Source organism: Eubalaena glacialis, chromosome 19 (assembly GCF_028564815.1).
Source record: "Eubalaena glacialis isolate mEubGla1 chromosome 19, mEubGla1.1.hap2.+ XY, whole genome shotgun sequence".
Lineage (NCBI taxonomy): Eukaryota > Metazoa > Chordata > Mammalia > Artiodactyla > Balaenidae > Eubalaena > Eubalaena glacialis.
The window spans coordinates 10,111,633-10,240,319 of NC_083734.1; the positions used below are offsets into that span (position 1 = coordinate 10,111,633).

Here is a 128,687-nt window from a genome sequence, read left to right on the forward strand (position 1 = left end):
GTTGTTTCCATGTTTTTGCTATTAGAAACACTGCTTCTATGAACATGATTCTACGTGCCTCCTGGGGCCCGAGGGAAAGTTTCTCTGAGCACAGAGCTAGGATTGGAATGCAGGTCCTGGGGAACGTTCTGTCCAACTTTGCAAAATAACATCGAACTGTTTTCCAAACAATTTGCACAGATGTATAATCCCTCCCTTGAGCAATGTGAATACTATGGATCCATATCCTCTCAACACTTGGTATTATCAGACTTTTAAATTTCTGCCCGTCAATTGAGTGTAAAGTAGTAGTTAACTATCATTTTGATCTGAATTTCCCTAGTTACAAAGAAAGCTGAACATCTCTTCGTTGTTTGTTGTTTGACTCCCAAATCCCTGTTCATGTATTTTGCCCATTTTTCTCTTGGTGGTTTATTCTTTCCTTATTCATCTTTAGAAGATTTTTTTTAATATATATTCTCCGTCAGTCGTATGTGTTACAAACCTCTTTTTCCAGTTTTGCAACTTACTTCTTTTTGCTTTATTCATGATGTGTCTTTTTTTGTCCAGTTTTATTGAGATATAATTGACATCCAGCACTGTGCAAGTTTAAGGTGTACAACAAAATGATTTGACATACATGCATCATGAAATGATGATCAAAAAAAGTCTGGTGAACATCATCTCATATAGATTCAAAATTAAAGAAACAGAAAAAAACTTATTTTTCCTTGTGATGAGAACTCAGGCACTTGAGTTGTTTCCATGTTTTTGCTACTATAAGCACTGCTTCTATGAACAAGTTTTGTTTGTTTGTGTGTTTTTTGCCTCACCGTGAGGCTTTCAGGATGCTAGCTCCCCGACCAGGGATTGAACCCGGGCCACGGAAGTGAAAGCCCTGAGTCCCAATCACTGGACAGCCAGGGAATTCCCCTTGTTTATCTTATAACTGGAAGTTTGTACCTTTTGACTGCCTTCATCCAATTCATGATGTCTTTTGATGAATAGCTGTTTGTAATTTTAATTTTTTCAAATGTATCAATTTTTTTAGCATTAGTACTTTTTTGGGGGGGTTTCTTATTTAACAAAAATTTCGTTAGTCCAACCTCAGAAAAAATGTTAATCTATTTTTACTACCTGTTTAAATTTTTTCTTTCAACACTTAATTCATCAGGGATTGGTTTCTGAGAATGAGATAGGAATCCACTTTTATCTTTTTTTCACATTTGGTCAGTCTTTTTTTCCCTCATTAATTGAATAGTTCCTCCTCTCCCCACTGATCTGCCATTCCATTGCTGTAATACATCATAATTCCACATATGCATGGGTCAGTATCTGGGCTCTCTATTCTATTCCACCATCAGGTGATGATGCCTATTGCAGCTGCTGGACCAGATGCGATTTCATTGCTTAAGTAAGTTAACACATCCACTGGTACCTGGTATGAAGCTATTGACCTAGCAAACGCCTTTCTCTCAATCTCTGTCCGTAAGACGCACCAGAGGCAGTTTGCGTTCAGCTCAGCAATACACCTTCACTATCCTACCTCCGGGATATATCAACTCTCCAGCCCAATGTCATAATTTAGTTTGCAGGAATCTTGATCACCTTTCCCTTCCACAAGCTATCACCCTGGTCTATACCAGTGATGACATTATGACCTAGTGACATTATGGACCTAGTGAGTGAGAAGTAGCAGCTGCTCTAGACTTATTGGTAAGACATTTGTGTGTTGTAGGGTGGGGAATAAATCCAACTAAAATTCAGGGGCCTTCTGGGGGTCCAGGGGGTGTGGAGTATGTTGAGATATCCCTTCTAAGGTGAAAGATAAGTCGTTGTATCTGGTCCCTCTCACATCCAAAGAAAGAGGCACAATGCCTAGAGGGCTTCTTTGGCTTCTAGAGGCAATATAGTCCTCATTTGGGTACGTTACTTTGGCCCATTTACTGAGTGACCCAAAAAGCAGTTTTCAGTGGGGTCCAGAACAAGAGAAGGCTGTGTGATAGGTCCAGGCTGCTGTGCAGGCTGCTCTGCCCTTCGGGTCACAAGATCCAGCAGATCCAATGGTGCCTGAAGTGTCCGTGACAGAGAGATGCTGTCAGGTTGATGACACTGGATGGCTTCCACCATGGGCGGGGCAGTGTTTTACTCTTACTGGAATAGACCCTCTGGATATGTTTGGCAAAATGCAATGTTGCATGCAATGCTTCTGCCAAAACTACCATCCCTGGACTTATCCACATGTCATGGTAGTGCATACCACATGGCTTCTTTTTTTTTTTTTTAATAGCTACTCTATTTATTTATTTATTTATTTATTTATTTATTTTTAGCTGTGTTGGGTCTTCGTTTCGTGCGAGGGCTTTCTCTAGTTGCGGCAAGCGGGGGCCACTCTTCATCGCGGTGCACGGGCCTCTCACTATCGCGGCCCCTTCCGTTGCGGGGCACAGGCTCCAGAAGCGCAGGCTCAGCAGTTGTGGCTCACGGGCCCAGTTGCTCCGCGGCATGTGGGATCTTCCCAGACCAGGGCTCGAACCCGTGTCCCCTGCATTGGCAGGCAGATTCTCAACCACTGCGCCACCAGGGAAGCCCCATACCACATTGCTTCTGATCAAAGAACTCACTTCACAGCAAAAGAAGTGTGGCTACAGGACCATGCTCATGGAATTCACTGGTCTTGCCATATTCCACACCACCCTGAAGCAACTGGTTTGAAAGAACTATGTAATGGCCTTCTGAAGACTCAGTTACAATGCTAGCTAGGTGGCAATACCTTGCAGGGCTGGGGCAAGGTTCTTTAGGAGGCTGTCTGTGCTCTGAATCAGCCTTTGCTATATGGTGCTGATTCTCTGATAGCCAGGATTCACGGGTCCAGGAATCAAGGGAGTGGCACCACTCACTATTACCCCTAATGACTCACCAGCAACATTTTTGTTTCCTGTTCCTATGACTTTATGCTCTGCTGACCTAGAGGTCTTAGTTCCAGAGGGAAGGATGCTTCCACCAGGAGACTCAACAATGATTTCATTGAACTGGAAGTTAAGACAGCCACCCAGCCACTTTGGGCATCTCATGCCTCTCACTCAACGGGCAAAGAAGGGAGTTACGGTGTTGGCTAGTTGGGGTGATTGATCCAGACGGCCAAGCAGAAATTGGACTACTATCCACAATGGAGGTAAGGAAGAATATGTGTGGGCATCTCTTAGTATTACCATATCTTGTAATTAAAGTCAATGGAAAATGACAACAATCCAGGTGAGGAAGAATTAGTAATGGTTTAGCCCCTTCAAAAATGAAGGTTTGGGTCACCCCACCAAGTAAAAAACCATGACCAGCTGAGTTGCTTGCTGAAGGCAAAGGGAATACAGAATGGGTAGTAGAAGAAGGTAGTTATAAATACCAGCTATGACCACATGGCTAGTTACAGAAATGAGGACTATACCTGTTATGAATATTTCCTCATTGTTTTATGAATATGTTTGCGTATGTGTATCTCTCTGTTTTCTTTCCTCTGTTATTCCCTTATCATGTAACATAAGATGTATTGACTTTATATCATAGTATTTAAGTATTGTTAATTTTATATCATAGTATTTAAGTTATGGCGTATCAAGAAGAGTAAACACTGCTCAAGGACTTCACCTCTTCTTCTGGGGAAGGGATTAGTGTATTTTCAGTTGTACACATGACAGTTGTATCATGGAATTATGATCTTGTTATTGTCTCTATTTGGAGATTAAGTATGGTTTAAAGAGGTGCATATGGGTACAAATTGAAAAGGGGTGGACTGGTCATGGTTAAATTTATGTGTCAACTTGACGGTTCACAGGGTGCCCAGATTAAATATTATTTCTGAGTGTGTCTGTAAAGGTGTCCTTGATGAGATTAGCATTTGAATTGGTAGACTCAGTAAAGCAGATGGCATCATCCAATCCATCAAAGGTCTGAATAGAACAAAAGATGGAGGAAGGAGAAATTCACCCCTTTTCTTTCCAGCCTCGCTTGGTTGAGCTGTGACATCTCATCTAACCTTTTCAGGCCTTCAAACTTGGGCTGAATTACACCACTGGTTTTCTTGGGTCTCCAGCTTGTAGATGGCAGATCATGGGAATTCTCAGCTTCCATAATCCTTGAGCCTTGAGTCAATTCCTCATAGTATATATATATATGAATTTACCTATTTATGAATTTATATATATATATATATATATTTATTTATATATATTTATTCATTCTACTGGTTCTGTTTCTCTGGAGAACCTAACCAATACAAAAATCAAGCAATGTCCACAAAATTGTGAGGGAAAGAAATACCCAGCCAAGATGTGCTTCAATTTTGAAGGCTACAGGAAGATAGTCTCAAAATAAAAGATTAAGGGACTATAATGAGGCAATTATGAGCCTTTTCTGAAAAACATTCCTGACAGATGAATAAAAAAGATGACAGCGGAGAAGCAGTGGTAAGAAGACTACAGATGAGCCATTTAAATACATTGATAAGAGAACATAACTGGGGACTTCCCTGGTGGCCCAATGGTTAAGAATCCACCTGCCAATTCAGGGGACACGGGTTCGAGCCCTGGTCGAGGAAGATCCCACATGCTGCGGAGCAAATAACCCGTGCACCACAACTACTGAGCCTGCACTCTAGAGCCTGCGTGCTGCAACTACTGAAGCCCGCGTGCCTAGAGCCCGTGCTCTGCAACAAGAGAAGCCACCGCGATGAGAAGCCTGCGCACTGCAACAAAGAGTAGCCCCTGCTCGCCGCAACTAGAGAAAGCCTGCGCGCAGCAACAAAGGCCCAACGCAGCCAAATTAATTAATTAATTTTTAAAAAATGCAAAGGGTTCCCAGGTTACTAGTGCAGCCGCGCACCAGGAGAAAGCAAATACACGTTCTCTCTATAGGTATGCCACTTCGATCAAGGACTCAAAGTTCTCCCACAGATAAAGTTCCAAGGAAAAAGAGCAGCTCACAATCTAAAGCTGTAAAACACACACGCACACAAGGCTTTGTGAGTCCTCGAAAGAGAAGTGAGACCACAGAACTACACCTGCAAAGACCAGGGCCATGCCAAGTCACATCGGGGCCAGAGGCAAACGGGGGAAAATCATTCATCTGGATCCTTTTTAAATTTAAACTGTTACTATTTCATTCATCATGGACTTTTACATTAATTTTGATTTTTTAAATATTGCATTAAAATATTATTTATCTTGATTATGTGTTTTTTTTGTTGCCCCTTAAATTTTGCCCTTGTGGAGAGCACTGTGCTTGCCTCACCCTGGCAGATTTCACTTCCCTAACTGCCATTTGTGACAAGATGGATGGACCTTGAGGCCATTATGCTAAATGAAGTAAGTCAAACAGAGAAAAAAGAAACATTATACAGGGACTTCCCTGGGCGTCCAATTGTTGGGACTCCACGCTTCTACTGTGGGGGGCTCAGGTTCGACCCCCTGGTCAGGGAACTAGGATCCCTCATGCTGCATGGTGCAGACAAAAAAAAAAAAAAAAAAAAAAACACTATATAATCTCACATGTGGAATCTAAAACAAACAAATAGAACACAAACTAAACTCATACAAAAGGAAGTCAGATTTATGGTTATGGGGGTGGGGCATGGGGTGGAGGAATTAGATGAAGGTGGTCAAAAGGTACAAACTTCCAGTTGTTAGATAAATATAAGTACTGGGGATGTCATGTACAACATGATGACTATAGTTAACACTGCTGTATGGTATATTGGAAAGGTGTTGAAAAAGTAAATCCTGGGACTTCCCTGGTGGCGCAGTGGTTAAGACTCAGCACTCCCTATGCAGGGGGCCCGAGTTCGATCTCTGGTCGGGGAACTAGATCCCGCGTGCATGCCGCAACTAAGAGTTCACATACCACAACTAAGGAGCCCGCCTGCCGCAACTAAGACCCAATGCAACCTAATAAATAAATACTAAAAAAAAAAAAATCTTAAAAAAAAAAACCTTAAAAAAAAAAAGTAAATCCTGAGTTCTCATCACAAGGAAAAAAGCCATTTCTTTCTATCTAACCTTCTATCATTCTATACGGTGAAAGAGCTGTCTGGAATTATGTTCACCAATTGCCAACAGTAATTCAGGGGATTGGGAAGATGTTATTCTTTTTTCTACCGTGCTTGGATCTTTTATAATACCCTTTTATAAAAACAAGTCATCTCTTTCAAAACAGTTTAAGATCTGGATTAAATACTGCAAAATGGTATCTGCCACCTATAATCTTAGTGATAAGTTAATAGATCTTGGCCATGTTTCTTCTTTTTTTTAATATTTATTTTTATTTATTTATTTTGGCCGTGCTGGGTCTTAGTTGCAGCACGTGGCATGCGGGATCTTTTTTTTTTTTTTTAATTTATTTATGGCTGTGTTGGGTCTTCGTTTCTGTGAGAGGGCTTTCTCTAGTTGCAGCAAGTGGGGGCCACTCTTCATCGTGGTGCGCGGGCCTCTCACTATCGCGGCCTCTCTTGTTGCGGAGCACAGGCTCCAGACGCGCAGGCTCAGTAGTTGTGGCTCACGGGCCTAGTTGCTCCGCGGCATGTGGGATCTTCCCAGACCAGGGCTCGAAACCGTGTCCCCTGCATTGGCAGGCAGATTCTCAACCACTGCGCCACTAGGGAAGCCCCATGCGGGATCTTTTAGTTGCAGCATGCGGACTTCTTAGTTGTGGCATGCAGGCTTCTTATTTGCAGCATGCAAACTCTTAGTTGCACAGCATGCATGTAGGATCTAATTCCCTGACCAGGGATTGAACCTGGGCCCACTGCATTGGAAGCACAGAGTCCTACCCACTGGATGACCAGGGAAGTCCCCATGTTACTTTCTAAACTATCCTTTGAAATATTTCAGGGAGTTCCCTGCTGGCCTAGTGGTTAGGATTCTGGGCTTTCACTGCCGTGGGCCTGGGTTCAATCCTTGGTCAGGGAACTGAGACCCTGCAAGCCACATGGCCAAAATAAAATTAAAAAAAGGAACTAATGAAACAAAATATGAAATGGCCAACTGAAAATAGCAAATTATCACCAAGTTCTTTAACTTCAGCTTTAGAACATATCCTAGTAACCATAATCTTCTCATTGTTGGTTTGAGGCCAAAACAAAGACTGATTAGAAGTGACTTGAGAACAGGTAGGAAAAATACCCAAAGAAAACATGCCTCCTGGTGGTGGTGTTAAGGGCAATAATTTTTCTGCTTCTGTACTGCACCTTTCTGTACTTTTCTAAATTACACATTATGATAATCAGTAAAATCGGTTAAAAAGATGTTATGTCAATATTGCTTTAATGCAGGACAAGGCCTCTATCTATCTGTTTAACCACAAAGCCGGGACAGAGCAAAGCCTGGCACAAAGTAGGTGTTTGTTCGGTGAATGTACTGTCTGTGCTCATTTTCCTGCCCCTGCCCCATTAGCAGGGATCAGCTAAAACATGATAAAGGGAAGAGCAGCCCAGGCAGGGAGTAGGGGCCTGGATATTCTTGCCTTCTAATAAAGCACTCAACAGCCACACTTCTGGTCAAAATTAGTAAACTTTATTTCAACTTCAAAAAGTAACAAACAAAAGGCAGCTTTCGCTTTGTTCTTCCAGAGGATCAGATGTAACGACCCAGAGCAGGAATTACCCCAAAAAAGTTAAAATACCCTTTACCCCCCGAATCAAGCCATAGGCAAGGAGGATCCTGGATCTGGGGACAGGCCTCGGGTAGGTAGGGCAAGAAGGAGACCACCACTGCAGGCGAGTGGGTTCTGAGACAGCACAAGTGGAGAACAAGACAAAAGCCCCGGCAGAAATGGGACCAGAACCTCAACAGGGAACTTTGTCACAAGGAGCTATGTACAAGGGAGCTGGACCGGGGCCTGCACCCCACAGGGGAGGGGAGGACTGCGGAACACCCTGAAGCCGCCCTTCACCTAGCCGGGTGCCACTGCGCACTGCTCACCCTCAGTTCTCCTCATCACTGTCATCGGGACTGATGGCTGGGCTGGTGAGGCTATAGGTGGGGCTGGTGGGTGAGTAGCCAGGGGAGGTGGGCGAGTAGGTCGAGCCTTTGGGGGAAGTGGGTGAGTAGGTGGGGCTGGTGGGCGAGTACTTGGGGGAGGTGGGTGAGTAGGTGGGGCTAGTGGGTGAATACTTGGGGGAGGTTGGGGTGTAGACCGGAGAGGTTGGTGAGTAAGTAGGAGATGTCGGCGAGTATTTTGGAGTGGTGGGCGAGTAGGTGGGGCTGGTAGGAGAGTACTTGGGGGAGGTGGGCGAATATTTCGGGCTGGTAGGAGAGTACTTGGGAGAGGTCGGGGTGTACTCCGGTGAGCTGGGGCTGTAGGAAGGACTGGTTGGGGTGTACTTTGGCGAGGTCGGGCTGTAGCTGGGCGAGCTGGGGCTGTAGCTGGGTGAGCTCGGGGTATAGGTGGGAGACTGTGGTGTGTATCGTGGGCTCGAAGGGGAGTAGCTTGGTGACGTCGGGGAGTAGCTGGGTGAAGTCGGAGAGTAGCTTGGAGAGGTTGGGCTGTAGTTGGGGCTCGTTGGTGTGTAGTTGGGACTAGTAGGTGAGTAGCTGGGGGATGTTGGGCTATAGCTGGGTGACGTCGGGGTGTAATTGGGACTGGTTGGAGAATAGTTAGGGCTGGTGGGTGAGTAACTTGGGGAAGTTGGTGAGTAGCTTGGTGATGTCGGCGAATAGCTTGGAGATGTCGGCGAGTAGCTGGGTGAGGTGGGCGAGTAGCTGGGTGAAGTTGGCGAGTAACTGGGAGAGGTGGGTGAGTAGCTGGGAGAGGTTGGCGAGTAGCTAGGTGATGTGGGCGAGTAGCTTGGGGAAGTGGGCGAGTAGCTGGGCGAGGTGGGAGAGTAGCTGGGAGAGGTCGGGGAGTAGCTGGGAGAGGTCGGGGAGTAGCTGGGAGAGGTCGGGGAGTAGCTGGGCGAGGTCGGGGAGTAGCTGGGTGATGTGGGGCTGTAGTTGGGGCTGGTTGGAGAATAGGATGGAGACGTAGGGGAGTAGGAGGGTGAAGTGGGGGAGTAAGAGGGACTCTGGGGCGTGTAGCCCCCAGGGGAGCGGGGCTCGTAGGCAGGCGACGTTGGGGAGTAGCTGGGAGACATGGCACCCCCTGTGGGAGAGAAGCAGAAAGGCATTAAGTGATGGAGAGACTCACCCAGAAGGAAGATCAAGGAGGACATGAACTTGGCCTTGACAGACAAGGACAACTCACCTGGTGAGGGGATATACGGGCTTGAGGGGCCAGGGGAGCCCGGGGAACCCGGCGTGGGAGACCAGGCCGGGGAGTAACCAGGGCTGAAGCCACTGGCATCTGAAGCAGCACTGGGAGAGAAGCCTGCTGCCCCCGGGGTCATCCCGCTCCCTGCGAAGTGAGAGAAACGTTAGTTAAAACCAGAGCTGGAGCCCAACACACTCCCAGAGCCCCCAGCGTCTCCACATGGGGACGCCTCATGAGCCCAGCCCACCGCCCTCCGAATCACCCAGAGGGCTGCCTTCCCGGCTGGCCACTCACCAACACTGGGGGACCAGGCGCCGTAGGCTGGGGTTGCGCCCTGGTTCCAGGGTGTCATGGCTGGAGAAATTCCTCCCATGGGACTGGGGGCCGAGCCGAAGAACATGCCGGTGGCTGCAGAGAGGCACACAGTGACCCACAAGGAACAGCACCGCGACTGGCCGCCGCGCCCACACGCATCCTCCCCACCGCCCCACCTCCTCCTCGTAGCCCCTTGTACTCACGTCCGGCAGCCCCCAAGCCGGGGATGTTGGTGGGGATCTCCATGCCATACTTGCACTTCTCTGCATCGAGCAGGAGGTCAAAACAGCCAGTGCCGGCTGGAGCCAGCTGGCCCAGCATGATGTTCTCAGACACCCCCTTCATGGGGTCGCTCTCTCCATGTGCAGCTGCTTCCATAAGCACATCCACCTAAACCTCAGAAGAGGGGGCGTGCCGTCAGACCCCGCCCCACCATGTCCCACCACTGTTACAGCCACCCACCCAACAATGGAACCGCACCGAGGCCCATCACACACAGTGCAGGATGCCCTCTTCCCACAGCAATCCCTCCTCCCTGCTCACTCTCCTTCCACCCGCTCAGAACTTCTACCATTACCGTTTCCTCAAAGGAGCACTTCATGAGAGGTCCGGTATCCTGGCGGTTGACTCCGTGTCGGGTGATGGCCATCAAGTGGCCACGACAGGTCATGGTATCACACAGGAGAGCCAAGTGCCGGTAATTGACGTAGGAACCATCGAAGGAGATGACATGGTATAGCTCCCGCTCCAGGGCCTTCCGCACGGCTTCTATGCCCAGCACCTGGCATGGGGATTGGCGGGGGGCGGGGGAAGGGTCAAGACCAAGTAACTGCTCTCCTCCCGCTGCCGCCACCACCCAGATCCACAGAGGGACAGTCAGGAGTCAGTGAAGCCCAGACGCAAAAGTGGATTCAGGCATAAAACCACCTGACCAACCCCTCTCCTGAGGGGAGAACACAGACCGCAACCATTGCCCGAGACCTAGGGAGAAGGCCTTGAGCCAGAGGGACCCGGGAAGAAGGCTGAGCTCTGGGAAGAAGGCTCTGAGGGGCTCACCGTGAAGATCTCCACGATGTCGTTGGACGTGGTGCGCACAGGGTCCACGTCCTTCTCGCTCAGCACCCGCATGAGGCTCACGCCATCCGTCTCCAGGATCCACTCCTGCAAGGCCTTGAACTCCCCGTCCTCTGTGATGATGATCTTCTTCTTGTTGTCCGTCTGCGGCAAGTGCATGTACACCTGCAGGGGGACAGAGCGAGCTCAGGCTGGGTGGGTGGGGGTGGGGAGGGAGGGAAGCGGGGGTGGACGGGCTGCAGGGAGGGAACGGCTGACCTTGCTGATCTGCTCGATGCCCTGCAGGGTCATATCTGTCAGCATGTTGGACTCGATGCAGCGCAGGAAGACGTCGTCATCCATCTTGTCCACCACCTCTTCTTCCTGCAACAAGAGCGAGTCAGCCCTCCTAGGATCCTCTGGTCTCTCCCCGCCCTCACCCCAAACCACAGCCTGACCTGGAGAGCCAGGTGTGGCCCAGACCTGCCCTCTTCAGTTCCAGTGAGGTTACTTTCTATCGTGTTTTTACGATGGTATTTAAAAAAACCTCAGAAGAGGCAGCCACACTCCACCACCTTAACACGATTCCCACTCTGTGTGCGTGCTCCAAGGGCTGTAACAAAGCGCACAGCACCTCTGCTCTCGTCCTGGCACTCACCGAGCATTCGCCCGCCCACTAACGCCTTGACGTGTGATCTCTAATGGACGTGTATCCACACATTCTTATCTACTCTCTTCCAGTTCAATAGTAAGTTCTGAGTTATTATTATTAAGGTATCCACATCTGCTGAACAATTATTTAGGAGCCATGCCCAGGAGTGAAGTCACTGGTCAACATTTTCCTGGGTCTCGTTTCACCCGCTGTCACACCACTTTCCCTAGGACACAGCAATTCCTACTGTCTGACCTGCCCTCACACAGGAGCCGCAGGGAGGAGACAGCCAAGTGACTGGGCTATGGGACACCCCCAAATCAACACCGTCTGTTTTGGGGCTTTTTTTTTTTTTGGCTGCACCCCGCAGCTTGCTGGAGCTTAGTTCCGCGACCAGGGATTGAACCTGCGCCCTAGGCAGTGAAAGCGCGGAGTCCTAACCAGTGGACGGCCAGAGAATTCCCCAACACCGTCTGTTTTATCTATACGGCTACTACTCCACATTTCAAAGATCTTTTGCTGCTAAAAGTTTTGCAGATCGTTGCTACCCACCCTCCCCCCATCTCTACTTTAGGTGGTGTGACTGGCACTCAACACTGCTTTCATTTTAACATCTTTGGTCAGGAACCAGATTTAACGGTTTTCTATGTCTGACGTATAAATTTCTGCTTGGGTCCCATTTACCTCTTGCATCTTGTTTTCATCACTGTTCATGATGCGGATACGGAGCACCAGCTTCTCTGCATTATCATCGTTAAAGATGCAATTCAAGTCATCACCGAAACCTGGGAAAATGAGAACAACTGCAGCTGCAGGACTGCTTCTGCTCACGGCTCGTCCGCAGCTCTCCCCATATGGGCTCTCTTCCGGCTTTCCCCTCCTTCCCACAGAACCCTTCCAGAAAGAGGGAGGGGAAACGATGAGAAGGAAAAAGCAGTGCAGAGGGGACCTGGAGAAGAGGTGCCCTGGAGGAGCAGAGCCAGTGAGTGGAAGGTGGTGGGTGTGGGCGCCCTGTCTGCGACGAGAGCACGGGGACAGCACAGGGAGTGCGGGGAGCCCAGGCAGGACCTCCCAGCCTCACCAGCGTTGATCTTTTCGGCAATCTGCTCCATGGTCAGCTTCCGATCAGTCATGTGCTTCCGGTCCAGCTCCACCCGCAAAAGCCAGGGGGAGATTCGGGCCACATCAAAGTCAGGCATCTCGTAGTAGACATTCACCCACTCCTGATCCTCTGCCACCACCGTGCTCTGCGGGTTGGGGTCATAGTAGATGGCCGTGTTGGCAGTCACCTTCCTCAACGTTGTATGTTCCAGGCGGCACAGAATATCCTGGGGAAAAAAAGGGATTCGTGACAGGCATTTGGGTGGCTCCAAAGGCCTCTTCAAACCCACCTGCAGAGGGACTGCCAAACCCTTTACTTAAGGAAGGAGTCCCCTCCTCCTCCTGCCAGGTAGCCCGTTACCCTAAGCCGCACCTTGGCTCTCTCAGCATCTCGAGCAGACTGGCCCAGCAGGAAGACAGTAAGTGAGGGGGTCTTTGGCTTCTTGGAAATGTTGATGAGCTCCTTAAGTCGGGGCACACCCAGCGTCACATTCTTGGCGGACACACCAGCATAGTGGAAGGTGTTCAGGGTCATCTGGGTGGCAGGTTCTCCAAGGGACTGTGCAGCCAGAGCTCCCACCATTTCCCCGGGATGGGCCTGGGGAGTAAGAAGAGCTGGCCTCAGAAGAGCAAATCCCTCCCCACTGGTGAATGAGAGTGAGACACTGTCAGGGCTGGGCAGAGGTGTTTGGAAAAGGCAGAGACTTAAATAAATCAGGGTCTTATTTGATCATCCCCTTCCTCAGACGGCATTTCAATTTACACCCGCCATTTAGCCCCCGACGTGCTGCACACCCAGGAATAGGGGCTATGTCATCTAAACCCCACATTTCTAAAAGTACTGTGTGCTAAAGTTACAGGGTAAATATTCATTTGATAATAGTCTTCTAAGTGGGAAGCTCCCCAATGCATTATTTTAATTGAGATATAATCACATACCATAAAATTTAATCTTTTTTTTTAAAGATTTTTTTTAACATGGACCATTTTTAAAGTCTTTATTGAATTTGTTACAATATTGCTTTTATTTTACATTTTGGTTTTTTGGCCACAAGGCATATAGGATCTTAGCTCCCTGACCAGGGATCAAACCCACACCCCCTGCAGTGGAAGTGCGAAGCCTTAACCACTGGACCACCACGGAAGTCCCCAAAATTTAATCTTTTAATTGGAATCATATAGTATGTAGCCTTTTCAGACTGACTTCTTTACTTAGTAATACTATTTAAAGTTGATCATTGTCTTTTTGTGGCTTGACAGCTCATTACTTTTTACCACAGCATAATATTCCCTTATCTTGTTCATCCTTCATCAACGGATGAACATTTAGGTTGTTTCCACTGCTGGGCTATTATGAATAATACTGCTCCGAACATCTGTGTATGGGTTTTTGTGTGGACGTGTGCTTCCAATTCTCTTGGACATATTCCTAGGAGTGAAATTGCTGGGTCATATGGTAACTCTATGTTTAAACTTTTGAGAAACTGCCAGACTGTTTTCCAAAGCAGTTGCAACATTCCCACCAGCAGGGTATGAGAGCTCCAATTTCTCTATATCCTCGCCAACACTTGTTTATTTTTTCTTTTAGTCATCCTAGGGAGCATGAAGTGGTATCTCATGGTGGTTTTGAACTACATTTCCCTGACGGCTACTGATATTGAGCATCTTTTCATGTGTTTGCCTCTTCAAGGTTCACTTTTTGTCTCTGCAACATGGGACTAACAGCCCCTCCCCTACTAGGGTCTTCTTAAGACTGCTAAGGAATAAAAGTATAAAGCCTCCAACACAGGACTTGGTTCACAGCAGTGTCTCAGTGAATGAGATCTATTATTATGCAATCATGGGCAGAGGTGGGCTGTTCTCAGAGCCCAGAGAAATCAATAGATCAGAGGAGAGAACCAAGGCTGGGGTGAGCAGTACAACACTCACAATGGCTTGGTTGAACTTGGACTCGATCTCTCCGAGCAGCCAGTCGAAGGCCTCTCCACTGAGCCGAAACTCCTCGGCCATGCGGCGGGAGCACAGCGTGGACCGCAGGTGGATGTTGAAGAGCAGGGTGGCGTTCTCCTGGGCCTGCCGGCTCAGTGGGTCGTCCCCATTCACAATCACCAGCTTCTTGCTCAGCTCCTTGACACCTAAGGGCCAAACGGGGGATGAAGAGGTTGTAGACCAGGACGCTGCTAGCAGAGCTTGCCTGGCCTGGTGGTCCTGAGGCAGGTACTCACCCTCTACCACCTTGATGGGGTGCAGGTCAGAGGGGAGGCGAGGGTTGATGTGGAAGATCTTCTGAGCGTTCCAGATCATGCGCAGCAGGTTACAGGGGAGGACAACCTGAGGCAGGAGGGAAGGAGGCAGGACCCCAAGTCAGGGACAGCCATGCAGGGCCAGCACTTCTCCAGCCCAGCCCTTCCCGCCCACACGCACCTTGCTGTCACCAGTTGGGAAGATGACCCTGAGCACCTCCCGGTCCTCACGCATCCGCTCAAATTCTCGCTCCAGCTCGTTCTGAATGTGTGCGTTGCTCAGCACGTCCTTCACCACGTCCTCCTGCAGGGTGCGCCGCAGGGCCCTCTCATTGGTATAATCAAAGCGGAACCTGCAGGTGACAGGGGTGGAGTCAAGGGGCAGGAGGGCCCTGATCAAGGAACAGTGTGAGGCTCCTGAGGTCTGCAGCCCACAGGAACAGGGCTGTGAAGAATCCTGGGCGGGGAAACATAAGATCCAGACCCAAGGATGTCCAATGGGACTTGAGCTTATGCCCACCCCTCTGTACAAAGTGGGGACGGGTCTCAACTCTGGTCTCCATCCGTCCTCTCCCATCTTGCAGCTGCTGCCAGATGGGTGGGGAAGGGGCGGTATAAGGTCCACTGCAAGACACGGTCCAGGTGATCTCACCGTGTGGGGGGGAGGAGAACCCCTACAACTCTGGCCCTGAGCAAGGGGCAAGAACCACCCGCCTGCCGCCTCCTCACTTCTTCTCGAAAGCCTTGTTGGAAGGCTTGAGGGTAGCCAGGTTCTGGAACTCAACGCTCTCGCCCGCCAGGCCGTCTTCGCCATAGCGCAGCTGTACCACCTGATTGATGGAGTTCCGCACGGTGGCATCATACTTCACCATCACCGACTCCATGGATTTGATCAGCCGCCGCTGGATGTATCCTGAGGGGGAGGGAATCAACTGAGGGACCCAGAGCAAGAAGAGGAGCCTCCCTATCTCAGGACAAGACCTGCTGGCCACTCTGGTCCTCAGGAGAGCCAGCTAGTAGCCTATCATCCCCAAGCCCTCTCAGTGAAAGCCATGCCCACCACCAGATGGACCCAGGGCCCAGTAGAGACCCTTAGGAAACACCGTCCATGTGATAGGTCAGGAGCAGAGACCCTGAGGCTCTAGCCCTGCGTCATGGAATGCTGCACAGCAACCAGAACAAGAGTGTTTGCCTAACTCTTGACCTTTAGTCTCTATTCTTTCCACAAAGGTCAAAATTACTTCTCTGGAGATAGAAGACTTTAGCCTGAGAACCCCGCTCAAACTCCCCAGGGGCTTCTCTGCCTGGGGTCCTCTCTGGGACCAGCCCGTGGAAGGGCCCTGGATCCGAAGTCCTCACCAGTCTCAGCAGTCTTGACAGCTGTGTCGATGAGCCCCTCACGACCCCCCATGGCATGGAAGAAGAACTCGGTGGGCGTGAGGCCGGCCAGGTAGGAGTTCTCCACAAAGCCACGGCTCTCAGGCCCATAGTCATCTTTGATGAAGTGAGGCAGAGTCCGGTGCTTGAACCCAAACGGGATCCGCTTGCCCTCCACGTTCTGCTGCCCGACGACAGCAATGACCTGGGGAACAGAAAAGGTGGGCTGCATCCAACTCCCTCTGCCTTGAGAATAAGAGTTCCCCATACTTTTCCCCCAACTCCCCCAGCAGCACACCCCTTCCCTCCTCCTCCCCACCTTCAGTGTGGCCCCAGTTCTGGAAAGACAAGGCTCCCCACCTGGGAGATGTTGATCTTGGAACCTTTAGCCCCAGACACAACCATTGACTTAAAGTTGTTGTATTCAGACAGGGATTTCTGGGCAGAGGAGCCAGTCTTGTCTCGGGCATCGTTGAGAATGCGGTTCACCTGGTTCTCAAAGGTCTGCCGCAGAGTGTTCCCCGGGGTGGGCTCCAGCTCGTTGTTATGTGCCTTCTCGATGACCTGGGTGCACAGGAGGAGGCTGAGTTCTCAGGGAGACGTCAACCTCTTCTGGTCCCCGTCTCTCTAATCCCAATGTCCCCTTCACTCCTCAGTTCAAAGCCACGGAGAGCCTCTTACTCAGTCTTTGCGCAGCCTTTCCTCTTACCTCTATTACATCCTGCTTGGCCTTCTTAATAGTGTTCTGAATGTCTTGGTAAGTCTTAGAATCAGCAATGGAGTCCCCAATGCCAATGGTATGACCTAGAAATAAAAAGAGGCATCAGCAGCACCTTCTTTGGACTCCCAAGAAACATGGGATGGAATCACAGCCAAGAGAGTAGATGGAGGGACACCAAATCCAAGGAGGGGAAGAGAAAGGGATGGAAAAAGAGCAGTAAGAAGCGAGACGGACAGGATTTATAGAGGACTCGGTAGAGCTCCTAGGCTTACCCTCAATGAGGAGCCAGTTGTTAATGACAGTCTGAATGTTGGAGTAGAAGAGGCGGGTGATGTCATGACCCATCTCTAGGTAAGAGATGTGGACCAGGGAGCCAGCTGATGTGCCCAAAGACTTCTTACACAGGATGCCCATGATCAGCTCCCCGTTCTCCACCACCACCTGCAGAGAGCACCATTCACAGCCCCTGCTGTGGCTTCCATGTCCAAAGCCCTTCCCCACACATCCAGAAGCCAGGCCCTACCTTGGTGTCCCCAGGAGAGATGTGCTTGTAAGGGCCACTATCCTCATCGTCGGGATGGGTGCTGTGGGTGCGGATACAGTTGATGTGGCCGGGTATGATGAGGGAGAAGATCTGCTTCCCTGTCCACAGGGGCCGGGGCTTCAGGATGGCTGGCTGTGGGACCTTGCCGTCCCACGTGGACAGGAACATCAGGAGGTTCATCACCTCCCCCTGGAGAAAAAGAGCAGGAAAGACAAGAAGTCAGAACTGGAGGTCTCACCTCTTGGGAATGTCAGGGGAGGCCTCGCTGCCCAAAGGGGAAAGCCAGACTGTGAAGGCAAAGAGATGGCAAGAAAAGTGTTTTCCAAACTTTTACTAAAAACTTAATTGTGATAGTGAGACTTTGGGATTGTTTTTTCTTTAAACAATAAGTACAAATTACTTGTAATAATTAAGAAATAAAGAGAAAGTAAAAAAGAAATAAACAGATTTCAACAAAGTTTTATTTCTCTCTTCGCCTTTACTTTCCAGATGATACCTAAAATTACATGACATTTTAAGGAATTAAATGGGGAGCTAAAGCCAAACACCATTTTTGGCCTCGATCTTTGCTCACTCCCTTTCCTTCTGCTATCTCACATACAGGTCAGCGCAGAGCAAGTCAGGGCATAAGTCACTGCTCCTCCCCCCATCCTTGCTGTGCTGGGCCCCTGCCCACCCAGGCCAGGTTTCCCCGAGCCAGGGACCACACACCCGCTCCAGGAAAACATCCCTCTTGGTGAATTTGCGCACTGCGGTCAGCGTGTCCTGCACAATGCCCATAACTGGGCGATTGCTCTGGGGGGTGACAATCATGCGTGGCACCATGGCGAGCTCCTGGATCTCAGCCCGCGTCTCCAGGGACTGTGGCAGGTGCAAGTTCATCTCATCCCCATCAAAATCGGCATTGTATGGAGTTGTCACACTGTAGTCAAAGAGGGAAGTGAGTTGGAAAGATGCCGCAGTGAGACCCAGGGAGCACCCCAGCCCAGCCGGCGGACTGACCTAAGATTCAAGCGAAAAGTAGACCAGGGCAGGATGCGAACCCGATGTCCCATCATGGACATTTTGTGCAAAGTTGGCTGCCGGTTGAAGATAACAATGTCCCCGTCGCACATGTGCCGTTCCACCTGAGGAGGTGAGGTGTGGGAAAAACCTCAGTGAAGGAGGTATGCTAAGAATGAAGTGATAGGGGACCTAAGATGCTTTGAAACAGTGTGGTGTTATTTCACTTGAAACGCTTATCAACCACCAGCTTTGGGCCAGGCCCTGGGCTAGATTCCAGGCTATCAGAGAAAACAAAGACGTAGTCCCCAGACCTCAGGCAACTCAGCTGGGAAAGAAAACCGCTCGAGACTCTGAACGTGAAGCCTTCTACTCTGCTCCCCCCGGGCCTCTTTCTGCCCCGTGTCCCTCTTGCTGCCCATGGGCTTACGTGACCCCCACCTTGAATGCCAAGGGCTGGCAGCTACAAGCTTGCCTAGGACAGCAGAAGTCTTTTAAGCCTGAATTCTAATGAACAGGACAGCCTCAGACGGCCCACTCCAGCTGGCCCCCAGTCCAGAAAGCTTCCTGCTCAGGTAAGAGAGGCCCTGGCCTATTACATGCCTTATAGCCAGTCTGCAGGTGAAGGTCACTGGGCTTGGGGTGGAAACGCAGGTCAATGCGATCACCGTTGTCCCGGATGATGTACTTGGCCCCTGGGTACTGGCTGTTCCCCCTGCGCACTAGTTCCTGAAGTCTAGGAAGGAAAGGGATGCAATGAACAAAATGCTTCCCAAAAAGCCCTTGTTGCCACCCTCACCCCAAAGCCCCAAGTGGGAACCCAAACTTCTAAACTTCGACACTTGGGACTTCCCTGGTGGTGCAGTGGTTAAGAATCCGCCTGCCAATGCAGGGCACACGGGTTCGATCCCTGGTCTGGGAAGATCCCACATGCCGCGGAGCAACTAGGCCCATGCGCCACAACTACTGAGCCCGTGTGCCCTAGAGCCCGTGTGCCACAACTACTGAAGCCCGCGTGCTCTAGGGCCCGCGTGCTGCAACTACTGAGCCCGCATGCTGCAACTAGAGAAAGCCCACACACCCAGAGCCTGTGTTCCCGCAACAAGAGAAGCCACCGCAATGAGAAGCCCGCGCACCGCAACAAAGAGAAGTCCCCACTCGCCGCAACTAGAGAAAGCCCACACGCAGCAACGAAGACCCAACGCAGCCAAAAATAAATTTTAAAAAAACAATGATAATAATAATAACAATAAACTTCAACACTCTCTCCTTCTTGCTCCGAGCCCATTCCCCCCACCCTCCCCGACCCCTCCAGGCAGGGCTTCTGAACTGAGCACACCTGTCAATGTTGAAGGGGGTGACGATCTCCGCAAAGGTCATGTTGGCGGCAATGGAGCGAGGCACGCCAACCTGGTCAATGGAGAGGTTGGGGTCGGGGGTGATGACAGTGCGGGCCGAGAAGTCCACCCGCTTGCCCATCAGGTTCCCGCGCACACGGCCTTCCTTGCCCTTCAACCGCTGCTTCAGGGACTTGAGGGGACGCCCAGACTTCTGCATGGCCTGTGAGGAAACGCAGGGTGGGGGGCACCCCAGCAGTCAGCACTGGCCCCCACCCGGGCCCCCTCCCCTTTCCTCCAGGCGCAGGGCACAGGGAGCCTGTCCACTCACACGAGGCAAGCCAGGCAGCTCGTTGTCCACCATGGTGGCCACGTGAAACTGGAGGAGCTTCACGTCCTCAGCGATGACGTGGGCGGCCGCGCCATTCTGCTCGTTGCGCCGAAGCTGATTGTTGATCTTCACGATGTCGGCCAGTTTGTGTGTCAGGTCATCCTGAGGCAGGAAGTCAGAACCATCACAATCCAGCCAACCCTGAGCGCTCGGCCTGCACGTGCCAGCACGCGGTGCCTCTCACCCTCCCTTCACACCACCCCGGGCGGCAGCTCTGGGCTCTCGGTTCACAGATCCAGAAGCACCTTTGTGAGCTCTAAGCTCCTTAAGGGGCTCACGAAAGCTCACGCAGCCAGCAAGTGGCAGGTATCTTCAGGCCCAGGGGACCTGTCCGTCACCCTCGCACGCCTTCGCCCCCAACACCGGCCTCCCTCCACGCAGACACCTGGCCTAGCTGCGCGGCAGGGCCCTGAAGGCACTGACCTGGTTGCGGGCAGAGCCCTGCATCACAACGGCGGGCCGCACAGAGAGCGGGGGCACGGGCAGCACAGTGACAATCATCCACTCGGGCCGGGCGTAGCGAGGCTCCATGCCCAGGACGAAGCACTCCTCATCTGAGATGCGTTTGAAGATCTCGTGCACCCGCTCAGGACTCAGCAGGATCTTCTTCTCCTGAGAGTCCTCGTTGACGTGCTTCCACTCTGCATACAGCTCCAGGCCGGAGCGCCGGATCCTGGGCTGGTACCGCCCACAGCCGCCGTGGCCCTTCCAAGGAGACAGAGGGGCCATCAGAGCCCAGAGGTCGGGCCTTCTCCCCCAACACCTGGCCGGGCCAGGCCTTCCCGCTCTTCTGTGACCTTCGGGCTCCTGCTGCTTCCACCGCCTCCCCATCTTCCTCCCTCCGGGCCTCTGGGACCAGCCTTCAGCCCCTCCCAAGAGTCTGGGCAGCCCCGGCTACCTTTTCTTTGGTCAAATCCTCATCGCCCTCAGGCTGCTCCACTCCGAACTTGTTGTCCATCTCCTCCCCGCCCTCGCAGATGTTTTTGCCCTTGCAGAGGTCATAGACGTGTGTGAGCCGCTTCTTGGGCTGCCCCTTGGACTTAGCCAAAATGTCCTTGATCTTCGGGTTGTTCTGGGGACAGAGCAGAGCGGGGTCCGTTGGGGCTGCTCCCCTGCCCACCCCCAAGCAACCCCGCCCCCAGGCCAGAGCCCATCTCCCACTCACAGAGTCCACAAGCAACTTGGAGCAGAAGAAGCAGACGCAGCGCAAAACTTTCATTGTCTTGACCAGGAAGCCGACATGGAACACAGGTTTGGCCAGCTCAATGTGGCCAAAGTGGCCAGGACACTCTGTCATGTTTCCTGTGGGGACACACATACAACACTTTCCTCCCAGCACTCACCTCAGAGACCAGGTCTCCAGGTGTCCACCCCCAGTCCTGGCTTTCTGTAAGGACAAGCCTCTCCCTCCCTCTAGGGTCCTGTGCTGGCCCCCCAGCGCTCACCTGCACAGGTTTGGCAGCGGCCAGTCCTCTCAATCACCCCCTGCCTCGGATCCATCAGTCCCCCAAGCTTGGGGCGGCCTCCCTCGGTGGTCTCTGGGTATTTGATGCCGCCCTCTGTCACAGACATTCGTTTCTGCAGACAAGAAAGGCCAATAACAACTAAATAGGATTCCTAGTTTCCAGACTTCGTGGCTGGGGAGCTCTGTACTAAGGCCTTAAAGAACCCCAAACTACTTACAGAAGAACTAAGCAGGTTTAGCCTGAAGCGAGGGAAATGGGGGTCAGCGTATGTGATATTTGACTGTGGAAATGCCAAAGTCAAATATCGCAAATCAAAAGCTCGTTCCAGTCACTGTCTGAGTGGGGGGGGCGCTCACACTAGTGTGTGGTCAACTCTGGGCTCCGTACAAGTCACCTACCTCTAGGACTTGAACCCTGGATATCCTACTGGGTTGAATTCTAGGTCACTGTCATCTACAGAATTTAACAGCAAAAGAAATAAAAGTTGTTTCAAGAGGAAAAAATTCAATGCCTTGTTTCTTTCCCAAAGCTGAAATCAAGGCCAGAACCTCCCTGTAAGGCACCCCCATCATGACAGCCCAGGTGTTCTGCCCAAGACATGCTCCTAAAGTTAGGCACTCTTTGCCCCCATCCTTGTCACCTCCTCCTTCTCAAGGGCCTGGGTCAACCTGAACCCTTCCATGTTCAGATATTTTAGGATAGAACAGGAGAGGGGGTCGCTAGAGCAGAGGTTGTTGAAAATTATCTGGAGCAGAAGTGAACCCTGGAGCCTCAAGAGATGGAGGCAGAGCCAAGGCCGGAATCCTGGGAGAGGCGGAGCCAGGACTCAGTGGGACCAATTCAGTGAAGGAAAGGGAGGGAAGGACGGGCTCAGAAGTAGGTACAACTTGGAGAAGAGATTTCTGCTCTGAGCTAAAGGCTGTTCAAGGAAACCTTTGGCATCTTTTCACACGCTGAAAACCAAGAACTTTAAAATTAGTTAAGCTTTGGTCTGCTAAACTTCCAGAGGGAAGACCTCAGAAGAATTTAATAAAAGCTTCTATCTTAGTGTCAACTTCATGCCAGGTACCAAATGTACCTAATGTATCTTGTTTCTCTTACCCTAACCACTAACCTTCTAGGAGTGAATTCCTATCTCTTAGACATGAGAAACCTGAGGCTGTGTAAAGTGACTGCCCAAGACCTCAATCTCAAGGAGCCTGCAGAAGTCAAACCCACCCCCCTGCGATCCCAAACATACGCTCATCCCATTCTACTATACTGCAGCAGAAACAATTACTTAAACTCTAGAATTTGAAGCAGCACTATTTACAATAGCCAAGACATGGAAGCAACCTAAATGCCCATCGACAAATGAATGGATAAAGAAGACGTGGTACATATATACAACAGAATACCACTCAGCCATAAAATAGAGCGAAATAATGCCATTTGCAGCAACATGGATGGACCTAGAGATTATCATGCTAAGTGAAGTCAGACAAAGACAAATATCATATAACATCACTTACATGTGGAATCTAAAACATGATACAAATGAACTTATTTACAAAACAGAAACAGACTCACAGACATAGAAAACAAACTCATGGCTACCAAAGGGGTAATGGGTGCCTTGGTCTGCTCCTTAAACACTGCCACTCCCCAAGGTTTTAGCTCATCCACACTTCTCATCACACCCAAATGTTATGCCATGATTCTCACTATTTACTCACAACAAATCTCTACCCTCCAGGCCTCACCTTTCTTCTGGACTTCGGATTAACATACTGAACCACCTACTGAACCCCCTGTAGATATCCTCCTGATAAATCAAATCCAACATGTCTAAAAGCAAACTCCCTTCTCCACAAAAATCTCTCCTTTTCTTTTAGTCCCCATCTAAGGTAGTGGAACTCAAGTCAGAAACCAACACTTACCCTTCCTTACCCACAGTCATAAAGCAGTTGAACAAGCATGGCCTGGAGTCAGAGACCTCTAATTTGCAATTCTAGCTCTATCACTTATCATCTATATAACCATTAAGGATTTAATTAACCTGCTTAAACCCAGGATGGAATAGGTGTTCAATATATGACAGCTGTTATTATCCAATCATTCACCAAGTACAGGTTATTTTTACCTCCTGAACAAACAGTTCTTGAATCTTGCCCCTCTTCTCCATCCCTACGCTCACTGCCCTAGCTCAGGCCTGTCCTTTGTGGTATGTATCCAAGCGTTCCATGGGTCACCAGCCCTTCTCTCCTACCCATCCATACTATGATCAGGGTGCTCTTTCTAATTTGGACATCTTCATGCCCTCTTGTTCTCAGAATGATATCCAAATTCAGCAGGACGGCTTACAAAGAGTTTTATGATGTTTCCACCTTCCTTTCTTCCTCCACATCAGTAGCTGAGTCCCCAGCAGCCCCCCTATCACCCAGCATATGTGCTCCACTACTTGGGGTCTTTGTACATGGGGTCTTTGTATCTCTGCTTGGGATGCCCTCCCCACAAGACAAACTGCTATCTGAAGACTCAGCTCAGGCACTGCTTCTTCCAAGAAGCCTTTCCACAGCCTCGCTAGCCAGACTGGTGAGCCCCACTCTGTGCTTCCATAATCCCTCCATCACTGCAAATCTCATAATGCAATGCAATGATCCACTGGGGTTTGTCTTCCCCATAGATTATAAGCATCTCTCAGGCAGGTAGCATTCCTCTATCACCCTGGACCCGATGGCTCTCAATAATTGTTTGCTAAACTGAACTAAACTGCCTTAGGACCCTCCATTGCAGGGAAGTGCCCTCGAAGAACTTGAAAAAAAGAAAAAAAAGAACTTGAAAAGAGACAGAAGGTTGTTCGCTTACAGTCAAACCAATAATCCTCTCATAATGGACCTAATTAATCACTGCTGGGTGGAAACCAAAATGGTCTACAGGTGCAAGGCTAAGAGGTTCTGAACATCCACCACGCTCGTCAAGATGACCTGATGAAAGGGAGACAGGCCTGTGGTGACTAAATTCACAAAGCTGGAACCCCATCAGCTGCATCGTGTCTGATGAGAAACACAAAGAGGGGGTTTGCTCACCGTGAATGAAACACAGAAGGGCAGGAGCAGACCTGAATCTGGCTGCCAGAAGAGTCACTAGAGAGAGGCCTAAGGAAAATAACACTCAAAGCTTCTCACCTCCCGCTGCTCCAAGTCCGTGCTCACCAAGCCAGCCACCTTCTAAGGACTCCCTCTGCTTCTGGGCATTGAGACTGGACCAGGGGCTGTCCTGGAATGTTCTGGACTAACCCTCTACCATAATTTAGATTTTGAATTATACACAAACTACTTTAGCCCCCAATCCTTCATCCAAACACTGGTTCTCACTGCCCACGTGATAACAGGTTAGACAGCCGAGGTCCCCCGTCCTCAACATTTATGCTCCAACCACAAGAGATTCCTCAAAATTCCTTTTCTTCCCATGCGCGCCTTTCCAGCAAACTTCTATTCATTTTTAAGACCCAGTTCAAATGTCACCTCTTTATAAAGTATTCTCTAACTCTTCTTGGCCTTATCCACACCCCAGCACCACTCTTATCTCTTGGTCTACACTGATTTTTGCCCAGTATTTAGCAACTGCTAAAAACCCAGCTTCACAAAGATATGACGTCATCAGAAGGGATCTGGCGCCACCTAATGCTGAAAGGGAACTGCCCAACCTAGTAGTTCCCAGGGCATCAGGCAAACGCAGCTGTGCTTCCGCGCTTCTCTTAAAAATTTAAAATCTCTCACTGGGCCCCTGTGAGTTTGCTGCGGTGTCTCAGCAGTTTGGGAACGGGGGATCAGGGGGTTTAACCTACTGGGAAGGTCTTGTTCTATTGTAATAAACCCTGAGTTATTCAATAGAATCCTTACTAATAAATAATTAGGTGATTTATAATTTCACACAATGTTGAAATAAAAATCCTTCTACATGTATCTTTATGTACCTGTACAATTATTTCGTTCACTCATTTATTCAAGTAACTTTTATTACATGTCTATTATGTGCCAGGCACTATTTGAGATGCTGAAGAAAGAAGTGAATACAAAGTCACTCATGAAATTTACATTCCACTGAGGAAACAAGAAAGAGAAAAACTAATCCTTTCAGGTACTGACCAGCTATGAAGTAAAATCAAGTCAAGACTTGGGGTTAGAGAAGGTTAAGGGTTTCTGTCCCTGGTATCAGCCCCCAAAAGCCTTCTGCATTTTTCAAGTGTTTTACAGTTTTGTTTTTTAGATTTCAACCTCAACCCCATCTGGAATTTATTCGGTGTGGTCTGAGTTCAGGAGGTTCTAACTCCTGACACAACTTTTCTACAGCTGAGCCTCCTCCTCTAGCAAACTTGTCTCCATCCACAAACAGAGCCATTCAATTCCATTCTCTCCAGCCCACTGGCTTCCTCCAGTTTGCTCCACAAAGGCGTCCAAAGGGCCAACAGCTCTCCCTCCTCCCTGATCTTTCCTGCTTCCATTCTTAGTTCTCCTCCCCAGTCAGTTCTTCACAGGACCATCAAAGTAGTAATTTTTTTTAAAATGTAAACTTGATATCACTCTCCTGCTTATAATTCTCCAATGACTTCCTACTGAAAATAGAATGAAATCCAGATTCCTTACCATGATCTATAATATCCCACCTGGACTGCCCCACCTCATGCTTCCCCAAGAATGTTTTAATACTCTCCTTCTCACCCACTACACCCCAGCCACCCTGGCCACCTTTCAGCCCCCGAGGCACACCAAGTTATTCCCTCCTTCAGGCACTTTGCACTTGCTCTTTCCTCTGCCTGAAAAGCTACTGACCTAGAATCTATGGCCTAGGAGACTGGCTGCTTCTCATCATTCGAGTAATGTCACCTCCTCAAACAGGCCTTCCCATACCCTGACACCACCCCATCTAAAGCAGCCTCACCTCGGTCACTCTCCATCGCATAACACCGTTTCACTTTATGCAAGGCACTTGCCCTTAACAGAATTATCTTGTTCATTCATTTATTCGTGTTTATTGTCTGTCTCCCCTGCCCCTTCCCAAAGAAAGTGCTCTAGAAGGCAGGGTCTTTGTCTTGTTCAGCTCTGCATCCTCACCGTCTGTCACGTCTATCACGTAGCAGGTGCTCAATTAATAATTGTAGAGGGGGAGGGAAAAAAAATCTGGAGCTCGGCTTCTCACCCAAAGGATGGGTGTGATATCTTTTAACGTCGGTAACTGCGATGTGGAGCCAATCAACCTTCTCGCCCTCCTTCTCACCCTCCAGCCCCTCCTGCGGCCCGGCCCCTAGCTCGGACACAGCGCTAAGCTTGCTGACCCCCTATGAAAATTTAATTCTCGTTGGCCGCGAGGCTGGACTCTGCACTGCCTTGGCGCCGCTGACCCATCCTCCCCGTCTGCCTTCCTTGGGCAGGGAAATGCGCCAAGTTTCCGCGGCGGCCGTCAAGCCCCGCCCGCCACGCGGGCGGGAGGAGGAGTGAGAGGGCAGAGCCGCTTACCAGTTCATCCGGACTGAGGACTCCGAACTGCACTCTCTTGATGGTGCGCAGCGGGCATGCGCTGTCCCCGGAGGGGGGGCCACCCCCATGCATCGCGGAGGCAGGCGCGCTGCGCAGGCGCAAACCTCACTACAAAAAGCCTGCGCCGCCTGCACCTAGGTGCTCAGACCCTGCCGGGGCGGCCGCCGGGAAGGACCTCCCCGAGTTGGGAGGAAAAAGCCGGAGGAGGAAAAGGTGGGGGAGGGAAGGAGGCGGGGAAACGAAAAGGGGCGAAAGGAGCTCTCCTCCGCCTTTCCGGAGATTTTTCGTCTCCCAAAAAGAAAATAAAAAGAGGAAGGGAAAGGAAAAGGTTCTGGGGGAGGAAGAAGAAAAAGGGTAACGAATAAATAAGTAACCGGGCTCCAGAACGGCAGAGGTTACGGCAGTTTGTCTCTCCCCCTTCCGGGAGCCGCCTTCTTCTCCAACCGTCCCGGCCGCGCTCTCGGCGCTTCTGAGGAGAGAACTGGCCGGATGACGCCCTTTATAGATTCGCCCTGGCATTCCTCCGCCCCTTCCTTTCCCGCCCTCCCTTGCGCTACGGGGTCGCCTGCGCCGGCGTGCACGGGGCGCGCGCTCGCGTCGTTGATCCTCCCTCCCCGGCTCCCTGGCTGGGTCACCTTTTGAAATGACGAAGTGGAAGGGAATTTTTTTATCCCGCTGCCTCCCCTCGCTACTACCTCCCTCCCTGAGGTTTAAGGTTTGAAGATTCGAGGGTAAATATAGGCCGCTTTTATTCTAGTTTGGCGTGTGGTTTCATCTTCAGCCAAAAGTTTCTCATTAATATCACCCCCCCACGCTGGAAAATGGTCTGTTCTGAGATTCGGTAATGAAGGAGGCGGGGCCGGTCGGATCCTCCCAAGTGGGTTCCCGAAGAGGGGGAGTACTGGGGCCGTCCTTGGTCATGAATATGCAGTAATCGCGCTGAATATGCAAGAACAGATCAACATGGCGAGGCCAATTGCTTGTACGGAAGTAGCTGATATCTGCCGAGCGGCCTCCTGGGGCGGGTAGGCATCTCCTAGCCTCTAATGGGGCGCTGTACGGAGCTCTCGTTCTGGATCCTCGACCTGAGCCGCTCGAAGAGGCCTCAGCTCAGAGGCCTTCTCCGGAAGGACGCTGGCCACTGTCCGGGAGAGATCACGGGACCGCGACAATCCAGGAAAAGCAGATTAGCCATTGGGTGGGATACAAAAGTCCTGGGGGACTCAGGGTCAATGCATCTGAACATTAGGAAATCCTACCCCTTCTAGAATATTTCAAAAATGGGGCGGGGGGTGTGTGCGGGGATCCCAAGGGATTCTCCAATAAGAGCAGGGGGTAGGACTTGCACTGTCCTTCCAAAGCAGAGACAACACCAACTGCACAGCCACATTCAGAGTGATCCTTGTTTGATGTCAATATCACGTCACCACCCCAAGGTGGGGAGGCATAACCACGAGGAAGGGAAACCATCGCTCAGGGAAAGAAAACACACTCCCTTCCCCCACCGCAGCTGCTTGCTCTGTTTGCCTGAAAGCCCCAGACACTCCAGCCCCAAGGCTTTTCTCTCTGCCGCTGAGGGAAAAATCCTCCCGGTGGCTCATGGCCTGCCTGCCTCAGCCGCTTTGATCTGCTCCTCAGACCTCCCTTCGAGCCCCAGCCTAGACTCCAAATATGCTGCTCTCCAGGCTTGTTCCAGGTCTTCCAGGCAGTCTTCTAGGCAGTCCCTCTCCAGCAAGTCCCCAATTCACCCTTGACTCCAAGGGGTGTCACTCTCCCACACCAGTTCTTTTCCAGTCACTTGTTCTCTTATGTTTGTATTCCAGTTTTTCCTTCTATTTACCCAGTCCCGCCCCCCCACCCCCAGGCTCTCAAGTTCGATCTCACTCCTCCACCTGCCCTTCCCTCTCACAGCTGAGGTTCTGGGCGGTGATGATGGCAATGCTGCCCAACACGACCCCTGCCCCCATGATGTCAGAAGGTGCCACGGTCTCATAGAGCACATAATACTGCAGCATCAGAGCCACCACCACCTCAGAGTGCAGGACGGCGCACACCAGGGCGGGGTGGGCCTTGGTGACCGCATAACTCACACACACAAAGGAGACCAGGGCGAGGATCCCCACTGCCCCCACACAGCTCCAACTCAGAGGATCGTTGGGCAACACGGGGGTCTGCAGCAGAAAGAGGCCTGGCACGGAGCCCACCAGCCCCACCAAGCCAAACAGGAAGGCCACTGTCAGTAGGCAGGAGGGGAAGTCCAGGGAGCGGTACACCAGGAGGCCCAGCGACAGCGCCAGGCCACCCAGGAAAGCGAGCACATAGCCCAGGGCAGTGTAGAGGCCTGTGGTCCCCTCCTGCAGTGTCCCTAGTCCAGGTCCCACAATGATGATGAGTCCCAGGGTGCTGCCCAACAAGCCACACCAGTCATAGCCGCTGAGACGCTGGCTCTCGAGGCAGAGAGCGAGGAGAGCAGAGCAGACGGTGGAAGAACCTTTGCGGACGGTGGCAGCGTTGCCAGCGGGCACCACCTGAACCGCGCTGTAGGCGCATCCGATGCTGAGGACGTTGAGCAGGGCGTGGAGGCAGGCCCGGCCCCGGACATCGGGAGGTCCCAAGAGGGGGTCACCATGCAGTTTAAGCAGCAGGGCAATAGGGAGGTGGAAGAGGCATCGACAGATGAGCAGCTCCAGCGAGGGTAAGTGGGAAGCCTGGTAAGCCATACGGGAGAAGGGGCCCACGAAGCCAGCGGGCAGGCCCCCACCCAGCAGGGCCACGAGCAGGCCCTTGGTGACATCAGAGGGCCTGCAGCGCTGGTGCGAGGGGAGGCTGGACGGAGTGGAGGGCGGTGATGGCTGGGTGAAGTCGGGCACGTTGAAGTAGGGGTGACAGCCAGCCTGTTAGGGAGAAAGGAGCTCGGGCATTAGGGCAGCCATAGTCCAGGGGACCTGGGGTAAGGCGAATGCCAGGCCGGGTTCTGGGACCCTGTAGGGCAGTAGAAGGGCAGGCTGTCTTGCCGAGGAACTCTTGGGAGCTAGAAAGGGCCTGAAAGATGGATGAGGTGGTACAGTGTGGGCCTGGAGCCTCTAAAGCAGGAAGCCGGGAGTGAGCGGTCCTGGAGCATCGTGTTTCTCTGGGTAAGTTGTTCCCGGGAGGAGAAGAAGAGGACCCAGGGATGCTCTGTTGGTTTGAGGAAGGGGAGGCGACCTCAGATGCTGTGTGTCTGTGTGATGTCACAGGTTCCAGGGACATCTGGGAACACCATTATGAATTTCGCTTGTGGGTGTCTAGGAAAGCTGGGAAGTTTTAGAGAAGGAGGGGGAAGGGAGCAGCCAGGAGCTACAGGGAAGGGGGCTGTGCTCCCCTGCGCCCCACACTCACCATCTTTCCTTGGACTTCCTCCTCTCCTCCTGGCTCAGGGGCCCTGGGCCCTTCAGAGCTCCAGCCATTGTGAGCTGGTTGGAGGGCTGGTGGAGTTCTTCCTTGGAACCTCCCTGAGGTGGGGGTGGGCCTATTTTCTCATTGTTTCCAACTCTGCTTGCTTTACATTTTTGTGACTCCAAAGTCTGTCTGATTCTTTTTTTCCTCTTTTCACCTACCTCTGTGATGAGACATCTTCGGTTTTTAGTTAATTTGTTTATTTATGTCTTGCCCGATTTCAGAAAGGTTTTATGGAAAGGACCTCTGAGGGCCAGCTCCTCTTTCTCCTGAGTTTTGAATTTTTGAACACCTGGGAGGAGTCTCTGGGACTGTCCCTCTGGAGTTTCAGGAATGTGTTTCTCCTCTGTGTGCTTCCACCTGGTGGTGTTGGTGCTGTCCCAGGAGGTCCACACCAAGTCCTCTGCATTTACGCAGAGCATATAGATGTGGATATTTCTGCCGGTGGGAACAAAATAGCAAGCTGCGTGTTCATCTGCGCTGGTAGCCATTTACGTGTACCTGCTCTGTAGGGCTGGGGCGTTCCCAGCTCGCGGCCTGGGGGGGCGGGGGGGGGTCCCTGTGCATTTCTGGAGAGGGAGTGTGTGTGTGTGTTTGTGTGTGTGTTTCTCCAGGGCTGCCCCTTTGAGTGTGTTGAGCCTGGGTCTGCGGGTCCCATTGGGCCTGATTGTGAGCCTGCCACGTTGTGTGTCTGCGGAGAGGGTGTGCGTGCTCTGGGCGGTGTGCACCACTGAGTGAAGGGCGTGCAGTGGGCGGGGGGGGGAGATAACCCCTTCCCAGGGAGTGGGTGGTCGTGCGGCCCCGCGCCGCTGCTACTGCAGCCAGGCCCGAGCCTAGCTCGGTGCCCACCCGTCCGGCCGCCCTGCGTGGCGCCGTTCCCTTCCTGGGATCGGTCCGGGCGCAGGCCGTCGGGCGCGCTCGCCCCGAGCCCGAGCCCGAGCCCGGAGCCTGGTGTCTGTGCCGGCTGCGCTGCGCCAGCCTCCTCTCGGCGGCGGCGGCGGCGGCGGCGGCGGCGCTGGGGGGGTACTGTTTCCGGGGGTGGGGGTGGGGGTAGGACCGGGGCGGGGGGAGCCGATGATGTCAGCGGCGGCGGCGGCGGCGGCGGCGGCGGGGCCGGGCCGGGGCCGGGCGCTGGGGGGGCCGGGGCCGGAGCCGGAGCCGGAGCTGGAGGCGGGCGAAACCGGAGCGGCCGGGGGCGGCCACGGTGATGAGCCGGGCCTGGCGGACGCGGCGCCATCACAGTCAGGTGGGCCCCAGGGCGAACCGGGCAGGGCCAGGGCGGACCGGAGCCAACAGCCGGGCCCCCTCCCCGCTGCCCGGTGCCGCGGGGGCCCGAGCCGCGCCCCGCGCCGCGACCGCTCCCCCTTGGGGTTGACCTGGGGGCTCAGGGGTCGGGGGCTGAATCTGGCCCCGCCTCCAGGCGCGCACGGCGCTGGAGGGGCGACTAAGGGAGCCCGGGTACGGCGTCCGACCCAGCGGCGGCCGGGGGGGCGCGATCGCCTGGGGCCGTGGAAAGGGCCGCGCTCATTGCCGGCTTGAAGGGTTAATTCTGCAGCCCAGTGTCCCCCTCCCCCCGTGGGGCACGTTGGGGTGGGGCGGGGCGGGTGTGAGCCCGGGCCGGCGCTGCAAGCCGCTGGGAGGGCGATGGCGTAGGAGCCAGGCGTGGGGGGGGGGGGAGGGGTGGGCCGCCGAGCTCCCCAGAGTTGGGGTGTGCGGGGTGCGCAGGACGAGCAGGCGACCCGGAGCCGCCGCGCCGTCGGGGCAGGGTTGTGGCTGTGAGTCCTGGAGCTTGTGTGTCTCCTGCTGTGTTGTGGGGCAAGGTAAACCTCTCCTGGTCACCACTGTTGGCTGGTGTGGCAGCCAGGGGTCCTGCAGGGCCCTCCCGGGCCATGGGGACAGAAAGCCAGATGGAGGGGGTCCAGTGTTGTGGGACAGAATTACAAGATGTGGCCCTGTGGCTTTGGTTGACAGGTCCGCATTTGAAGCCGGGCACAGTACCTGCGGAGTTTGTTAGGTGTGGGGTTTTATGTTTTACAGCGGCGTGTGTTTTCTTGCACATATGTGTCTGGCGCTGCACATATGAACTATTTGGGAACTGTTGTTTTCTGCGTAGCTGGCGAGGGGTAAGTGCTGTGGAGGGCGCCAGAGTGCAGGGTGTTGTGTGCCCAGCTGGAGGGGGCAGTTGTGTACCCTTGAGTCTGAGTGGGAAGGTGTCGGGTCCGGTCCCGTTCATGCGGCCCTGCTGAGGTGTGGTCCAGTCTCGGAGAGGATGGCCCGCTGGATGGGTTCTTGGGTCCATGTGACGATCAGGTGGCACGGGGGAGGGAGGGCACAGGGTGGTGCATGTCTAGAACTCAGGTCCCGCGGGTCCTGCAGGAAGTGAGAAGCCCCAGGGTGTGTCTCAGGTACCCGTGGGGTGGCTGGCACCAGTGTGAGGGTCCCTGGGTGGAACATGCAGGTTGTGTTTATGGGATCGGGGGCAGCCGAGCGAGGGGAAGGTTGTGTGTTTGCAACATTCCCTACGGGATTCTTTTGTGACGTCGTTTGTGGGAGCCCATCTGTGCTGTTGGGCTGGGAAGCGAGCTCGTCAGAAAACACTTGTGGGGAGGGCGATGGCGTGACCAGGGCCGTGTGGGCCTCGGCCTCCAGAGATCAGCCGCGAGCTGTGTGTGCATGCCTGCCTCTGCGTGTTGGAGTGGCCGTGTGGGGCTGCTGTGGGGATATGTTATGAAGAAGGCGGGGAGATAAACATGGGGCAGAGCAAGGGCAGCCGGCGGGAGGCCTGGGTGTTGTCGGGCAGCCCAGCTAGTCTGTGCAGGGTCTGGTGCTAGCCCCTCGCCGGCCCGCCCAGCGCGTCAGGGTCACCGGGTGGAGAGGCCTGGCGGCTGCGAGGAAACTCAACTTGGACGGAGCGGCTCCTTGGCCATGTTTATGTAAAGGCCGGGTGTGACTCTTGTCACTGAAATGGAAAAAAGAAACATGAAGTTTTCAGTCTCCTCCTCCTGTTTCAACCCTCTCTCTGCCCCCCTTGCAGGGATCTCTGCTTTTCTGTCTCTTCTGTGACGCACACTGGGCCCCTCCTGCGACTGTGGAAGGGTCTGGGAATGGAATTTGCTCGCTAGGCAGATTCCTCAGAACAGGTTTTCCTCACCTTTGGGGCCCAGGCCCTTCTGTAGATGTGTGTGTGTGTGTGTGTGTGTTCCAAGTGTACATACCGCTGTGGTCTGCGCCTGTCCTGGCGGGGAGGGTGCGTGTGCATGGGGGCAGGGAGGACACTACGGCCAGGCCCCCCTGCACGGGGGCATGCTGGCTGCTATGTCAGGCCTGCACAACAGGTGCACCACGGCCTGGTGGAGGGCAAGGAGGCCTAGACTAGAACTGAGGAATTCGGGCCCTACCACTTCCTCGCTGGCACCTTCCCTAAGTGAGCCTCAGTTCCTCATCTTTAAAATGGGGCTAATCACCTGCCCTGTCCATCTTCCAACAGGGCTGTAGGTAGGTAGCACATGGAAAACGTACCTGGAAAGTAGCTACAGTCTGGGGACTATGCCTGTGCCAGCCACTGTCAGCCCTCTGCCAGCACTGAGCCCCTTCCTGGGGCTTGGTTAATAACAACAGTAAACACTTATTTAACACTGTGACCAGGCACTGTCCTCAGTGCTTTTACGTATGGTCACTCATTTAGTCCTCCCAACGCCGCATGGAAGTAGGAGTTCTAATTACCTCCCTTTTTCAAATGAGCCAGCCGCGGCCCAGAGAAGTAATTTGCCCAAAGCCACTTAGCTAGTAAGAAGTAAAGCTGGATTTGAACCCAGCCAGTCTGATTCCAGATCATGTGCTCTTTATATGTGTCCTCTAGTGCCCTTTTGAAGCTTTCTGTGGGCCTCCCTGTGCACCACCCCCGCCAAACACACACACACTTCTGCCCAATTTCTGCAGAACTTAACACCTGCACCAATCCATTTCAGAAGACTGGTGTGTTTAGACAGTGACTCAGGGAGTCTCAGCCTGGGAGGAAGAACCTAGCATCCTGGATACTGGCCACAGGAGCACAAAACGTTGATGAACCGGGTGAAGGAGAGATTGTTCTTGTCCTGAGGGTCAGGGAGGGCCAAGAGGGAGATGGCATTTGAGGTAGATCTTAACATTTTGGAGGGATTTGGGGAAGAGGCTGGGGGAAGGTTGTATTTCTAGCAGGAGAACCAGCATGGGCGAGGGCATGGAGGTGTGGGACAGCTGAGGATGGAGAGCACAGCGTGTGCTTAAGGGGAGACTCATGCAACGCAAGAATAGAGAGGAAGATGGGAATTAGACTCAAATGCTCGGCTGAGGAATTTGAGCTTTATTCTGGAGTGGAGACCCGAGAAGGTTTCTGAGCCCAGGAGTGATGCCACCTGACCTGCTTCGGGGCCGGTTGATCCTCAGTGAGAGGAAGGCTGGATGGTGGAAGCTAAGACCAGAAGCAGGGAACTAGCTGGGAGGCCATGGCCTTGGACCATGAGAGTGTTAACAAGGCCCTGAGCTAGTTTGGGGGCCAGAGGCAGGTTAGAGGGAAGGTTTCCAGAGCCATTCCCAAGCTGGGCCGCAGGGAATTCCCTGGCAGTCCAGTGGTTAGGACTCCGCGCTCTCACTGCTGAGGGCCTGGGTTTGATCCCTGGTTGGGAAACTAAAATCCCCTAAGCCGCACAGCATGGCCAAAAAAGAAAACAAAAAACAAAAAAAACTGGGTTGCAGATTTGACCAGACTCAGTGGCTGCTGGATGTGGAGAGTGAGGGAAAGGGTGGAGTCAGACGTGACACAGTTACCATTTAGCACGTGAGACCTTGCATGGTGATTTCGGCAGCCCGCTGGCCCCGGCGGTATGGCAGAGGGAAGGACCCTGCATCTGGGTTCACACAGGCCTGGATTTGAATTTTGACTCTGCTGCTCACAAGCTGTGTGACCTTGAGCAAGGTAAATCCCTCTGTGAGCCTCAGTTTCCTCATCTGTAAAATTGGGATAATATAAATGCCAACTTTGGGTGGCTGAGGAAACCATTAAATGAGGCAACGCGTGTAAAGCCCTGGAGGTAAATCAGGCAAAGCGTGAGCACCCTGGAAGTGGTCAAGTTACGCTCGCCACCCCCAGCTCCTGGCCAAGTCAGTCCAGGACTGAGGATGGCGTCCTTCCTGAAGGTGGACACACTCCAGGACGACTTTAAGAAAGCAGGTTCATTCATTTACCCAAAATGTTTTTGATCTCCCACTATGTGTCAGGCACTGTTCTAAGCACTGGGGGTAGCAGTGAACAAAGCAGACAGAAATCTCTCCCTCCCCTGGAGCTTGCAGTCTGGCGACGAATGAACAGTATGTCTTACTAAATGCCAAGGAGGAAAATAAAGTAGGGGAGAGGGATAGGGAGTTTGGGGAGGTATGGGGCGGCCAGGGAGGGCCTTGGGGGAAGGTGACTTTTGAGTCAAGGCTTAAAGGAGGTGGGGCAGCAAGGCATGAGGCTACCTGAGGAAAGAACATTCCAGGCAGAGGGAACAGCAAGAGGTGGAGTGTATCTGGTGGCAGCCCTCAGATCCGCACCTCAGTCACACCTCTAAGATCACACAGCCAGTTAAGAGTAGAGAAATGGTAAAAACAAACTAAAAACCACAGAGCCATCAAACCTACCCTGAAGCCTGATTTCTGCCCCTTTTTCTTCACCACTTCCCCCCACCATTTTCCGGGACTGAGTTCCAAGATGATAATAAGAGCTATAGCACTTCCTGAGCATTTGCTGCATGGCAGGCACTCTTCTACGTACTGCCAGTCATCAGCTCGTTTATTCTTTACAACCCTATGTAGTGGGCGCTTCTCATTATCCCCACCTCATCGACAAGGAAACTGACATACAAAGAGGTTAAGTAACTTGCCCAGGGTCCCATAACTAGTGTCTTCTCCACCTCCCATAAACCCTTGCAGGGCAGTGGCCACTGGTGGGGCAGTTGAACTCAGGAGAGCAGGGTCCAAACCCAGCTTGGTTAGCAGTGAGACCAGGGGCAAATCACCCCGTCACTACGTTCTCTCTACCTGCAAGTGAAGTGTCTTGAGTATTTAAAGCCTCAGTTTCCTCATCTGTACAATGGGGTTGACACTAGCCCCTGCCTCACTGTGGTCCTTTTGAGTGTTGAGATGATGCAGATAAAATGCTTAGCACTGGATTTGGCACATAATATTTTTCTCATCAATGGCAGCTCCAAGTACCATGATGATGATGGTTCTAGATGATCTCCAAGGGCCAGGCCAGCCTTGGACCTCTGTGGTTCTAAAAAGCCTTGATAGGCCTTGTCCAAATATCTTGGCAGTCAGCACACAGCCATGCCTCAGTAGGCACCAAGCCCATATGGCTCTGCAGTTGGGCAGGCCTGGCCAAGGGGGTGAGTGGGGGCCGGAATCAAGCTTTGCTGTGCAGGGCTGCTACCTTATGGAGGAAGAGGCCTTTCCTCTATTTTTTTTCCCCTTCCTCCAATTTTCACAAAGATCCTAGATGGGCTGGTGGCGGCCCTAGTGGGTGCTGTTGAAAGAAAAACATAACTGTTTTCCTATACACTCAACTCATGACACTTCTGACACGAAATGTGTGCGTCTTTCTCCCCACACTGACCAGTTCTCTGACACTAGCTGGGTGTCCTACAATTCAGTTCAATTCCGATACTGTCTGCCTGGAGATAGCATCAGATCCCAGAGGTTAAGGGCTCAGTCCCACAAGACTGCCCCCACTTCAGATACCAGTTTGCAAGCCCAGACCTCCTGTAGTTTTTTTTTAAAAAAGAGCTTTTATTTTTATTTTATTTTATTTATTTTTTTGGCCGTGCCGTGCGGCCTGTGGGATCTTAGTTCCCTGACCAGGGATTGAACCCGTGACCCCTGCAGTGGCAGCACAGAGTCCTAACCACTGAACCACCAGGGAATTCTTCAGACCGCCTGTACTTCTGACTGACCGTCAAGACATCGGGCTTTCTCACGACCCCGTCCTCAGACTTGATAATTTGCTAGGATGGCTTATAGAACTGAGGGAAATACTTACATTTATTGGTTTATTATATAATAAAGGATATGATACGAGCCAAATGAAGAGGTATGGAGGGCGAGGTCTGGAAGGGTCCTGAGTACAGGAGCTTCTGTCTCCACAAAGTTGGGGCGCACTACCATCTCGCCATGGGGATGTGTTTAGCAACCAGAAGCTCTCTGAACCCCATAGTTCGGGGACTTTTATGGAGGCCTCATCACATAGGCATGATCGATTATGAACTGAGTCTCCAGGCCCTCTTCTCTCCCCAGAGGCAGTGGGGGACTGGGGCTGAAAGTTCCAAACTTCTAATCATGGCTTGGTCTTTCTGGTGACCAGCCCCCATCTGGGATCCCACCAAGAGTCGCCTCATTAGAACAAGAGACACTCGTATCACCCAGGAAATTCCAAGGAGTTTAGGAGCTTGATGTCAAGAACTGGGCTCAAAGACCAAATGTTAGAATAAGATGCCCCTAGCACCCCTATCACTTGGGAAATTACAAGAGTTTTAGGAGCTCTGTGTCAGCAATGGGGACAAAGACCAAATATATTACAGTTGACTCTCAAACAGTGTGCGGGTTAGGGGCGCAGACCCTCCACGCAGTGGAAAATCCAAGTATAGCCTTACAATCGGGCCTCCGTATCCAAGGTTCCGCATCCTCGGATTCAGCCAACCTCGGATCGTGTAGTACTGTCATATTTACCATTGAAAAAAATCCACGTGTAAGTGGACCTGTGCAGTTCAAACCTGTGTTGTTCAAGGGTCAACTTTATTTCTTGTTATATCACAGTATCACAGCTGTAAACGTGTCCTTCATCCTGATGTGATATAGTCAAGAACGCAGGCTTTTGAGCCAAACTTCCTGGGATCAGATCCCAGCCCTGCTACTAACTGGTCATATATCCTTGGGCAGCTACCTAGCATTTCCGAGCCTCAGCCTGTCACTTTAAAGTCAAGAAGCTAACTGCTACCTTTTAGGGTAGTGATGAGGAACAAATGAGGTAATACAAGTAAAGCATCGACTCTTGGGGGTCCCTGTCAGCTGGTGGCTGTCACAGAAGGGAGTGGGAGGCCTTGCTCTCTTTCCCCATTTTACAGAACTGAACACCAGACCGCGAACGGGGCCCCGTCCCCTGGATTCCTGACCCACCTGCAATCCAGCAACTTATGGGGAAGCACTTGACCTAGGTGTGTGCCTGGCAGTCGGGGCTGTTAGAACTTTTGAATATCACCCCTGTTTACCACCCTCCTCCTCCTCCAGGACAGGACTCAGAGCAGTCTTTTGGGAACATGAAATGGGCTGTGGAGGGAAGGCATCTTAGTCCAGATAGTATGAGTAATAAATGGGAAGAGAGCGTTTTCTGGGGGGTGGGAATTGTATGAGGAACTCCTGACGCAGGACACCTCGGAGGTCGTGTGTGGCCCAGGGCAGGGCGTGCGCAAGGAGAGGGCTCCCAGGCTTCATGGAAGGTGGATGAGAGGGGCCGAGAGCTCTGCTCTCAGGTCAAGAGGCCTGGGTCTGTGAACAGGCCCCACCTGTTATGACCAGCTCTGTGTGTCTTTGGCTAAGTTACTCTATGGCTCTGGAATTGAGATCTTCACCTGAAAAATTAGCCCCCAAAGCCGAGGCTGTGAGGTGCTTTCTGGGCAGTGACCACCACAGCTCACATTTGGGCTGCCTGCTATTCCTTTTGGATGAGCCTCCCAGCAAGAGTGAGATAGGGGTTGTGTTCCCCACCCCCCCTTTTTTTTTTTTTTTTTTAAAGATTTATTTATTGATTGATTGATTGATTGCTATGTTGGGTCTTCGTTTCTGTGCTAGGGCTTTCTCTAGTTGCGGCAAGCAGGGGCCATTCTTCATCGCAGTGCGCGGGCCTCTCACTATCGTGGCCTCTCTTGTGGCGGAGCACAGGCTCCAGACGCGCAGGCTCAGTAGTTGTGGCTCACGGGCCCAGTTGCTCCGCGGCATGTGGGATCTTCCCAGACCAGGGCTCGAACCCGTGTCCCCTGCATTGGCAGGCAGATTCTCAACCACTGCGCCACCAGGGAAGCCCCCCACCCCCCTTTTTAAGCCAAAGTCCCAAAGCCACCAGCTCTCAGAATAAGGAGTGGGACCCAAGCTTCCTCACTTCCGGTCTGGTGGCCTTTTAGTGCCCTTCAGAGATTGGAGCAAGCTGGCGCGTGTGCAAGAGTTCGTGGTCTTCAGCGGTCACCTGGCACCTAGGCCAGAAACCCCCTCTGAGATTTAATGTGAAGAGGTTCTCTGCTAATTTGAGTATCTAGCAGCTTGGTCCAATGAAAAAGCTCAAACAAATCTATTTTGATATGTAAATGAGACTATTATAGTGAAAGACAACATGCAAATCTTTGATTTCCTTTGAGCCCCGGAATATTGGGCCAAAGGGACTTGAGAGTGATCCAGCGTGCTTCCCTGGACCTACGGGATTGAACTATGCTCCTGGATTGTTTGGAGGCAAATTGGGAATATGCAAATTATCTTGTTCCTGTACTTCTGGGGACCAGCAGCACAAGGCTTTGCAATAATTTGTGTGAACTCCTAGGTCCAACTGGAGGCAGCTCAGCAAATAACCTGTCGGGCTCCCAGGAGGGTCAGGGTCTGCAGAGCAGCCCGGGCCTCGTTGGCCCTGCACGCTGCGCCACCGCCCTCCTCCCAGGTCCCCTCCCGCCCGGTTCCCTTCCTGAGGACGCGGTTTCTGTTTCCCCACAGAGGGAAGAGGCCCGGCAGAAGGGACTCGCTGAGCCACCCCCGCTCTGCTCCATGTTGGCTGTGCTCTCAGGTGAGGTGGTGCGAGAGGTCTGCCCCGAGGGAGACTGGGCCTGAGGCAGCAGGCCAGCAAAGCAGCCGTGTTGTCCAGGCCGGGGAGTCCTGAGAAATGGTCAGCAGCGGCTGTGGGGCCTTCCTCCCCCTCCCAGTGGGGGAGAGGTGTCCATTGCTTACCTCGCTAGTCTGTGACTTGGAAATCTTGACCCCTGACCTTCTTCAAGACCTGAGGTATTCCTGGCCTCTTCCAGCCCCCGATGTTTGACATGCGGGCGTTGGATGCTGGCCGGACGTGGGGTGGCTAAGGTTAACCCCTCACTTCTGTGACCAGAAGTCAGTCAGCCTTCCACCAGTCTCTGGCCAACAGCCTCCAACCCCCTCCCAGCTCACCTCTGATTTTAGAGGCCCCTGCCCTCTGCCCAGCCTCTGAGATCCTCCCCTGGCCTCTTCTCCTCCATCTAGGCTGGCGCCATGCCCCCCCCAGCAGAGGTGACAGACCCGTCCCATGCCCCCGCCGTCCTGCGCCAGCTCAATGAGCAGCGGCTCCGTGGCCTCTTCTGTGACGTCACCCTCATAGCCGGAGACACCAAGTTCCCTGCTCACCGCAGCGTCCTGGCTGCTTCTAGTCCCTTCTTCAGAGAGGCCCTGCTCGCTTCAGCCCCACTGCCCCTCCCACCAATTACTGGGGGCTCTGCCCCCAACCCTGCCTCCACCACAGCTTCTTCCTCCTCCTCCTCTTCCTCCTCCTCCTCCTCCTCCTCTTCCTCCTCCTCCTCTTCCTCCTCCTCTCCCCCTCCACCCTCACCTCCCGCTTCATCCCCACCCCGGGTCCTGGAGCTGCCAGGGGTCCCAGCAGCTGCCTTCTCTGATGTCCTTAATTTCATCTACAGTGCCCGGCTGGCACTACCTGGTGGTGGAGGGGACGGGGCAGCCGTGGCAGAGATCGGCGCTCTGGGGCGGCGTCTGGGCATCTCCCGCCTGCAGGGCCTGGGGGAGGGAGGTGATGCCTGGGTACCTCCTGCCCCAGCCCCCATGGCCACCTCACAGCCTGAAGAAGACAACTTCGGGCCTGGGCCTAGGCCAGCCGGGGAGTGGGAGGGTGACAGGGCTGAGGCCCAGGCCCCTGACTCACAGCCCCCCCTGCCCCGGCGGCCCCTCCCCTGCCCCCGATGTGGGAAAAGCTTCATCCATCCCAAGCGGCTGCAGACCCATGAGGCACAGTGTCGTAGGGGGGCCAGCACTCGGGGGTCTGCAGGGCTGGGAGCCGGGGGCTCTGGCCCCAGTGGCCCTTCAGGAGTGGACGCCTCAGCCCTGCCCCCACCAGTGGGCTTCCGAGGTGGTCCCGAGCACGTGGTGAAGGTGGTGGGCGGCCACGTGCTGTACGTGTGCGCGGCCTGTGAGCGTTCCTACGTGACCCTGTCCAGCCTGAAGCGGCACAGCAATGTACACTCGTGGCGGAGGAAGTACCCCTGCCGCTACTGTGAGAAGGTGTTCGCCCTGGCTGAGTACCGTACCAAGCACGAGGTGTGGCACACCGGGGAGCGCAGGTGAGTGGCCTGCATGGCCAGGGACTGGTTGGGGTGGGGGTGGAGGGGTCACATGGGACCTTGTCCACTCAGGGATCACAGGGACAAGGGAGAGAATGGGCAGAGCATGGGGCCTAGAAAGTCATCCTGAGACGCCTGCTCACCCACTAGCCCCTGCTCACCTGCTCTCCATCACTCACCCTTCTGCCTCCCTTCAGCCCCGTTTCCTTCCGCTGATGTTTATTAGCACCTCCAGGTGTCATGTCCTGGCTTGGTGATGTGGAAAAGACCGAGGAAGAGAAAGTTGCCTCATGGGACAGGACTATGGGGAGCTCAGGCATGTCCACCAACGGTTGTAATGTACCCCTGTTCATAAGACATTTCCCCATTCTGTCATGTGAGCTTCAGAAGAAGGCTTTGGGAGTTAGGCAAGGTGTGTGATTATTCCCAGTTCACAGACGGAACAGCTGAGGCCTGGCATCTCATAGCCAGTGGGGGGCACTGTACTGGGACTGGTGTCCTTTCTGAGGCTGGCAGGGTGAGACAAGCAGCCTGAAAGGAGGGTGAGCAAATGGCTGGGGCAGTTCAAGGTCTGAGTGGAGGCAGGAGAGGACGTGGGAAGCTGAGGCCCTAGCTTCAGGGCCCCTGGCTCAACTGGCTCTGTCCCTGCCCTGTTCCATGCTGTCCTGGCCCAGGTACCAGTGCATCTTCTGCTGGGAGACCTTTGTCACCTACTATAACCTGAAGACCCACCAGCGAGCCTTCCATGGCATTAGCCCGGGCCTCCTAGCCAGTGAGAAGACGCCCAATGGAGGCTATAAGCCCAAGCTCAATACCCTCAAGCTGTACCGCCTGCTCCCCATGCGGGCGGCCAAGCGGCCCTACAAGACCTACAGCCAGGGAGCCCCCGAGGCCCCCCTTTCTCCGAGCCTCAACACTCCGGCCCCTGCGGCAATGCCGGCCAGCCCACCACCCGGACCCCCACCTGCCCCAGAGCCTGGCCCCCCACCGTCTGTCATCACTTTTGCCCACCCAGCTCCCTCTGTCATTGTGCATGGGGGTAGCAGCAGTGGTGGAGCAGGGAGTGGGCCGGCCAGCACAGGGGGGGCCCAAGCCGCCTCAGTCATCACTTACACTGCTCCGCCACGGCCCCCCAAAAAACGTGAGTACCCACCTCCTCCCCCCGTGCCTGCAGCCGCCCCAGCCAGCCCAGCCCCAGCCGGCAGCCCAGCCACAGCCACGGAGGAGGCCAAGGGCCGGAACCCACGGGCCACAAGGACTCTGACCTACACGGCCAAGCCAGCTGGTGGGCTTGGCGGGGGCGGGGGTCCCTCTCAGCTGCAGGCTCCACCTCCACTGTGTCAGATCACTGTACGAATCGGTGAGGAGGCTATTGTCAAGCGCCGCATCTCAGAAACTGACCTGCGTCCTGGGGAGCTGAGCGGAGAGGAGATGGAGGAGAGCGAGGAGGAGGAGGAAGAAGAGGACGAGGAGGAGGAGGAGGAGGAAGAGGAGGAGGAGGAGGAATCGAAGGCTGGCGGGGAGGACCAGCTCTGGAGGCCCTACTACTCGTACAAGCCCAAGCGCAAGGCTGGAGCCGCAGGCCCGGGCAGCAGCGGGGGCGGCGGGATGCCCAGAGGCCGCCGGCCGCCTCGCTGGAGACAGAAGCTGGAACGGAGGAGCTGGGAGGAGACCCCGGCGGCCGAGAGCCCCGCAGGGCGTGCCCGTGGCGAGCGGAGGCACCGCTGCGGGGACTGTGCCCAGACGTTTGCCACCCTGAGGAAGCTGCGCAAGCACCAGGAGGCCCACGGCGGGGGCTCCCACAACTCCCGGGCTGGACGGAAGCCTTCCACCCGCTTCGCCTGCCCTCACTGCGCCAAGGTGTGCAAGACGGCAGCCGCCCTGAGCCGCCACGGGCAGAGGCATGCTGCCGAGCGGCCCGGGGGTACCCCCACGCCTGTCATTGCCTACTCCAAGGGCTGCGCTGGCACCCGAGCCGGGGACGTCAAGGAGGAGGCTCCCCAAGAGATGCAAGTCTCCTCATCCAGCGGGGAGGCGGGTGGCGGGAGCGCTGCTGCTGAGGAAGCTTCCAAAACCGCCTCGCTCCAGGACCCTGTCATCTCAGGGGGGGAGGAGCCCTCAGTGGTGGCAGGAGGGGGTACCTATGCATACCCACCTGTGCAGGAATTTCCACTGGCTCTGATCGGGAGCGGCCGGGAATCTGGCAGTGGCAGGGGAAAAGCTGGGAGCGAGGGGCCAGTGGGGGCTGGGCGGGGGGACCGGATGGAGGGGATGGGGGCTGCCAAAGTCACCTTCTACCCTGAGCCCTACCCACTCGTCTATGGGCCCCAGCTTCTTGCCGCCTACCCTTACAACTTCAGCAACTTGGCCGCTCTCCCAGTTGCTCTTAACATGGTCCTACCTGATGAGAAGGGTGGGGGGGCCCTTCCCTTCCTACCAGGGGTCTTTGGCTACGCAGTCAATCCTCAAGCAGCACCCCCTACCCCCCCAACTCCACCGCCCCCAACTCTCCCTCCACCAGTCCCCCCTAAGGGAGAAGGGGAAAGGGCAGGGGTTGAAAGAACCCAGAAGGGAGATGTGGGGTGAGCTCTGGGCCCAGATCCCCCCTTTCACCAGATGCCACCCTCCCTGAACCCCCGCCACTACCAGCTCCCTGGCCTCCCTGCCCCTTGGGAGCCCCTCCACACTCTTGTGCAGGGACTTGGGGGCCTCTGGAGCTCAGGGGTCAGGCTGCTTTGTGTGAGATTGTAGTTTTCCCACCACCTGGGAAGGGATCTTTGGTGGTTCCCCTCTCAGTTCTCCTCCAGGGAATGGCCTCCGTGAGGGGCAGGGCCAGCTCCCATCCCTTCTCCAGCCCTTGGGGCAACTGAGCAATATACTTAAATGAATCTCTACTCATAGCCCCCACCAGCTCTGAATGTCTAACCCGCCCCCCTGATTCGTAAACCTAGGGGGAAACCATCTCTCTCACCTAATGTTCCCCCCTCGTTCTGAAGCTTTCTCTAAGCCCTTGCCCAGATGCTTCCCAGCACATTCCATCCTTTGTGGCCCAGGGCCTGGACCAGACCATTGTGATACCTGACACTTGCCCACCTGGGAGTGTGGCTTTGGATTCCATTCTTCCCGAGGGTGGGTTTCTGTGCTCGTTTCCTTCACATTAAGATGCCATCCCTTCCTTGGCTTCCACGCCTTTGGATCTTCCATATTCCTCCTTATACTCCTAGACTCTGGAGATGGCCTCTCCCATCCAGGTCAAGGAGGTGCTGGGGGGAGGGCTACCTATCTGTTCCATGGCTGAGTACTTTCCCAGCCCAGGGCAGCACCAATCTCAGCCCTACTTTGACCCTCAAATCTAGTGAGCCCCAGACTCTTCCAAGGCAAAAGAGGTGGGTAGATTGCACCTCTTCCTGCCTCTACATATGGCCTCTTCTGGGCTAAACCAGATTTGGGGGCCAGGAGGGAGGAGCTCTATATGGGATGGGGAAGGGAATCTACTTTCTCCCTTTTTTTTTCCCGATGGTTTCTCCCAGACTAGACCAAATAGCCAGAAAAATGGATGGGGGTTGGATGGGTGGGTAAGCCCAAGATTTGCACATGACCTCCCATCCCTACCTTAACCCGCTTTTTCCCCCAGTATCACTTCCCTCACCAATCACTCCAGATGGTTTTTGGGGAACCATCCTACTCCTTTGGTGGGCTTTGGGGTATCCCCACCAACTTTCCCTGCAAAATAGCACCTTACACCCCATCTTTGACTCAGTTCCCCACACCCAAAGATCCCAGCCTAGGGATGGGGTACAGGGACCTTATAAGTCCCTAATCCCTAATTTGCACTAGTTAACCCTGGTCAGGGGTCCCTATGTTTCCTTCCAGTGGGGGAGTTGAAGAAATGTTTGCTCCTAATTCTCTTTGATAACTGGGCCTCCCCACTCTGTGATTGGATGAACATTTTCCATCCACCCACCTCCCCCCCCCCCAAAAAAAAACAGCTCACGAGGGGAGAGCCAGTTTGGGGGAGCAAATTTGAAAAATGGGAATTAGAGGAGTGCAGTTTAAAAAGGGGAAAAGTTGTCATCAAAATGGCAGCCTTTTTCTCAGCTACTGTTTTTTTGGGCCAAGATGGCTGCCCTCTCAACTGATGCTGAAAGGGCAAGATCATGGCTTTTGGAGGGAGGGGGTTTGGGGGGAGGGACAGGAGCATCCTCCTGCCTCTTCTCGCCCTCCCAGCATATGGAAAGGGGAGGTTTTCGACAGGCTCCCTGAATGTTAACCACGGAGGAGTGTCGCTCCTTCACTCCTCCTCTGTCTCTTTGCACTTTTCTTGGTCTTGGCCACAGTCCGAGTGAAGAGTTTCCTACTGAATGTACCATACCGAGTTCCAATTTTTAAGGGGGAGAAAAGTTTAAAACGGGGAAAAATGCAAAAAAAAAAAAAAAAAAAAAAAAAATCACTAAAAAAATTCCCACAAATCTTGTTTCTGGCACTTTAGAAAAACTGCGAAAAAAAGTACATAATAAAGAATACATATATATCTACACACAAATTATATATATAAAATATATATATATATATACACAGCGGAACCACAAGAGAGACTGAGGAAGGCCTTGGAGGCAGGGGGCAGATGCGTTAACAGTCCCCCTATATCCTTAACCTGCACTCCTCTGAGGCAAAAAGGCACAGAGATGGAAGGGGTTGAGGATGGAACAGGGAATTTGAATTTCAGAACAGGTCAAAATTCTAAAACCATGGACATTTTGGGAGAACTGAGACTGTAGACATTTATTTTTTTGAAAATATGATTTAGGAAAATAGTTTCCAGAATTTGGTGGTTCTGGGCAACAAAGGAGATTGTGGCGAAATGGCGATTAAAATACATGTATCTGAGTTGGGGAACTTGAATATTGTGAATTTCACATGTTGGAAATTTGGGATTTTGCAATTTTGTCTTTTGAAAATTATCAAGTCTTGTCAGTTTGTGCCCTCTTTCCCCATGTTCCCTGGGAAGAAGGGTGACGGTGGAGTGGAAAGGCCACTGGTTCTGTGCCACAGCACGCAAGATTTAGAATTCTACAGACTCTAGCTCTATACGTAGTGAGGACCCAGATTTAGAGAAACTGACCAATATTTATCTCCGCATTTGTGTGTGTGTCCAACTCTCTAGGCCAATAAACCAACAAGACAAACGAACTGTGCTCCGCAGTGGGATGCCAGGTGCAATTATTGGCGTGGCTGGTGGGTCTGGCTGGACAGGGACATGCTAACCTTGTCCCACAGGGATCCCTACAAGTTGTAGCCCTATTCTCCCTCTTAGGACAACAACTTCCAGCAATTGAGTAGGTGTGAGAGCCTGTTGACCCTAGGTACTTCACTGTAATTGCTGCAGCCACTAGGCTCAAGCTGACTTTGCTCTGACCTCCAGGCAGAAATATTAACACAGCCTGCTGGGCACAAGATCTTCATCTCCCAGATGAAGCCTTTTCTCCAAACTGAAAGGAAACTGAGGCACAAAATGTGTGATGGCCATAAGAGACACCAACACCCTTTCTTGTTCCACTCCTGGCCTCCCACGGGCTTCAACTCCCTGTCCCTCCTCCCCTCCCCTGTATTTTGTCTAGTGTTATGCAGGGATGGGCAAGTAAAATGAGTGGTCAGGTGGGTGGGGCCTTTGAGGAATTCTGGTACAAATACCTTGACCAGAGTGGGCAGCCACTAATCAGCTTTAGCAGGTTGCTGCCAACAGGGGAATCAGACCTGGTCCTACTGTAGTTCTTAAAAAGTTTCAAGAGAAGCCAGAAATCCAAATTTCTCTGTGAAATATCCACACTTTAAAAGTAGCAAACCAATTCAAATTTTAAATTCTGCTGGCCAACATGGGCCAAACAAAACACACCAGTTTGTAACCTCTGATGTATACTGTATAATGCTTTTGTTCTCATCTTCTCATATGATCCTCAGACTAGGGAGCAGATACTGTTATTAGCTTCATTTTACAGATGGGGAAACTGAGGCACAGAGCAGTTTATTAGCTTGTCCAAAGTTTGAGCACCAAAGCTGGAACTTGAGGTTCTTACAGTGTGCTTTTTTATCCTCATTACAAATGCATCCTTTTAGAAATAACTTTTTTTATCCTAAAGATAATACATACTACAAAATACAATAAACTACAGAAAGGTAAAAACAAAGAAAAAACGACCACTAGTCCCAACATGCAAATATAAGCAATATTAGTGTATTTCCTTACAGAAAAAAATTTCCCTATTCATTCAACCAGAGGTAGCGGCTATATAGGTTAGGATCTGTGCTAGGTGCTGGGGATATTACAGTGAACAGACATAGTTCCTGCCCTCAGAAGGCTTACAAGCTAGTTCTTGTTCTTTGTTCCATTCATTGCCAACCTAGGTGTGGATATCCAATGGAGCTTCTTCAAGAAGCCAAAGAGTAAATAAGCGGATAGTGCATTTCAGGTGGGCCCAAGGCCCCCATCTGCCCAGTCCCACTTGGGCTTCCTCCCTAGAAACGAAATGATGAGAGGATTGGACTCCTAGTGAAGGAGTTAAGATGCAGAAAGGGATAGGGCTTGAGAGTACTATCAAACTAACTCTCAATTCAACTGGCCGAGGACCTCGGTCTCGGCCCTCTCGTCCTCAAGGAAAGGGGTCGGGAGGGGGCAAGTGGTACGTGGCGTCCAGAAAGATGACGAGGGTCCCGACGCTCGTGAAGATGATGAAGGTCCACAGGAAGAGGCGGTCCACCACCATGGCCACAAACTGCCAGTCCTCCTTCAGCTGGGGGTAGGAAGAGGAAACTGTTCCTGAGCTCCAGACCCCCAGGGAAGGCGGCCCCAAGGCTCTGTACCGCACCCAGGTCCTCCTACCACGGCTTTGAGACAAGGGCGGGCCCGCAGAGTAGCAGAGAGCGAAACTGCGGGCGACGGATGTGAGTAAAGAACAAGTCGGAAATCAGGGGGCGGGACCAAGTGAGGCAAACGTCCAATCAGAAATAAAATCGAGTGCTGGGGGCGGAGCCTAAGTTTGCGGGTGGAGCCAAGGCCACCCAGGCCTTGCCTTGGCCCACCCTCTTCGGACTCACCGCGTCGTGGTCCTCCTGTTCCTGCAGCTGTTGAGCGATGTAGCTGATTGAGGAAACGACCTCCCGTAGCTCGGGAGGCAGGCCCACAGCCCGGTTTGGACCATCGATAAATCGCCGCAGGTCCGGGGCAGACAGTTCAGGCTGGAACCTGGAAGAGGCGAGTCTGTTTGGCCACGACCCGGGCGCAAAGACGGCCTGCGCTGGTGCTCTAGGCCCCGCCCCAACTCCCTCCTCCAACGCCCGTCCAGGTTTCAAAACGTGAGAGAGCCCTTCAGGTTCTCTCTGACAGCGGCGACCTCTCTAGCCTTCCGCAATTCCTCCTATTCCCGTACGCTTTAGTCCCAACCTCCCCGCAAAGTGGGCAACAGAAGGGATACTACAACTCCCATGATGCTCAACCACGACATCCTCCGGGAGCTTAGGACGCCTGCCTGCGCACAGTCTTCTGGGAACTGTAGTTCTCCCTCTCCCTTCTACGTGGGCGATGGGGAGTAGATACTACCTGTTGGGTTTGGGGAAGAGAAAATCATTTGGTGGCTTGCGGATGAAATATTCATCTGTTCCCCGACCCCAGCCACTTCCTGGAGAATCCCTGAGAGGTATAGGAGGTAGCTCCGGTATCTGGTCTCTCTCAGGCTTGGGTCTCTTCAGACCCAGATACAGAGGGAGTTTGTGGATAAAGATCTGCAGAGTAGAAGAAGAGGCGTGTTGGAGGGGGCTCTTATGCTTTCAGACCAGAAGGGAAGCCGCCAAACACCCCCACGGCACGGGCCCATTCCTGCGCATGCGTGCATGCATCCCACGGATGAAATGCAACTACACAGCCCAAGAGTTCTTAAGTGGGTTAGGAGGCATCCTGACTGGAAAGAAAAGTTCTGAGGGCTTCCACCCTGATAGTACCTAACCCTGAGAATGCTTCCTTGGGACCCACGATGGGCAGTATAGATGAAGAGAGTCTGGGATCTACTCAATGTTAATGATGGGAGGATAAAATTAATTGGGCAACATTTCAACACCCAAAGACCTTGGCATTTTGACACTCTACCAGGAGTTGTAGTTCTCCCTCAGGTCTGTGAAAGGGAAGGTTGAAGTTGGTGGGAGGGAGGAGCGATACCTGGACAAAAAGCCAAATACTAGGATTGAGAGTTAACACAGGTTGGAGAGGAGATCTTCTTACCTGACGGACCCAAAGGGGCATTTGGTGGGTGTAGGGTGAGCGATGGTGCAGGTTGAGGACTACGACGCTAAGGATGACTGAGAAGGTGACGAGGACCATGGTAAACATGAGGTATTTGATAATGATGGGGACAGACAGGGAGGTCTCAGGCACTTTGTCTGCCAGCAGCAGCAGGAACACAGTAAGGGTCAGCAGAGCAAAGATCGAGAGCCCCATCTTCTCTCCTTGGGGGACAGAGGGGAAGGCAGAAGGATTAGGCTTTGCCAGAAAGCAATCTCCCTGGCATAATCAGTGACCGTGTTTCCAGCCCACTCAAGGACAGGCTTTTGGAAGGGCCAACTGCATGCAAATAACTCCTACATTTATACCTCCAACCTGGACTGATTCCCCTAAATTCCACACTTGTATCCACCTGCCTACTTAACCTCTCCATTTGGGTGTCCAATAGACATCTCGAACTTAACATGTCCAAAACTTAATTCCCTCACCACCGACTCCCCACATAGTCTTCCCCAGTTCATAAATGACAACTCGATCTTTCCTGTGGCTCAGGCCAAATCCCTTTGAGTCATTCTCAGCTCTCCTCTCTCTCATCCCATATCCAATCCATACCAAACCCTATTGGCTCTACCTTCAAAATATATCCTGAAACTGATGACTTATCACATCTACCACTACCATCCTGGTACAAGCCACCATTACCTCAGATCTGAGTTATTACAAAGGCCTCCTCTTTGCTTCATCCTTTGCCCCCCTGCTGACTGTTCTCAACAGAGCAGCCAGATTGATCCCGTTAAAATGTAAATCAGATCATATCACTCCAGTGGCTTCCCATCGCCTTTAGCATAAAAGTCCTTACTGAAGTCTACAAGGCCTTCCCATTAGCTCTCTGACTACATCTCCTACTGTTTTCTCTCTTGCTTACTTCATTCAGTTACATTGGCTATTTCTTGAATATGCAAGGCACACGCCACCTCAGAGCTTTTGCATTCACTGTTAACTCCTCCTGGTAATTTCTTCCCCCAGATATCTACCAGGGTCATTCTCTCACTTCCTTCAAGTCTTTGTTCAAATATTGATCAAACATTCCCTTTTTAGTGAGGCATTCACTGACCATCCTATTTTTAAATTGCAACCCCTGTGATAAATCATAGCGGAAAAGAATATGAAAAAGAATATATATATCTATAACTGAGTCACTTTGCCGTACAGCAGAAATGAAACACAACATTGTAAATCAACTATATTTCAATAAAATTGTTTAAATAAATAAATAAATTGCAACCCCTACCCCCATTCTCATCCTCCCCAAACCCTTTTCCTACTTCATCTTCCTTCTTAGGAATTGACCTCTCCTAATATACTATCTAGGACTTCCCTGGTGGCACAGTGGTTAGGAATCCGCCTGCCAATGCAGGGGACACGGGTTCGAGCCCTGGTCCGGGAAGATCCCACATACCGCGGAGCAACTAAGCCCGTGCGCCACAACTACTGAGCCTGCGCTCTAGAGCCCGCAAGCCACAACTACTGAGCCCATGTGCCACAACTACTGAAGCCCGCGCGCCTAGATCCCGTGTTCCACAACAAGAGGAGCCACCGCAGTGAGAAGCCTGTGCACTGCAACGAAGAGTAGCCCCTGTTCACCACAACTAGAGAAAGCCCCCGCGCAGCAACGAAGACCCAACGCAGCCTAAATAAATAAATTAATTAATTAATTTAAAAAATAATAATATACTATCCAATGGGTTTATTTATTATGTTTACTGTCTCCCCCACTAGAATATAAACTCCATGAGAGCAGGGATTTTTGTCTGTTTTATTCACTGATGTATTCCCAGTGCCTTGCACATTACAGATGTTCAACAAATATTGTTGCATGAATGAATGGACCAACCCCTGTAGCAGGAGCTATATAGCAAATCGAAGGATCTAAAAATGAAACCAAGTATATAAGAATATGCCAGGTGGCTGGTTATTACTGTGGCATACAACAGGCACTGCAAACTTCATGGAAAGTATTGAAATAAATAACTTTTATGGTCTGTTCTACTTTAGTCCTGTAATATTGGGTTCCAAGATTTGCCTTGCTCCAGGAAGAAGGAGAAGTTACATGTGGAAGTGTGTTCTAGAGCTGCATCACTCTCCTTCCCTAGACTGAGAGAGGGCTTGATTACAGAGAGAAGGAAAGCGTGTTTTTTGTTTGTTTTGTTTTGTTTTTCAGGCCACAGCAGTGAAAGCCCGGAATCCTAACCACTAGGCCACCAGGGAACTCCCAGGAAAGCATGTTTTGAATACGAGAGTTTAGGATATCAGTCTCTGAATCAGACTAGTACTAACCAGGGTTGGAATAGCAACACTGCCTCTCTCTGTGTAATGTCAGGTGAATGACTTAAACTCACTTACCCTCTGTGAAATGGGAAGACAATTCAGTACTTACCTCACAGAGTTGTAAAGATTAGAACTGAGTTAATATATGTAACACATTATTTGTATTATCTTATAGCAAGTGCTCAAAATTAGAAAAGCCTATACCTACACTTACACAAAGCTTACAGAGTACCAGGCATAGTTCTATTAACTCAGTTAATCCTCAAAATAGTCCTATGTGGGAGGGACAACGACTGTCCTATTTCCAGATTAGGACACTAAGAGATTAAGGAATTTGCCCAAGGTTACGCTGTTAGCATATTGTGCTGTCTCCCAGAGAAATGTTGGCTGTTATTTCCAAGGGAGATAGGAGGTTAAGGGACTAGTAGGCATTTGACAAGTGGGGGAGGGAGGATGCCAGGAATGGGGAAAGGGAAAGGAAGCGTTAGCTAAGCCTGGGAGTTTGTTGGTCAGAGGAGTGGCAGTTCCAAGGATGAGACCCTAGGATTCTGAAGGGAAGAATTCAGAAGTTACTGGGTGCGGAGAAGTGAGCAGCAGAAGGGAGGTAGAGCTTGAGGTTGGAGGGGAAATCTGGATGCAGAGGCAAAGGCTCTTCCTGAAAGGAAAACCTGGGTGAGATTGCTGAAGCACAGTTCATGAAGGCTTGAGTTGGCAGAACCTTCCCTGTATTATGGGTGAAGAGGAAGAAGCTGAGCTATTGGTAAGAAGGAGTGCCGGGCCCCTTCCCCCCTTACCTGCATCTGGTGGCAGGTAGAAGACGAAGATGGCCAGAAGAGTGATGAGGATGCATGGGGCAATGACGTTGACCAGGTAAAAGAGAGGCTTCCGGCGAATGATGAGGTAGAAGGTGACTTCCTCACGCCGTCTTTCCCCCCCTCCCCTAGGATCCACTGGAGGCTGGATTAGCCGAGAAGGCTTGTGAATAATCTCCCATTGACCATTCTCTTGGGGGGTGGGGGGGAGAAGAGAAGGTGACACAGATGTGGAACCTGTCTTTGTTGGTGCCAGATACGGCTTTCTTTTCTTTCTTTTCTTTTTTTTTTTTTTTTGCCTCACCACGCCACTGCGCTGCTTGTGGGATCTTAGTTCCCCAACGAGGGACTGAACCCGAGCCCTCAGCAGTGAAAGTGTGGAGTCCTAACCACTGGACTGCCAGGGAATTCCCAGATATGGCTTTCTCTGCCACATTCTAGAGCAGGGGGGACTGATGTAATAAGGGGCTAGCTATGGTCCCTGGGCTGGACAGCCCATCTCTAATAAATGAGCAAGTCTCAATTTCCATAACCACAAAATATAGACAGTTATACTTATCTCGCTGAACCCACAGGGACTCACTGATGGAGTATATTTATCAGCCTGTTAGAAACTGGAAATCATAAAGCCCATGGACATGGGAGCCATGCCCACTCACCAATGAAGGTGCCTTCATGAATGTGCACTTCCTGCCGCTCCTGCCCATCGGGACCCAAGCCAGTCTGCAGGCTGACTTCTGAGCTGTCATAGCTATAGGAACTGAACACCATGGTGCAGTTCTGCCAGTCAAAGGGGAAGTAGGTGACCTGGATGGAGTGGAGAGTCACTAGAGCTGCCAGAGAGCTGGTCAGGGCTGGGGGAGTTGGGGAGGTCACAGGGCAGACAGGGGTCAGAGGATATGGGGCACTAGGGAGATAGGGACCACCAGGGGAAGATCACAGAGAAGTGGAGTCACAGAGGAATAAGAAGGTTATGTGGGGAGGTCATGGACAATGGAGGGGGGGGTCACTGAGGAAGACTGGAAGTCAATGAAAGTGGACAGAGAAGATGAAACTCAACGGAAAATCAGAAGGGTAAGGGAGACGTGAGGGTCATGGGGATAATGAAGGAGGGATGTCTGAGTGAGGGTTTCTAGGAGCGCCTTGAGCTTCCCAGGTGGGGCCCGGACACCTGGATGCTGCAGCTGCTGCGATAGACGCCCGGGGGCTGCCAGCGCACGGAGCCGTCGGAGGACACCACGACGTTGATGTCCAGAGCAACATCAAAATTTCCGTCATTGCTGCAGGGAAAGAATCTTCTCATCTGGGATCAGGCCCCTCCCTCCGGAGGCCGCACCCCTCCAGAGGCCCTGCCCCACCTCCCAGACTTTGGGAACATCCTTACTTGTTTAGGAGCACCACGTCTGGTAGCCACACGGATTCGGCAGTGATGCGGAGTGAATCGATGCCCTCGTGCTCCTCAGGGTCCCAGCTCAGCCTGTAGTCAGTCCACTCCTAGGGAAGCAGAGGCTGAGGGGCCGTCTGGGGCTAGAGGCTGGAAGGAGTCTTGGGATGTGCGAAGGAAGCCCGGGCAGGGAGTGCAAGGGAGGAGAGCCGCGCAGGCATGGTCTGTGGTTCTGGAGGCCGGGGCTCTGTTTAAGACTCCACCTGCACTCTTTGGGACCCTATCAACTAATTTCCCCTTCCCTCTCATCGGGCCCCAATTTCTTCTTTCTGTAAAAACGAGGGGGTTGCACGCTAGCCTCTAAAACAGTGGTTTTCAAACTGCAGTTAACGACCCTTTTCATAGGTCCGGAATCAAATGAGTGGCCCCAAACCAGTGTTAAAAAAAAAAAAAAATTTAGAATGAAAAACGCATGGAATGCAGCTCCCATAGTAAAGATAGGTATTGTTTCCTGAAGCTTCTGTTTCAGTTATAAATGTGTTTTCTGAGGTCGTGATGCAAAAAAAAAAAAAAAAAAAATCTTACTGGGTGGGACGGGACATTCGAGAAAATTGTAAAGGCAGCGGGACGCCCGCCCTTTCCCACCCTGCGGGGGTGTCCGTACCAGGTCTAAGTAGACCTTTGTGCTCATCTCCTCATCCTTCTCGTTCTAGAAGGGAAAAGTTTAAAGGGTAGATATGATGTCAGTGTAGAGAAATGAGGGGCTCGGTGGGTAAACTCTCCCTGGAAACTTCCCTCTTTTTCTGAGTCGCACCCTCTTGGGTTCAAGCCCCACCTCCTATAAGCTGCGTTGGTTTAAGCCCCGCCTCTATCTCGTAAACTTCCTGCTGGCCGTACAGTCCGCCAGTTCATTTACCAGTCCCAGTCCCGGCCCCGGCCGGAGTGAATCTCTGCCCGCTGTTGTTTATTGACCCTGTCCGGCACCAAGGTCCGCCCCAGCCTGTGACCCCGCCTCAAGGTCCGCTCTCCGGCCTGTCCATCGGCCCCAGCTCCACTTTGAGATCCGCCCACAGGCCCGTTCATCATCCTGCCCGGCTCAATCCTGGCCCGTCCAGCAGCCACGCCCACAGCTTGTCCATTGGTCCGATTTCGACCCAATCTCTACTAACCGCCCGTCAGTCTCCCAGCCTGGCCTCGCCCCGGACCCCGCCCCCAGTGGTCCCTGGGTCCCGCCCTGCCTAAAGCCACGCCCCCCAGCCGGCTAGTGGGCCAGACCTTAACTCCCCGCGTGCGCCCTCACCAGGCTGATTAATTGCGCTAGGCTGAGACCAACGCTGACCGCGACGCGGTCTCCCACCTCCCGCGCCGGCCTCACCGAGCTATCATAGCCCGAGAAAAGTTTCTCGCGGAGTCGGCCCTCCGCTTCCGAGCCGCGGGCTGGAGGAGGAGAGAACTGAGTGAAGCCCTGGTGCCCGGCCACGACCTCTGGCCCTGTCACTGCCCCTTTGAGGCCCAGACTTACCCGGGGCGAACGGCGCCCCCAACGCCCCCAGCAGCAGCAGCAGCAGCGCCCCTGGTGTCATAGCCCGCCCGCGTCGCTCAGTGAGTCCGCTTGGGTGAGCCGCCAGGACAGCCAGCGCAGGGGAAGTGACGAGGCGCCCAGGAATGTGCACCTGTTATTGGGGGGCAGCCCAGCCCACCCGCCCCGCCCCTGGGACTTGATCCCTCCCCGAGCAACTGCCAAAGCCTGCTACCCACAGATGGCAGACAACACTTCAATTGTATAAATCGTCTTTAATTGAGAAAGCATGGAGTGGAGACCGGTCCCCTGGGAGCAGAGCCTTTTTGGGTACCTAACATCCAGCTGAGGTAAAGCAAGTTCTATTCAGTTAGAAGCTGGAGGGGTGTATGAGGTCTAGAGACCAAGAGGCCCTCACCCTCCTTGGCCTGACCTGTAGGGGAGAAGGGTGGGACTTATTGCTGAATTGGGGTCTCCTCATTTGGGGGTGTCAAAGCCATGTCCCATTTGTCTTTTTTATTCTAGACCCATTACCCTAAAGACCTCAGCTTTAAAGGGGACCTGGAAGGAATTCCTGCTGAGGTAGCTAAGTGTTCATGTCCCCCCAACCCAGGCACAGGTCCAGTCATGCCATAGTTCTGGCCCCTTCCCCATCCTAGCTGCCCTTCTATGAGCTAGGGATTCCTTCCAAAATTCCTCTGCCCTTCCTCAGCCTCTGTTCCCTGGCAGGACCCCAGCTGAGTTGCAGGAGCTAGAAACTGCATGTAAAAAATAAGGTTAGCACTCTACAGGAAGAATAAGATTTTTAGAAAATTGTCTAGGGAAAACAAGAAGTGGTTCTTGATCCATCCAGAACTTAGTTCTTTGTGAATCATAGCTGGGTCCTTTCCAGAGCTCCTGCTTAACAGGTATCACTAGAGAAGGTGGGAGCATGGGTCTAGAACTCGTACTCTAGGGCAATAACATGGCTGTATAGGCTTTAGTTCCATCTTAGAGGGAAGGGCTGAGAGTCGTGGTCTATGTCCTAGAGCTGAGATTCAGAAGGAAGTATGGCTCCGTACGTGTCTAGAACATCACGCTCTAGAATTGGGTGTCTCTGGGGTAAGAAAGTTAAACCTGTGGTGATCTGAGACTGGCTCAATTCAGGCCAAGACCAACAGCTGGACAGGGCCCAAATCCAGCCTCTCTCTACTTGGAAACCAGGGGTCCATCTGGGTGAAGGACAGAAGCCTGATGGATCCAGAACAGAGCCTGGCAGCATGCCTGTGTTCCAGCACAGACCCTGAGTGCAGAAATGGCCCTGGCTGGGGTGCCTGGTGTTCCAGAACCTGTCTGGAACAAGGCAAAAGGTGGAGTAGGGAAAGAAGGAAACTAATCCTGAGCTCCAGTGGACCTATAAATCTATGGCTTGGTGGCCATGAAAAGGGCAAAGGGCTCCAGGAACTGGCTGAGCCCGGGGTGCGGAAGATTTATGCCCTGGTTTTGTCAGTTTTGGAACCCCCCGCACCATCTCGGGGAAAGGCTTTGGAGGGTGTGAGTGTGGAAGGAAAGAAGTGATCAGCCAGGACCATTTTCAGACATCCCCCTCTCTGACCCCTTTCCCGGGCCCAAGGATCTAAGGGTCTCAGCAGCCCCGGAAGTCACGGCCGGCCCCTAGGCTCCCTCTGGGTAGAGCACCTGGTGGGACCTGGCTGCTCAGGGCATGAGCGTGGCAGCAGGGGTGAGAGCAGGGCCAGAAGCAGGGCTGGGAGACAGGCTGTGGTGGTGGCGAGGGCAGGGAGCCTCCAGTCTGGGGACTGCATGGCAGGGGGCAGGGGGCCTGGAAGGGGAGGTCTCAGGGACACTGTGGAGAGAAGGCTCCCGGTACACAGCCACTGTGAAGGGGAGAGAGAGGAGCAGGAAGGAGAGTTAGGCACCAAGAGAGCTCTGAAAGGGCTCCCTTCCCCTACAGTCCTCCTCTGGGAACCCACAGAAGGAGAGCTTCCCAAACCTCCAAAGGCCAGAGCCTTCCTGGCTTGACCTGTCATAGCATGTGTCCTCTTAAAACACTTATAGCCCCTTAACTGTGTGTCACTAAATGTCCATGTCAAGGTCAATACCGTCCCATGTGGTCCACCTCTTCCCTGGGGGTCCATACTCACCCTCCAGGAGCTTGGGCACAAAGTGGGCGGCTGCCTTGGTCTTCTTGACTCGATTTCCCTTCATGACTCGGCCCTCCTTGTCCAGGCCCAGGTACCAGGACCGGCCAGAACGATGCTGGCGATAGAGAGCAGAGGCGTACAGGACATAGTAATTCTCAAAGACGCACTCCTTAAAGCGACACTCAGCTGTGAAATGTGGCTGAGGAGACAAAGACCCAGAAAGGCACACACAGACAGAAAGACAAAAAGACACATCACTGAACAGAAGGGAGCCCTGGGAAGAACAAGGCAGGATATAATCCATACGTTTGAGACTGGGAGAGCCAACTTCTGAGCCCACACAGGAACTGGGAGAAAGGGAGGATGAGGAAGAGTCTGGTGGCCCCTGAGGGCCGGGAACTAGACTTCTGGGGGCCTGGAATAAGAAGATAACTTCTCTCTGCTCTACTCCCAACCTCTCACCATCCAGGGGACCTGGAGGGAATTTCTGCTTGGAGGAGTTCCTGAATCCTTCCCCAGTATCCTGAATGACTCTGGGGAAGTGAGTAATAATGAGGTCTAGAGGAGGTTGGAGAAGACACAGGGGTCCTAAAAGGTTGAAAGAGTTGGACATTCAAAGAGCCTGGGGGTGTTTAGGAGGCTATTGGAGGAGAAGGGATTGGAGGGACCCTAGAGGAGGTGCTTGGGAGCGGGCAGTGAGGACAGGGTGTCGGCAAGAGCTGGAGGGAGAGGAAGCCCTGAGCTGCAAAATATCTGTAGTTGGGAAGGCTGTAGCTAGGGGAGTCCCCTGACTCCAGGCCACTCTGCCCCCTTGTCTCACCGAGCTGTAGAGCAGCCCCTCAGCGTTCATGGCCATGTAGTGACCCAGCTTGGCACTCTGGATGGTGATTACACGGAGCCCCACAGGGATCAGGTTGAAGTGGGCTGGGGGTGGAGAGAAGGGGTATCAGTACCCCAAGCCTCCAATCCCCATCTGAGCCCCCCCTCAATTCTGGTCCCAGTTCTACTTCTTCCTTTGCGGAGTCAAAGAGCCAGACTGAAAACAACAGAACCTGAAGCCACAATAGGATTGTCATCTCCTATGCCTGCTCTCCCCCTTCCCACCCAGCAGCTGGCTTCCCCTCTCACTGAGAGAGCTGGTGTCCTCTGGGGTGCCCTGGATGCTCCCGTCGGGATTCGCCTGGAGGTAGAAACCCTGGCAGCAGAACAGTTTGGTGACGATGCCTTTGAGCTGAGGCTCTGGAGAAAGAGACATTCATCTTGGAACATGACATCTCTGTTCCCAGAAACATTGCTACACTTGGCGGGATCAGAGGAGAGAAAGAAAGGAGGATGGAGGGAAGGAAGAGGGTCCCAGGGCCCCAGCTCCCTGACCCTCTAAGCAAGCTCTCTCCCACCTCTCTTTGACTCCAGAAGAAGCTGGGGTGTGGGTCCCTTCTGCTTCCTCTAACCAGCTTTCACTTTAATTGATTGAAATTTATTTAAAGGCTTAATTCCTACTCTACAGCTCAACCAGAATGGGGGGAGGGGAGAAGAAGGAAGAGGAAGGGGAGAGATACATGGAAAGGCAGAGGACAAAGGGAGACAGGCAGAGCTGCTGAAGGGGCAGTGTGTTTGTGAATGTGGGGGGCAGTAAGGTGACCCCAGGGTAGGGGCGCCCCCTCAGGAGTGGGGGTGGGACTGGGCCTGACGCTGACTCAGCACCTGCTGCTGCGGCTGCCGCTCGCTTCTCGCGGGCCTTGCCTTGGCCCAGCGCCGGCCTGTCTGACACTGACCCATCTGTCTGTCTGTCTGTCTGTCTGTCAGTCTGCTGGCTCGCGGGGGCCCAGCCCTCCCTGAGGCTCAGCCTCTCCCCTTCAGCCAGGTAACCCGCCTGGGATGGGGGATATTCGGTACCAAACCAAGGAAATGGGGGAGGGGGCCAGGGAGCTGGTGAGGCAGGCTGACTCACGTGGGGGCTGGGTCCCACTCAGAGGGTGGGCTGCGGACCGTACCACTGCGGAGGGCCGGCGGCGGGGGGAGGAGGACGCCAGCGGGGGGCGGGGGTTCTCCCCCTAGGGGAGCTGGGAGCCAGGCCAGAGGGACTTCCCTCCTGTCGCACCTGGACGGGGACCACACGCTAACCCTCACAACTCTCCTCCCCCGGCGCTTGCGGCCGAGTTCCCGGTACCCCCTCGTAGATGGTACGACCCCCAGTCTCCGTGCGGGTATCCAACCGTGTAGTGTGTCTGAGTTCCTCGCGGCAGAGGGTCCCCTGAGCCCGTGGGACCCGATTTCGGAGTCGCGTAGGCGGTCATGGGGGAGCGCCCAGCTCCCTTCTTGAAGTGCAGGTTACGGGAGGAGGGCGCACAGAGGGGCGGACTGGCGAGGTAGCTGCAAGGACACCCGGGGGAGAGCTGGGGAGATTGGTACCGAGCCAGGCAAGCTCAGCGAGGAGGAACGGAGCCAAGACTCGGAGGAGCGGGAGAACCGGGGCGGGGGCGGGGACGGGGCTGCCGGAGCCGCAGAAACCCTCGGGGTGACCCAGGCGTCCGGAACCCCCAGGCCCCTCCGCTCGGCATTGAGAGAATCGCGAGAGACCGCACGTAGGCAGAGGACGGTGGGGGTGGGGACTCCTGTGTTGGGAGGGGGGGCGAGCGGGAGCTGCCAGGCTTCGGGGCACCAGGCTTAGCCCCTCAAGCCTTCCGCTTGCCCTCGAAAGCAAGGGGACTCGGGGTTATGGGCGAGAGAGAAGGGAAACTGAGGCATCGTCTGGCCGAGAGTTTGTGGTCCAGGCGCACCCCCTTTCACTTTCGGGGAGCCGCCGTCAGTCGGGCCCCGCTCTTCCGAGTCCCTGGCCTCAACCTCCCAGGCAGAGAGACCCCCGGCCCGGAGACCCCGCCCCAGCCACTCACCCGGGCAGCGGTCCGGCCCCGCGGGCCGCCCCCCGCACAGTCGCACCTTGGACAGCAGGATGAGGAGCTGCTTCTGGCAAAGGGACTTGGTGCCGCGGGGACACACGCGCCGCTGCGCTGACACGGGCCGGCTGCCCCCGGGCTCGCGGACCTCCCGCTTCTGCCGGATCAGGCTGCTGGCCAGTGCCGCCATGGCGCCCCGGGAGGAGACACCCCAAAACCGGCAGGCTCCCGGAGCGCGCTGGGCCCCCCCAGAGAAGCCCGCTAGCTCACCAGGACATGGTCTTGACTCTCCGGTCCGACTCGCCGCCTCACCCACGGGACCTGAGGATAAGCCCTAGACGACCCCCACCCCAGGCACCAGCTCCCACCCTTGGGCCTCGTGCTAGCTTCGCCAGACCCAGCAGCCTATGTACCTCTCAGTTGACCCCACCCTCGACCTTTGCCCCCCACAGAAAACTCCCCCTTCTCTGATCTCCAGTGTCCCTGTCCCCCACTAACACTATCCCAAAGCCAAGACCCTCAAATTTTCCAGGATGTGGTTCCAATATCCCCAGGCACCTTTCCACCCTATTTCCAGGCCCTGCACTCCTGCCAAAGCCACTCTTGTAATTTTAAGGGTGTGGGTCCTTAGCTTTGGGGATATTAGCTCACCCCACCCCTGCTGGGGTGCTGCCAGTGTCTAGGAAGAACCCAACCTTGGTGTCTTTTCCTTTGCCACCCTCTAAGTGAAGAATCCCCCACTTTTTTTCACTGAAATCCCCAAAAAACTATGCCTTGAAATATCCAGACTGTCGCCAATCAGCAAGAAGAGGTTCCCAGACCCTGTCTCTGGACGATACCGGTTTTTACCAAGTCACCCCCATTTCTAGTGGCACAGGGTTCCAGCTGCCGAGCCCCTTTCCTCACCTTGTTACCCTCCACTCCTTTTGAAGTCACCTCCAAATCCGCCCTTCCTAGTGGTTACACCAGGTGGTTGTCTGGAGGGCCCTCTGTCACCTCGGAATAAGGAGCATAGGTTTTTGGCTTTTTTGTTTTTTTCTGGCAGCCCCTAATTTCCTCGGGGACAGCTGGTGCTGTTTAGATCCCACGCCCTCCAATCCAACCAGCCCCCCGAGAGAGGAGTGCACCCACGTTGTCACGGGTCCCCAAATGTGAACAGACCCGCTATAAGTCAGAGCGCATCAGAGCTTTCTGCGACAGGGCTTCCTTGTCCTCCCCGGGACTGCCTATAGTACCCCCTCTTCCTTCCCCGACGCCCCTCAACCTGTCCTGTCTTGTCGATCCGGGGACGGCTGGCGCTGGCTCCGGTTCCAGGCTCCTCCCTCCCTGTACCCCGCAAACGGAGCTTCCCCCCACGCCCGGCTAGGCGTCCCGGACCCCAGGAAGGAGTGAGGGTGTCTCCGCAGAGCGCCCTGGTCTGGCGAAGTGAGCACTGGGCCTGGCGGCTGGACCAAGCGGAGCGGCGGCAGCGGCGGCAGCGGTAGCGGCTGTGGGAAGCTGAGGCGGCGGCGGCGACAGCAGCTCTCCCCTCCTCCGAGAGCCGGCCCGGGGGCGGGGCAGGGGGCGGAGACGCCGGGAAAGAGGGGGGGGGTGAAGCTGGGCGGGCGGAACCCCGGGGTTCCTTGGAGGCAGGGAGTGGGGACGGTCTTAGAGACAGGCGAAGCCGAGACAAGGCCGCATGTCTCGGGGTTCAGAGGAGGAGGGTCAAGGAGGCGACTCCACTGAATGGAACTCTGGATGGGGGGAGAGGTTGGGCTTAGATAGATGGAATGGCAGATGCCCCAGGAATGGAGAAAGGGACCCTACTGCCCGGGATGGAGGACAGAACTGGATGAGGAAGGTGGGGGGAATAACTGAAGAGATAGCGGTGGTGGTGAGGTATAGCCTGGGGTGAAATCCGGCCTCCTTAATATCTCTGCTTTTGTGTGAGACAAATTGGTCAGTCCCTGGTCTCCATACCTTTCTCCTTTACACGTTTTTTCAGCAAATATATTACCCCCATCCCTATTGACTCCTAAGAGAAAAGACCATAAGAACTGGCGGGAGATGGATGCCAGAGGCTGCACGGGAGCAGGAGGGGTGCTGGCCACAGATTTGGAAAGTGGAGAGGCCAGAATGGAACGACCTGTGCCAGGGATGCGGCGGGAGGAGGGTGGGAGGAAGCGGAGGAACCGGCGAGGAGGCCTTCTAGAACGGGTTCTTCAGGCCCTAGGCGCTCAGCCTGTCTCCCAGGTGAGGGGAGAGCAGTCCCCTCCACATCCCGCTGGCCAACAGAAGCACATTCCAGGTTAGTAGGAACAGCGTCTTTAATGGGCCCCGCCTCCCACGCCGGCTAAGCCGCCCCCCTTGCGTGCAGCCTTGGCCTCTTCCACAGCGGCGCGCAGGGCGCGGGCAGGGTCCCTGCGAAGCAGGGCCAACGCCCCGAGCAGCGAAGCGGCGCCGTCCCCCGCACGGAGCTTTTGGCCACTCAGAAAATAGTGGGGCAGCGTCCCGGCCTCGAGCACCCGGCCCAGCTCATCCAGCAGCCCGAGGCAGCAGGCGCCCGCATTCTCGGGTCGCGCCAGATAGAGCGCGGGCAGCCGCTCGCACGCCCAGTAGAGCAACGTCCGCAGGAGATAAGGCGCCGCGACCCTAGTCCCAGCCACCAGCGGGCGCAGCAGCGCCTGGGCCGCCGCGTGCGCTTGCAGCAGGGGAACGGGTATGCGCGTCTTGAGCGCCAGCTCTTGGCGGGCGAAGCAGAGCTGCCATCCGGAGGCGCCCGGCCGCTCTGTGCCGCCGCCGCCGGGCACCAGGTAGAAGGAAGACGACTCCGAGGCCAGCGGGCCGGCCCACGAGTGGCTCCGAGCCTCCTGGGGCCAGCCGGCCACGGACACCACGGGGATCAAGTCGAAAAGCAGGAGGCGGCGCGGGGGCCCGGGCGTAGCCAGGAGGATGGTGGTGACCCCCGCGTGGCGGGCTGCGTGGACCAAGCGCGGGGCACCCGGGACCGGAAACAGGGACTCAGCGACCGCAGCCAGCGAAGCAAAGAACCAGGCAGCCACCTGGGCGGGGCACAATGTGGGCCATGCCTCCCGAGCCTCCGACGGCTGTGGCACTGGGCTAACGTCGGCTGCTTTGGTGACGTCACCATTCGTTTTTTTCAGTGGTGAGCGAAAGTCAACATCGGTTACGTCTTGTTGAGGCAATTCTGGCACTGAAACATTACTAGGTGATTTTTCCAAAGACTCGTGTGCCTCAGGCTCAGTGACGTCACCGTGCAGCTGGTCCACGGAGATTTGCGGATCCTTGGGAGTTTCTTTGCTTTGGGCTGGGTGGATCGAATCACGTCCTCCTGGGACTGGGGGTCCTAGGCAATCCTGCCATGCCTCCCGGACCGAGGTTCCGCGTACTTGCTCTGGGAGGAAGAGCCATGCGTAACAGGATCCCACGTCCAGTTGCAGCTCCTGCCCAGTGCCATCTAGCGAAAGCACGGGCACCACGAGGGTGAAGCTGGCGTCGTAGTGAGGTCCCCGAGCGTAGGGACCTAGAGGCGCAGGCCCCAGATCCAGGGAGCCCTCGCGAATCCCGCCACGAAGCAGCAAGAACTCTGCCTGAGGAGGAAAGCGAGGGTCCCGGCGGTGAACGAGACCTAAGGAAAGAGAAGGGATCGTAAAGGCGTGATCCAGAGCCGGGGCGGGGTGAGGCGGAGCTGAGAGCTGCAAGTTCCCGAAGGCTGGGAGGGTTACTTACCAAGCAAAGAGAAAACAAAGTCCTTGGCCTGGAGGAGGTCTGGTCCTGGCTTGGGACCTTCACTCCAGCTCTCCTGCACACCCAGCTCCTGGATCAGCTGGGTTAGTTCTTGCAGCTGCGCCCCAGAGCAGAAGTCGATGTCCGTGAGCGGCCGGGCTGGGGCTGGGGGCGGTGGGCCCCACCAGGGAGCACTCCCCCAGACCGCGGAAGCCATATGGCTCTGTCGTTTTGGGGCTAGAAAATACACAGACGGGAGGAAGCCCAGACGGGCCGTTCCTTTTGCTGCGGAAAACTGGCCCCCGTTCTTTTCTCTTCCAGAGGCCAAGAGGGTTCCCAAGGCACAGTCCGCCAATGGGTCTGCAGACGAAGGGCCCTAAATTTAGTCTTGAAAGGGAACAAATAAACACCTCCTCCGTCCTTGCCCTTTTCTCATATGCTGGTCCCCGCCCCCATGGAACGGTTCACCTGACTCAGCAGGTAGAAAGTAGCTGTTTGGCCCCTCCTAAGGAATGCAATAGCCTCCTTCGCTGCCCCTTGTCTACGTCCCCTTACCTCTTTTTCAGAAGAGGCTAGTGGTTTACGGCTTCCCTCTTAGGGGTAGCTACAAAGGCTGGGAAGAGAATGGATAGGAAGATTCGACAGGTAGCTTCTTCCTGCTGCCTGCAAGGCCACGCCCCTAAATTATAACCACGCCCCTTTCTGGAGGCTGTCAGGGTGGTTCCGGACCAGCCCGGCCTCCAGTCAGAGTTCAGTCCATCCTTTCGCTCTGCAGAGATCTCGCGACTATCCTGGGAGTTGTAGTTTGTCGTCAAAACTACCAGGGCGTTGGGGCCACGCCCCCACATCCTTTCCTGTTCCGTTGAAGTAGTGCCTGATGGAAGTTGTAGTTTCTATGGAGATAAACTATTCTGTGCCTTTACAAGGCCAGGTCAACTGCACAAACACTCCTTGGGGTTAGAACAGAGGCCTAATAGGATGGATCTGAATAGCAAACAATAATGAGGGACGTACACCAGGGCATGCGGAGAAATAGGGGACTCTACATCTCACTTGGGAGTAGAGGAGCCCTGGTCATTTAAATCTAGAAGGGTTCTTGCATGCAATTATAACTTCATTTTAGAGATGAGACTGCAAGCCTAGAAAGGTTGCACATGACTTGTCCAAGGTCAGAGCTGAGCCAGAGAGGTGTTGGAAATGGGCTCTCCAGCTGGGACGTATCTCCTTGGAATCGGTGGTGGTAATGTTAGACAAGAACACATCGAGAGTGTGCATGTAGTGACCCAGGGATGGACATCTGACTCAGGGAAGGGACATATTAGTGTTGCCCACCTCAGACACACAAGTGGTGGCAGGGAAAACACTTTGGAATCTCGCAGCTTATGTGTGTATACAGAAGAGTTATCAGGACTGAAAATCAAGTCCAGAGGAAACTCCAGCTGGGCTAGGGCAGGGCAATGAAAAATTATGAGGGGAAGGAAATTGCTTTCAGCGACCAGTGCTATCATGGACACAGCTTAAGTCCAGGATGAAACTAGGAGCCAGAATAATAGGACAGAAAGATAGGACACCAGAGACACGCTCACAGATTAGACCAATGCATGCTGGACCAGGAATTCTTACATTCCTTTTTCCCAGGGGTCTGTCTCCACAGTGAACTAGGCCTAAGTCCATGGGCAAGAAAATTAAGTGGAGACACCTCGAAAAAATCAGAGGCCTATGAAGGAGGGGACCGTCAGAATCCAAGGCTCAATTTGGGGAGCCTAAAACACAAGGTTTCCTAGTCACTGACAAAGAGAGGTCTTCTCCCTCAGTAACCAAGAGCCCCAAACACAGCCCAGAACGGGGGAGGCAAGTTTCCATACATCTGGTCGTGACCCAAGAGACCATATCAGGAAAACTGAAGCCTGGGCTCTTTCTCACAGTCTGGGGAAATCAGGCGTTGGGTGTCCATCCCTACATCTTACCTCCTCCCCAGAGGGTGGCTTCTGAGCCACCCTAAAAAGAACTAAGTTCTCTGGGCTCTGGGGGAGCTTTAAGATGCTGGGGGTGGGTGACAGGGAAAGGAAAATTGCTCTAAACTCTAAAGCACTGCTCTCCAATAGCATTTTCCATGATGATGGAAACGTTCTAAATCTGTGCCGTCCAACACAGTATCCGCTAGCTCCATGTGACTACTGAGCACTTAGAAGATCATGACACTGAGGAACAGAATTTTTTTTTTTTTGGCCAAGCCATGAAGCTTGCAGGGTCTGAGTTCCCCGACCAGGGATTGAACCCCGGCCACAGCAGTGAAAGCGCCAAGTCCCAACAACTGGACCACCAGGGAACAGAATTGGACGCCAGGGAGATTCTGTTCCCTGAGGAAGAGAATTTTTAACTTTTTAACTTAATTTTTAACAGAATTAATTTTTCTTAATTTTAACTAATTTATATTCTAATAGGCATATTTGGCTAGTGGCTACTGTAATTGACAATGCAGCTCTAGGGCCTTGGGGATAACGGATTTAGCTAGACAGCGATGGAGGGAAAGCAGGGATAGTTTAGGTCCTCATCAGGCCCTGTGGGATGGGGCTGGGGTGGATGTCCTCAAATAACCACAGAACACTTCTCTTGTCTCTTTATTCCTCATGCATATCTGTCCCCTCTTTTTCTAAGTTTCTCATCACACACTGATATCCCCACTCCTTGATGGTCTCCGGTGAGTTGTTGGATGTCTCTCGGTGAAGGCGCCTGGGAGACAGAGCTTCGCACTTGTCCCTGCCCGCTCTGAACTGTCTCTGGCGGGCGTCAAAGACCACATGCCCTAGCCGAGTGCCTGACCCAGGACAGTAGGGCTTCCAGCTGGTTTTGGGAGGCGTAGACATCTGGAGATAGTTCTGGCAGGCTGGAGGAACTGTATCCATGGGGTGGTACACCCAGTCTTGGCTGCCTGCTCGCCGGGAGGATGATTGCAGCTCAATCAGTACAGGTACCTCTGAGAAGGTTTGCAGGTCATTGTAGGTCACCTGAGCCTTGGGAGAGCAGGAGTTCTGACTGGGTGGGACAGAAGTCCATGGTATGTGCTGCCCTGCATCCTCCTTTCGAGGAACTGCCTCAGATATAAATGACTTTCGGGTCTGATGTGGGCCCAAAACTTGGACAGAGTCAGTTCCTAGAGGGTTCTTGTGCAGGCCAGGATTTGGGATAAGGCATGAGTTGTTATGGAGGCCTGATCTCTTGGATGAGCCAGAGTCTTGAGTAAGGGCTGGACCCTTATGGGGGCCAGGATCTCGATTAATTCCTGAGTACTTGTGGAAGTTAGGGTCGTGGGTATGTTCTGAGCTCCAGTAAATTCCAGCACCTTGGGTAAGGCCACATCTCCTTTTGACTTCAGTGGCTTGGGTAAGGCCTGGATTCTTATGGAGGTCAGAATCTTGCGTAAGGCCTTGGCTCCTGCAGACTCCAGAACCTTGGGTAAGACCTGGGTTCTTGTAGTCTCCTGAGTCTCGGGTAAGGCTTGAGCCCTTATGGAGGCGAGGGGTTTGCACAAGGCCTGGGCTCTTATGGAGACCAGATTCCTGGCAAAGGCCTGAGCTCTTGTTGACTCCAGAGTCTTGGGCAAGGTATGGACTCTTCTGTGGCCCAGAATCTTGGGTAAAGTCTGGACTCCTAGAGACTCCTGGATCTTGGGCACTACCTGTACTCTTGTAACATCCAGAATCTTGAGAAGGGTGTGGGCTATTATGGAGGTCAGTTTTTTGGGAGAGCTCTTGACTTTTATAGAGTACAGTCTCTTGGTTTCGTTCTAGATTCCTATAGACTCCAGAATCATGCATAAAGCCTGAGCTCCTCTGAATGTCAGAAGTTTGGAGAAATGGTGTGTTCTTGTGGAGACCAGAGGGTTGGGTGAGATATGGGCTTTTAAAGAAACGTCCGTCTCGAGTAGAACCTAAGCTCTTCTGGGAGCCAGAACCTTGGGTAATGACTGGATTCTTCTGAAGGTCAGAGCCTTGGGAAAGGCTTGGATTCTTGCAGAGATAAGGGTCTTGGGTAAGGCCTGGAAGCTTGTGGAGGCCTGGATCTTGAGCAAGGCCTGGGTTCTTGGGGAGGCCTGGCTCTCGGGTAAGGCCTGGGTTCCTGTGGAGACCTGGGTCTCGGGTAAGGCCTGGGTTCTTGTGGAGGCCTGGGTCTTGGGTAAGGCCTGGGTTCTTGTGGAGGCCTGGATTTGGGGTAAGGCCTGGGTTTCTGGAAACTCTACAGTCTTTTGAAGGTCCTGGGGTCCTTTGGAGGACAGAGCCTTGGTTGAGGCCTAGACTCTCATGAAGTTCAGGGGGTTGGGGCTGGTTTGGGGTTTGGGAAGTAGTGGATAACTGCGGAGGGATGGGGCCCTGGGAAGAGAGGACAGACTGAGGAGACTTGGAGGTTGGGGGAAAGGTGGGGGGTTGTATTAAGGTGGAAGGCTTCTGGTGGTTGCTGTGTTGACGAAGGACAAAGGATCTGGGAGAAACAAGAGGCAGGGAAAGAGTGCATGGTGGAGGCATGGTGCATGGTGAGCTCTGGGCACTGGTTGGAGAATGGAAGCAAGGTTGAGAAGGTGCAGCATCCTTGGAGTACACCAGGAATTTGGGGTAGACTGGAGTCTGGGGGTCCGTGTTTCTCTTCTCAGAACTGCAAGGATGGAAGCTGCAGTAAGGGAAGGTCTTGGACTGCACAAATTTGTCTTTGGCATCATTTGAGCTCTTCCATTCCATATTCCCCAACTCCAGGTAACCCAGTATGGATCCTATGGAGGGCTTGGCACTGTCCCCACTACATTGCTTCAGTGTTTGCTCAGCTGTGCCAGAGCTCACCAGACCATGCCCCTCTTGGGGCCTGGAGACGGCACCCAAGTCCTTTCTGGAGTACCCAGAGTTCTGAGGGGGACACACATGGAATAAGTTCTGCTTTACCCTGCGGGCATCGTAGACCACCTGGCCGGAGGAGAGGCCTTGGCTGAAGGCAGACGAGGTAGAGGGAATAGAAGCTAGGATGGGGGTAGGGGTGGTGGAAGGGACTGGAGTGGTCGTCAGGGCCATGGCCAGCGCTGGGACAGAGGTTGTGGCAGAGATCGGGACAGGGGCTGGTGTAGGGGCTAGGGCAGGAGTAGTAGCAGGGGCAGAAGTTGGGGGAGGGACTGGGGCCGAAGTTGGGGGAGGGACAAGAGTGTTGGCATGGGTATAGGTCAGATCAGCATGGGTCAGGGTGCAGACAGAAGTGTGGCCCAGGGACTGGGCTGAGGCATTTGAGGGGGCCTGGGCTTGGGCCTGGGCTTGGGCCTGGGCTGGGGTATGGGCTGAGGTATGCTCAGGGCCATGGACCTGGGCAGGGCTGTGCTCAGGGGTGAGGGCTGGGGAGGGGGTCTGGGCCTGGGGGGTGGTGTGCTCAGGGGGGTGGAACGTGGAGCAAGTCTGGGCCTGAGGTGGGGCGTGCTCAGAGGGGTGGGTTGAGGAGAAGGTCTGGGCCTTGGCAGGAGTGTGCCCAGTGGGGTCCACTGGGGAGAAGGCCTGGGCCTGGGCGGAAGTGTGCTCATGGGCGTGGCCTCGGGAGCAGGTCTCGGCCTGGGGGGGGGGGTTGTGCTCAGGGGGGTGGAACGTGGAGCAAGTCTGGGCCTTGGCAGGAGCATGGGCAGGGGGCTGAACTGGGGGGTGGGTCTGGGCCCGGGCTGGGGCCTGGGCTGCGTCATAGTCTGGGGTCTTCGTCTTGCTCTCTTGGGGCAGGCGGAGTGGAAGCACGTCCACCTTGCTCATCCTGCGGAGCTTGGAAGATGTCTCTTGTCTGCAGTAAAAGGTGACTTTGGACGTTAAGGCTGTGACCGGAGGGGCCTCCCCAGCTCCCACTACCCCCTCCTTCCACAGTCCCCGTGGAGCCTCCATGGGAGCCCCAGCCTGTCCACACTGAGGCGGCATCCAGCAGCACTCAGAAGCCTTCTCATCATTTGTGTCTGGTATCCAGGAGTCAAGGTGGTTTGGGTGCCCGAGCAGGAAGCTTGGGCGATGGCGGAAGCGGGAAGAAACTCTTGAGCACAGGTTCTTGGGATCCACGGAGCAGCGCATGCACATGCGATGGCTGCCTACACAGCTGGCTTGCTTGTCTGCGGGGAAAGGCGAGATGGGACAGGGCCTGGGTTGCTGAGGGGCTGAGAATCGAGGCAGGGATAGAAGAAAGGGGACAGGCCCACATCCCCTGAGCCCACGCTGGCGCCCACTCACCTTTGGGGAAAATATGACGGAAAAGTGTCCGCAAGGAGCTCTTCAGATGCCTCCAGAGCTGAGGGAAGCAGGGGAGGGGGGAGGCCGGGAGCAGGGTGAGCCCTGAAATCCAACCCTTGTCCGGCCACACCCCAGCAGCCCTCCCACCTCAGCCCCTTCAAGACCCCAGGGCTCCCCCAACCCCGCTGCCCAGATCCTGCCCTGACCAGAGTCACCACGTTGATCCCCACGTTGAGCAAGATGAAGCTGCCCAGGATCAGAAGAATTGAGTCTCCTAGGTCCTGGCATTTCCTGGGGTTGGTGCCAGAGCACGGCTGGGCTCGGTAGTGGGTTCGCTCACCCATGGCTGGGGGTCCCAGGACTGCCTGGGCCCCCCGGCCTCCACATACTCACTGGGAGCCAGACTCCTCTGGTGGGGGAGGGGGAGAAGGACTGGGTCATAATGGGGCAGGTGGTGGGGTCACAGTGAGCGAGGGGGAGGAAAAGGAGGGCCCAGGGTGGCATTCCCTGGTAACCAGGGTCAGGTAAGCTGAGCCTGGACAGTCAAACAGGACCCGGAGGCCGGCACACCTCCCCTCGAGCGGTCAATCATTCGCTCACCGCCCGCTGACTCACTTGTTCAAATGACACATTCCATCTCTTGGCCCCTCCTGAGACTAGGAAGACCTTGGCCTCAGAGCCCTGGGGAAGGCCTGGCTGGAGTCCAGAGCCTCAGCCTTCTTCACGCCCTTCACTGGGCGTGGAGCTGGACCTGCCCAGATGTGGAACCTCCCAGTTTGGAAGCAGCTTCTTGTATGAGGCTCTTTGGGGACAGGGACAGCTGAGACATAGAGGAGGTGCCCAGAAACCAGTGGTTTGGAGTCTGCAGCTGCAGATCTACTTAGTGCATGGTATAGGACCAGGAGGGGCTTGCTGGCAGGACTGTGGCCACTAAACCAAGGGGACCCTCAGGCCAAGAAGAGGACACTGGCTTCTTATTGCAGGAAGCCAAGGGCAGGGACCCAGGCTGGCAGAAGGAGTGGCGCTTCCAAGCCACAGACCACCAATGTTTCCTGGACTCTTGCGCTCTTTATTCCTCTCTCCATGCCCTGCCGCCCCCCGCCCCCGCCCCCGTTTGCTGCTGGTCAGTTCATTTTCCCAGTCTGGCTCCCGTGCAGAGAGGGCCTCGAGGCCGAGGTGGAAGGTGGCAGCGAGTTGGCCCGCGCTCGGCTCTCCTGCACTTGCCGCTTCAGCTCCAGGCTGTCATACACCTGGTAGTTGGCATTGCCCCCCGGGTTCCGGCTGAGTGGCATGAAGGTGGGCGGGGGGGGAGGGTGCTCGGTAGCCTGGACGTCGGGCAGGGGCTGGGAGGAGCGGACGAGCAGGGCTGAGCTGGGAGCCGGGGCCCGCCGGTACGAGGCCTCGGCCAGCACCGTGAGGGAGGCGGAGGTGGTCAGAGGGCGCCGCACGGGCAGCATCTCGGCCCATTCGGCCGCCCGGCGTCGTACCTCGTGGGGATCCCGGGAATAGTTCAAGTGTCCCGTGGAGGGGTGCGGGCTGCAGTTGGGCTGGCTGTGAGCACAGCTGGGGAGGCTCCGTCCGTGGGCCTGGGGGGAGTTGCGCTGCCGGGCTTCGGGCCGGCAGCCCCGAGGCACCAGAGCGGATGGAGGCTCAGAGCACTCCAGACCACGCCGCCGCTGATCCCAGGAGTCATATGGGAGCTGGCCCCTTGAGGGGTAAGTGCTGTGCCCCCCAGGGACCCACGAGGGGTTAGGGGGCAGCCGTCGGGGAGGTGGTGGAGACAAGGTGCACTGGTCAGCCTCCACGTTGCCCCAGATGCGGGATGGTGAGCAGGGGGCCCCGAAGGACTGCAGCCTTAGCTCGGACTTGGCCTCCACACGCTTGGGCATGCGGCGCAGCTCTGGCGACAGGTAGAGACAGGGTGGTGGCAGGCTGGCCAGGATCCCACCCTGGCGGCCCCAGAGGCCCACGTTGGAGGGCAGGCCCATCCACTGGTAGAGCCCTCCCCAGCACCCCCGCGGGTACTTGGGTTGTGGGAAGGAAAGGTCATCCTCCTCCAGGTAGGAGTCCGGGTCCTCCCGATCAAAGGAGGGCATCAGCCGCAGCTGTGACATCCTGTGGCTGCGATGCAGCCTATGGAAGACTGAGCGGCTGTAGGGGAATTGTCTGCGGTTCTTCAGCCTCCGCTGGTGGCTGCAGGGGTGGCGGCTGCAGCTGCGGCTACGGTTGTGGAGATGATGGTAGGAGGACGAGGAGTAGCAAGTGGGCCGGGCCATTTTCACTTCCACAGGGTCCAGGGTGCAGTGCATGTGGATGTCTTGGGCTTTGGCTGGAGGATATTTGGGGGAACTTTCACAAGCCTGCGAGATTTCATCTCGGGGAGGCGAGAGTCTGTGAGGGCAGGGCAACTGTCAGAAGAGTTCAGGGTTGGGAACCTGGGGGCCTGGGTTTCTAGGGCCCTGGGAATGGCGGGGGTGGGGTGCCCCCTACCTGTCTTCCGTACTTACTTTTCTGATTAATCCAATAGATGATCTTGTCTAAGGCATTCTGGAGCCCATGCCATATCTGGGGGTGGGGGTGGTGAAAATGAAGGCCAGGCTCTCTACCCTCACCCCCCTCCCAGCCAAGACCGTTCCTGCAGACGGAGGTGCAGGCTCCAGCTGGTTCCCACCCTCAGCCCTCTTCACCCCTACTGGTGGTCCCCAACCATCGCTGACCATAGCTGCCATGTTGATCCCAATGTTGACAAGAATGACAAGGCCCAGCAGCAGGAGTAGGAAGTCCTCCACATTCTGGGTACTTTCTTGGTATTGATGGCAGCACCCCAGGTTGTCATACCAGAGCTGGTTTTCCATGGTGGGGGGGTCCTAGGGCCACCTGGGCCGCCCCCCCCCACCGGCCCTGACCCACACTGCACTCATGCCAGGACCTGGGGACACCCACCAACAGGTGAGGGAGCATGGTCATAATGAGGCACGTAGCAGGGAGTCACAATGCGGAGGTGGCCAATCTCTCATCCACTCAGCTGGCCCTTTATGTGGCCATCTCTGCCCTCGGCCCCCACTACATGGAGCTTAGTCCCTAGAGTTCAGTCTGTCCTTCTGTCTCCATGGGGCCATGCTTAACTTGATTTGCAAACATGGTTGCTACAGATGAGAGACAGTCTTCATAGGGACTGAATCATGCATAAAGGATTTCCTCCATTTCATTGTTTGAGACATTATGGCAGCTTATGTAGCCTGTTGGGATTCCCCACCCACGCCTGCTTGGGGCCAGCAGCGAGGGTGACTAGATGGATGAGTGACAGTAAGAGTCCCCTCTGGCGTCGCCCCACTGCACCATCCCCTCCTTGTCCTGCCCATTTCCCTGTCATAACCCCTCTAGCACCCACCGTACCCACCCCTTCCTGGCCAGGGGTTGCAGCCTTAGGTGTTGGTGGTCACTGAGCCCACTGGCCCCTTCGCTTCAGAGCAAGGGTTTGCCGCCTTTGCCAGAGACCACCCCCAACCATGGTTTCTCTCCTTCCTAACCAACTGCCCTCCCACTGAGCCAACCCTCCGAGTTGAAAAACGGTTAGCTGCTGTCTTAAGAAAACCACATGAAATTCACAAAGCACAAAATAGATGTAATTGTTGATATGACAAAAGGAATCTACTATTATAAACCGGGTTCATTGCTGGGGTCTGTGAAAGTGGTACCGGGGGAACCTCAAGTCATTTTGTTTGCACAATGAACATCTCAACAGATATAGAGGAACAGGGAATTCCCGGGAGGTCCAGTGATTAGGACTCCGTGCTTTCATTGCTGAGGGCCCCGGTTCAATCCCTGGTCGGCGAACTAAGATCCTGCAAACCACACTGCATGGCCAAAAAGAAAAAAAAGAAAGAAAGAAATAGAAACAGCCAGTGGGCATTTTCCATTAAGACTCCAAACACATAGCAGGTGCTCAATATAGACCCACTTAATGGAATCAGCTTAAAATGATCAATAACGTTAGTCAAATGAAAATGAACAGAGAAGCAGGGTGATTCATAAAAGGCCTATCTGTTCACATTCCGGGAACCCATCTGGTATGGAAGGTGAGGTCTAGTCCCTTCGACCTGGCTCCTTGTTCCCAAGTTGTGTGCGTGTGTGTGATCCCAACCGTCTAGAAGTAGGTAGGGCCTGGGTTTCCCTGCTGTCCAGTGGATGCAATATTCTGATGAGTTTACATGGGAAACTGAGGAAGGTGGGAGGAGACTCTGATGGGCCAGGCTGACTCAGTAGCAATGGGAATCTACCTGTGGGAGCAGGGGGACGGAGTGTCTGAGGCCATGAAGTTGATCCTTGGTGTCCGTGTGACCATGAATAAGTCACTTGGCGTCTCTGAGCCTCAGTCTCCTCATTTGTGACATGGAAGTGCTAATCAGAGGAGTGAGGTCACAGAGGGCTGTGTGGAGGCAGCCCTTGCGAGTGTCTTCAATATTTTATCCTCCGCTCCAAGCCTTCTTGAGTGTACAGGAGCTTCGGGTTCTGACTGGGGAACTGTGAGGGCCTGGGTACCCTCACTCTCAGCCATCCCTCCCCAAAGAAACCAGGGCTTCAGAGGGACCACACCTCACCTGTAGTTGCAGCCTAAACCTGGGCTCTGGTAGGAGCCGGACCTCTGAGAGACTGAGGCCATGGGGATGAGGGTCTCCACTCAAGTGCAGTACTGCCTGGGGATCTGGAATGGGATTTGGGGGGCTTCCCTGGGCACTAAAGAACAGAGTAGAGGCAGGTGGGAGCCTTGGAACCAAGAAGGGCCTGGGAAAGGGCTGAGGACAGGGCCTGGTGAGGCCAAGAGGTTGATGAGGGTCCTCAGAGCTCTTTAGGCCCTGTTGCCAGGGAGATCATTTCCTTAGCAACCAGGCTTCTGGGTGCTGTGTGGGCCCTGGCACCCCCCACACCACCACAAACCACCTCCTCTCTTCTTTTTATTCTTCTCCCAGTCACCTCTCTGTCAGGGAACGGTATACCCAGGCCTTTCCCGTCCCCTCAGCCGTGCTGGATCCAGAGACCGGGGGGTAACAGTGGGACAGGGCCTCCACCTCCCTGGTCAGCTCCCGCAGCCGCCGCCTCACGTCTCTGGCATTATAGGCTACGCGCCCTGAGGAGTGGCGCCGGGGGATGTCTGGGACGTGGGCCGGGCCCAGGATGGGTGGCTGGGCTGGCGAGCACTGCTCCTGTTCTGCCTGGGGCCCCCCTCCACTGTTCTTGTGGCTCAGGGCCTGAGGGCTGTGGGGCGGGGGGTTCACAGGGTACACGTAGGCCTCTAGGCCCAGCTCTGACTGCATCTCTCTTTTGAGCGGCCTTCCCTCTACAGTTTGCTGGAAGCGGATGGTCTGGGTAGGTGGCTCCACAGCATCCTGGGCCCAGGGAGTCCAGAACCCCTGGGTGGACTGAAAGCCTTCCCAGTCCCTGGGGCAATCCCAGTTGTGGGAGCAGATTGTTGTGTGCTGACGTGGGGGCTTCTCGTCATCGCTGTCAGTGTCAGGGGCCCAGGCTACAGGGCGGTGGGCGCGGCATGCTGAAGAGCCTCGACGGCGACGGCGGCGAGTGGGTGGGGGGGACACAGTCATTTTCACAGGGTCCATGGTGCACCGAAGGCGGACTGCAGGGGTGCTCTGCTTCGGGGGCTGGGTCTGCTTCCCAGGTGAGCATAACTTAGAAGCTTCTGTGGATCGGGGACAGGTGAGAGGCTGGTGGGGAGCCTGGCTCCTCCAGGGATGGAGAGGCAGGGTGCAGGAAGAGAAGCTGCATAGTTATGGTGTCTGAGCGGGGAGAGCAGGAGGGGAAGGGGCCCGCTTAAGGTCAGGGCTAGAACACCTGGTTTCTGCCTTTCCCATTCCCCAACCTCCATCCTCCACTTACCTTTCTCACAAATAACACGAAACACTTGGTGTAAGAAGCCACGGAGTCTGTGCCAGAGCTAGGTGGGGGAGGACACAGTGACCCCAGGCAGGCCCCGGCCACCCGGCCTGCCCCCCAGCCATCCTGCCAGCACCCTCCCACCCAGCCCCACCCTGACCAGTGTCACCATGTTGATGCCAATGTTAACGCAGATGATGAGGCCCAGTAGCAACAGGATGGAGTTGCCCAGGTCCTGGCAGTTGTTGGTGCTGGGGCTGTGATATGAGGCCCACCCGGGCCGGGGCCGCTCAGCCATGGCCATGGGGGTCCCTAGGGCCACCAGGGCTTCTAGGCCCCCAGCCCACTGTGCCCACAGTGCCACCGGCCGCCTTCCTGTCCCAGAGGCTCCTGGGGGTAAGAGGGTCACAATGATGTGGGGCTCTCCCTCACAATGTGCCAAGAGGGAGAGTCCTGGGCCTGTGTTTGACCCTCCAGCCTGGGCCAGGGCTTAGCAGAGGCCAAACCCTTCACCTTGCGTGTCTCTCCTGTAGCCAGCCACCTGCACCAGCCCATAGGCCCTCTGGCCTGTTCGGTGTCTGTCCCCATCAGCCCCTGCCTGGTCCTCTACGCCAGGCTCTGACCTCTGCACAGACACTGGTCCTGATCTTAACTCCCCAAACAAGCCCATTACCAATGACCACCTCACCCCAGCACCCACTCCCCCTTTCTCTCTGACCTCAGAGCTGTTCACTGGAAAGGGCTGTGGGCTCGGACCCCCTCCTCCTCCCTCACTGGCAGAGTCACTTCTCCAAGGTTTGTTTCTTTAGAGCCCCACCCCTACCTCCCAACATAACAGCAGGCAAAACCAACAGTTAAACTTTTATATTTACAATATTCTCTTCATCTTTTGCCAGGTTTAAAAATGTGTACAGAGCCGCGAAGGGTTGGGGTGGGGACATGGGATTGTCAAGGAATTGTTCTGGGGACAGGGGCTGGGCATTGGAGTCCGTGGCTGAATCATGGGGTCCCCCAGCCCCCCTCCCATGCCCCAGTTTGGGGGGCATCTGTCTACAGGGTTCAGGGCCCAGGTCCCTAGCATTTAGAGGGCAGGGCTGTTTGGAAAGGAGCTAGACCAGGCAGGGGAAGGGGTGGGAAAAGAACTAAGTTTCCATGGGTGGAGGTGGGGGCAGAAGGGACAGTCAGGAGGCAAAGTTCTGGGGAGCCAAGACCAGGGATTCTTGATTTGGGTGTCAGTGGAAGACAGCACTCCACCCCCCATTCAAATTTGGCGCTAATGAACCCACAAAATGCCAGCAGACAAGGATTGGCTCCTTCTCGTCTGGTGTCCCTTGAAACCCTTCCCGACATTGTTCCTTTCCCCAGAGGCCCAGACCGTTTCTCTTTGGGCAGTCACCTTACACCCATCCTTTCAAATCAAATTCTTCCTGCTGGTGTCTGCCCCAGCACCGTCCCCCACTGCCCCCTCCATCTGTTCCTCAGTACAGCTGACCCCGTTCTCTCCCCCAACCTGTCCGGGAAAGCCTTTCTCCCCTGCTCTCCTCCCCTCCCCCCTCCACTGCTCCTTTCCTTCAGCCCTGGTGGCCCAGGGACGAGGGGGCAGGTCAAAGGAGGGGGTGGGCAGCTGAGGGGAGAAGCTGGTTTGAGACCAGGAAGGGATGGCTTCAGAGGGGGACAGCGAAGGGGGAGGGAAAACAGGGGCAGAGAGGGAGGGATGAGACATGGCAAGAAGAGGGACGCAGGCGGGACCCCTTTAGCTGCCACCTCCCCCTCTCCTGTATCCTACCTGCCCTGGCCCAGGACTGAGGAATCCTTGGCACGTTTCAGGGGATCTTCGCCCCTCAAACCCACCTCACCCGTTTGGCACGGATGAACGACGGTCTGAGGACGGAGGGAAGAAGGGCTGCCCTCAGACCGCGGTGAGGGCTGTGGTCAAACATGCACGGCCTCTGTGGGTGGCAGGTGCCACGCAGCCCCCCCACCCCCCGAACTCTAGGGGAAGGAAGGGCAGAGCTTAGGGTCTGCTCATCTCCTCAGGGTTTGTCCCTCCCCCTCAGCTTCTGTCAGTTTGAAGTCCTTTCACACCGGCTGTGTGAGAAGTTAAGTGCTGGGCCTGAGGCCCTAAGATGCAGGGAAGTGCTGGAGAGAAAGGGGCCGTCTGCATGGGAAAACATACATCCACATGCAAGAACATGTTTCCACTCAGAAATGCATCCTGGACCCAGGGGAAGACAAGTTCCCAGGCAGCACAGGGATGCAGGATCTCCTCCCTTCCCCGCGGCAGGGAATGTGTGTCTGTCATCTGTGGAAGGCGAGGCCTGCCCGGGGAGACCGTGCTTCACCTCACTTGTGCCACGGGGGATACACATGCTTCGCCGGGGCGGGAGGGCTGGGGGCAGGGCAGGGGGGCTGTGATTTCCTCGCTACTTCCCAGGCACCACCCTGCGTCGTCCGGTGGCCAAGGGTCGCTGTTTGTGAACACACCACTTCCAGGGTCTCCAGGGGGTGGGAGGAGGGAGGAGGTGGGAGAAGGCATGAGGGAACAGGATTCTGGGGCACAAATCCCCGCAGAAATTCTTTGAGGGAGCCAACATGTGTCCAGGGCGGCAAAAAAAACCTCACCCTGCACATGGGAAAACACACCCCCTCGTGAGAAAGCACACCTCCACGTGGGAAAATACTTACACGTCTCCACACACCGAAGACGGGTGTCCAGACGATGGAGGGGAAAAAACACCCCCCCAGTTGTTCAAAGGCCCAGGTCCGGAGAAAAGAACGGGCCACTCCGCGCGGGAGAAGCGCACACACCCCGGCGAGGAAACCCATGTCCACCTAAAGCTCCTCGACGTGTGACAGCTCCACACGACAAAAGCCTGTCGCCAAGTCCTCCTCCCTGCCTTCTGAGCGGGCCGGGAGGGCCGGGGAGGGGGGCCTCCCCGAGCCGCCCCCTATACCCGAGTGGTGGAGTGGGGATGGGGGAGCGTGTTGTTGTGGCTGGTAGCGGTGGGGGGAGGCGGGGGGAAGGGCCCAAAGGGATGGAGGGAGGGGGGCGGCGGGGGAGGGGGTGGCCCCAGGCCGCTGGGCAGCAGGGTCAGGGCCCCGGGGGCCAAGAGAGGCACATCGTCCGGCGCCCGGCGCAGGGCCAGGGTGTAGTCGGGCGGGCAGGCGGGGCGCAGGGCCTCCGCAGGGTCCGCCCCGACGCCCCCGCCCCGCTTCAGCTGCAGCGACACCAGCTCCTCCTCGGGTGGCAGCTCACGGCCGGCCGCAGGGAGCAGGGGGCCCCCGCCGGGCACACCGGAGCCCGAGCCGCCGGGGGGGCTGAGCCGCCTGCACCGCAGCTCTTGCCGCCGGTCCCGCTTGTAGTAGAGGGCGGCGAAGGCGAGGATGTTGAGGAAGAGGAGGGAGGCGCCCACGGCCACGGTGACGCTGAGCTCCGTGGAGTAGTCTCGGGAGTCCCCGGGGAAGCGGTCGTAGGCCCGGGGGCCCGGCTCAGGCTCGGGCTCGGGCGGCAGGGTGGCGGGCAGTGGCGGGCGGCGCGTGCCCGGGGCTCCAGGCGGCGGGCGCGGCGGCCAGCGCGTGGCGTAGGGAGGGAGGCGTGTGGTGGTGAAGAGCTCCGTGTGCAGGTTGTGCAGGTGCGGCACGAGCTCCAGCCAGAAGGCCACCTTGTTGGCGCGGTAGTTGTCGCGCACGCGCGGCTTCAAGCCGATGTGCAGGTACTGCTTCTCCTTGCTGTTGAACTTGCTCCACACCACCTCCTCGAAGCGGTTGGGCTTGGTGTGGATGAACTTGGTGTCCTGTGGCACCGGCTGGTTGGGGTCGCTGTGGACACAGGGGGGCAGGGAAAGGAGGAGTAAGGGTGAGGCTCCCATGAAAGGCGGGGGTGGGGGCGTGCTATGGGAGGAATGGGGAGAGAGACGGACAGAGACGCAGAGAGCTGGGGAGACGGGAAGAGAGACAGAGATGGATACGAAGAGACAGAGAAACTGCCAGAGACGGACGGACAGACAGACAAATAGGGATGAAGCCAGACTGCCAGAGACAGTCTGAGATGAGGACAGAGGGGCAGAGAGGGCAGAGACAGACCACCAGTGACAGAGGCAGAGTCTGAGACTGAATGAGATAGAGACATATGGAAACAGAGACACAAAAGGACATGAGAGACAGCCAGGGGGAAACTAGCGAGTACAGGGTAACCAGATCAAAGCAAGCAGAGATATCAATGGATTTCAAGAGAGAGAGGCAGAGACAGCAATAGACAGACAGACACAAACCCTCACACACACTCAGATACACAGACGGGAGCACTCAGACAGAGGGCCGAGCTCTGGGAGGAGAAGGAGAGAGCTGGGTGGGCAAGGGAGGGAAGGAGAGACAGACACGGAGCCAAAGGCACCAAGTGAGCCCGCCTCCCAGAAAAGACAGGGACCTCTCTGTCCAACTCTTCTGAATCTCCAACACACACAGAGGAGCTGTCCGGCAGGTGTCTGAGTCGAGAAGGCAAGAGTGCCTTGACAGAGGAATGATGGCCGTGTGAAGGAGAGGGAGAGAAGGGGCTGAGGATGGAGGGGGTGTGTGCCCTGACCTGCAGGGATGCCCAACCCAGCCCCTCTGGCCCTCACCCAGTCTTGGCGAAGTTGGTCCAGTAGGTCATGACCACGGCGCTGAGCATGACATCATTCTTGGAGAAGTTGCAGGGGAAGAGGTCGGTGGCGCCCACCATGGGCACACCAAAGACGTAGGGTAGCTCGTCCCCGTGCGCTGCGTCTGCCCACTCGGGCCGGCCCTCAGCCTGGCAGTGGTGGTAGAAGGTGTAAAAGTAGACAGGGGACTGGTAGTCAGCGTGCAACTTGGCGGTGGCCACAGCCGGTGCCACCCACTGGTGGTCGGTAAAGAGCGCCAGCAGGGTCTTGCGCCGCATCTCGCCATTGTCCCTGTCAGCCCAGTCCGTGTACATAAACTTGATGGTCTCCCGCAGCACATCCTTGCCCTCCGGGTAGCCATACAGGTTGTCCACAAAGTTGGAGACGGTGAAGTCGAAGGCGCTGGCGGACACGCCGTCCTCGCTCTCTGCCGAGTCCTCCACGAACTTGAGGCCCTCTCCCTGGTTGACACCGATGAGCATGTCGTAGTTGAGGAATTCTCCCTGCTGCATGAGGATCTCAGGGTCATCGGGGACTACGTCACCGTCCACCACGGGCCCAAAGGCGATATGGTAGCTGGGGAGAAGGGGTCAAGGTCGCATCACCTGTTCACCGGCCTGCTCTCAGCTCACAGCCTGCTGAGTCCTCTGCTCGGAAGACCCCTCTCCCCTAGTTAAAATCTTCTGAGCCCTTCAGGGTACTTGGCCGCATGGGAAGTCCTCCCTCAAGCACTTCACGGAGCTTCGTGCACACTGGCTCTGTTTAGGCACCTCCGCTTAGGGAAGGCTTCTGGGAGAAGGCAGGGCCCCAGGAGGGGCTTGAAGCCCACCTCTCCTGGCTAAATGGCATGCCTGTGGCCTGCGGGCACCTCTCACCCTCAACCTCCTTGGAACCAGCAAGGAGAATGGAGGCCTGGACCTGGCCCTCTCCCACCCCCATACCGGGCGGGCTGCACGTCCTGGTCCACCAGCTCCCGAGAAGGCTTCCGGCGCAGACACTCCACGGCCTCGGCGCTGTCCTCCCGGTCACAGCCCACCTTGGCCGCCAGCAGCCGCGTGTACTTGAGCGGCTGGTAGTTGACAGACCAGCTAGAAATGGCAGTGCCACTCTGGGCGATGGCCTTCTGGAACAGCCCTGGTGGGACAGGCAGGCTTTAGGCTGGGCTGTATCAGCCTGAGGGAGGAGAAGGGGGACCTGGTGGGGTCGGGGGTGTGGGAAAGGGGACAGGAGGGACAGGCTGAGGAGGTGGCTGGTACCTTCTGAATGGTGGGAGAGGATCAGAAGGTTGACACAGGAGGCCCCTGCCCCAGATCCGAAGATGGTGATGCGCTCGGGGTCGCCCCCAAAGTGGGCAACGTTCTCACTGAGCCAGCGCAGGGCCTGGATCTGGTCCAGGAGCCCATAGTTGCCTTTTGCAGCCTGGTCCCCAGTGCTGAGAAAACCTGGGGGTAGAGGAAGAAAGGGGGCTTCCTGGGGGTGTCACAGCACCCTTGCCCTCTTTCTGGGCAGCTCAGTGCAGCCCAGAAGCCATTCTGCTTCTGCTGGGTTTAGAGGAACCCTGCCGGCAGGCCCTCCTCCCAGACTCCAGCCCCTAGAGTTGGCTGCCCACCCTCACCGAGCACCCCAAGCCGGTAGTTGAGTGTGGCTACAATGACGTTGCCGTAGGCGGCGAGGACAGAGCCATCGAACATGTTCCCGGTGCCCTCCATGTAGGAGCCGCCATGCAGAAACAGCATCACCGGCTTCTTCCCGGAGTCCCGGATATCTGCGTGGGGAGGGGGCGGGTGGGTGGGCCGGGAGATGGGGGACAAGGACACAGTCAGACCAGAAGCAGCACCGCCCAGCTCCCAGGCCTGCCGAGTTCCAGCCCGGAGCTCAGGGGACATGTCACTCCCATCCCTGGGGGGCAAGACCGGATTCCCCTCCCTCCCTCCCCAGCTAGCCCTGGCAGAAGATCCCTCCCCACCTCCTGCCGGTGTGCCCCACAGCACTTCTCCACATGCCTGGCAGACCTTCCAAGAAGCCTAGCAGAGGCAGGGGTGGGGGCTGGCCCTCCTCAGGGCATCTGCTGGACCCAGGGGAACCCCTCCCCCCACACACACAGCAAATCTCCTTCCTGCTCCTAAGAAGAGCGAGCTCCCAAGGCTGCCACTAGAGCTAGAGATCCTGGGAGGGTCCTGGCGTTTCCTTCGACTCAGGCCTTGGGCCTCAGCTCCACATGGTAGCCTGGTCTGTGGGTGAGGGGGTGCCAGGCCCTAGGGTCCCTGGGGGCTTGGTCTCCTCCCCGCCCTAATTCCTTTCTAGGTCACCTCCCCAGTTACCATGGCAACCCCCAGCCTAATTACTGTGGCAGGAGGCTGCAGGGTGGGAAAGTGTCTGCTTAATGAAGCCAGGGTGCAGCTCTAGTCTCGGACCCCCCAAACTGGCCTAAGTCCTGAGTTCTGGACCCCTCTCTTGCCATGTCCCCAAAGGATCCCATGATCACTCCCATATGTAGAAGGCTCTTGAGGCACTACAGACCGGACTGAGGGGTAACTGATTCCGGAAGAGGGTGGGAGTCTGAGAGGGCTTGCCAGGGTCCCTGCCCCTGCAGCTCCTCCACGATGCAGCCACAGTGCCCGTGCTGGCATCACCCCTGGCCTCCAGGCCCTCCTCTTTCTTGACACCTGCAATCTCTGACCAGCCTGGGCACTCGGCAAATAAGATCCAGGCCTGGGCCTCCACAGCTGGTCCTCAGTGCCTCTGCCCGCCTCCCTCATCCCGCTAGAGACTTCCCTCCTGGCAGAAGGTCAACCAACAGGTCACTGAGACACTCCCCTCCACCCCCCCACCCCAGACAGCTTCCTGCCTCCTGTCTCTTAGGACCTTCTCTGACACCTCCTTCCACCTGACTTTGGCCAGGAGCTCCTAGGTGGGCAGTGCCCTCGCTGTGTCCTCCCCAAATCCTATTCTTCCCTTTGTTCCTGAACCTCCAGTGGCCTTCCATCAGTTCAAGCTGGTCTCCTTCCCTCCGAGGTCCTGTCCTAAATGTCATCACTCCTCCCCGCTCCTGCCCACCCAGCACCTCCACTCCCAGCGAGGGGGGAGGGGGAGTCAGAAAGGGAAGGAGCAGGAAGGGGGAGCGAGGGGGGCGACAAGAATTCAAAACCAACAACAAAAAACAGGATCAAGAAAGAAGAAAGAAAGAAAAAACAACAACCAAAAAACAAGAAGCTCTCGGGGCAGATTCAACAAGAAAAGAAAAAAAAAAACCAAAAAAACAAGAAACCAAAAAGATCCATTTTTGGAAAAAAAAGAAAAAAAGAAAAAAGTTCTTTGCACTTTTTCAAAATTTTGTGGTGAAACTTCAAGATATTGGGCCCTGTTTTCAAAAATGTCCAAATTCTTTAATTTGCTTCAAATGTGCGTTTTCTGCATCGGACAGGCTTTTTTTTGGAAACTGTAGCAGGTTTCTGCTGTTTCAATTGTGTCATCAATTTGCCAACTTAAATTTGTTTTTTTCAAATGTTATTTTGCTCCAAATTAAAATTGTTTTTTCAAATGTTATATTTCACAAGTTTCAAAACAGTCCAAATGTCTGTCAAGCTAAACATTTTATCCAATTCTTTGGTGTTTTTTGGTTTTTGTTTTTTTCTGACATTCCAATTTCTTTTTGCACTTTATTTTCGCCATGTTTAAGCTTTTCTTGCCGGTTTTCTAGTGGGTCCAACATTGTTCAAATTTCGTTTGAAGTTTTCATAATTCTTTTTTCCAATTATTACAAATTTTTCTTTTCTTTTCTTTTTCGTTTTTAGTTGGGAAAACGACTGAGGGGCCTTGAGGGCTGTGAGGGCATTTAGTTAGGGGCAGGGCCGAGAACTTCCTCTTATCAGCAACCACATGCAGCAGCGGGATTTTTAAATCTACCTGTGTCTGGCGGATTGAGCGTCGCCTCGTCACGTTTTTTTGTGAGCGGACCTAAGACCGGGAACACAAAACAGAGAAAAAAGGACAATTTTGTGGGGAAAGATGGGGGTCGAGGGGAGGTGGTGGATGGGGAGGGGAGGAGAGAAAGCAGAAAAGGGGAGGGTGAGGGGCAGAAAAAATAAGCCAAAAAAAGCAAAATTTGTTTGCAAGAAAAAGAAACCAAGAAAAGAGAAAAACGTTTCTACAACCCAAATTTTGTTCCCCTCCCCGGAAAAAGTCATGCCCCAAAGAAAAGGCTGGTTTTGGGGGGGTGGGGTGCCTGAGTGGGCTGAGGCTTGTCTTAAGACATATTGATTTGGCTGGAAAGGATTTGGCTTGTCCAAGTGTTTGCTAATTGCTGGAAATGAAACGGTGTTAGAGGTGGGGTGGGTGGGAGGGGAGGGGAAGCCAACCAGGGAGCCTGGGAGCCCAAGGCCAGCTGTGCCCCACCCTGGGCGGGGGGCACCACCACTCACGCAGGCCCTCTTCAGGACCAGCCAAGCACCTGCCCGCTCTCCCAGGCTGTAGAGAGGAGGGGTCCCAGCAGAAAGGACTCTGCTTGCCTCTGGACCAATCTGGCAGGCAGAGGGTAGGATGGGGCTGGGGCAGCCCGTCCCCACAGCTCACAGCCCCTGGAAGCCCTCAGCTCTCCACTGGCCGGCGGGGGGGAGGTCAGCGAGGGATGCCTGCCCACATCCCAGCCTCTCACCAGCCAGCATTTCTCTTCCATCCGCACTCACAAGCCTGACTTCTCACCCCATCTCCCCAGTGTGGGGTGAAGCAGGGAAAGGGGTCATCAGGTCTTGCCCTCCACTCCACCTCTTCCCTCTGACACCCCTCCCCAACCTCTTCCCTTACCCAGGCCTGCTCTCCTCCCCCACAAATGGTAAACTCCCCACCAGGGGCGCCAGCCCCCCACCAACCCCTGCTCTAATGCCAAAAGCCCCCCTCCCCAATTGGGAGTTCAGTCCACAAATAGGGAATAGGAAACACAGTGCCCTGAGCCAGCCCGACACATAAGGTGCCAGGAGGTGCAGGGAGGCACAAAGTGTGCCCCCTGTCAAGGAAAGGCCCCAGACTGGGCTCAGAGTTTGGCTCTAGGCTTCTTTCAGATTGGGGGATTAGTCAAGGGAGAGCTGGAACCCAGAGGCCTGGGGGGTTCCCCCAGGCTGATCAATTTCTCCTCAGTGGCCTGGGGACCAGCATGCGGAGGGATGGGTCAGTAAGGCTGAGGCCAGCCTCTGCAAGGCTTCTCCCAACTGGTGGTGATGGCCCCAAGGGGACCCATTAGGATCAGGGCCTGTTCTTCTCTGACAGGATAGGGATGGGGATGGGGATGAAGTCAGCAGGGCATGTTTGCGCATGAGAATATTAAGTGTGCGGGTGTGTGAGTGTGTATGAGTGTGTGTGTGTGTGTGTGTGTGCCTGAGTCAACCTCTTCCTCCCAGAGCTAGTGTGAAGATTCAGTGAGATCACCTGAATGTGTCAAGCCCCAAGCAGGTCTGCAATAAGCGATGGTTAAAAATACAGAAGGTGTGGGCATGGGTGGGGTGGGGGCAGGGTGGGAAATTTGTGTGGAGGTGTTGGGGTGGACAGTCCATTAGTGGGAAGTGCTGGGTGAATGTTTCACATGAGGGGTGACGAGCCAATAGCCCACTGAGTGGGGCGTTGCAGGCGAGACAGCTTTCTACCTGAAGATGTGGGTGAAGAGTCCACGAGTGGAGAGCATTGAGATGGATGGGTGGCCTATTGGAGGCACTGGGGTGAATGATTCACTGGTAGGAGGGCGCTGGGGTAGGTGGTCCATGAGAGGGCAAGGGAAGGTAGAGTGGATGGCTCCGAGGCAGAGGGTGTTGGGATATTGGGGAGGATGTGTGGAATGTATTGGGGTAAGTGGTCTATCAGAGTGCTTGGAATCTGAACAGGATTGGAGTAGAAACTTCTGTGCATTGTGTGTATGGGTGGCTAGGAGGCGTGGCTTATACGGGGAGGGGTAGTGATGGTGTTGAGGTGCATGAGGTGTTCTGTGATGGGCATGTCCTCTGGGTGCAGGGAGCGAGGTGTTGGAGTACTTGATGTGTGAGTAGGGTGTAGGGGTGCCACCTGTGCTGTCACAGCCTGAGGTATGATACTGATGGCCTCTAGGCAGGAGTTGGGGTAAGCGATGTCTGAGAGGTGTTGAGAACGTAGGGGACTGTGGTGTGAGTCGCCTGTTGGAGCACATGGTCCAGCTGCAGGGTTACTGGGGTAAAGGTCTGTGTATGGGTGTTACTAGGGTACATGATCTATACCCAGAGATACTGGGGAGCACAGGTCTATATGGGTGACAGGGTACACAATTCCAGAGAAGTGTTGGCGTCCATGCTGTGTGAAGGTGCTGGGAATTTTGATATGTGGGATTCTAGAGCACAAGGTCAGTGTGCCGGTCGGTTGGGTACATGACCTGAGTGTTGAGTATTTGAAATTCCTGGTCTTGTAGTGGGACTTGAGTTCATGATGTACAGGTGTTGGGTGTGTAGGGTGTACAGTGGGGTTCCTGGGTACCAAGCCTATATGTAAAGTTGTTGGAAAATGGCCTGTGGCGGGTGTTATCAGAGTGGATGGTCTCTGTGTGTGTCGGGTGTTTTGGAGTGGTGACACGGGGAGTAGGAAGGATAACGTGGGGGCTCTTTGTGAGGATGGTCTGTCGGGGTGGCTGCAGGCCTGCTGATTACCCTCTGCCGTGGGCTGCTGGAAGGTACTGACACTCTGGTTGGTCTCGATGTGCTGAAGGCTGGCTGGTGGGGAACTGCTGCTGGCGACTATGAGCAGTGCTGTAGTGAACTAGAGAGTTCATTGTCAAGAAGAGCCAGCTCAGAGCCCCGGGGAAGGTGTTCTGCTGCGGATGGGCGGGCTGTGCTGTGAGTGGAGGGGCCCTTGGCAAGGAGCTTCCCTGATCCTTCGGGAGTGTATAGGGATCAGGGGACAGAGCATCCTGGGGAAGAGGCACTCAGCTCAGGTGAGGGGCCCTGCATGTGACAGAAGGACGTCTGCCCATGCTGGCCTGGGGAGAAGGAGTCTTTGCTGTCCTTGAGGTGGAGGTGTAGCTCAAGTGGGTAGTGGCTGGGGACAAGCCCAGGCCTGGGCGCAGGAGATGCGGCAGAGGCAGAGTGGCTGTCTAGGCAGCTGATGATGGGTGCCTCCACCACCTGATCGCCCTCAGTGTCCCCTCTGTGTGTGCCTCTGTGGGCAGGGGGTGGGTAGGCCCAGCCTAGTGCCTGCTGCCCTCGCCATCGGCTCTCTGGGCGCACAAAGAGCTTCTGGGCTGACTGTGGGATTCGTTCCTGGGACTGCCTGGCAAGGACCCGTACCACCCTGGGAGGGCACGCAGAGCCCGCAGGGACGCACTGCCCCTCACGGCCCCGGCGAAGGCCCAGCTCCCGGCCCGGGGCGTGCCGGCGCCTGAGGGTGTGCATGGACGTCTGTGGGCTGTGTCCACCGGGGGCCCGGCCCGGTGCCCGCGCCCTTACCGTCCTCGGTGGGCACGTAGAGGTTGAGATACAGGCAGTCCTCGCTCTGGTTCTGCACGTAGGTGGCGGCCGCCTCCAGGTTGTCGGTGAACCACACGGGTAGCATGATGGCGGGCAGCGCCCCGTGCAGGTTCTGCGGGCAGGCGGGCGGCAGGGTGGTGGCGTTGCGCACGCCGGGCCACGAGGCGGGGGCCTCGGGCGGCTGGAAGCGGCGGGCGCCCAGGGGGGGCGTGGCGTAGGGCACGCCCAGGAACTGCACGACCGGGCCCAGGATCTCGTTGTTGAGCTCGCGCCGCACGCCGCGCACTCGCCCGTAGGCCGTGTTCACCACTGGGAAGCGCTCCTCCCCGAGGCTGCCGAGACCCAGGCCCGGGCCGCCCGGGGCGCCGCCGCCGGGACCCCCTCCCCCCCGCTGAGCCCCCGCCAGCCCCACCAGACACAGCGCCAGGAGCCACATGCTGATCGGGGGACCCCCCCTCCCTCCCCGGGACCCCCCCCCTCGGAGAGAGAGAGAAGGGGGGGGAGAGGGAGGGAGGCCCCCCTCGCCCCAGGAGGGAGGAGGGGGTGGGGGAAAGGGAGGGAGGAGGGGGGTGGGGAGGGACCTGGGTTAGACGGGACAGAGAAGGGGTCTGTTCCTCTCCATGGAGGGGGCGAGGGGTGGGGAAGGGGAAGGAAGTGGGAGAAGGTGAAGGCAGGCCCGACCTGCGGGGAGGAGGGACAGACAGACAGACGGACAGAAAAATACAGAGAAGAGGTGCAAGAAGGGAAGTTGGACGGGGCAGACAGACAGGAATGGGGAAACAGAAGAGACAGGTGGTTAGTGACTCGGAATTCAGACCAAGTTGCCCCCCTTCTTCCATCCTCAGACCCCTTGGCACCTCCCCCCCCCACCCCAGCCACCCCTCCCCTCAGCAGGGACCCAGATAGAAAAGTTTGAGGCCGGGGTGAGGTCCAGATGTGTTAAATGTCTAGGACCGCCAGAGGGGAAGGAGGGTCAGCTCCCCAGACCCAGTACAGTACTTCCCCTTCCAGCTGTTTATCCCTCCCAGGCAGGTTCTCCTCAGGGACTCAGGAGTCCCAGTTCCCACCTCCCTGGGAGGGATGAGATAGACAAGGAAGAGAAAATAAAAATACCAAGTCATTAATTAGCAGGAAGTGGTGGGTTTGTTTATACGTGTTAATCACTCCTGAGCTGTAATTTCATGGCACTGAACTCCCACCCCAGGCCAGACTTGGGTCTTTCTTGGGACTGCACAAGCCCAGCACCTTACCCTCCCTTCAACATCTCATTCTAGAAGGATTTGTGTAGTGGGGGAGACCCCTGCACCCCAGGCCCTCTCCATTTCTCCCCTCAGAAGTTAAGGTGCCTTGAGGCAGGGGCTAGACAGGGAGGGGATGCTGGAGGGGCAAATCGGGGACAGGTGCCTTATTCTGCAGCCGGTTGCCGGGCGACAGGATGCTGCCCCGCAATGCTACCTCGGCAACGGGCTGCAGCTTTAACCCTGGAGTTGGGGGGGGAGGTCTGCAGGAAGAGGGGAAGGGGCTGGGTTGGTTATGGGGTCCATTCAGGGCATGAGGAGGAGAGCAGAGGCATGAGTCAGAATGCTAGAGTTTCCCCCAGCCTTTGCATAGAGGGAGAAGTATATATGTTGAGGGGAGCTGGAGACTAGGGGCCTAGAGAACCCTAAAAGAGCTGCCTCTTGCCCCTTGTTGGCCAGTCAGAACCTAGCCCTAGTGACCAGGCCTCTGGCTGGGGAGAAGGGGTGCTGAGGTGGCTTTAGGGGGAATCAGAAGCACCCACCAATGGCTCCCCTCCCACAGTCTTGAACAGCCTTGAACCCCAGACACCTCTTCTTCCATGCATGGCATTTTGACCCATGCCTTGGGGACAAACCTTGGCTTCTTCTCATCCCATCCCAGCTATTCACCTCCCCTTCCCCTTGCCAGCCCCCACAGTTGCTGCCTTGATGCCTGGGTGCTCAGGGCAGCAGGAGCAGGACAAGGGAACAGATCGGACTGAAGGGGCAGACACCCAGGTCATCTCAGTAAGCATCCCCCCGTCCCCCCCCAGCCGCCAGAGCTGTTTGCTGACGCGGGGTTTTCAGAGCCAGGCACCAGCCGGCGGTTGGCTCTCTGCAGGTGTCAATTTATTCCAGAGATGAGGACACAGGAATCCTTACCACACACACCCAGTCATGCCCTCCCTTTCTTCAGGTCCTCTTAAGCTCCTGTTCCCCCATCACCTGGAGGGGGCTTGGGGCTGGCTCCTCCAGGTTCTCCTCTGCCTATGCCAGGCTGGACTCTGCTTCCATGGCCTTGCCGCCCCTCCCCCACCCGCCCCCTCCGCCTCCCGCGAACAAGGTCTGCCTCTGTCAGCCCCCTCCCTTAAGGTACTTTGGGCCCCTGGCCTCCTCCCTGCCAGCTTCTCTCCCTTCTTCCCTCCCACTGGAGCCCTCCCCCCCATCTCTCTCCTCTCCATAGCGCTCCCTCAGAGCATCTTTCCACGGCCTCTTCCAGCTTGCTCCAGCTCTTGCCTTCAGTCTCTCGCCCCTCAGTCTTTTCTCATCTCTCTCTTCTACACCTCCCTCTTTGGTGTTTCTCATCTTTCTGTCTCCTTCAAATCTCTTCCCCAAATTTCTCTCTCAAGCCCTTTCTATTTCTCTCTCTCTTTCCCTATTTCTGTCTCCCCCATTTTCTCTCCCCTGCTCTCCTCATCTCTGTCTGCCACATCTTGCCCCCCCCCCCACCATCCCTCTGCCTTATTCGCTCCATTCCTGCCCAGGCCTGACTCCCCCGGTCGGGTAGAGTTGAGGGACGGGGGCTTAGGCCATAGGCCCCCCCCTTCTTCCTGCAGTGGGGAAAATGGCTTGGCCGGGAAGGGGGGAAGGAGGGGGAGGGGGAGATGGGAACACACGGGGTCTGTGGGCCCATTCAAAGGATCATTCATGGGCTGGAGAGAGGCAGAGACAAAGAGACCGAGACGCAGAGACACGGCGAGAGCATCCCTAGGCGGAGACACGCAGACAGAGCAGGCTGGGGGAAACCAGGCGCAGGGAGAGAGATGGGGAGAGGGAGACCCCAATAGACCGCCACGCAGCCCCCTCCACCCGGCCCGGCTTAGCTCCTACCTGGCTCAGCCCTGGGGCCGTGGTGCTTCCATCCAGGGCTCTGAGTAGGGGGCGGACGGGCTTCGGGAGGGGGGCGGCGGCCTCTGAGCCCCCGCGGCCCCGCAGGCCCAGCCCCCGCCCGCAGCGCCTCACCCGGCGGGGGAGGGAGATCGCCCCAGCCCCCGGGGGCGGGGCCGGGATCCAGTCGATCCCCGGGGAAAGGAGAGGTAGGGGATGGGGTCAGGAGGAGCCCAAGAACAGGGAACCCCGCAGTGGAGACGGCGGAGGGAGGAGGAGGCAACGGGACAGGGCTGGATTGGGGATCCACTGGCTCCGTAGGCTGGCTTCGAGGGACCAGAAGGCGGTACAGGCGGAGGATCCTAAGGGATCGGGTACGGGAGGAGGAGTCCACGGCAATCCCCAGGGGGCCAAAACCCGGGAGCGCAGGATCCGCGGTGCAGGGGCAGGGATCCAGCCGGAATCCTCAGGGAGGGGGAGGGATCTAGTCGATCCCGAGGGCGGGAGGGAGGGGGAGGTCCGGGGAGTCAGAGGAGGGCGGGAGCCGAGTCTGGAGCCCCGGGGCGGGGGTCGGCACAGATCCTAGGAGGGAAAGCGGAGGTAAGCGGTAGGCTTCGGGGAACGCTCAGCAGCCGGGAGGCCCGGACTCCTGGCCTCGCGCGCCAGGGCCCGCCCGCCCCGCGTCCATCCCAGCCAGAGAGTGATGATCCGCCGGCTGAGCAGCCGCAGCAGCCCCGCGCGTCACCGCTCGGCCGCCTCCCCCGCCCCCTGCCGAGAGAGCGGCGCACACCCCTCGCTCGCACCCGCCTGCCCGCCCGCCCTCCAGAGTGTGGGGGGGGATTGGAGAAGGTGGAAGGGGACGGGAGTGGACAGACCGACGGATGGACGAAGCAGGCCAGCAGGGCGGGGTGGAGACACCCGCCACACACACACCGTTATCTCCCACCCTCCGGGTTCTCGCAGTTAGTGCGGGGTGGGGGGGAAGGAGGGGGTGAACTCTAAGGGGCGGGGCATCGTATGAAGGCGGAGCCTTCGGTTCTGGAGGAGGGGCCATTTGGGTAGTGGGCGGGATTTGACGGTGGTGGGTGGGGCTTCGCTATCCGTGGGGCCGCCTCTTTTTGGGAGTGGGTCTGGTTTAAAGCTGAAAAGGAGGAGCTTGTGGGGAAAGGGGCGGAACTTTGCAAGGGGACCGGGATCTTTGGAAATTGGCCGGAGGTGTGGGGGGTGGGGGGCGAGGTGTTAAAAGAGGCTATCAACTTGGAAAGTGGGCCAATCCGTGACGCAAATCCTCTAGTCCCGCCCCCCCAACCCCGCCTCCACTGCTCCGCTCCTCCGCTCCTAATTGGTTCTGGTTTCTCCGCCCGCCAGAAGTCTTCGCCACTCAACAGAGGTTTTACAAAGGCCCAAGTACCCGGGTGAGGACCTGGACGCTGAAATGAACACGGCCCGGATTGGGCACCTGTGGACCTTATTTGCATGGGAGATCGGGATTGGCTGGCCTCTTGGGTGGCCCGGGCGGTGTTCGTCCGGCGCGTGACTGTCCATTGCCATGGCTGGTCCGGGGGCTGCTTTCCGCCGCCTGGGCGCCTTGTCCGGAGCTGGGGCCTTAGGCTTGGCCTCCTACGGGGCGCACGGTCAGGGGGCTGGGGATGGAGCTGGGCTTGTGTTGGGGGCGATCTTTAGGGTCTGGTGCAGAGGCGGAGTCTATGGGAAGTGTCGGCCCTCCCATCGACCAGACGGCCCGCGGAGCCCTAAACCTTTTCAAGTCCCTCAGCCCGGCCCAGTTGGTTCCCAGAACTGCCCAATACGTGTTTCCACCAATTAGAAGCCTACTGGGGGCGCCCTTTCTCTCCTGCGTCCACCTGGGTCCCCCTGGGAGTGGTGGCGGTCGAGGTTGGCGCTAGGACTGGTAACCTTTGCTTCTCCTTTCCACAGGAGCCCAGTTTCCGGATGCCTACGGGAAGGAGGTGAAGTAACTGCGCTGGGGCTCCTAGGCTTCGGGGCCTATGAGGGCACAAAGTCTGGGGTCCCTGAGGGAAGGAGGGGAGGGACGGGGCGCGGATCTTTGTAGCGGCAAGGGATGCAACTCTTGAGGCCTGGTGCCTGAGGGAGGGGCAAGCTGGGACTTGAGAGGTGGGGTTGGAGGACGAACTCTTGTCCGTTGTGTCCCCCCCGGGATCCTGCGTTGCTTAGGAAGTCCCCCCCATTTCTCCTTTTCTTACAGCTCTTTGACAAGACCAACAAACACCACTTCTTACACAGCCTGGCCCTGTTAGGGGTGCCCCTGTGCAGAAAGCCCCTCTGGGTAATTCCCCCCACCCCTAACCCTGACCAAGCCCCACCCACTCCCTCTAGCCTGCCCTGTTCTTACTGGCCTGCATTCCACCTTGTATCTCCTTCAGGCCGGGTTACTGCTAGCTTCTGGAACTACCTTATTCTGCACCACGTTTTACTACCAGGCTCTGAGTGGAGACCCCAGCGTCCAGACTTTGGCCCCTGTGGGAGGGAGCCTGCTACTCTTGGGCTGGCTTGCCTTGGCTCTTTGAGCTTCCTTGTGTTTAATTTCTGGGTATTTCTTTTTAGAAGTGGAGCAGGGAGTAGATTAAAAGAGAAAGGCAAATAAAGAACTTTGGAGTCTTTGTTCATCTTAACCTCTTAAAGGAGGAAGGGTAGGGATTGTCAACCTTTGAACTCCTTCCCTTTCCTAAGACCGCATCAGCGAGACTTGGGTCTGGGTGGAGAGTCAGGGTTCACTTCAAGTTAACTTGTTATGAGGTTCTTAAACTGGTGGACATTAGAGTCATAAAGAATGCTTGAAATAATGCAGATTCTTACCAAAGCCCTCTTCAGGGCCTGGCAGTCTGTATTCTAATAAGCTTATCTAGTGGTTCTGATGCTCACTAGCATTAATACTAGATTTCTGTAGGGTAGTGGGTTTTCTTTTCTTTTTAATTTTTTATTGGAGTATGGTTGCTTTACAATGTTATGTTAGCCTCCACTGCACAACAAAATGAATCAGCTGTACACATACAGATATCCCCTCCCTTTTGGACTTCCCTCCCATTTAGGTTACCACGGTGCATTAGGTAGGGTTCCCTGTGCTCTACAGTATGTTCCCATCAGTTGTCTATGTTATACATGGTATCAATAATGTATATGTGTCCATCCCAGTCTCCCAATTCCTCCCACCCCACCCCTTTCCCCCTTGGTATCCGGGTAGAGGGTTTTCTGAGCACCCACTTACTCTAGAAGTCAGGGTTAAGGCAAGGCGGGACGAGGTGTCATTAGTTACAAAATACTCTGGGGTTCAAAGCAGGGACAGAACATCATGTATTGGGGGTCAGAAAATGCTTCACAGTGCTTGAGATGATTCTTAAAAGAGCTCTGTTGTGTGGCTGAAACAGTGAAAAAAGAGACAGAGGTGGGAGGGGAGGGGTATGGGGCCACCTGAGTCCTCGGTGTGGGATGAGTTTCTGACTTAGGCAGAAGAGGAGTGAGAAAAGGTGGCAAGGCGGGCTGGAGTAGCACCAGTAGCAGAGAACTGGAGGGTATTTAGTGGGCAATTTTTATTAAACCAGTGCTCATCAAGTATTGGTCACGTGTCAGACAGACACATGTTACAAGGAAATTGAACCGTGCGCAAGACAGACACGTTTCCCTCGTGGGGTTTCCCATCTGGTACTGGTAACAGACCTTAAACAACTAAACACAAATATATCACTGTGAGGTATGCTATGTGCTTGAAAGAAAAGAACAGGGGGGCTGGAACAATGGGGCAGTGGAGGGTGTGCCCCTTTAGATGGGAAGGCCTCGCAGAGGAGGTCCTGTTGAAGCTGGAACTAACCATGCGCAGAGCGGAGGGGAAGTGTGTTTTTGGCAGAAAGAATACCTGGCAAACAGGCCGAAATGGAGCAGTTTGAAATCCTTGAGGCAGGATAGAACTGGGCGGGTTGGAGAAAGCAAAAGCAGCGTGGCTGACGTGTGGTGTGGTGAGGCACTCGGAATTTATTTGCAGCGCAACAGTAAGTCACTGAAAGGTTTAAAGTGAGAGAGTGCTAGGATCTGATTTATGTGTTTAAAAGATCTGGAGAACCAATCAGAGGACAGCAAGGATGGCAACAGGGAAACCAGCCAGGAGGCCACTAAAGAGGTCCAGGTGTGAGTTGGTGATGGTGGCTTGGCCGAGGGTGGAAGAGGTGGTAAAAATGTTCAATTCAGAAGGGGTGAATGAGAGGGAGATTTCTGGTTTACGCACCAGGTTGGATGGAGGTGCTGTGACTTAGATGAGAAACACTGAAGGGTGGGGCAGATTAGAGGGAGGCAGATCAGGAGGTCAGTTTTGGACATGTTGCTTCTGAAATGCCTGGGAGACAACCAAGTGGAGGCACCAAGCAGGTAGTTGGGGAGCTCAAGGAGGTGTCTGAGCTCAGGAGAGAGATCTGGCCTCAAGTTTACTCTGCAACCCACTCTGGTCAGTCTTCTATCCCATCTCTTCCCCATAGATGCCCTTGGAAGGATCCCATGAATCACTATGACCTCTTGGTTGCCAGACCCAGTGGATAATTTTCAGTCTCATCTTCCTCAGCCTCTGCAGCATTTGACACAGTTGGCCACACTGTCCTCAAACACATCCTGTTCCTTCTCTGACACCACTCTCCTGGTCTTCCCTATCTCTGTGGCTCCTTTGCCAGCTTCTTGTCTATACCCAGTTTAAATCAATGGTTTCCAAATTTTACTTTAAAAAAAAGTAGAACTCATAGGTATACATATTTAATTTCACCTTTTAAATTTTCTATTTTTGTGTATATTTTATAAACGTACATATCTGTATCGTATACTGGGGGGTACATACTTAATTTTTCCGACGGTGTGCATTCAAAAAAGTGCAGACCGTTTAGCTGAGTGAGACAATTTCTAGGTAATTTCATTTGGCCCCATAGCTTTAATTACAATCTGCATATTTCTAAATCCAGAATTTATCTCCGACCCTAGTCCTGGCTAAGCTCCAGACCTCTGTAGCAGCTGCAGTGTAGTACAGTGTACAGTGGAGACCTGCAGGAGTTAAGTGATGAGGAGGGAGAGCGGCGTGTTCCAGACCAAGGCAAGAGCTTTGGAGGCAAGAGAGCCCTGTGCCTTCAAGACCAGAAAGAATTGCTGGTGGCTGGCTTGAAGATCATGAGAGGGTCAGTAGTGAAAGATGAGGACAGACGGGGCCAAATGGTGGAATGCCTTGTGCTGACAGGTTGGACCCTTCTGAGGGCAATGGGGAGCCACTGAAGCATTTATATCCAGGGAGGAGGCATATACTTGATGTGTATTAGTAGAGGATCACAATATCTCTTCATTTTAAAGATGAGGGGAGGGACTTCCCTGGTGGTCCAGTGGCTAAGACTCCACGCTCCCAATGCAGGGGGCCCGGGTTCGATCCCTGGTCAGGGAACTAGACCCCACATGTGCAACTGAGAGTTCGCATGCCACAACTAAAGAGCCCACAGGCCACAACTAAAAAAAAGATCCCACATGCTGGAATGAAGGTCCCGCGTGCCGCAACCAAGACCCAGTGCAGCCAAATAAGTAAATGAAAAAAAAAAAAAAAAAAAAGAGGGGAATTCCCTGGCAGTCCAGTGGTTAGGGCTCTGTGAGTTCACTGCTGTGGGCCTGGGTTCAATCCCTGGTCGGGGAACTAAGATCCTACGAGCCACACGGCCAAAATAAAATAAAATAGAGTAAAATAAGGCCTCAGGGGGACCTCCAGAGTGGCCCAGAGTGCCAGTGGCAGAGCCGACACTGGATCCCCAGGCTCCTACCTCCCAGTCCAGTGCCCTTGCTGCATTTCCATCCACCCTTCATCTCAGGCAGCATCTGGAGCACAGGGAACCTCCAGCTGGAGGAGACCCTGACATTTGGCATGGCCACCGTCCATGTAATATATCCCTAATACCTTTGCTTTGATCCTCCCTGTGGGTCAGACTCTTGGGAAACCAAGATAAATAAGGACCACGTGGTAATTGGTCCCTATTATTGCTGCACACTGTGTCCAGTCTTCTCAACAGTCCTGCAAGTCAGTGGAAAGTGAAGCTAAGAGAGGTGAAGCAACTTCTTCTGTATCATACAGCCAGGACCTGGGGAAGCTGTGATTGAAACTCTCTTCTGTCCAGTTCCCAAAGCTGAGTTTTCTCCTTCTTGTACATACCAAGAAACTCAGATTTCAGCAGTGGAGACAGACCCTTTAAAAAATAATTTGATACAATGTGTTCAGTGTTACAAGTAGATACTGAGGTGGGCTTGTTTGCCTTAGGGGACTGGTAAGACTTTGGCGCATTTGCTGGGTTTTCAGCATGCATAGTTCACCGAAAAAAGGGACAAGATTATACTGGTAACAAGTCAAGAGGAGAACTGGAGTGCCTGGAGCTCAGGATGGAGTGGGCAGGCAGGAAATGACAAAGCAGTAAGAGTGAAGGGTCTCCTGGGCCAAGCCTGAGTCAACTTTGACTTCCCTTTTCCTCACATCCTATATTCAAGCCATCATTAAGTCCTGTTGGCTCACATACATAACTGGAAACTGACCATTTCTCACCACATCCATTGCTACCACTCTGGCAGCTGGTCCACGCCACCTGCAAATCTCATCTAGCTTTCTGAAAGAACTTCCCTCTGCCCTTGCCTACCTACAGCATACTGCGGACAAAGCAGACTGAGAGAGAGACAGAGAGAAATCCTTCTAACACTGTCATCCTCAGCCTTAGCTGCAATTTAAAATCTGCTGGGGAATTCTCAAAAAGTTCCTATGTCTGCACCTCACCCCAGATATTCTAATGTAATTGATACGAAGCGGGGCCCAGCTAGAGGTATTTTTACAGCACCCCAGATGATTCGAACTTGTGGCCAGGGTTGAGGACCACTGTTTCAGTATGTAAATCTCATGTCTCTTCTCTGGCCAAACCCTCCAACACTTTCCATTTCACTCAGAGTAGAAGCCAATGGTCTATAGGGCTGTATGTGATCTGGCCTCCTGTGACCTCTCTTTCCTCCCCCTCATTCATTCCATTCCAGCCACACTGGCCTTTTGGTTCACTGAACAAACAAGGCACACTTCTACCTCAGGGCCTTTGCCCTTGTTCCCTCTGCCTGAAAAGCTCTTCACCCAGAAGTCTGCATGGCTTAATCCTTGACCTCCTTTAGGTCTTTGCTTAGCCATCACCTTCTAGTCTGCCCCCTATAAAATTGCAACTCTTGTCCACCATTCTCTGTCCTTCTTATCCTGCTCTATTTTTCTTTATAGCACGTGTCACCGTCTGACTTCTGATGTATTTTATGTACATTGTCTGTCTCTTCCCCACTAAAATGTAAACCCCAGGAGACTGGGAATTTTTTAAAACTGCTAAATACTTCTATTACCTGTCTGACATATAGTAGGGGCTCATTAAATCTCTGTTGAATAACTGAACTTCTGTATGTCTGTATGTTTTGGTGGAGGCTGGCGCGTGGTTTGGGCCAGGTAGAATCTGAGGCACTAAGGGATACCAGGGGAGAGGTCCAGCATTTGGGTTTGAAGATGATGACTGAAGCTGTAGGACCAGCCCAGAGGAACATGGACATAAGGACAAAGGAGCCGCCAAACCTGCTTCTCCCCATGTTCATCTTGATGGGTGAGACCTCCATCTGCCTGGTCACCAGACAGGCACCTGAGGTCATCCTGGACTCCTCACCTCCACATCTCACTTCCCAAACAAGTTCTATATTATTGTCTAAATATCTCCAAAATCTGCCACTTCTGTCTGTCCACACTATCACAACCATCCTCTCCCCCAGACTACTGCCAACCCAGCCCGGGGGCCTCTGTTGGTCTCCACCATGCAGGTTAAATGGTTTTCTTAAAACATCTGACCTTCTCACTCTGTCTGAAAATCTTTCAGTGGGCTCCCCGCTGCCCTGGGGGCCAAAGCGCAGCTCCCACAAGGCCCTCTGTGCACGTGGGCCGGACTCTCTCTGAACTCATCTCTTGCCGCTCAGCCTATAGGCCCCCAAGGCGCAGGACTTCCTCACACCTGCGGGCCTGGGCTCAGGACTCAAAGCGAAAGAAGCGATTCTTGTTGGGAGAAGGCTTTCCTGCGGACCGCGCTGCCTCCTCTGGCCCCCCTGAGCCTCACCTCACGCCCACTCGTTACTGACACTGTCTGGCAGTCTATCCCCCGTGTGGCTGGGGGCGCCTGAAGGAAGTACTATAATTGCAACGGGTCTGTGTGGGTCACTGCTACGTCAGGGAGAGGAGACTGGCAAGGTAGCCCCAGGGAGGCAGAAGGGGAGCCAGGAGTCAGTCCTAGAAGCCAGTGGGTGAGCGTGCAGGGTGTTCCGCTGCGTCAGCGAGGCCTGAACCGCCCTCGGGAGGAGGAGCCTGGGCTCCAGCGCCGCGCAAGCGGCCCTCGTTCCCACCAAGGGGCACTGACCACTCTGCGCCCGCAGGCCTGGCGGGAGTCGCAGGGCTAGGGCTCACCCGGCTACCCTCCCAGGCGAGCTTCCTCTCTGGGCTTCTGCATCCGAGCGGAAAGGGCGGGGACGCCCGCCAAGCCGTGGCGTGGGTGGCCTGGAGTCCCCGGCGCCGCAGGAGAGCCGGCATTCTTCCTGCGCAGGCGCTCTGCTCAGGCTGGGAGGGGCGGGGCCTGGACGGGTCGCGGGGTGGAGTCAGCTCCGGGGCCCGCCTCCACCAGCTCCCGAGAGCAGCCGAGTGCTGGGCACCCGGGCTATTCTAGGGGCTTCAGGTGAGCAGGGGGAACAGAGGGGTCAGGAGACCTCCCTCGAGGTGGGGCCGTCGGTCTGGCCGCGGGTCCATCTGTCCTGCCGTCTGCCAACAGCCGCCTCCGCGGAGAATGGGAGAACAAAGGGAGGGGGCGGTTCTGGGGCCCCTGAGGGAATCCAGGGTCCCAGGGCCCCCGCCTTGCCCGCTGACACTTTCGGTTTCTCCCCGAGTCAGACGCGCCGCCCTAGAGACCCTGGGCCGGCGCTGGGCGCAGCTGCCTCTCTGCGTTTGCCTGTCCATCTTTGTGTCTGTCTTTGTGTCTGTCTGGCTGTCTCCGAGCTTGCCTCCACTTCTAGAACTAAGCCTCCGGGACACCGACATCCCGCGAACCCTCGCCCCTCTCCCATGGCAGGTAAGTGGGCGCAAGGCCGAGGGTCTCCGTTATCCTCCCCCCCACGGACTTGGGAACCCCGTGTCGGACGCATCCTCCGGGAATGTGCTCGGACTGGCTGTGTGGGGCCCCTCCCTTCCTCCCGAGAAGCCGCCGCCCTGCTCCCCCGCCCCATCTTTCTCATTCTCTTCCCACCACATTTTCCCCGCAGCCTCGCGGCCCATGGGCCAAGGGGTAAAGAGATGAGGTCGGGGGCCCCTTCTAACCTACTCCTGTCCCCCCACAGGCTACTTGCCCCCCAAAGGCTACGCCCCTTCGCCCCCACCTCCCTACCCTGTGACCGCTGGGTACCCGGAGCCGACGCTGCATCCTGGGCCCGGGCCGGGGCAGGCACCAGTGCCCGCCCACGTGCCTACCCCTGCGCCCGGCTTTGCTCTCTTCCCCTCGCCCGGCCCTGGGGCCCCGGGACCAGCTGCCCCCTTTTTGCCACTGCCAGGGGTGCCTTTTGGCCTTGAATTCCTGGCGCAGGTGAGTGAGAGGGAGGGAGGGAGGGAGGATTGACAGGGAGGGGACCCAGGCGACTAGGCCGGCCAGCTGATGTCTGCGCGTTCCCCTACTCTCCTTCCAGATTGATCAGATCTTGATTCACCAGAAGGCTGAGCGGGTGGAAAGTGAGTGGAAGGGGGAGTATGTTGGGCCTCGTGACGGGGGCAAATAGTGGGCTCTCGGGCAGGCGCTGGTGTCCGAGCCTCAGTGTGTCACCCCCTGGCAGCGCTCCTGGGCTGGGAGACCTGTAACCGCTACGAACTGCGCTCGGGAGCCGGACAGCCCCTGGGTCAGGCGGCGGAGGAGAGCAACTGCTGTGCGCGGCTATGCTGTGGCGCTCGCCGGCCCCTGCGTGTCCGCCTGGTGGACCCCGGGGACAGAGAGGTGCTGCGCCTGCTCCGCCCCCTCCACTGTGGCTGCAGCTGCTGTCCCTGTGGCCTCCAGGAGGTGGGCGGGGAAGGATGGGGCCAGGGAGAAACTTGGGTAGGGGGCAGGCCGATGACCCGGGCAGGACCGGGATGAGGCATGGGATGAGGCGTGCCTCCTGTGGGAGTTGGGCGCAGGTGGGATGGGAGGTCTAGTGAGAGGGATGACAGGTGGTCTAGTGAAGGGGATGGGAGGTCTTGTGAGGGGAGACAGGTGATAAAGCTAGACCGGTGAGCACTTGGGCCAGGGTGCCTGGCTGGGCAGTGATCCTGTCTGCTGCCCACTCCAGATGGAAGTACAGGCTCCACCAGGCACCACCATTGGCCACGTTCTACAGACCTGGCATCCCTTCCTCCCCAAGTTCTCCATCCAAGACGCTGATCGCCAGACCGTCCTGCGAGTGGTGGGGCCCTGCTGGACCTGTGGCTGTGGCACAGACACCAACTTTGAGGTATCAGGAATAAGGGGAGATTCCTGGGACCTTCAGAAACCAAGATGATCCATGTGGCAGGATGGTCAACAGGACGGTCAAGAGCTCATCAGTCCAAATCCACTGTGACGTCTGCCACATTTCCAGTTTTCCTCTATTCAGAAATAGGATGGCCCATGGTCACAAAAATATGGCAAAGAGGGTTTCACCTTAAGGGCCAATGCTGATTGTGACCTGCAGCCCTGTGTTGAGGGAGAAAAAAAATCTAAGGTCAGGCTGGATTTAGGGTGAAGGATGCTTAATGAGTGTACCATGGGCTGGGCCCGCGTGGCCGCTGTGTGTGAGTTCATGAGCCCAGGCCCTGGAGCAAGCACTAATTTAACTTGTTAACATCCTGTGGCTTGCCCTGCCAACCTAGAAGTCCAGACGTCCACCCACCCACCCCCAGCCTGGAATCCTTCTTACCATGCATTTCAATCACCAACCTGGAGCCTGGAGAACCCAAGTGATGATAATTTCAAAGTAAGGCCTGAGAAACACCTTACTTTCTAGAAGACAAAGGCACTTGAATATCTGTGTAGATAAGGGAGAAACAACAGGTATATCTCAGTAGACTTTCCAAGGCTTCTGATGAGGTACCTTATCTTAGGTTACTTTTAAAAACTGAGTCACCTTGGTAGCTAGGGGAAGGTTCTGTGATGGAAACTGGTTGGGAAAGAGGTAACTGGGTGAACTCTGGTTGGGAATATGTAGATCGTAGGGTTCTCATCGGGCCAGTCTTCCTTTTACATAATTATGAATCGTCCACATTTGGGGCTGCACTCTTGGGACCGCAGGGCTGGCTGGGAGAGGCCCTACCCACCCTGGGACTGGTCTGCAGGAAATGCCCCAGGGCTGTAGGACCATGGGGGAAGGAGATGGGAAGGACATCGCTCTAGTTCTAGCCACTGGAGAATGAGCATAGGAAAAAGTCCAGGGAGTCATGGTGAATTACCATCCACATTGGCAGGGCCTGCTGCTGCTGGGCCCAGGGAGGCCAGTGGAAATCCTGGTCCTCAGAGGCCACTTTCTGCTGTCCGCTCCCCCCACTAGATGGGCTTGGATCCACCCTGGATGAGGCTTGCATGCCATGCTAAACAGAGCCCTCCCTACCTTGCAGGTGCGAGGACGACAGGCACCCCTTTGGGCCTTCTAGCAGCCTGGTCAGCTGGTAGAGTGCAGCCAGGCATTTAGCAGCCTCCCTTGCCCGCTTGGCCAGGCTACTCTGTGCAGGGCACAAACTGCACCAACCGTGGGCGGCAGGGACTTTGGTAACCAAAACAAACCTAGTGAGTGGCCATCCCCTAAGGAGATTAGCCTGTATTGTGCTTGTTTCTCCCAGAACTGATGTCTATTAGTCATGTGTGGCCTTTCAAGAGCAACAGATCTGAGTCTGCAACCTGATTTTTGCTTTGTAGACAGTGTGACTTCGGTGCCTCAGTTTCCCCAGATGTCACATGGAAACCCAAGGCTTTGGGAGGACTCGCTAAGTGTAGAGCCCACACAGTTCGTACGTGGTGACTGTGGGAGTGAGACTGGATGCCGATGAGATCAGGCACATCCTCCCCATGCGGGTCCTTCCTCCCTCCCTCTCTCCTTCTCTCCTGCCAGGTGAAGACTCCAGATGAATCCCGCAGTGTGGGCCGCATCAGCAAGCAGTGGGGTGGGCTGCTCCGAGAAGCCCTCACCGATGCAGATGACTTCGGCCTGCAGTTCCCACTGGACCTGGACGTGAGGGTGAAGGCTGTGCTGCTGGGAGCCACATTCCTCATTGTGAGTCGGGGCCACCGCCCCTTCCCCCCGCTGCCTTTTGCTCTCACTCTGAGGCTTTGAGCACTTCTTGGTCTCCTGCTAGGAGACGGTTAGGGACAGACTCTATGGGGGCTTGTGGTTCCAGACCTGGGTTGTGATAGCTGAGCCAGGCTGGCCCAGCCAGATCTCCTGCTGACCGTGCCCTCCCCTCAGGACTACATGTTCTTCGAGAAGCGAGGAGGCGCTGGGCCCTCTGCCATCACCAGTTAGAGGCCACCTCGGGGTGAGGAGACCATCATCTCAACCAGAATTCAAGATGGTCACCCGCCCTGGCCCCTCCTCAGAGGCAGCCCCTTTCCCTCCATGTGCACTGCAGGGGAGAGACAGGGCTGCCTGAGAGGCTGGGGGCTTGGTGCCCCGTGCCTCCCCTACTCCCCTGGCCTGCTTCACCTGTAGCCCCTACGGAAGGGTATGTACGAGAGCCCTTCCCCTGCTACTTCCCACCACTGTCTCCAGCGGACCCTCAGCACACGGGCATATCGGCTTTCCAACTTTCCCTGCTGACTTCCTCCCAACCCCCTCCAGGGCCTCTGCTCCAGATGAGGCCTTAGAATGCAGGGTTTTATGACAGGGCTGGGGTGGGGAAGGTTAAGCAGCACCAAAGACGGCAGACCCGGTCACCCTCTCCCCGCGTCAGCTTGGCCAATTAGTTCAGCCTCAGACGACGGCGCTCTGAGGGGGATCCCTACCTCCCCCCCCCCGATAGCTATAGGGCCAGGGCCCCAGTGCCGACTTCCTCTCCCTCAGCTGGTGCTTGCTGCAGCTTCCTGTGCCTTAACCACCCCTTCCTGCCCCTTCCTTAGGAAGGAGGCTGCATCTTTGTATGTTATATTCATATAAACTTTGTAACTTTTTGGACATTGGAAGATGTATGTAATGGGAGAGGGCAGGAGAAAGAGTTGGGTGTGGGAAGAAACAAAGGGAAATATGACAGCTTGGATGGGCGGGGGCTGGCCCATCTCATAATCCATGCTGCCAGGATCAAGTGTCCTCGAGTCTAAGAGAGCCACTTTCGTCACCCATGATGGCCCCAGACCAAGCCGAGGCAGTTTGGTCCATATGCCCCAAGTCAGGGTGGCTGCTCCGGTCATCCAGGATGGCTGCTCCCACAGAGCCCAGTGTAGTAGCTGATGGCAGTTCAGGATGCCTGTTCCCGTGGCCCAGAATGGCCTCTTGCTCATTTTCTGTAGCGATAGAAGCTTCCCATGCGTGTGATGTGTCACAGCTCTGTTCCTCCAAGTCCTCCTTTGTTGGGAATGTGGTGGGCAGAGTGCACTAGATCCTTCTATGGCCAAGGGAGCTCACGCCCTCAGAGACCAACGGGCAGGGTGAGGAGACACTCACCAGTGCCCAATCCTGGGCTCCTCCAGTACCTGCCCATGGCAGGCTCTCCCCAGGTGGGAACGCACCCTGTCAGGACCTTGTTCCGGTTCTGCTTGGTCCCACGTGACCAGGCCCTTGGTCCATCTGGTGTCTGTGCCCAAAGGAGCAGAGCTCAGGGCCGGGCCAGGACATAGCGACTGGCGGCTGAGAGGTCCCACTGGTAACGCTCCAGGATGCGCCGGCAGTCCGCTCTGGACCAGCTGCTGAGGTAGAAGAGCTGGTCCACCTGTGGAGACGAGAGGAAGGGCAGCCGGTGGCCAGAGGGCCAGGCTGGGAGGGGCAGGGACCCGAGAGAAGGGTGTGGCTGTACCTTGAGGTTCCGGATGGCAGAAACCACATCACCCCTGGTGGCTCTTAGAGCCTCGTGGCACTCCTGGTGGGTGACTCCATGCACGCTCAGCTCCACCTGCCGGGGACAAAGCCTCACTTAGGCCCTTCGCCAGCCCGTAGCCCCTTTTGGACACCAGGACACTTCAGGGAGACCTCACCTCCATAATCCTCCTCTGCAACTCGGGGTCAGGCAAGGGTCCCCCAGAGGGGACGGTGGCTTTGCTGGCTCCAGGCACTCCCACAGGGTGACTGTGTAGGGGTTCTCTTTTGGGCCAGGGAGGCCGCTCCCTGGGAGGCTGGCTGGGCTGGGAAGAGGAGCTGGTGGCCACGGGGGAGCGGGGGGGCACGCCTGGGGGTCCCTGGGGCACAGTTCTGGCATGTCGAAGTTCGGGGGAGCTCGACCCACCTCCTGTGGGGCGGGGGCCCAGGGACAGAACCGACTCCAGACTCTTGGAAATGCCTACACATTTGAGAAAAAAACAACTTGAGAGGAAGCCCAGCTGCCTTCTTCCCATTCTCTGGCTATCTGTGCTGTCCTCGGGGTGGTCCTCGTGTCGGGGGGACAAGAAACCAGGTGTGCAGGATGGACGCCCAGGCCGAAGCAGCTGAGGGTCCAAAGAACTGCCAGGGCTGCAGTGGGGAGACGCTGTCTAAAGTACAGCCAGGATGTCAGCAGGCAGAATGGGGGCCAGGAAATCACAGGTGGGGAAATCATATCTGCAAAGGTATGGCTTCAGAGCAGGGAGCATCGCTGGAGGCTTATTCTTGATGTCCTCGGAGACCCTGGAAGCCCTGTCCCCACCGCCATGCCCACCTTTCATCCTCTGCAAGGCCACATTCCTTCTCTGGCCCTGAGCTGGAGGGGGATCCTGAAGCTTTACCTTCACTCTGTCCCTGTTGGAGAGTGTTCCAGTTCATTCTCCACACCCCCCAGCCCTACCCCATATAACAGTGCCCTCTCCCAAAGAATCTCTGGGGCTTCCAGGCAGGCCGAGACCCAGAGTGGACGTTCCAGCGGGAAGGCAAGTCCAGCCTCCCCTCCAGCTTTACCCCACACCCCTCCCCAGGCTCCCCTTCCAGAGAAGTTGCTGGACTTGGTTGGTTCCCCCAGTCCAGCTCTGCCCCCCACTCTTTCAGGTCCTCACCCATCTCTGTTTCCCTGGTGTCGCTCTCCCCGGGCAGGGGAGCCTCTGAGGACTGGACGGGTGGCTGGTGAGTCTACCAGCGTCACTGCCGAGGCTGGGAAGTTGCCCACTTTGAATGTGCGACCATTCTGGCCCTTCCAGGTTGTGGAGTCGGGGCTGTGGGAAGAGGCGCTGGTGAAGGGGATGGGAGCAAGGGGAGAGTGAGGGCTGGGCTCCAGCCCACATTCAGCTCACAAGCTGTGCGCCGTGGAGCTGCATCTGCCCGGAGGAAGGGAAGCTTTTTTCTCTCTAAAACAAAAGGGCTCTATGGGCCAGCGGTGGCTCCAGCAGGGAGGCCAGGACTGTGGTGGAGCTCTCAGGGCCCAGTGGGGAGAGGAGGAGATGAGGCAGAGGATTGGGGTTCAAGCAGCTGGGGAGAAGCTGAGCTGGGACCAGGGCCAGGAGGGTGGGGAGGGAGTCCTCCCCCTGGGGATGGGTGGGAGGCACGAGGCCCTCACCTGCCCTCGATGATAGTGATGGGGTCACCAGGCTCCATCCTCAGGGCACCGGGCTCTGTGACATCCCTCACACAACGTCCCTCAGGAGGCCAGGCCTATAGAGACAGGAGGAGAGGGTGGCTGGGCTTGTGGCCTGAGTCAGAAGGGTGATATCATGGGAGCGGAGTGGAGACTGTTCGTGCACCCACCACGCAAACCCATACCAGGTATGTCCTCTGTCCTGGCCCCAGGGTGGGACTGTCCCTGTCCCTCAGTTGTAATCCAGTGGAGGAGGCAGACCTGGATCCCATGCCAAGCTGGACACAGCCCAGGGGTCAGGGAGCAACAAAGGGGGGGCCCTGCCTCTACCTAGAGGACCAAGGGGAGAGTCACCCTGCACACTGCTTTTACTCCACACCCAGGCCCATCAGATATGCCTCCCAAGCACCTCTGGGAATTTTCCACTTCTCCATAGCACCACTGCCTCGACCCTCATCCAGACCTCTTCATCTTCTGCTTCACAGCCATTGTGGCCTACTGGTTTTTCTACCTTCAGTATCATCTTTCTAATCCATTCTTGCACCAAACCAGAGTGACATAACCTGTAAATGTGGCTTATAACTCCCCTGCTCACAACCCTTCCATGGCCCCCAGGTGCCCTCAGAGTTAAGCACTAAACTCCTTTAATAGTAGAGTATATAGTGATTTAGGGCACAGCTCTGAAGTCATATTGACTGATTCAAATCTCCAGTCCTCCACTTCCTGTGTGACTTTTGGCAAATCACTTAAACTGTCAGTGCCTTAACGGCCCCCTCTCTAAAATCGAGCTGGGTTGTTGTGAGGATTAAATGAGTGAATGTATAAGGATACACGTAAGGCACTTAGTACAGTATCTTACACAGATCGAGTGCTCTAGGTGTTAGCGCTGGTTATTTACCGTGTCTCACAAGTCCCTCCTTGGTGCACCCCTAAGATGCCTCTGCCACCTTAGTCACCGTACTTCCCCCTCCCATGCTGAACCTTTCCTCTGCCTGTCAAACACCCACTACATCCTACTGCTCTGGGCTCTGGGCTTCCCTCTCTCTGCCCCAGCCCCCGGCCCTTCAGCCTGCATCCACTAGACCCCAGCTCTCTCCCTGGGGCTCTGAGCACCCTGAAGGCGGGGACTGGATCTGCGTTGTTCAGAGCCAGGTCCCAGACCCCAGCCCAGGAGCCAGTATACGTTAGTCTTGTGCATGGAACCCTGGGAGAGGGAACGGAGGGAAAAGAGACTGTTTCTGGGGAGGCAGGAGTTCCCACCTCTTGGAGCAGCCCTTCTAGGTAGGAAAAGGTGGGCCGGTCAGCAGGGTGGGGGGCCCAGCAGCTCAAGGCGAGGGCGTAGAGGGCCCTGGAGCAGAGGGGAGGCCTACGCAGGCGGGCTCGGTCCTTCTCCAGCCGCTGCAGGATGAGGTACGGCGGGACCCCGGCCCAGGGCTCCTCGCCCCCGGAGAACATCTCCCACAGCGTCACCCCAAACATCCACACGTCCGAGGCAGAAGAGAAGGCCCCGTGGCGCAGGCTCTCCGGCGCACACCTGCGGAAGCGGAGCTGAAGGGGGCTGGATGTGTGCCGGGTGTGTGCCCCGGAGCGCCCACCTGCCACTCGGCACGCCCCTTTAGTGCGCCCGCCGTGGGGCTCAGAAGTCCCCCCTTTCCTGGCCCTTCCAGGCCCGACGACGACTCCTCCAGTCCACGCCTCCCTCAGAGGACCAGCCCCTCCGTACCCCCTCAGCTCCTGCCCTTCAGATCCCTCCCCTCCGCCCGGCCCCTCACCAGGCGAAGGGGATGCGGCGGGGTCCGCCCATGACGTAGTGGCCCCGGGCGCCGCCCAGCGACCGCACCAGCCCGAAGTCAGCCACCTTGATTGTGCGCGGCGAAGCCAGCAGCAAGTTGCGCGTAGCGAGGTCTCGGTGCACCAGCCCGCGGGCCCCCAGGTATGCCATGGCCCCCACCACCTGCCGCAGGAAGAGGCAGAGCAAGGCCACGGGCAGCGGGGGCGTGGGGGCCGGGGCGGTCAGGCGTGCGTGCAGGGAGCCCAGGGGCGCCAGCTCCATCACCTGCGGGAGCACAGCCGTGTGAGCGGTGGTCCGGCCCCACGAGACCCTGGCGCTCACCCTCCTGTCGCACATCGGCCCCCGGGACTGTCCCGGGAGCCGGCGTCTGGGTCTGCTCACCATCTGCAGAGGCTGGCCCAGTACGAGGCCGTGCAGACACAGCACGTGTGGGTGTTCCAAGTTCATCATGATGGATACCTCTCGCAGGAAGTCCCCTAGCTCAGTGCCCTCGGGGCCGCCGGGACCCACCCGGAGGGACTTGACAGCCACTGGGACCTGGGAGTGGGGGGAAGCACCATCAGGCAACATAGGGAACAGTTAAGCCAAGGCCAGAGCAGAGAGGCACACAGAACAGAGGGAGAAGCTGGCCCAGGTACCCCCAATGAAGTAGGCTCCCTGGACACTCACAGTCTTGCCACTGGGCAGTGTCCACAGCCCTCGGTGCACCACACCAAAGCAGCCGGAGCCCAGAAGCTCCCCTGTGCACACAGCCCGGTCTGGGATCAGACACTTGAGTCCCCCATCTGGCTCAGGGAGGGATGGAAGGCTGTCTGAGGGTGGGGTGGTCTCCTTCTGCCCTGGGGCAAAGCCCCCAAGCATCTGAAACAGTGGGGGAAATCATGTGTGTGGAACCCGGCATACATCCTTCTCTTCCACTCAGCCCACCCCCTGCCGGGGCCTGAGCTGGCCCTTTAAGCCTCTCACCGCCACCCCAAAACACACACCTTGTAGACCCAGTTCTTAGACTTAAGCCCCGAACGGTGCCTCTTCAGAGCTTCAGCCAGTCTACGCTGGGCTGGGGGAGGCCAGAATCAGAGGGATGGGGTAATGGGGGAGGCGGGGAGCAGGATGCAAGGGATTTACAGGCAAGAAGGGGGCTGGTGTGTGTGGTGGTGGGGGGAGAGTAGCAACGAACAGGCTGGGGAAGGAGACAGCAGGGCCTTGGGGCAGGGGACCCTCACCAGGCCGGCCCATGCCAACGCCGTCTAGATCCTCAGGTCTTACAAAGTCGAAGTGCTCTGGCCGAGTAACATTAAGCTCCTCAAGGATGGGTCGGTAAAACTGGGCCAGCTGGATGTCCTGGAGCAGCCGAAGCAGCCACAGGGAGCCCGCCTCGTGGAGCATGTCTGGAGGAGGAACCCCTGTGGTGCCCTGTCCCCCAGACACATGGCCCAGGGTGGGCACCTGAGACACTCAGGAACCAGAGACGTGGTTGCCTGCTCCACCCTCAACCCCTCAGAAATACTCAGGTACAGAGGGAGGGACATCAGAACCCACCAGGATTCCTGCCCCTCACACACACAAACCCCAGGAAGAATGTTCTCCTCACACCCAAGATTTCAGCACTGCACAGACTTCAGGTGTGTGGCCCTGCTCACTTTGAGCTATTATGGCACACTGCCCATACCTCTAGGCCACCCAGATTCACCACCTTTTAGACCTGAGGTGCACCCTTGTACACACCCACTCGGGTACACCTGAGACATTCTGACCCACCACATACACTCCAGAGATGCCCAGATACACTAACCACACCATACTTGAGATACGCAGGTACAACACACACACCCCTATAGATATGAAGCAAAACACACCTGAGACACCCAGATACAGGTCCTCTCAAAGCTGAGGCATTCCAGTATACGCTGCCGTAGACCAGGCTTCCTGCCAGGTACCCCTCACACACACCTACTTGAGACATGTTGAGTTCACTGCCTCCAAGATACACCGCCCCTCATGTCTGAGACACCCAGGTCCACACAAACACACACAAGACATCAAGCTACGGTGTCCACACATACCTACGTTATGTGGGCAGACTGCCTCCTCTGCCCAGAGACGCCCAGGGTCATTGCCTCTTCTACACCCGAGGCAGCAACATTTGAAATCAAATCGGGCATTTGTGATGGGCAGTTAAGCTCAGGTACTGCTCAGAGCCATCCAGTCTGCCAGGTGCACAGTCCCTTCCACACCCACCTGAGCTCAGCTCCAGGTACAGAGCCTGGCCGGCACACCTGAGTCACTCGCTCTAACCTGGCTCCAGGGCAACTCCACCAATCTTTATTAAATAAGGCTCTAGGTGCTCTGGGTGCCGGCTGCCTGCACACACACCTGGGCCCCTCCCTCCCCCTACTTAGTTAAGCCCGGAGGAATCGGAGGACCCCAGGCGGGGTCCAGATGGACACTCGGAGGTGGCGAGGAATCGGGCACGAGAAGGCGCGCGGAAGGCGAAAGGCCAGGACTCTGGGAGACCAGCACCAGTAGCCAGGTGAGAAGGAGAAAGCACGAGATGGGGGACAAGAGGAGACGCGCCCGCGTAAGGTAAGGACTGGGGAGGGGAGGCTCAGCACCCGCGGACGCGCTCCCAAGCGACCGCCGCCCCGCCAGCCCGCTCGCCGGCGCCCCTGCCTCTCCCGACCCTCACCTGGCGAAGGCGGAAGCGGCGGCTGGGGAGCCTCCCAGGCTGCCGGGACTAAACCCCGGGGAGGGCGGGACGGAGGCCGCGGGGGGCGGGGCCTGGCGGCTTGGCCCGGGTCCTCGGGTGGAGTAGGTGAGGGCGTCTGGCGGCCGCTCTTCCGCCAGGCCAGATCCTGAGAGGCCTCCCCTCCCCTGTCCTTTGCTCGCCTCCTTCCCACCCTGTCTCCACCTTCCCACCCCCTTTCCAGACTTCTCCAAAGAACTTCTCACCCCTCCCTGGACTTCCTCCTCGGTATCCCGTCCCCGTCTCCCCTACCTCCTCTTACCAAATCCTCCACCTCTCTCAACCAGAGCCCCACCCCTTAAATGAATACGCACCTGGTAGAGATATCCCGCCCAGGCCCCGGGAATATAAGGCTAAACAGGACATAGTCCCAGCCCCCTAGTAGGGGAGAGGGCTTCCTGGCACTCTGATGGAGGAAGCCGGCCTGGTGCAGCGGGCTTGGGAGGGCGCCACGGCGGAGGTGTTGATGGTGGTGCACGAAGTCAGCTCCCAGCCCGGACAGAGTCTAAGACTGAAGCCATTGGCCTTTTCCCAGCTCTGAATGTCCTTTTCCCAGTCTAATGTGCTGCCCCTGAAAAGGACCATTTGGGGAGCTGCCCAGGGTGGAATCTGTGGGGATTCTTGTGTGGGGGGCTGGGGGGTGGAGACAGCTTCTGAGTGGCTCCTCAGCCCCATCCCAGCTTGGTACCTGGTCTTGGTGATCAAGGGCAGCACTCCATGCCTCAGGGTATGCATTCCCATCACTGGCACTTCCTGGCCTCATGCTGGCATAAGCCCCTCCCCCCATGTCACCACTGCTGACCCCAGGGCCCTGTATGGTGCTACTTGGCCTGTGGGGCAGGGACACAGTCTGGCTCAAAGAAGCCTCTGAGAAGGAGGATGCTCTCTCCTTTTCCCTCAGGGGTCCCAGGGAGGAAGCCGCCAGCCTTAGGACATCTGGCCTGTCTCCTTCTGTCTCAAGGAAGGGTGTGTAAGCGTAGCAGCTGCTGTCCCCATAGTCCCTTGGGGGGAAAAGCCCACCTCATCTTGGTAAACACATGGGAAAATCCAGCCTTAATGGGAAAAAAATCATAGTTCACAGTTCTACTTCTGTGGTTTTCTTGCCAATTCTCTTGCCCTCCAACCAGGCCAGATGACAGATGTGATTGTTCCCTCCACATCTGTCATCTCTGATATACTGTGGGCTAGCTCCACACAGTAGGGACTGGATCTGTCTTGTTCCTCCTAAGGTACCTGGGACAGTGTAGGCATATGATAGGTGCAATGCATATTGGTTATGAAGAAGTCTGCTCAGTCAATTGTTATTTCTCTGTAGGTGATCTGTCTTTTCTCCCTGCTTTTAAGATATCATTGGTGTTTCATAGTTATATTACAAAGAGTCTAAGTATGGATCCCTTTCTATTTATTCTATTGTATTTCCTTTGTTTATGAATTCATATCTTTCACCAGTTTTGGAAAATTATCAGCCAGTGTCTCTCCAGATATTCTTTTTCCTCCTTTCCTTGTGTTCTCTCCTTTGAAGACTCTGATTAGAAGTATGCTAGGCCTTTTCACTGTCCTCCAAGTCTTTTTTTTTTTTTTTTTTTGTCCTTCAAATCTTTTAACCCCTCTTCCGTATTTTCCATTCTTTGTGTCTCTGTAATGCAATCCAGGTCATCTCTTCAACTCTCTTCCAGTTCACCAGTTCTCTCTTTGATTATGTCTGATGTGCTGTTTAATCCATACACTGAGGGGTTTTTGTTAGTTATAGTTATATGAACATTACTAAACTTTCTATACTGACAGTACTTTACTGAGGTATAACATATTCAGTAACATGCACAGCTTTAACTGTACGGTTCAATGCATTTCAACAAATATACATATCCATTAATGCAGATAAAGACCCAAAACATTTCTTTCTTTCTTTTTCTCTTTTTTTTGATAAATATTTATTTATTTATTTATTTATTTGGCTGCACCGAGTCTTAGTTGCAGCACGCAGGATCTTCGTTGCGACATGCAGGATCTTTTATTTAGTTGCGGCATGCGGGCTCTTTTAGTTGCAGCATGCAAACTCTTAGTTGTGGCATGTGGGATTTAGTTCCCTAACCAGGGATCGAACCCAAACCCCCTGCATTGGGAACGGGGAGTCTTAACCACTGGACCACCAGGGAAGTCCCCAGAACATTTCTGTGATCCCAGGAAGTAGCCTTATGCCCATTTTCAATCAATGCCATTCCCCAGAGGCAATTGCTATTCTTCTTTTTTTTTTTTTTTTTTTTTTAATTTGGCCACACAGTGCAGGCTTGCGGGATCTTAGTTCCCCTGACCAGGGATTGAACCCGCGGCCTTGGCAGTGAAAGCGCTGAGTCCTAACCACTGGAATGCCAGGGAATTCCCCAGGAATTGCTATTCTGATTTCTAAAACCCATAGATCACTTTGCCTGCTCTGGACCTTTCTGTCAATGGAATCACACACTGTTTATTATTTGCATTTGGCTTCTTTCACTCAACACATTTTTGAGATTCATCTTGGTGTTGTCCAAGTTCTTGGTGGGAAACACAATGCTCCATGAGCATCTTCAAGGAAGAGCATGTGAAACCTGATTTTCCTCTGAATGTCCAGTGTCCTCACAGATCTGGGTGCACTAGAGGTCCTCTGGGAGTTGAATGAATACATGAGTGTAGAGCACATGGGGGGATATGAAGGCAAATGCAGCCGGAGAGGCTGGCAGAAGCCAAAATAGGCATCAGTTCATCCTTCCAGCAAGCTTTCACAGTTCTGGGGACCCAGGCGCACAAGCTGACATGATCCTTGCCCTGGTTGGATTCATTCTGCAGGGCCTTGCAGAACACACTCAGGAGCTTGGGCCTTACCTGAGGGCTTTGGTAACCACTGAAGGGTTTAACAGGTTAGTGACAGAACCAGCCTGCGGTAGTAAGAGGCTAGGGAAAGGTGAGAGAGAAGCAGCAGGGAGCTCAAGGAAGAGGCCCTGACCATTGGTTCAGGGGAGAGAGGCTGCCCCTGCCTGGACCTTGGCTGTGGGATAGAGAGGAGGCTGAGGATGGGGGGTGCTATTGATTGGACTCCTAGCCTAGGTCCTCTGTGCTCCAGCAGGAAACCAGAGGCAGAGGCTCTGCCCCACCTTTGTCTTTGGCTTGGAAAAAACCTAGGGAATCAGAGGCTTCTTTATCTCTCCCCTTCTCCCTATTCGTTTCTTACTTTTGGAGTTAAGCTTCTCTCATCTCCACCTTTGCCCATAAAGGATGATGGGGTGCGGGGGAGCACAGCCTGACCATCCTCACCCCCACTGGGAGCACCCCCTCCAGGCTGAGATGGGGCATCCTGCTAACACTTTAACTTGGAGGCCCAGATCGAGCACCACCCCCTCCATCTGCCTTTCCCCAACCTCTGCCCTGCCTGCAGGCTCTGCATCCGAGAAGGATGAACACATTCACACCACCAGGGCCAAGTCTTTCTCTGCAGGGCAGAGAACCAGGAGGATGAGTAGAGAGGGCACCCAGGTAGCCAACCTCCCCTCTCCCACCTCGGGTTTGGGTGAGGAGTAGGGCCCATCCTTGTGCAGAAACCTTTCGGCTCCTATCAGAAGCTACGTTGGTGCCTCTTTACCTTATCATTTTCTCCTCTGAGCCCTGAGATCACTAGGCTCTCCCCCTTCCACCTGACCCACATCAACCTCTCGGCCGGGGAAAGCACCGCAGTATTCTGGCTGTCTCTCTTCTGAACCTTTGCGTGGCTTTTCCCTCTGCTTGGAAGTCGTCTCACCCTTCTCCCAACCTGGCCTTGCTAAGTTCAGGAAGACTACTCCTAACTGGTCAGGTCTCTTCCCCTGCACCCCAAGATCCCTGTGCTTTCCCGTCATTGCACTCATTGCTCTGGTGGAATTTGCCAGTAACTTGTCTGTCTTCCCTGCTAGATTCCAAGCTCCAGGTAGAAAGTGACTTCATCTTGCCTGGGCAATGCTAGGTCCCCCGTGCCCAGTCTAAGTGCCTGACTTATAAGTGCTCAGTAACCTTTGCTGAACAAAGGGATGAGACAGAGTCATCTGGGTAGAGTGAAACAAAGATTTTTGACATGATGAGCTCCTTTGCTGGGAGTGATGGGGATGACAGTTTCTAAACTTTATCTATAAACTTTCTCCTGGTGGACCCATCCCTGCCCCCCTCCCCATGTGGCACTCCGCGGCGCCACATGGTTATCTCCCCCCAGACCCTTGGGTAAAACCCTCTGTTCCATCACCCCATCTCCATCTCCCAGGACCCTGAGGTCCCATCCTTTCCCAATTTGCATTTGCCTCACTCATTAATGGAGTCACCAGCCCACCACCTTGTATATATCTGGTGGTTTACTTTCCGAAGTGGAAGGACTCTTTTTTTATTTTTTTCCTCATTTTTTGGCTGTACCGTGTGGCAGGTGGGATCTTAGTCCCCGACCAGGGATCGAACCCAGGCCCCTTGCCTTGGAAGTGCAGAGTCTTAACCACTGGACCACCAGGGAAGTCCCCTAAAGTGGAAGCACTCTTGTATCTACCATATTCCTTCAGGCTCATAATGGAGCTGAGGGCCTTTACAGAGCAGTAGCTGAGATCTCACCTCTGGAGCCTGACTACCTGAGTTTGAATCCCAGCTTTACCACCTACCATCCTAGAAATCTGAGCAAGTTACTTCACGTTTTTATGCCTCTGTTTCCTCATCTTCAAGATGAGCTTATTAGGAGTATCTACCTTGCGGGGTTATTGGAGAATTAACTGTGTCTATGTGTGTGGTAACCAGTCTCCAAAATGGCTCCCAATGAACTGCCCTCCCGGTATCACACTGCTGTACCTGCCCACAATGAATAAGGCTGATCCGTGTAATCGATGGGATATTGTGAAAAGAATGGCGTGTGACTTCTGAGCTAGGTCGTGAAAGACCGTGTGGGTTCTGCCTTCCTCTCTTGGGTTGCTCGCTCTGGAGGAGGCCAGCCACCATGTCCTGAGGCCAGTCAAGCAGCCCTATGGAGAGGCTCCTGCCATCAGCCACCACCAACTTGCCAGGCATGTGAGTGAGCCATCTTGGAAGCTGATCCACCAGCCCTTAGATTTCTGCAGCCCTGACCAACATCTTGACTGCACCCTCATCAGAAACCCTGAGCCAGAAACACCCATTTTAGCTGCTCCTGAATTTCTGATCCACAGAAACTGTGAGATGATAAGGCTTTATTGTTTTAGACAATTGAGCTTTAGAATAATTTGTTACACAGCTATAGGTAACTAATACAATGCCTCAAGTGCTTAGAATGATGTCTGACATGTAGTCTCCATACCTGTTAACCATCATTAACTCCATTTTACAGGTAGGAAGACTGAGGCTCAGGCTGGTGAAGTGATGTTTTTCATGTACATACATAGCTAGGAAGTGGCAGGGCCGGCCACGTCATCAACCCAGGGCCTTTATTTATTTTATTTTATTATTATTATTTTTGGCCGTGCCTCGCGGCATGCGGGATCTTAGTTCCCCAACCAGGGACTGAACCCGAGTCCCCTGCAGTGGAAGCGCAGAGTCTTAACCACTGGACCTCCAGGGAAGTCCCAACCCAGGGCCTTTAGTGCCAGCTCCTAGGCCCTTTTATTTCCTGCCCCACTGTTCCAGTTATCTATTGTTGAGCAACAATGCCTAGTGGCATTAAAACAACTATTTTATTATGCTCTGGACTTTTAGTGTCTGGAACTCCAACAGGACACTGTGGGAATCTCTGAATTTATCTCTGCTCTACTATGTCTGGAGCCTTGGGTGGAAAAACAAAGTCTGGGGGTGACTTGACAGCTGTGTTATCACTCACATGTCTGGCAGTAGGTGCTGGCTTTTGGCTGAATCCCTCCACGAGGACTCTTTTCTTGGCTGCACCACGCGGCATGCGGGACCTTAGTTTCCGGACCAGGGATTGAACCCGTGCCCCCTGTAGTGGAAGCACGGAGTCTTAACCACTGGATCACCAGGGAAGTCCTCCATGTGGACTCGATGTAGGCTGGGCATCCACATAGCATGAGTGACTGAGTTCCAGAGTGAGTGTCCCAAAAGGCAGAGGGCAGAAGGTGCTAGATTCTTAAGGCCTGGGCTCAGAAAGTGGCACACTGTAACTTCTGCCACATTCAATTGGCCTGCTAGTCACGGAGCCCAGGTTCAAGGGAAGGATACACAGAACCTACCTCTAGGTGGGAGGCGTGTCAAAGAACATGGGGCCATTGTTTAAAACTGCCACACCCACAGAAGCCTCCCGTTTGGTGAGGGGCTCAGAAAAACCATCGCTGCCCTGGCAGGCCACACTGCGGTAGGTTGGCCTTATGCGCACATAAAAAGCACAAACTCCACCCGCCTCCTGTGCTAAGTGCTCATGAAGGGCTTACATGGGGAAGGCATATCACAAGGGTTCAGAGAAGGTGCTGGAGTCATCAGGGACACTTCCTGGCATCTACCATGTGCCAGGCTCTGAGGAAACAAAGACACAAAACCTTAAGCAGTGGCTTTAGAGAGGAATGCGTGGTGTAGAGGGAAGATGTATAAACAAACACCACCACCTGATGTAACAGGTGCCACATGAGAGATGCCTAGAGCAGACTCACGCCACTCTGACTCAGGAGCTCAGAGAAGGCCTCTCAGAAGGGGTGATATCTGAGCCAAAGGAGAAAGTCATTCCAGGTAGAGGAACAAGACTGGACAAAGGTGAGCAGACATGAGGAAACAGTGTTGGGGCAACTAGAAGTGACTCAGTATGGCTGTGGGGTGGGCAGAGCTGAGATAAAGCTCCAGGGACACCTGGGGTCAGATTCCAAGAAGCATGACCAAGGTAGATCACCTACAGGTAAGAAGTGGGCACATGGCATGAGAGGAGGAGGATGCCCATGACACTGTGGGCACTGCCGTTAAGCCTGAGAGATCCCAGGAGGGGGTGTGGTCAGGAGGAAGGCGTGTCTGAGGGAGGTGGACACGTGTGGAGTCTGAGATGCCTGTGGGGCGTTCAAGGGAGATTCCAGTTCTGTGTCTGGACAGTTCTGGCCTGATGACTATATAAGATGGTGGGAGCTGCTGATGGAGAGCCTTGAATGTCAGGGTCAAGGGCCAACTCTATACTCTGTAGGCAAGGAAGAGCTAGGGAACGTTTTAAGTAAGAGATTATAATGGCTGATACTTAGTGAGGGCCCATTACATGTTGGGCACAGTCCCAAGCATTTTATATGAACTGATTTGGACCTCGCAGTAATTCTGTAAGGTCAGTACCGCTGAGTTGAATTTAAGATATCATCAATTGTAATATATACCATTATGCCATGACATGTCTTCAATTTAAGATGGGTTCTTCAGAGATGTTTAAATGTAAACAGAAAAAAAAAAAAAAGCCATGGAATCAAGGAAATATATGATCTGCATTTAAAATATGAGGAAACAGGAACAGAGAAATTAAATGACTTTCCCAAGGTCCAGTAAGAACCAGAGCCAGGATTTGAAATCGGGCAGCCCAACTCCAGAGCCCAAGTTTTTAAGCATCATTTGATACTGGACAGGATGTTTGAGCGATGTGGAGTTTTAAGAAGACCAGTGTGGCCACTGAGGGTGCAGTGGATTTGAGGGGCGTGGGCAGAGTCAGATGCACATCTGGGAGACTGGGGTCCACAACGAGAGGGTTCTAGAGTGGGCTGGGGGCCATAGAGCAGGAGGAGGAGACAGATAGGATAGAGATCCTTCAGGAATGGACAGAACGGTTGACCCACTGCACGTTGGGTGTGAAAACAAGGACAGCTCCAAAATGTTGAGCCTGGAAAGAGGGCACAGCCTAAGAGGGTGTGAGGCAGCTACCGCAAACCAGAGGAGAGCTGTGGTGCCTGGGCAGTCAGGAGAGGGTTTCTCACCCCAGTACGGGCAGCAACGCTGCCTGGCACCTGGCCGGCAATCACTTAGTATTTTTCAAATGAATGAATGTATGAATCATTGTATGATCTCGGGCAAGTTGTACGACCTGGCTGTGTGATCTCGGGGTCTCATTTTTTGGTCTAAAATGAAAGGACTGGACTAGAATGTGTAAAACAAAATAGAAGGTGTTCTCCTGGGAGGGGTAAGCATTCCTCTCTCCATCCCCAGGACATTTATGGATCCCCCAAACAGTGGTTCTAACCCTGGCTGTAAGTTAGATTAACTGAAGCCCCATATGAGACCACTAAACTCAGGATCTCTGGAGATGAGGCCCAGCAACAGGTAGTTTTTAAAGTTGCCCAGATGACTCCAATGTCCAGCTGGTTGAGAACTGGGAGCCTCTAGGGACCCAGTTTGTAAACCACGGGGCTAGGTGAAGGCCGGCCTAGGCCCTTGGGCTGAGACTTATGGTTGGTGACAGGCCTCTCTTTTCATGTCCCATCTCCCATCCCCCAAACCCAAACTCCTGATAGCCGAAGGACCAAATACCACGGTTTCTCAGCCACACACTGCTGACGGTTCAGACAGGATCACTCTTTGTTGTGGAGGACTTTCCCGTGCATTTTTGGATATTTAGCGGCATCCCTGGTGTCTACCTACTAGATGCCAGTAGCACATCCTCAACACCCCCAATCAAAACAATCAAAAATGTCTCCAGATATTGCCAAACATCTCATTGCGTGCAAAATCCTCCCCCCCCTCCCCCCCCCCCGTTGAGAACCACTGTGCTACAAGAAGAGACTCCCGCACTCCCCCTGCCCTCCCCAGTTGCAGACAGAGGCCAGGCAGGGGCAGAGGCCATTTGACAGCAGGTTTAGTTGGGCCTGGCAGGAGGGCCTCTGTGGGAGCCTTCACAGTGTTAAATGGAAGGGTAGCATGCCAGCAGGCTGACTGATGTGGTCTCACTCTAGGGGGAGGGATTTTTCCAGAACACTCATTCCCGGATTCCCAATCAGTCACAGGAGGGCCAAGAGGAGCTTTCCGGGAACAGGCAGAAGGGGGTGTGGGAGTGGAAGTGTGTATGGAGGGGATTCTTTCCTTCTGTAGATATTTTCCTGGCACGGTGACTGCCCCTGTCTGATTGGTTGAGGACTGGAGGGGAGGACCCACAGCTGGATGCCTGGGTCCCTGGAAGCCATCTGACGCTGGGATTGTGGGGATGTCTGGGTATCAGGGTCTGGAAGACTGAACCGTTGGGGCTGGAACTAAGGGTCTGGCTGCCCCCCCTCCCCCCCCCACCCCGCCCCACAAGAGAAGTGGAAGTTGTGGGCACATGCTCCTTAGAACTGGAGGCTAAGATCTGTCCTCATCTTCACAAGTCACTTTTTGCTTGGAGGTGGCTGTACCTGAGGGAAGACAGAGGATGGGAGCCCAGGGAAGGGAAGGGAAGGGGGCTGGGAGGGAAAGAGGAAGGATGGGGGGTGGGGGAAGGTACTGATGGGTCAGAGGTGGTGAGGCTGTTTCTGGCCCTTATCCCCCAACTCACTCCACCGCGAGGCTCAGAATACCCAGGAGCAGGACAGCTCCGGAGACAAAGAGCAGCAGAATCCTGGCTTCCCAAAGATCGTGACTTCCTGCAGGGAACCCAGGAGGCAGTGAATGATCCCGGGGACCGCACCCATCGATGCTGGGGTAGCCTAACAGCTCAGAGATCTGGGTGGGGTGAGGCAGGGGTGGGGAGTAAGGACCTGGGAAGCAGCGCTTTCGGGGCCAGCAGTACACCTCGAAGCCCTGGCAGGTGGAGCAGTTGTACAGGATGGTGCTGCCCCCTGCAGGAGACAGCAGGACCAGCTCTGGGGCGGGAACCTTCGCTGAACCCTGCGAGAGTCCCACACTTCCTCCCCAAACTGCAGGCTCTCCTCAGGTCCCCCGAGGCCCCTGGCCCTTGCTACCCCTTCCCTTTCCTACTCACGGCAGGCGGGAGCGCAGAGAGCTGAAATGAAAGACAAGGAGGATGGGGGTGGATGAGCTCAGCCACACACTCCTTTGCCTGAGGACCTAGGCACCCCTTGATCCCTCCCCGCATCAGTACCTTCCCTGTTGTATTCTGGGAGCTTGGTCTTTTGAAGCCATTTCCAATATGAAAGGAGTGAGGAGAGAGACCCTTTGATCTCTGGGGAGGCAGAGAACAGCTATAGTGCCCGGGGCCTCAGCAGGGCCGGTTCACCTCCACACCTTCACCCAGCACCTCCCCATCACGCCCTCCTGTCTCCACCTGCCCTCCACCCTTCCTTGCCTCCCCAGCCCCCTCCTCCCAACCCCCTCCTTGGTGCCATCCAAGCCCCTAGGTTGTACCTCACCCATGACCCTCAGGACTCTGTGAGTCTTCTCTGTGACTTTTTTCAAGGATGCATCATCTGTGGAGATGGGTAAGGACCGGGCGAGATTCCCTCGTCAGCCCAGAAGGAGGTTCTGGGGCCTTTCCTGAGTTTCCCAGGGTCTGAAGAAGCTCTCCCAGAGGGAGAGGCCAGTGTGTCCAGAGAGGGCAGTGGACTGAGAAGATGGCTGAGAGGCACAGCTGGGAGGCCACATGCAGCCCCCTTAGGGCACAGGGGTGACTGTTGCTGAGCCCATCCCTGGATGTCTGATCTTACCTAAGGCAAAGGCCGAGAAGTTCCAGGAGACCTCACAGTCCTTCCACTGGGCCTCCATCTGGCTGCAAAGCTGAGCCAGGCGGCCCGACAAGTCATGGTCTGGGAAGCGGCAGAAGACACAGGCCTGGGCGGCTGCCAGGAAGATCCCACCTAGTGCCAGCATCCACATGAGGCCCGCTGGGGGTGCTGGAGCGGGGGCTGGCCCCACCTAGGCTGGGAAGGCCTTGGAATGCTCTGCGATCCCGGTTCCAGTCCTTTGCCTGGAGGTTCTAGAGTGTTCCAGAACAGTTGGAGTCTCTAGAGCATTCCAGAACAGTGCCACTGCTCCATCCCTGATTGGGGTAAACCTGGGGCCCAAGGAACTGGGACCAGAAGAAGAAGCATCTAGTGGGAGATGGACAGAGAAAGCAGGGCTTCTGCTGTACTCCCAACCTAGCCCTCAGCAGCCTTTATGAGTTTGTGGTTCCAAAAGCAACTTTATTTTTCTTCTTGTAAATCATGACCAGTGATAAATAATAAGTGACTCCCCCAGTGAAAAAGTTGTTTGTGAGTATCCCATCCCTTTCTATATCCTCCCCCACTCTCTCAAACTCTTCTGTTCATCTCCTCTCTGCCCTGGGCAGCCTTGGGCCTTCCCCAGCTATCTCCTAGCAACAGGCTCATTGTTGCCTTAGTAACTGAGAGTTCTATACAGGCCTCCAAGGCCCAGCTAAGCCCAGTGACTTCTCTTACTTCTCACCAGAAGATCCTAGTGACTCAAAGCCCAGCAGGCCCCTCCTGCCTACATGGTGATGTGAAGCACATGTACACACACACACCTTGGGATTAAACTAATTCTTAGTCTACTCACACCCACACCGCAGACATACCTGGTGCCGAAACAGTTTCTGGGCAACCCCAAACAGGCCTGGACACGCAGAGACCACAGAAAGGCCAGCACACAGACACCACCTCCAGCGACATGGGTGGGAGCCAGGATGCCAGGGACCCATGCATCAGTCAGACTCACTGGCTAACAGGCACGTACACATGAAGGAAGGAAGGCCAGGACCCAAGGAGATGCCCCGCTCCTCCCCATGGCCAGCCCCACCATCAATATGGGATCCTTTAAAACACTTGGATCTCCAGAGGGATGCTCCAGCCCCATAGTTAATGGGGATTCTCCTAGCTCCCTTGTGCCAAGCTAGGGTGGGGTGTAGCCCTTCTGTCTCCCTCAGTGGTGGCTTGGAACACAGCAAAGAATCTCCCTTCCCGTGTTTCAGAGTGTTCTGACCTCTCATTGGTCAGGCCAGGCCAGGCCACCAGCTCCAGGAGAAGTCACCGTCCAGAAGACCACGTTAGAGCAATCCAAAGTCTCTCATTTCCCCCAGACCTCACTGTCCCTCCACGGTTCTGCTAAGCCTAGCCTGGGCAGAGAAGCATCCCCACTTTTCCAGACCCTGGATACTAAGCTCCAAGCAAGGAAACACCGAAGGTCCCCAGACTCAGGCGAGGACCAGCCAGGGAAGCTTCCCCACCCCTCCCAGGATTAGCACCAGTCCAGACCCTCTGGTCTCGTGAGCCCTTGGGCTCTCTCCGGTTTGGGGATTCCTGCCCACATCTGGGCTCCAGTCAGGTGCAACGGGGCCCCTGACTCTCACAGCTCCAGGAGCAGAGCTAGGAAGAGGCTCAGGAAAGACTTCACCCTCTTTACTGACCCATTCTTTCTACCCGCCCCCCCCTCGCCCACACAGTCAAACTGAGGGCAGCATTCCTAGTTCTCAGTTCCTAGTGCCGGACAAAGCGCAGAGATCGGGAGTTGAGCAGGTCTTCGGGGTCAGGGAAGACGGAGTCGAGACGGAAGCCATGCTCCAGGGCCACCCGCAGCACCTCCTCCAGGAAGCCCGGAGTGCCCACCACCTCCCGTCGCTCTCCTGGCCCCCCAGTCCACAGCGGCTGCAGCCCCAGTCTCCTGTACTCCACTTCGGGGAGCTCTGCAGGGCAGGGGGCCCATTCCAGATGAAAGTGTGGGCCTCTCTCCGCCCTGTCCTCATTGGCCACACCAAATCGGGCACGCATGGCACCCAGACACTCAGGGTCAGTGCAGAAGAGGTTGGCCCGGAAGGTGTCCACCTGGACAGAGCTCAGCTCATAGTGGTGTGGGCCCCGACGAGCAGAGAAGTGCACCAGGCGGGGGCTGCTATCTACATCTGCGTGGAGCAGGGCGGCTGTGGGTGCCGGGGTCCCCCGAGAGGCCTCCAGTTCCCGCAGGGCATCCAGGAGGGGCCGGATCTGGTAAAAGTCAGCCTCTGCCCTGAGAAGCGCTGTCTCCCCGTATCCACGGGGCAGGTCCAGGCGGCCCAGCCGTAGGAAATTGAGGATGTGCCGGAAGGCCTTGCCATCTCGGTCGATAAAGTAGTGGCCGCCTCCCTGGGGATTGAGGTTGGGGGTCATGGGGGTACCGGCCCTAAACATGGCCCCCAGCATGGAGTCTGGGAATCGAGTCAGGGTCTCCAAAGTAGTGGAATATAGCGTGCCCCCGACATTCAGGGTCACGGGGCCCCCAAAGGAGGGGGGCGAGGAGGGCACAGGAGGAGGAGAAATTTTGAGGAGTATCGAAGACACCGAAAGAGAAGAAAAGGCAGAACTTCCTGGATGGGTGCAGAATTGGGTCGTAAGGTTCAGGCTGTCTCTGGGTCGGAGGCACAGGTTGGAGTACAAGGCAGCAAGATTGGGGGCTCACCCCAGCTACCTGGGTGGTGGGGGAGGGTTTCCGGGCACAGAAACGCCGGAAAGGTTGAGAGAACGGATGAAACGAGCAGAGGGAAGTCAGAGAGGGACGGGAGATTTAGGTCCAGACGCATCCGATTCTGGGTGGTCGGCGATTCCTTTCTGTGGTCTTCAGACAGTGGGTTTCCGCAATCCAACCAGCAGGTGACGGTGGCGAGCACAAGGCCGACTCTGAAGGGACCAGCTTCTCGGGCAGACCGCTGTCACCGTGGGCGAGTCCACGCAGGGCTCCGGGGGCCAGTCAGAGGCCTGGCCTGGCCTGGCTCCGGCGCTGGTCCCAGGAGAAGGAGGCGAGGCTGACCGGAGCCGATGCTGGAGGTGCCTCTGTATCGGCTGGGGAGCGAAGATACACGCTCAATCCGAGCTGGGAGTGTCCTAGGACTCCTATGGAAGCAGCCGGGAGTCTCGGGACCGGGCGCCGCCGCCTTCTCCGGGTTTCGCCGCAGCCGCTTAAGTACTCTCCGCCCCAAGGAGGTGGCCTAAGGGCAGTGGCCGGGGGCCCTTTAAGAGGCAGCCCCGCCCCCTGGGCGGCCCGCCCCCCGCCCCCCCGTCCCCGCCCCCGCCCGGAGCGCGCGGCTCGGGTGGTGGTGGAAGACGAGTAGCGAACTGGAGAGACGGGGCTGACGGGCTGGACTGGCGGATGCTAGCGCGGGTGGGGTCTGGAGGGTGACTCAGGCGCGTCGTTAAGGATGTGGCCGCGACGGCCCCACCGGCCCCTATGTGTGCCCGACCTCACGTCTGCAACTCGGCGGGGGCTGACGTCTCCTATCCGGCCGCTATAGAAACTGAGGCCCAGCCGTCGGGGGTTGGGGACCACTTCCTTTTCAGTCGCTCCCGCAGGGAATTCCCGAGGGGGCGGGTGCTGAGCTGCCGCATTCCAGGGATGCCTCCGGGCTGGGGTGGCCCGAGCCAGCCTCTCCATCCCGGCCCGATGCCAGCACCCCCCCATCCCCCCCCAGAGAAGGCTGGACCCAGCCCACGCAAGTGGCCTCTGCCGGGCCTGACGGGTCTGGCCACGTCTCCTGAGCCCGCGAGCCCCGCCTCAGAGCCGCACTCGGGCCGAGGCCGAAGCTCCCAGTTCACTCCCCGGGAGTCGCCCCTCGAGTGACTCCAGTTCGCAAACTCCCAATCGCTCCTGCACCCCAGAAGCCTCAGTGTCCTACACCTCACCTGTCCGACGGGGGTGCTCAATAAATGAACTTTGAAGAGCAAAGCACAAAGGCTTTAATAGAAAGGGGCGGGCGGTGGGAAGGGCAGGGATAGGGGGTGCGGGCCCTCGAAGGCCTGGGATCAAAGCGTGTGTAGGTCATGGCTACGCCGGCTCAGCTTCTCCGGGTCGTCGGACGCCATGAGGGAGAAGTCGCGGAAGATATCGAGATACGTCTCGTCTCCTGAGGGGAGGGAGGAAGGGCTGGGAGGCCTGGTGGCTGGGCCCTAGCACGGAAGAGTACAATAGGGACAGCCCGGCCTGGTAAGAGCACGCGCTTCCAGCGTGGGTGGAAGGGACATCTGCACCGTCAGGGAGGCGCCCTCGCCTATTCTTTGCTCTGTTTCAAGGACCCGGCGCGTAGGATGCGCCCAATACATGTTTGTTGAATAAATGATGTAATTAATTAATGAAGCTGGGCACAGGGGGTTGGGGACGGGTCACCAGCGGCCAGAAGCCCGGAGTTACAATGTTGTGTGGGGAGAGAGGGGGGTGGGGGGTACTTTACCAGCCTGGCCCTGGGCCGCATCGACCTCCCTCATCTTTGCCAATCGCAGCCTGAAGGGGAGGGAATTAAGGAATGAATGACATTCTCCTCACTCCCCCTGCCCCAACTCCCATCCTTTGAGCTGGGCTGTTTCATTCACCTGTTTCCCCAGGGTCTAGTGCTTTAAAGATGCCTGACAACAATGTTAATGAATGATGCCTCTCTCAGAATAAACTCACCTTCCTCGGACCCTGCCCTCCCCCCTTCCTACTCCAAGCCTCAGTCAACACTTGGAGCATCCTTTCAATGTCTGGTCCTGGAGCTGGCCCCTCCCCTCCCCAGGCCCCGCCTAGCACGCTGCGGTCTCGGCGTTAGCCCCGCCCAAGTGGATAGTGCAAGCGCTAGCCCCGCCTCTTCAGGCATCCTCACAGAGTGACGATATCAGCGTTGGCTGTTTCCACGGCGATGGTCAGGGGGTCTCTGCCTTCAGAGTCTCGGGCTCCCAGATCGGCCCCCCGTTTCAGGAATAGGCAGGCCAGCCTGGACAGGATAGCCAAGTTCAGCCGGCCCCTCACCCTGTCTGGAGCCTTCCTCCTCAAGGTCATTATCCCTGCCGCCCCTACCCCGTGTGGCCAAGAATGGTTGCGTGGTGGAGCGGGCCTCGGCCGTGGCTGTCCACTTGGTTCACGTTTGCCCCGTTCTGGAGGAGGAACTCACAGGCCAGAAGAGAATTCTGCGTGGAGAAGTAGAGAATGGGGATAGAGGGTGGCATCTTTTGAGGCAAATTTAAAGATATTTTAGAGTGGGGTCAGTTCAGAGGGTGGGTATGGGATGGCAGGCTCTGCTCTTTACATGTATTCATACATTAAATCCATAGTACAACCTAATGAGGTATGTTATCCCTATTTTACAGATGAGGAAACTGAGGTACAGGAAGGTTCATAATTGTTAAGTGGTGAGGGTCTGGGTTCAAACCCAGGTTTGTCTGCCTCCAAATCTCACACTCTTAGCAACCAGGCTCTATTGGTTATCACTCCCTATGAGGTGGGAGAGGCTAAGAGCTGGGACCAGGGCTTCCCTGGTGGCGCAGTGGTTGAGAATCTGCCTGCCAATGCAGGGGACACGGGTTCGAGCCCTGGTCTGGGAAGATCCCACATGCCGCGGAGCAAGTAGGCCCGTGAGCCACAATTGCTGAGCCTGCGCATCTGGAGCCTGTGCTCCGCAACAACAGAGGCCGCGATA

At 55.3% G+C, this 128,687-nt stretch overlaps 16 protein-coding genes across 38 annotated transcripts in view; 3 read left to right on the plus strand and 13 right to left on the minus strand.

The window, feature by feature from the left end:
• Window positions 1-7,516: 7,516 nt before the first annotated feature.
• POLR2A (RNA polymerase II subunit A) lies at window positions 7,517-27,090 on the minus strand. Its single transcript, XM_061177138.1, has 29 exons — window positions 26,914-27,090; window positions 21,395-21,527; window positions 21,115-21,251; window positions 20,848-21,021; window positions 20,373-20,654; window positions 19,890-20,051; window positions 19,561-19,781; window positions 18,825-18,957; window positions 18,222-18,346; window positions 17,931-18,141; window positions 17,199-17,408; window positions 16,948-17,116; window positions 16,664-16,758; window positions 16,315-16,518; window positions 15,937-16,159; window positions 15,307-15,490; window positions 14,759-14,930; window positions 14,560-14,665; window positions 14,264-14,469; window positions 12,708-12,932; window positions 12,315-12,561; window positions 11,918-12,018; window positions 10,861-10,965; window positions 10,585-10,767; window positions 10,106-10,309; window positions 9,732-9,918; window positions 9,508-9,621; window positions 9,208-9,357; window positions 7,517-9,105 (listed from the first exon to the last, which is right to left on the minus strand). The coding sequence occupies exons 1-29, from the start codon at window positions 27,004-27,006 to the stop codon at window positions 7,949-7,951; spliced, it is 5,913 nt and encodes a 1,970-aa protein (XP_061033121.1). The 5' UTR covers window positions 27,007-27,090; the 3' UTR covers window positions 7,517-7,948.
• Window positions 27,091-28,814: 1,724 nt separating this feature from the next.
• Window positions 28,815-32,260, minus strand: SLC35G6 (solute carrier family 35 member G6). The gene is made up of 6 exons (XM_061176859.1): window positions 32,109-32,260; window positions 31,954-32,002; window positions 31,654-31,869; window positions 31,517-31,587; window positions 31,186-31,384; window positions 28,815-29,828 (listed from the first exon to the last, which is right to left on the minus strand). Exons 1-6 carry the CDS (start codon window positions 32,258-32,260, stop codon window positions 28,815-28,817), a joined length of 1,701 nt encoding a protein of 566 aa, XP_061032842.1.
• On the plus strand, window positions 30,756-46,931 carry ZBTB4 (zinc finger and BTB domain containing 4). Of its 4 annotated transcripts, XM_061176564.1 has the most exons (5): window positions 30,756-30,852; window positions 38,505-38,594; window positions 40,135-40,204; window positions 40,651-41,735; window positions 42,410-46,931. In XM_061176564.1, the coding sequence occupies exons 4-5, from the start codon at window positions 40,660-40,662 to the stop codon at window positions 44,319-44,321; spliced, it is 2,988 nt and encodes a 995-aa protein (XP_061032547.1). In that variant the 5' UTR covers window positions 30,756-30,852; window positions 38,505-38,594; window positions 40,135-40,204; window positions 40,651-40,659; the 3' UTR covers window positions 44,322-46,931. The 4 variants fall into 4 exon arrangements, with proteins under 4 accessions (XP_061032547.1, XP_061032548.1, XP_061032546.1 ...); XM_061176565.1 differs by lacking the exon at window positions 38,505-38,594 and having other exon boundaries at window positions 30,758-30,852; XM_061176563.1 differs by lacking the exons at window positions 30,756-30,852; window positions 38,505-38,594 and adding an exon at window positions 31,492-31,615.
• Window positions 46,932-47,951: 1,020 nt separating this feature from the next.
• Window positions 47,952-56,151, minus strand: CHRNB1 (cholinergic receptor nicotinic beta 1 subunit). 3 transcript variants are annotated; one of them, XM_061176568.1, is made up of 11 exons: window positions 56,051-56,151; window positions 55,829-55,965; window positions 55,193-55,237; window positions 54,529-54,638; window positions 54,316-54,424; window positions 53,804-53,951; window positions 53,127-53,336; window positions 50,005-50,228; window positions 49,259-49,329; window positions 48,828-48,975; window positions 47,952-48,523 (listed from the first exon to the last, which is right to left on the minus strand). In XM_061176568.1, exons 1-11 carry the CDS (start codon window positions 56,109-56,111, stop codon window positions 48,383-48,385), a joined length of 1,404 nt encoding a protein of 467 aa, XP_061032551.1. In that variant the 5' UTR covers window positions 56,112-56,151; the 3' UTR covers window positions 47,952-48,382. The 3 variants fall into 3 exon arrangements, with proteins under 3 accessions (XP_061032551.1, XP_061032550.1, XP_061032552.1); XM_061176567.1 differs by lacking the exon at window positions 49,259-49,329 and adding an exon at window positions 49,330-49,511; XM_061176569.1 differs by lacking the exons at window positions 49,259-49,329; window positions 55,829-55,965; window positions 56,051-56,151 and adding exons at window positions 49,330-49,511; window positions 55,364-55,472.
• Window positions 56,152-57,405: 1,254 nt separating this feature from the next.
• On the minus strand, window positions 57,406-61,473 carry FGF11 (fibroblast growth factor 11). The gene is made up of 5 exons (XM_061175929.1): window positions 61,083-61,473; window positions 59,317-59,427; window positions 59,009-59,112; window positions 58,189-58,387; window positions 57,406-57,921 (listed from the first exon to the last, which is right to left on the minus strand). Exons 1-5 carry the CDS (start codon window positions 61,273-61,275, stop codon window positions 57,743-57,745), a joined length of 786 nt encoding a protein of 261 aa, XP_061031912.1. The 5' UTR covers window positions 61,276-61,473; the 3' UTR covers window positions 57,406-57,742.
• A 1,900-nt stretch (window positions 61,474-63,373) lies between these two features.
• TMEM102 (transmembrane protein 102) lies at window positions 63,374-65,469 on the minus strand. Of its 2 annotated transcripts, XM_061175928.1 has the most exons (3): window positions 65,367-65,469; window positions 64,815-65,171; window positions 63,374-64,713 (listed from the first exon to the last, which is right to left on the minus strand). In XM_061175928.1, the coding sequence occupies exons 2-3, from the start codon at window positions 65,026-65,028 to the stop codon at window positions 63,392-63,394; spliced, it is 1,536 nt and encodes a 511-aa protein (XP_061031911.1). In that variant the 5' UTR covers window positions 65,029-65,171; window positions 65,367-65,469; the 3' UTR covers window positions 63,374-63,391. The 2 variants fall into 2 exon arrangements, with proteins under 2 accessions (XP_061031911.1, XP_061031910.1); XM_061175927.1 differs by having other exon boundaries at window positions 64,815-65,469.
• Window positions 65,470-67,476: 2,007 nt separating this feature from the next.
• On the minus strand, window positions 67,477-71,385 carry SPEM3 (SPEM family member 3). Its single transcript, XM_061176860.1, is given in 5 exon segments — window positions 67,477-67,512; window positions 67,514-68,886; window positions 68,959-70,923; window positions 71,042-71,099; window positions 71,248-71,385. Coding segments are annotated over 5 exon segments (3,570 nt in total).
• Window positions 71,386-72,165: 780 nt separating this feature from the next.
• SPEM2 (SPEM family member 2) lies at window positions 72,166-73,896 on the minus strand. The gene is made up of 3 exons (XM_061177107.1): window positions 73,759-73,896; window positions 73,549-73,606; window positions 72,166-73,415 (listed from the first exon to the last, which is right to left on the minus strand). Exons 1-3 carry the CDS (start codon window positions 73,894-73,896, stop codon window positions 72,166-72,168), a joined length of 1,446 nt encoding a protein of 481 aa, XP_061033090.1.
• A 2,115-nt stretch (window positions 73,897-76,011) lies between these two features.
• Window positions 76,012-77,234, minus strand: SPEM1 (spermatid maturation 1). Its single transcript, XM_061176480.1, has 3 exons — window positions 77,091-77,234; window positions 76,934-76,991; window positions 76,012-76,736 (listed from the first exon to the last, which is right to left on the minus strand). Exons 1-3 carry the CDS (start codon window positions 77,232-77,234, stop codon window positions 76,012-76,014), a joined length of 927 nt encoding a protein of 308 aa, XP_061032463.1.
• A 545-nt stretch (window positions 77,235-77,779) lies between these two features.
• On the minus strand, window positions 77,780-93,094 carry NLGN2 (neuroligin 2). 4 transcript variants are annotated; one of them, XM_061174855.1, is made up of 9 exons: window positions 93,083-93,094; window positions 92,153-92,731; window positions 89,025-89,726; window positions 85,477-85,527; window positions 83,186-83,335; window positions 82,827-83,012; window positions 82,512-82,704; window positions 81,550-82,146; window positions 77,780-80,749 (listed from the first exon to the last, which is right to left on the minus strand). In XM_061174855.1, the coding sequence occupies exons 3-9, from the start codon at window positions 89,479-89,481 to the stop codon at window positions 79,879-79,881; spliced, it is 2,505 nt and encodes an 834-aa protein (XP_061030838.1). In that variant the 5' UTR covers window positions 89,482-89,726; window positions 92,153-92,731; window positions 93,083-93,094; the 3' UTR covers window positions 77,780-79,878. The 4 variants fall into 4 exon arrangements, with proteins under 4 accessions (XP_061030838.1, XP_061030837.1, XP_061030836.1 ...); XM_061174854.1 differs by having other exon boundaries at window positions 93,025-93,094; XM_061174853.1 differs by lacking the exon at window positions 93,083-93,094 and having other exon boundaries at window positions 92,153-92,854.
• Window positions 93,095-93,667: 573 nt separating this feature from the next.
• TMEM256 (transmembrane protein 256) lies at window positions 93,668-94,776 on the plus strand. Its single transcript, XM_061176094.1, has 4 exons — window positions 93,668-93,783; window positions 94,085-94,116; window positions 94,374-94,454; window positions 94,552-94,776. Exons 1-4 carry the CDS (start codon window positions 93,699-93,701, stop codon window positions 94,693-94,695), a joined length of 342 nt encoding a protein of 113 aa, XP_061032077.1. The 5' UTR covers window positions 93,668-93,698; the 3' UTR covers window positions 94,696-94,776.
• Window positions 94,777-100,570: 5,794 nt separating this feature from the next.
• Window positions 100,571-105,388, plus strand: PLSCR3 (phospholipid scramblase 3). Of its 5 annotated transcripts, none has more exons than XM_061174761.1 (8): window positions 100,571-100,908; window positions 101,117-101,298; window positions 101,564-101,805; window positions 101,906-101,948; window positions 102,050-102,270; window positions 102,539-102,700; window positions 104,330-104,491; window positions 104,684-105,388. In XM_061174761.1, the coding sequence occupies exons 2-8, from the start codon at window positions 101,292-101,294 to the stop codon at window positions 104,738-104,740; spliced, it is 894 nt and encodes a 297-aa protein (XP_061030744.1). In that variant the 5' UTR covers window positions 100,571-100,908; window positions 101,117-101,291; the 3' UTR covers window positions 104,741-105,388. The 5 variants fall into 5 exon arrangements, with proteins under 5 accessions (XP_061030744.1, XP_061030743.1, XP_061030742.1 ...); XM_061174760.1 differs by having other exon boundaries at window positions 101,121-101,298; XM_061174759.1 differs by lacking the exon at window positions 100,571-100,908 and having other exon boundaries at window positions 100,922-101,298.
• On the minus strand, window positions 105,378-112,437 carry TNK1 (tyrosine kinase non receptor 1). Of its 9 annotated transcripts, none has more exons than XM_061174750.1 (12): window positions 112,382-112,437; window positions 110,919-111,108; window positions 110,682-110,752; window positions 110,365-110,556; window positions 109,676-110,232; window positions 109,164-109,437; window positions 107,886-107,980; window positions 107,389-107,559; window positions 107,058-107,137; window positions 106,402-106,703; window positions 106,224-106,319; window positions 105,378-106,139 (listed from the first exon to the last, which is right to left on the minus strand). In XM_061174750.1, the coding sequence occupies exons 2-12, from the start codon at window positions 111,079-111,081 to the stop codon at window positions 106,026-106,028; spliced, it is 2,115 nt and encodes a 704-aa protein (XP_061030733.1). In that variant the 5' UTR covers window positions 111,082-111,108; window positions 112,382-112,437; the 3' UTR covers window positions 105,378-106,025. The 9 variants fall into 9 exon arrangements, with proteins under 9 accessions (XP_061030733.1, XP_061030734.1, XP_061030737.1 ...); XM_061174751.1 differs by having other exon boundaries at window positions 110,919-111,141; window positions 112,382-112,393; XM_061174754.1 differs by lacking the exon at window positions 112,382-112,437 and adding an exon at window positions 111,759-112,367 and having other exon boundaries at window positions 110,919-111,083.
• A 9,270-nt stretch (window positions 112,438-121,707) lies between these two features.
• Window positions 121,708-123,198, minus strand: TMEM95 (transmembrane protein 95). Of its 2 annotated transcripts, XM_061175335.1 has the most exons (7): window positions 122,983-123,151; window positions 122,689-122,745; window positions 122,421-122,501; window positions 122,301-122,321; window positions 122,077-122,157; window positions 121,875-121,954; window positions 121,708-121,734 (listed from the first exon to the last, which is right to left on the minus strand). In XM_061175335.1, exons 1-7 carry the CDS (start codon window positions 123,149-123,151, stop codon window positions 121,708-121,710), a joined length of 516 nt encoding a protein of 171 aa, XP_061031318.1. The 2 variants fall into 2 exon arrangements, with proteins under 2 accessions (XP_061031318.1, XP_061031319.1); XM_061175336.1 differs by lacking the exon at window positions 121,708-121,734 and having other exon boundaries at window positions 121,871-121,962; window positions 122,983-123,198.
• A 249-nt stretch (window positions 123,199-123,447) lies between these two features.
• KCTD11 (potassium channel tetramerization domain containing 11) lies at window positions 123,448-125,674 on the minus strand. Its single transcript, XM_061175337.1, has one exon. The coding sequence runs from the start codon at window positions 125,446-125,448 to the stop codon at window positions 124,750-124,752; it is 699 nt and encodes a 232-aa protein (XP_061031320.1). The 5' UTR covers window positions 125,449-125,674; the 3' UTR covers window positions 123,448-124,749.
• Window positions 125,675-126,959: 1,285 nt separating this feature from the next.
• Window positions 126,960-128,687, minus strand: part of ACAP1 (ArfGAP with coiled-coil, ankyrin repeat and PH domains 1) — an 11,552-nt gene continuing 9,824 nt past the window's right edge. Inside the window, exons 19-22 of the mRNA XM_061175695.1 lie at window positions 128,069-128,178; window positions 127,875-127,985; window positions 127,467-127,516; window positions 126,960-127,142 (exon numbers count right to left, since the gene is read on the minus strand). Coding sequence (XP_061031678.1) covers window positions 127,042-127,142; window positions 127,467-127,516; window positions 127,875-127,985; window positions 128,069-128,178 — 372 coding nt within the window. The 3' untranslated portion in view covers window positions 126,960-127,041. The remainder of the gene's footprint in view (window positions 127,143-127,466; window positions 127,517-127,874; window positions 127,986-128,068; window positions 128,179-128,687) is intronic.

What these genes read in the sequence shown, in the direction of transcription:
- TMEM95 (XM_061175335.1), bottom strand. Translation starts at nt 123,151, where the DNA reads ATGTGGATGCTGGCACTAGGTGGGATCTTCCTGGCAGCCGCCCAGGCC. An exon ending in CCCAGAATACAACAGGGAAG is followed by an intron (nt 122,322 to 122,420) that starts GTACTGATGCGG and finishes CTTTCATTTCAG; the next exon opens with CTCTCTGCGCTCCCGCCTGC. An exon ending in ATTCTGAGCCTCGCGGTGGA is followed by an intron (nt 121,735 to 121,874) that starts GTGAGTTGGGGG and finishes GTCTTCCCTCAG; the next exon opens with GTACAGCCACCTCCAAGCAA.
- CHRNB1 (XM_061176567.1), bottom strand. Translation starts at nt 56,111, where the DNA reads ATGACACCAGGGGCGCTGCTGCTGCTGCTGCTGGGGGCGTTGGGGGCG. An exon ending in CTACCTGCCACCAGATGCAG is followed by an intron (nt 50,229 to 53,126) that starts GTAAGGGGGGAA and finishes CTGTCCCCCAAG; the next exon opens with GAGAGAAGATGGGGCTCTCG. An exon ending in AACAGGAGGACCACGACGCG is followed by an intron (nt 48,524 to 48,827) that starts GTGAGTCCGAAG and finishes TCCTACCCCCAG; the next exon opens with CTGAAGGAGGACTGGCAGTT.
- ZBTB4 (XM_061176564.1), top strand. Translation starts at nt 40,660, where the DNA reads ATGCCCCCCCCAGCAGAGGTGACAGACCCGTCCCATGCCCCCGCCGTC. An exon ending in TGGCACACCGGGGAGCGCAG is followed by an intron (nt 41,736 to 42,409) that starts GTGAGTGGCCTG and finishes GTCCTGGCCCAG; the next exon opens with GTACCAGTGCATCTTCTGCT.
- TNK1 (XM_061174750.1), bottom strand. Translation starts at nt 111,081, where the DNA reads ATGCTCCACGAGGCGGGCTCCCTGTGGCTGCTTCGGCTGCTCCAGGAC. An exon ending in TAGAAGGGCTGCTCCAAGAG is followed by an intron (nt 107,981 to 109,163) that starts GTGGGAACTCCT and finishes CTGTCTCTATAG; the next exon opens with GCCTGGCCTCCTGAGGGACG. An exon ending in TGCAGAGGAGGATTATGGAG is followed by an intron (nt 106,320 to 106,401) that starts GTGAGGTCTCCC and finishes TGTCCCCGGCAG; the next exon opens with GTGGAGCTGAGCGTGCATGG.
- TMEM256 (XM_061176094.1), top strand. Translation starts at nt 93,699, where the DNA reads ATGGCTGGTCCGGGGGCTGCTTTCCGCCGCCTGGGCGCCTTGTCCGGA. An exon ending in GGCCTCCTACGGGGCGCACG is followed by an intron (nt 93,784 to 94,084) that starts GTCAGGGGGCTG and finishes TCCTTTCCACAG; the next exon opens with GAGCCCAGTTTCCGGATGCC. An exon ending in CGGATGCCTACGGGAAGGAG is followed by an intron (nt 94,117 to 94,373) that starts GTGAAGTAACTG and finishes CTTTTCTTACAG; the next exon opens with CTCTTTGACAAGACCAACAA.
- SPEM1 (XM_061176480.1), bottom strand. Translation starts at nt 77,234, where the DNA reads ATGGCCATGGCTGAGCGGCCCCGGCCCGGGTGGGCCTCATATCACAGC. An exon ending in GCATCAACATGGTGACACTG is followed by an intron (nt 76,992 to 77,090) that starts GTCAGGGTGGGG and finishes TCCCCCACCTAG; the next exon opens with CTCTGGCACAGACTCCGTGG. An exon ending in TCGTGTTATTTGTGAGAAAG is followed by an intron (nt 76,737 to 76,933) that starts GTAAGTGGAGGA and finishes CCCGATCCACAG; the next exon opens with AAGCTTCTAAGTTATGCTCA.
- FGF11 (XM_061175929.1), bottom strand. Translation starts at nt 61,275, where the DNA reads ATGGCGGCACTGGCCAGCAGCCTGATCCGGCAGAAGCGGGAGGTCCGC. An exon ending in AGAGGACACCAGCTCTCTCA is followed by an intron (nt 59,113 to 59,316) that starts GTGAGAGGGGAA and finishes CTCCACCCCCAG; the next exon opens with CCCACTTCAACCTGATCCCT. An exon ending in AGGGGCTGCTCTACAGCTCG is followed by an intron (nt 58,388 to 59,008) that starts GTGAGACAAGGG and finishes TTGTCTCCTCAG; the next exon opens with CCACATTTCACAGCTGAGTG.
- SLC35G6 (XM_061176859.1), bottom strand. Translation starts at nt 32,260, where the DNA reads ATGGCCCGGGAGGGCCCTGCAGGACCCCTGGCTGCCACACCAGCCAAC. An exon ending in GGGCCCGGCTGTTGGCTCCG is followed by an intron (nt 31,588 to 31,653) that starts GTCCGCCCTGGC and finishes CGCGTCCGCCAG; the next exon opens with GCCCGGCTCATCACCGTGGC. An exon ending in TAGGCTCGGGCCTGGCTGCA is followed by an intron (nt 29,829 to 31,185) that starts GTAGCAGCGGCG and finishes TCTCCCTAACAG; the next exon opens with GCTGGCTGTCACCCCTACTT.
- NLGN2 (XM_061174855.1), bottom strand. Translation starts at nt 89,481, where the DNA reads ATGTGGCTCCTGGCGCTGTGTCTGGTGGGGCTGGCGGGGGCTCAGCGG. An exon ending in GCTCAATCCGCCAGACACAG is followed by an intron (nt 83,336 to 85,476) that starts GTAGATTTAAAA and finishes CTCCCCACGCAG; the next exon opens with ATATCCGGGACTCCGGGAAG. An exon ending in ACCAACTTCGCCAAGACTGG is followed by an intron (nt 80,750 to 81,549) that starts GTGAGGGCCAGA and finishes CTGTGTCCACAG; the next exon opens with CGACCCCAACCAGCCGGTGC.
- SPEM2 (XM_061177107.1), bottom strand. Translation starts at nt 73,896, where the DNA reads ATGGAAAACCAGCTCTGGTATGACAACCTGGGGTGCTGCCATCAATAC. An exon ending in GGATCAACATGGCAGCTATG is followed by an intron (nt 73,607 to 73,758) that starts GTCAGCGATGGT and finishes CCCCACCCCCAG; the next exon opens with ATATGGCATGGGCTCCAGAA. An exon ending in CTATTGGATTAATCAGAAAA is followed by an intron (nt 73,416 to 73,548) that starts GTAAGTACGGAA and finishes CGCCTCCCCGAG; the next exon opens with ATGAAATCTCGCAGGCTTGT.
- TMEM102 (XM_061175928.1), bottom strand. Translation starts at nt 65,028, where the DNA reads ATGGCTTCCGCGGTCTGGGGGAGTGCTCCCTGGTGGGGCCCACCGCCC. An exon ending in CTTTGTTTTCTCTTTGCTTG is followed by an intron (nt 64,714 to 64,814) that starts GTAAGTAACCCT and finishes CTCTTTCCTTAG; the next exon opens with GTCTCGTTCACCGCCGGGAC.
- POLR2A (XM_061177138.1), bottom strand. Translation starts at nt 27,006, where the DNA reads ATGCATGGGGGTGGCCCCCCCTCCGGGGACAGCGCATGCCCGCTGCGC. An exon ending in TCCTCAGTCCGGATGAACTG is followed by an intron (nt 21,528 to 26,913) that starts GTAAGCGGCTCT and finishes TCTTGTCTGCAG; the next exon opens with AAACGAATGTCTGTGACAGA. An exon ending in ATGAAAACAAGATGCAAGAG is followed by an intron (nt 10,966 to 11,917) that starts GTAAATGGGACC and finishes CTCTTGTTGCAG; the next exon opens with GAAGAAGAGGTGGTGGACAA.
- PLSCR3 (XM_061174761.1), top strand. An exon ending in GCACAGACACCAACTTTGAG is followed by an intron (nt 102,701 to 104,329) that starts GTATCAGGAATA and finishes CTCTCCTGCCAG; the next exon opens with GTGAAGACTCCAGATGAATC. An exon ending in TGGGAGCCACATTCCTCATT is followed by an intron (nt 104,492 to 104,683) that starts GTGAGTCGGGGC and finishes CCCTCCCCTCAG; the next exon opens with GACTACATGTTCTTCGAGAA.
- KCTD11 (XM_061175337.1), bottom strand. Translation starts at nt 125,448, where the DNA reads ATGCTGGGGGCCATGTTTAGGGCCGGTACCCCCATGACCCCCAACCTC.